General features: G+C 38.2%; 1 protein-coding gene across 1 annotated transcript; it reads left to right on the top strand.

Annotated features, from left to right (window-relative positions):
* Positions 1-14,474: 14,474 nt before the first annotated feature.
* Positions 14,475-92,578, top strand: LOC131026974 (nifU-like protein 2, chloroplastic). Its single transcript, XM_057956972.2, has 4 exons — positions 14,475-14,679; positions 14,755-14,881; positions 16,284-16,594; positions 92,208-92,578. Exons 1-4 carry the CDS (start codon positions 14,605-14,607, stop codon positions 92,394-92,396), a joined length of 702 nt encoding a protein of 233 aa, XP_057812955.1. The 5' UTR covers positions 14,475-14,604; the 3' UTR covers positions 92,397-92,578.
* Positions 92,579-144,179: the final 51,601 nt, after the last annotated feature.

The raw sequence follows: 144,179 nt of genomic DNA on the forward strand, positions 1-144,179 counted from the left end.
ATACTGAGAGGGGGGGTGAATCAATATAGACAAAAACTTCCTTAAATAGACTGCATTAACTGGTAAATAGGATCACCGATCTAAATCAGGGCACTATCGGTAAAACACAGTGAGACTGTGAAACACATAAACTGGTAACACTTAGATCTTCACATTTCCACTTCACCCATATGCATAAGCAAGTAATACATCATCAGAAATATAATGACCACTAGATCAACATGCTCTACCACTTGACAGAAAACACTAAGACATCACATGAAAAAGCATCACACATAACACACTGATTTTTTCACGTGGAAACCCAAGTGGGAAAAACCACGGTGGGGATGAATACCCACAAGTTGTTCTTTGAACTCTTTTGAAGTTTGCTCTATTAGGAGCCTAGTTCGGTTAAGGACTTTACAATAGGTTCTACTAGGAACCGATCCTGCTAGGGATCACCCGGTTAAAGGTTAGAACCCTATTAAAGGTTACCTCGCAAGAGGATTTGAAGAACTCAATGATTTTGAGTCACCCTATTTTTGATTAAGGAAAAAGCAGGTTTTGAAGGGGCCTCGAAACCCTTTACAAGCAGAACTTAAACAACAAAGCTACGAGAAACAGAAAAGAACAGAAACCACAAAAAACTAGCGGAAAACCGAAGAAAACCCAAAAAAGCCCCAAAAAGCCAGTAGGCCTTCCAGCATTCAGATTTTTTCCAGGGCTTTAGTCAGGGTGTTGCTGATATCATACAACTCTTTGATGTTGTCTTTGAAGTTAGGGGGATCCTTTGCTGAAGCAGCCACAGCTTTCTTGATACTGGCCCTGGTTCTCTTTGCAGTACCGCCCACCGGATTAGCATCACCGCTTCCAGTCTGGATGGTCTCTTCCTCCAGGTCAAGATCCATGACCGGTTTAGGAGTGCAGGTATGATCAATGACCTTGGCGATGTCCTCCAGGTTTTTAATGACAACAGAGATGATACTTGGGATAACTCCCATCAGATTTTTCATCGCTTCTTTTCCCTCTTCTAGCGATTTTACCTTATTCTCCATTTCCTGCTTCCAATTAATCTGCTCTTCATCCTCCCTCTTTGCATTCATTTTAATCCCTTTCTTATCCAGGTTTTTCAGGGTCTCATAGGTCCATCTATCGAAATCTATTTTGGCCTCAGAGAGCTTCTTGAGGTTATCCAGGATAAGCCCTTTACTAGCACTTTCTTTGTCCTCGCTATCCCTATCCTCAGTCAGGTCCTTCTCAGAGTCTTTGTTCATTTCCTTCTCAGAATTCACTCTGGTTTCCTTGTTATCCTTAGGATCCGCTTCTTCCATCAGATGGTTGTTGTCCTTACTAGGGTATTCGCTGAGGGTAGGGCTTTCTTGACCAGGCTCATTGTTGCCGCTTTCTTCCTCGTTACCCAACTCCTCGTCTTTCCAGCTATCTTCACCGTTGGAGTCGTCCGTCTCCATTCTGCTGCTTTCCTTAACAATGTCCTCTATTTCCAAGCCAGGGACGCTTTTCCTTTTTTTGCTGGAGGACGCCTTCTCCTTGCTAGTTTCTCCCTCTTCCATCTTTCTCTTGCCTGGAGAGGCGGAAATCCTCTTATTCTCTAGCAGGGCGAGGGTTTTGCAATGCTCATAGATGAGCAACAGAAGCCCGTAATGGAGAATCGGGCTAGAAGGGTTAGTCTTGTGTTTCTTGAGGGACCTGGAGAGGGACTGAAAGAGGTAGCAGGGCAGGGACACCTTTTTGTCGTGTCTGAAATGGTTTAAGAGCACGAAGTGGTAGGTGTGGACCCTGGAAAAATGGCCTTCAACTGAGATGTACTCCATAATTGTGTTTAGAACCCAGCCCCACAACTTCTTGATGTTTGCAGCTTCGTAGTAGCCCCCAGTAGCCTTGCTAATTTTATCTCTCTCTTTCTCTTTTCGTGGGAATAGGTTACCATGTTGTTGGAGACCTTAAGGTCTCAAAAGAAATTAAGCCCAGAATGGGGCATTTCAGTCATAGTGGAAATGAGCCCAGCGTCCAGCTTAAACTTAACTCCATAAAGTTTAAAAGAGCCATTAGACCAGTTTTTGGAAATCTTGGAAATGGCTAAGTTAACCCTACCTTTGTCATAGTCCTCAAGTTTCTCCACGAAGCTGGTAAGAGAGCCCTTCTCTAATTTCACCCAGACTTTTGGCATCGCTTTCCAGGTCGACGTATTGTCTAGTTCTTCTCGCCTTAGGTCTCCTCCCATATTCGGATACGAGCTGTCTACTCTGTTTCTTTGCAAGATATCACCTTCTTTTCTGATGTTGCTCAAGTTTTTGAACTGGGTGACCCACAAAGTGTGCGGCATTTTATTAGAGATAATAGAAGATCTGTCACGGCGCCAAGTAATGATGGCCTTTCCAGCGAGGCATAAATGATGCTTTTTACTTGTCATGATTAAATTGTCCTTCTCTCCTCGTATAAGGGTCCTTTCTAATGAACTCTTTGATATTTAAATTGAGATCCTCCTCGTGCCAAATCATTTGGGAGTCAGAGTTAACTCCAGTATTCGCTAAGCAATCTTCCACACTGTTTTGCTCTCTGAAGGCATGTTGAATAATGATTTCTTTGAAACTGGCAATGATCTCCCTAGCTTTCATGATGATATTTTCAATAGACCAGGAAGGCTCCAATTCCCCCTTTAGGCACTTTATGATATTGAGTGGATCTCCCTCAAGCCATATTTTATCATAATTTAGATTTTTGGCTATAATTAAAGTATTCAAGGCTGCAGAGGCTTCAGCAAAATGGCTAGTTTGATTCCCCAGAGGACTAGCCACTGCCTTAAACCCTAAACCCTAAACATTTAGGTTACAATATAGTCAGTCCAATCCTGACCATTCAATCACATTGCATAATGTAAAATGATCTTGAACAAATCTCAAGATGTTCTCCATCGTTCATTCTTTGTCGCTTCTAGAAGCTGATAACCCATCACGCGCTCTCCACTGTTTAATGAGACTTCGCACATTCTCGAGGTAGATAGGATCAATCTTCTTCATGCAAGATCCTCAAGGAAATCCTTCACACGCACAAGGCTGACGTGGCAACACGATCTGATCTTCATTTCAATGCTAACCCATCACAGGATGTCGTTGGTCAAATCACACAGACTTGGAATGCATCAACCAGAAACCTCAATACAAACTTTCCATATACCAGTTCACTTTCTGCATATACCAGTTCATTCCCTCATACCGGTTCACACTTCATCATACCGCTTCACTTGTACCATCATACCGGTTCACTTGCCAGTTTGTTTACTTCAATATATCGGTTCATACTCCAGCATATTGACATCAATGACAACATACAATACTATCATGTCATCATACTCTGCACATATGCCATATGCCAACAGAAACATCATGAGACATGCCAAGTTCGCTCTTCTCAAAATCATTTGAAAGATGCTTTACAAAATTTGTAGCTCAAATTTTTTTATTGAATGTAGATAAAAATAAGACCCATGATTTTTTGACATTGCTCATGTGCCCTATCCTTCATTTGAATGCCCTAGCTATGACTCATTAATGGTAAATTTGGCTTGCATATCCTTTGAAAACTTTCATGTGCAGCATTAGCCACTAGCCATTGTGCGACCTCGGAAAATGATGATTTTCTTCACCTGTTTGCTCTTTTGAAACCTTCATTTGGTTTTTTTTGCTTGTGATGTGACAACGACCTTCCGAAAGGGAAAAAACCTTTTCCATGATTGTTTGACATACAATTTTTAGCAGTTAAAAAAATTATGCCCTTGTCTACAAAAAAATCTAATTCTTCTACCTGCATACTAGATCATGCCCTAATGACTGATGCCTGATTGTGATACTTTGATTTATATGTGCCCTTGTGACTTTATTTTTTACAATGTTAGACATGCAATTTTTTTATGATTACTTAGAGAAAGGTAATGTTCGATCTTGTGGGAAAGCTAGCTTCAAGGGAGATTATCAAACCATTGACCACATATTGACACTCTAGGATATTGTTGAGAGGGCTCACCATTGGGAGATTATCAAACCATTGGGAGAGGGATGTAGGCCCGTACACCCACTTGGATTTATAGAAGATCAACATAGGTGATCAGGGAAGATGGTGCATTCTATCTTATAGTAGTATTAACGAGTGATGCAAAACCCTTTCTATCACCCAACAAGACAACATGAAACTATTGAGCTTTCGTCTCTAATCCTCTCCTATCATTCGAATAGGAAACCAGAACCATCAAAACCGGGAGACGAGAAGGGAAGAGCTGACAAAGATGATTGATTTCATCCCTCATTATGGGGCAATTAATCATCTTGCTAGACTTTCTAAAGTGGACTAATTTCTATAGTCTTTTGTTGTTTATGAACTTTTCGAAGGACTTTGACTCAATTTGATGACACTTGCTTTTCTAACAAAAACATGATGTCAGCATTTTGGATTCTCTCATTAGCATTTTTTGTAGGCTTTATGAAATTTATTGGGTAGCTTCATGCTTGCAATATCTTCAAATTGATGAGGAGGACAATTGGGGTCAAACAAGGGTGTCCTATCTCCAACCCTCTGTAACATCTACATTGACAAGTTGGTGGAGCGTATTATTTTAAAAAAATAAATAAATCACCATCGGAATTCTGACATCGTCCCAACTTTGCATCAATGACAAAACCGTTAGACAAACAACATCCTCATCAGTGCATAGTTCTAGGTAGGCGTCAGAATTTCGATGCCAGTTGACGAAACATCCGACAAGGATGTTGTATGTCCGACGACACTCTATTGTTGGACTCTCGTCGTAATCCTCGTTGGTGCAAGTTCTTGGCAGGCATCGGAATTCCGACGTCCATCTGACAATGAGGCTTTACACTCGATGACATTCTCTGGCTGGATGAGCGATCATACCCGCCGTCAGAAGAGTTCAGGATGTCAGAATTCCAACGTTAGATGGCACCGTCATAATGACCAACAACGAGTTTTCGACGAATTCGTTTGTCAGCAGTTCGATGAAAAATAGTCAAAATTCCGACGATAGGCCATCAAAAATCAGCCCCAAATGTACTAGTGCTATCTCATAACTCATCACACTTTTTATAGACATCAATTAAGTCAACTACAACCTTGGAACAATTTCCTAGGTTCAATGAATATAGGCAAAATAATATTAAATGCCGAACTTATGTCGGCCACTGACATAACAAGTCAAAACCTATGTCGTTTTATCGATTAAAGTGACTTTCTCACTACCGGTTGTGTTCATCAAAATACCTGCTTTGTACATTAAATCTCGCTTGTCTGATTAAATCAACCAATGCGGTCATGAACATAGCTCCAAATACCTGTCTCCATCACTCCCATAAAACCGCATCATTCAACTCTTCATCAATTACCTATATCGGTTGCATGAATGCAACTCTCTCTTTGTTTACTGGTTAAGAACCTATTTGTCAGTTCACTGGTAAACTGTCATTTGTACCGGTTATACCTTATCGGTTGACTTTCAAGACTTAGATGACCACAAAAATATTGTTGCTATCAATGATAACACAAGACTTAGTCACCAAACATGAATCTCAATCTCTTCATCACATTCACCAATCAATCATTTACCAGTTGCATATCACAACAGTCTTTACCTGTTCAGTCAAATGCCAACATTCTCCCCCTTTGGCATTGATGACAACACTTAAGAAAAAATTTGTCAACTAAGTGTGCAAAACAAAAATTGACTTCATGACATATGCTCCCCCTTAGCAATTGTGTGCTAATACACAAATTAAAAGACTTATACTACTACTCTCCCTTTACTTTTACATACAAAATTTTGACTGACTCTTCAACTATTACTCCCCCTTTGACAACAATGCCAATCAAAGAAGTAAATACATGAAAGATAAACACATTTGCATCAAAATTGCATAGCATATATAAATATAGGAGTTATAAATGTTTTTACAATTCAATCTTAGAAAAAGCATCACTAAAATGTGATTTCAACTGTGTCAGATCATTATGCCAGGTTTCCAAAATAGTGCCAGTTATCTCCACACGTGTCTGCATTTGTCCAACAAACTCCTCCATGGCATCTAGAGTGCTCATCTCTAGTGTAGCAAGAATAGCTTCAGATTCTTTATAGGCTCTATGCAAGATTTCCACCTTCGGTATCAACTGTGTCTATAAAACCTGCAGTGATTTGATCCTCTTAACCTGTTCATGATCATAAGCTTTCAGCTTATGCTGAAGTTCTACAACCGATTTCCCATATTTAATAGTAGAGTCATTAAGGGGCTTGAATGACTCACTAAGAACTTCAAGTTCTTCCTCAGCTTCCTCCTTCTTCTTCTTCAAATCAGTACAAAACAATAAAAATTTGGAAACAGTTGCAAGTATTTTACCTCCGGTTTCGAGTCCTTTCAAACAGTCCTTATTGACAGTAAGAGAAACTTTCCCTTTATCAATTTCAGTCATCAATTGCTCAGTTCTTTTCTTCTTGTAGTCCTTCTCAACACTAACATAAGTTGCATCGTCAAAAGATTTCATTTTTTCTTTGGCATCAGAAACAAGTTGTCCAAGCTTGTCAATGGGAGTAACAAAATTATCAGTATCAGTCTCCGGTAGGAGACTTGAAAAAATCTCAACAACATTCCTTATTGTATCTGCCTCCTTCTGTTGTTTTTTAATCCTCTTCTTCTTGGCCTGGGATTGCATGGTAGTTGCAATCTCCATCAACTCAATTGAGCTCAAATTATCCATGTCTAGTGGACCTTTGATGCTTATAGCATCATCATCATCTATAATTTTATTCTTAGAATCAAGTGACAAAGGTGTCACTTTAGGTTCAGTATCCTCTGTTTTCTTTTCTTCAGTCTTATTTTCCTCTTCCTTTTCCTTTTTTGTTTCCTGTACTGATGGGGGCTATGTATCAACAGTTTGAGTAACTATAGGTGGCTCCTCATCTTTCTTTTCTTCTTGTCCCTATTCCTGTTCATGTTGCTCAAATATTTCAACATCAATATCCTATACATTTACACTATCCGGAGCATCAACATCATCATTATTATTACCGATATCATCATCATCAGGGATAATCTTAGGTTCAGTTTGTGTGTTCACCGATTGATTATCTAGCACAATTTTATCAGGCTTAAAATCAGTTATTTTAACACCTTCCAGAAGATCTTCAACCTCAAACCTCTCTGGCTCATCTTCCTTAACTTCTTCCTCTTCATCTGAAATTAGACCCAGTACCTTTTTCGAAATTTGTTTAGTCTCCTCATGGACTGATTAGGTCTTGTCAATTAACATTCTTGTCAACCTTTTCTTCAACCTAAAAGATGACTTTCCCTTAGCAATAATTTCATCTAGCTCTTCCTCAATAGCTTCAGGTTGCAAGTTTTTAAAAAAATATTCAATGTACTCTCTATCTTGTTTCATGGTTTCTTGCCATCTAGCATCAATTATATTATACAATGAATTTGGAATTTTCCCTTGCAATTCAATTAGGGCCTTGTTGTATTTATTCATCATGTAAACAATTGCATCTTCTATTTCCCTTTGTTCATCTTTACTAAATTTATCAAAGAGTTTCTTCACACCAGTCAATATACCATACTCTTTAATGTTTATTATTAAATTTTCACGTGGTGTATGCTTGATTACTAGTTTCTTTGGAGATTTCACAGTCGGAGTACCAACACCCTTTGACCTTTTGCCACTGGGCCTTAGGGCTTTCTTCTCTCCTTCGGACTCAGTCTCTTTTTCATCTGCATCTACCAGTTTATGTGCTTGTTGCTTGTTGCTTTTTCCTTTTACCAGTCTTAACTGGTGCAGTAGGTGGTTTAACAATCTTTCCTTTTCTCCGGAACTGAATCTTTGAAGGTTTCTCCTTCTTAGTTTCTACTGGTTTCTCCTTCTTAACAATTGTTGGTTTTTCTTTCTCTGCAACCTTCTCCTTTCCAGCTCTTGTCTTTACACCAGTGGGAGTGCCGGTTGGTGCACTTGATGTTTCGGCTTGTTGAGCAGCATGCTTTTCTCTTGCTTCAACAATGGCTTCTTTTGTGAATCCTTCTTGCTCTATAAATGCTTCAACTTCTTTTCTTACTTTATTTGCAATTACCGGTCTTTGAAGTTCAGAGTGCACTTGAAGGGATTTCTCCTTGTAAGTGCCAAAACATTCTATTGTTGTATCTACCAGTTGGGCAAGCAAATGATCAACATATGCAATCAGAAGATCTTTGTCCTTCATATCCCATGGGAATCACCCATGTGGTCTGGGGCTCAACTGCCTCCATCATGCAAGTATCTGTATCAACCATAAAACAAATTTTGCTTTCATATCGGTTGACAACTTCTGTCGGTATCCTTTCCCTTGCATGCATTTTCTTCAGAAAGTCTTTAAAATATCCCCATGCAATTTTGCCAAAATCATTACCAAGCATTCTAATGTTGTACTTCATCTGCATCAATGTAAGAGTGCCATCTATCCATTGGATATCACCAATACCGGGGAAACATATATGAAAGTAAAAGAATAGACCAAGGATTAATTGACCAAATTTAAACCTTAACCTCTTATCCTTCTTATGGCTTGTAGGTTTAGCACAAGTTGATTCCTCAATGCCTCTGACAATTCATAGTCAACATCTTCTTTGATCATCCGGTGAGCAGTGTGGATAGCAGTAGCAGGGATGTTGTTCATCCTTCTAGAGTAATAGATCCGGTAACCGATCACCATAGAAGCATACTTTACTGTCAGATCATCGATATTATTCACCGTAATTGTTCTTCCATCCCATTAAGATCTTGTTAATTTTTCTACATCATTCTTAGGAATGGATCTCAAAACTGGAACTTCGCCGGTGGCACAAAATCCGATGATTGCATGAATAACTTCCTTAGAAATTTTATGTGGTCAGTCGATCCACATAAAATAGTCATGAATCCTGCTAAGCACATATCTCACAAGTTCATCATCAAAATCATTAATGAAATTCAGGGCATGGTGAAACCCTTTCTCGGGAACCCTTTTGAATTGGTCCTTCAAAATACCATTATTATCACACAATGCTTTATATTGATTAAAAATAGAAGCAACACCAAGGCCCTCTAGTTTTCAATGATAGAAAGATCTAATATCTTCAACATGTAAGACACCATAAGGAACTCCAGATAGGGCTCCGACGGGATCAGTTTCCTCAGACTTAAACGGGTGCCTCTTAAATTCAGGATGGGTCTATCAACAACATCAACTAAATGTGGGGTGTCCATCTTCAATGATTCAGAAAGATAAGAAGATAATAAGATATATGGATAAATACCTTTTACCGCTTTTATACTAGGATTCCAAACACCAACAAAGCTCTCTCACCGATTCCTGATCACAAGACACACCAAATCACTTCAAATCTCTGTCAAACAAGTTAGATGCTGCAAACACAAGATCAACTTTGCTCGCTCTCCATGTGCTCACAAGTATGCAATGTGACAAATAACATTCAAAAAGTTCCTTTTATTTGCCCATTATCTACCGCATTAAATGCCATTACCAGTAAAACCCTAAAATGTCTTGTAACACATTACCAGTTCACATAACACATCAAACCTATCGGTTTGATCACAAAATTACTTCTTAATATCATAATACATCAAAGCATGTAGATTCAACATACCTCATGGTCCTTCAGGGTTTTTTGAAATGGATCTAACATTAAGTTCCCCCTAAGCTTTTTAACAACTTAGTTTGTCGATGAAGGGTTCTCCACACTAGGTGAAGAAATAGGATCTTCAGAGGGTTTGACTTCAGTTTTCTCATCATCCTTCTTTTTCCAAATTTTGTTCATTTAAGCTCTGGTCTCCTCCACATTAACTTTCATCTTCCCTTTCCGGTCAACAAATTGATTCACCGGTTGGTTCACTTTAGCTCTGCAGAACTTTGTCATATGTCCGGGTTTATGACAATGATAACAAGCCATACCAAAAGCTCTCCAAGGTCCAACATTGCCTCTACCAGTCCTTCTGTAGTTCATAGCTACATGACGATAGTTATGACAGATTGTGCAAACCACATTCATCCTCTTTTCCATCTCATAGGGACTAGACCGGTTAGCATAGGGTCTTTGCCAGTTAGGACTTCTCTGGTCATTGAAGGTTCTTTGCCAACCACCACCAGACCTCTGACTCGTGAGGAGTAGGATTATTTTCTCCATACCTACACTCAACAAATCTATGACCATGCATGTTGCAAGTGAAAGAATAACCATTAAAGGTTTTAGGCTTATATCCTTGATAAGCATTGGCTATATAACCATTAGCAACATCAAATTTGCTTCTACAATCATTAGTAGTATGTCATGGTTTATGACAATTGAAACAAACAAGCTTAGAGAATCTCTTACTGGTGGGTTTATGAATCTTAGAAGCAGGTTTACCTTCATGCATGTTGTCCTTAGTACCAAAAGACTCACCTTTCTCAAATGTATTGTAACCCAATCCTGTTGTATTACCGTTCATCCTTTGAGATTGGATATGTTCATCAAGCATGGTAGAACTTTTGTTAAACTTTTCAAGCTTCTCATTAGCATCGGCAAGTTATTTTGTAAGGTCTTCAATCCTTTTCATGAGAGTCTCTCTAAGAGACATTGCCATATATAGTTCTGCCTTTATCTCTTCTTTTTATTCTTTTTCCTCATGCTAGTGTGCATTTAGAGTGCCATTTTCCTGATTTATCTTGAAGATATCATGTTCTTTCTCTTTGATTTTGTCTTCTACTGCCCTCCTTGCTTCAAGTTCTTGACTCATCCAGATAGTTAGGGCTTCTAGATCTCTCCTCAAGTTAGTCTTCTCATCGTTCAATTTCTCCACCTCATCAACCAGTGCACCTATGTTTGCTTCATTAGAAGAACTTCTTTCAGAAACCTCCAATAGTTGTTCGGTTAGCTCTCTTCTCTTAGCAAGTGAAGTTTAATACTTGCCTCTTAATGTTTCTAGGGCTTCCTCAGTTTCTGGAAGTTTATGAGACATCTCTCTATAACTCATATCCCCCATGTCTTCCTTAGGAGTCCTTCTCAAGCGTTTAAGCCTCAAAGAAGGTTGGCTCTGATACCAATTGATAAACTTATAAGGCACTGAGAGGGGGGGGGGTGAATCAGTGCAAGCAAAAACAATAAGATTCTGATCACCAACTTAAAACTTAATAAGCATAAGAGGAATATCACCACATAAGATAATGCCCAATAAAAAAAATTCCACATAACACAAGATATTTATACATGGAAACCCAAAAGGGAAAAACCACGGTGGGAGTTAATATCCACAACATTCACTATCTACAGAATAGAAATCTTGATCGGTTAAGGTCTTACAAACATGCCCTGTTAGGAGGTTAGGAGTCACTTGGTTAAGGGATTTAAATGATGATCCTTGTTAGGAGCTTTGACCTGTTAGGATCAACCTCGCAAGATGATTTAACACTCTGATCTAGAGTTACCCGGTTAAGGGATTTACAAAGTGAGGCCTGTTAGGACCTACCCAGTTAGGGAATTTTACTGCTGTAACTGTGAGGATAATAATAGTTCAAATGATCTTCATGTAACACCTCTGTGTCTGATAAGATCCACTTCAGATCCTCAAAACATCAATGACACATCAATACAGAACTTCACTAATCACCGCACAATCACAATCTCAATATTCATCTTCAATCTTATGTCTATCTCATAACTCATCACACTTTTTATAGACATCAATTAAGTCGGCTACAACCTTGGAACAATTTCCTAGGTTCAATGAATCTAGGAAAAATAATATTACACGCCAAACTTATGTCGACCACAAACATAACAAATCAAAACCTGTGTTGTTTTACGGATTAAAGTGACTTTCTCACTATCGGTTAAGTGCTCATCAAAACACCTGCTCTGTACATCAAATCTCGCTTGTCCAGTTGAATCAACCAATGCAGTCATGAACATAGCTCCAAACACCTGTCTCCATCACTCCTGTAAAACCACATCATTCAACTCTTCATCAATTGCTTGTATTGGTTGCATGAATGCAACTCTGTCTTTGTTTACCAGTTAAGAACCTATTTGCCGGTTCACTGTAAACTGTCATCTGTACCGGTTATACCTTATCGGTTGGCTTCCAAGACTTAGATGGCCACAAAAATATTGTTGCCATCAATGACAACACAAGACTTAGTCATCAAACATGAATCTCAATCTCTTCATCACATTCACCAATCAATCATTTACCGATTGCATATCACAACAGTCTTTACCAGTTTAGTCAAATGCCAACAGGAACTTCTTTTTCCTCCAATATGGGATTAAACAACAACATTCCAATTTCCTTAATTTGCATTTCATTTCATTGTTCCCAAAATCGCCCATCACATGGTGGCAAATACACTTTATAAAAAATACATCAATAAAGTATATTATGGCGTCCAAAGAATAAAGTGAATTATATCATAAATTTGTCTTATTTTCTTTCTAAGGTGTCCATCTTGCCTTAATAATTCACTTATAATTTTTTTTCCTCAACCAAGAATCGCCCACATATAATTAAGGAAATGATTTTAGATATCAATTAACTTAAGAAATCCCCCTTAAATAAATCGTCCAACTTTTGCCTTAAGTTATACTTTAATTTAAAATACCATTTTTCATCAAATACTTAACTTGCCAAAACAAGCTCCAAAAATGTTGGAAGACAAACTGCTCAAACTGACCTGCCAGAAATAGCCATCTGAACCCCTGCTAAAAATAATACTTACTAAAAATAACATAATGCTAAAAATAGTAAGTGTTTCCAAAGTGATTTTTACCACATTCCGACCAACCGTCGTGACTTACTAAAAATAGTAAGTTCAAAAATAATCTTTGAAGAATTTGCATGTCAAACCATGTTGGAGCTCTAAAAAAACCAGAAAAACACTATAAAGCAAACAATTGTCAGCCTATCACAATTTACTAAAAATATCAAATTCAGAAATCTTCTCTGATTGGAATGCATGTTATACCATCTTGAAGCTCATGAAAAACCCAGAAAGAATCTAGAGAGCAAACAATCATTGCAATTTACGAAAAATAGTAAATTAAGAAATTTTCTGTGACTGGAATGCATGTTATACCATCCCGAAGCTCATGAAAAACCTAGAAAGAATCCAGAGAGCAAACTGTAGAACTCCTACAAACACCTCTTCGAAAACCTTCCTGAAGACATAAATCCTAATTTAGTCTCTAGTTAGCCTACGGGTTTTCAAAATAGGCTAAGACTCCATTCATCAGTCTAGAACTGAGAAGGGGACATTACATTGGCCCCCTATGCCACTTTCACCACGCAAATAAAAATCTTAAACAAATTATATAGCTTTGAAAATAAATGTTTTAATTATCTATATTAAAACACAATCCACATATATTTTTAAAACAAAATAAAATGCTATAAAATAATTCATAAAGAAATAAATAGGATATTTTTCAAATAATTTTACACTAATATATACTCTAGATATACAAAGATTTTGTGAACTTAGGTGGATAGTATGAGTTGTGAATAATGATGCCAACAACTCTTGTCATGCATTTGTGAAGAAATAATGCATCCTTTCTATTGTTTGAAAGAGTATTATATGTAATCATTTTAATCATTTTGCATTAATATATAAAAAGAGGTTGTACCTTTATTTCATCGATTTAAAAATATATAAAATAATTTTTAAATAAATAAACTAAAACAACTCTTTAATAAATAAAATAAATAAAAAAAGTCTTAAAATAAAAATAACATAAATATTCTTAAATAATTTTATTTTATCAAAAGTACTAGAGAAACAACATTTATATGTTTGTGTACACAGGTAGAGAGGAAAGAATCCGGTAGCCACCCATGTTCCAATAAACGCTCACTCCTTGCCCACCTAACCGTCCAATGACTATTTAAAAACATATGTAATACATGATAATTAAAAACACACTAAAATATTCCACATGTACTAATAACCACCCACTTTTGTGCACCCAATAGTTAAATATTGAATTTTAATTAGAGTTATACAACTTTTTTGGTAACCATAGTGCATGGTTATTGGGACATTTTGTGCATACATATCAATCAAAGCATTTAAAAGAGGTATATGTATTAGATTAACACACCATCATTAAGGTGTCTATAAATAGACATTGAGCGTCAATTTTAAATGACTACTTTTTGATCTTTGTTCATATAATAAATATTAAAACATAATTTAAATTCTTAAATCACATACCCAAAAAACTCAAAAAAATTGATTAAAATTCAACTTACCATTTAAAAAGCTTAAGATACATGGAAATTAAAATGAATGGCGACAGATCCCTTCCCCCTAAGACCGTTCGTTTATTTGGGGGTTGGCAAGAGTCCCAATTAGGTGTATGTCTTTGTGGGAATTTGGGGAAGAGGACATAAATGAGAATATTATGCGGACAAAGGGAACATTTTTCCGCTTCTTCCTCGCATGCACTCGAACTTTCTCGCTCCTCTTTTTAACCAAAGGGAAAATACGTTGCGAATAGACGAACCATTGAACACGAATACGATCATTTGATTGCTTTGGCAACTATGCAGGCTTTAGGGAGTCACGGGATTTCCACCTGCGTTAATTATCGTCAGCACGCAATCAAATATACGTTTCAGGTACACCTCCTGCCCTCCTTTACTGTTTAACCTCTGTATTCGCTTTTTATTCCTAATTATTAATCTGGCCAGCAGAAATCAAATTCAAGCGCTTTGGCAGCCATTGGCATCCGCAGTCCATTGTTGCAGGGAGAAGTCAGTCCTCCTATGATTTCAAACACTCACCAGCGGAGAAGACCAAGGTCAAGACGAGAAAGCCATGGTAATTCCTAATTTTTCTGAAATTTCAATTTTGCCCCCTTTTAATGAACACAATTTGTGGTAGACGAAATGCGCTCCCTTGGTAAAGAAACTGTATATTTGTACACACTGTAAATAAGGTCGAAGACGAACAACTATGAGCAAGCTTCAAATAATTTAAGTTAAATTTGGTTGCTTGAGACAAGAATTGTTGGGAATGTGAAGCTTAAATTCATATTTTCATTTTTTTTGTTTCATATCTATATAAATGTATAAATAGATGTGTACAGTCATGTACTGGTTTTATCAATTAATAGAAGTGTTCTTGGTTTTACATGGATGTAATCAGTTATCAATTAATATAAGTGTTCTTAGTTTTTCATGGATGTAACCATTTAATGATGAACCACTATAAATCTCGTTATCTTATATCTTTTGTTTGTGTCTGCTGCTTTATATTATTTATATATTTTTTCTCCTCGTTTAAATTAACAAGAATTATATCTTGAACTGCCCTTATCTTATATCTTTTGTTTGTGTCTGCTGCTTTATATTATTTATATATTTTTTTCTCCTCGTTTAAATTAACAAGAATTATATCTTGAATTGAAGTTTGATAATCTCTGCTAACCAAAACTGAAGATGTGATGCTTCCTTTTCGAGGTTTCCGTGATAATTGAAGCAGAATTACTGGATTTGACCGACAAACATCCCGTCAAAGCAATTTTACAAAACCTTGGGAAATAAAAATTATAAATATTTGAAACAAATCCTACCAATTGGAGATGTTGAAATATACTTTGCACTTTGTTTTTCTTGAGTCCGTTTTCTTTCTTTAATTTGGAGTTTTCTATGGAACTAGTTTGTTATTGTTTCTAAGCTTTATGGCGGCTATACAGACCATCCACGTGTTAATCTGTCATGCAACATTTTTCTTCGTGGTTCTTTCTTTTTTCGAATAGCCATATATTTTTTGATACCTGAATCTTCTGTCATAGATGTTAGCTGTAATTGATGAATGCCAAGCAACTTTTGTAGTGTCATTTATACTCAGTTTTCAAAGCTTTATCCCTATATTTTAGAAAGAGATTGAATGGCAAATACCATATTCCGTAGAAACAAAGCTCTATTTCTTTCTTTATCAATTAGCACCCAGTTTTATTCTTTCAGACTTAAGTGTAGTAGAAATGGAAGCTCATGGTGCACATCTAGGTTGTTTCTGTATGCTTGCAGTTTTAATGTAATTTCAATTTACGGGAAAATTGTAACTTTGTCTTGGAAAACATTTAGAAGATACAAATAGCCGGAGTCTCAAAGACATTTAGTAGAATTTTGTGTTTATGAAAAGATACTCGAGGAAAAATATGGAAACCTATTATTAGACATTCGAACCACACTCATACTGTATATTTATTATTTTCCAGTTGTTGAAGCAATTGCCAGTCCGCCTTCCGTAGAAGGGTTAGCGCTAACAGAGGAAAATGTTGAGGTGGTATTGGATGAAGTGCGGCCATATCTCATGTCAGATGGAGGCAACGTAAAATTGCATAGCATAGATGGAAGTGTGGTTAAATTGCAACTCCAAGGGGCGTGTGGGTCATGTCCAAGCTCGGTGATGACCATGAAGATGGGAATTGAACGGCGTTTGATGGAGAAGATTCCTGAAATAGTTGCGGTGGAGGAAGTTGTGGATGAGGATTCAGGTCTTGAACTAAGTGAAGAAAATGTTGAAAAGGTATTTCAAAATATATTTCCATTGCATTCACACAAAAGACTTCTTGCATTATCGTCATTAATGGGTCAAATATTGTACTTTGCTATGTTTTTAAGTTTTCAACTCCATGCTTAAATAAAAAGAAATGTAAAGTTTAAATATATTGCTGGAAAAGAGAGATTACAGAGCTGAGTTCTCCCTCATGTGAAACGGAAAAACCATGAGGAGAGAAGAAAAACAAAAAAAAAAAGTCCCTAAATATCAGAGAAATATTAGCAAAAGAACAGTAAAGAGCTTATCAGCTGTCAAAACAGTAGTTACCGGAGCAGCTGAAAGTAAGAAGAGATATACACAGAAATGACTTTCTCACTCCTCACGACTCTTGAAGATAATATGAAGATAATCATGTTGTAACATTCTTTTAGTCAATGCAAATGACATAAACCCATGCTTATGGAGTTTGGTACTGATCACTTGGAGGTCTGGGTTTTGATTCGCTGCTGACCCTTGTGAGTGGTTCCTTATCAGATCTGTGGGTCCATTTGGTGAATGGGGCATAAGTATGAGGATGATTGATCTGATGGGGGCTGCCTTTGGCATGTTGGTCTTTGGGCTCATAGGATAAAGATCAGCACTTTTACTCTTTGGTGGGATGATTTTGTACCCTCTCTTGAATCACTTTGGCATATCTGTGTTTTGCAGGAACTTATACAGGACATACTCAAGGACGGAAATTCAGTGCTTCTGGTATTGGTTGCAAGCAACTGACAATTCATTGCTTGCTTCAAGGTGGAGAATACAGCTATAACAATGGGGCCTTCAGTCCACTTCCATGGATCTCTTATTCCATGGTCTGGATGGTTTCTTCCATGCACTTGATGGCCTTGAGGATGGTGGCTTGGGTATGGACAGGTTGAATTTTGGCTGATAAGGGGGGATGTTTGTGATGGAAATATAGGTTTGTTGTTAGTGGGAGGGAACTCTAAGAAGCCACAAGACAATTAAATCTCCTTTTCTAATTTGAGTGCCTCTTTTGTATGCTAAGATAAGATCTAATAATATCAACCTTTAAACAGGGAAAAGGTAGAAGCCTCTTTCAGTGACATACTATTAAGACAATATAATGAGATATTAGGATGCGAAACTCATAATAGAATGTGGTAATGGACAACAAATTAAAAGGACACTTAAACCAAGGGCCAAATGTAGGACAATATCACAATAAAGTAAATAATAACATGCAATAATAAAGTAACAAGCATATGATGATAAATTAGACCCGCATAAATGAAAATGCTAGGGTTAAGCACTTGTGGCCTACTTGTAGGTGCATTAACTCTTTCCTTGACTTAAGCACATGTGGGAAGCTATTCGTGGATGATGTCAAGGCACATAGATGAAGCCCTAATATATCATAGCTATGAACCCTAGAGACATATGTATAATGGGCGAATATCCTATCCTTGAATCTAAAGGTCATTTTGCATAACTTGTTTTCCTTGTTAAAGCATTCTTTCCCCTAGTCTTCTAAGAATCCCCTAAGGGTAGATGGAAGCACGAGTAAAGTAAATTGCTAATGTTTTTGATTAAGGATCAAACAGGTTTTGAGGGGACCCGAAACCCCTTACAACAAATTTTGAAGGGACCTGAAACCCTCGGATTTTGCATGGATCCGGAACCCATAGAAGAAAGCTGCTATAGAATACAACATAGACAACTAGCAGCCCATCATCAGCCTAACATCAAAGAGAAATCATTGAAGGACTAGCGGAAAAAAAGAAGGTCAAAGCCATTCTCCTGAAAGCTTAGTTAACTATGACCATAGGGGTTTTCTAGTCCCCCTTAACCTTCATAATGGGTTTTAACAAGGCTCCCATAACCTTAAGCTTGAGGATGAGCAGCACTGAGATCATCATACCCTCCAAACTATCCACCTCAATAGGAGATAAAGGAGAGAAACCAGTAAAAAGACCAGTCTCATACCCAGACAGCCAAGAGACAACACACCATCAACCCCCCAACAACATCTCCCAGCATCAACTGTAGCATAGGTCATCTCCAACACCATCCATCTTCACCTCTAAAGAAGATAGGGCCACCTCTATAAGAAGAACCAGAGAAAACCAAGGATGCTAAGGCATAAACAAAACGAGTAAGGGGGGAGCCAACAAAAGGGCCAAAAAAGATAGAGACATTCATTACAGCCCATAGTTTAGGTCATAGATGGAACACTCATAGAGTACTCGACGAGTTTTTGAGCTCTGTGAGTTTTTACCACTTTAACTCGCAGCAAAAACTCGGCTAGACTAAAAAAAGAGGCCCAAACATGTCAAAAAATGATCTATTTTTTGTTTTTTCAGGTCAGTTTCATTCTCTTCATTAGAATATATACATGAAATATAACATTTAAGTATAAGTATACTTTAAGTTATATTTCATGTATATATTGGCAGGATGTTTGAGAGTGGTTTCAGATCTCTAGGAGTTATAATGCAAATTCTAGGTTTTAGAAGATCTTTTAATTTTTCAGACTTAGTCAAATTTCAGTAATCATTATGCTCCTACCAACATTCTCTCACTCACTTTATCTGCCTCAAATTTTAGACATATCTATCTCCCTATCACTCTTCCTCTATCTCCCTCTCTACCACACTCCATCTCACTCTCTCCTCTCTCCCCCAAGATCTAGACCTATCTCTCTACCCCTCTTTTTCTCACCCTTAGACCCCGATGAGTGGTGCTACTCTCAACCTAATTTTAATTTGCAGATGCTTGGTGGCAAAGTTGGGGTGGAAATACCCCAAATCTCAAAAAATTTGCCTTCAGAATCTTATGTCAACCTTGTAGTTCATCCAGTTGTGAGCACAATTAGAGCTTGTTTGAAGCCATCGACACAAAGAAGAGGAGCAAGTTAGCTCAAAAACGCCTCAATGACCTTGTCTTTGTGCAATATAATCTTCGACTATGCGTAAGGAAGGTAGAGGAAGTAGCAGGTGGTCCACTTGACTTGGATGATATAGATCCTTACAGTGATTGGACATCACAGGAGCAACCTCCATTGTTTTTCGAGGATGACATCACTGAGTTGGAGAGGCCGGCTATGGAGGAGGAGGGGGGTGGATTTGGTTTCACGCTGGAAGACATTGAGGAGGAAGAGGATGAGGATGAGGAGTCATTGCCAGTGCCACAAGCAGGTGGAGACATAGCTTCATCCAGGATGGAGGATGAGCCAGCCATACCGAGCGAGGAGGCACAATCACGCCCACTGCAGACTTCTATGACTAGACCCTCTAGTTTTACCTCTCCCCTAGTTTTTGCTAGAGTTGGGAAGAGGAAGTTGTAATTGTAATTTCAAATTTGTAATGATGTAATTACTTTTGGTTTTACAAAAACTATTTACTATTTTGCTTCCAGGCTTCCAGCCATCAACATTCCTCAGGAGGATGCAATTTTGTAGACACTTTGCATTTAAATATATCTAGAATCAGCTTGTTTCTTTTGTGTTATCATTTATTGGCTCGTTGGATGCATCTTCTCATTAAATTTTGCAAAAAAGTGCATTTTTTATTAAATTTAAGTGTGTTTTTAAGTTGCTGAGTTTTTCGCCGAGTTTTTCCCGAGTTTTTTTCCCAGGGGCTTGGCAAGTCGAGCTGAGTTGCGAGTAGTCCAACTATGGTTTAGGTACTTCAAATAACATTAAGGGGACCAAGCCACTCAACTATCCCCACAGAGAGAACAATATGCAAGAAAGGGTGAAGACATGAAAGAGGCAAGAAAGGACAACACCGTCCAGGAACATAGCAAGATCTTTGGGAACACGATGCAAGAAAGTAAATTGCTAATGTTAACCTTGAGAAATGGCAACACAAACCTCATATATAGTGCTCTAAGCCTTAAAACTGATTTTCAAAGTAGTTGAACTTGACATCACTAGCAGTGCTGATGATGTTGGTTACACAAGGTCAGGTTGAAATGAGCTGATATAGGGTTATAGGCTAAGTCACCAGGTTCGAATTCGAATTCGAAGTTCGACAACTTTGAAATTCGAATGAAGTTTGATGAGGGAAAAATTCGAAATGTATAAAATTCGAATTAAATTCGCCATATGTAATTTTTAAATTGTTTTAATAAATATATGTAATATATCTATAAAATTCCCTAAATAGTTTAACATTGATAAATAGATTTGAAATCGTTACAAAAAGATGACATATTTATAAAATATAAACCATAGGAAACATATGCTAGGGCACGAACGACAGGCAAAAATTGCAGGCGAACTTCTCTTGCAGGCTGCGACTATCACGGGTCCGCGACTACTACTCTTGCAGGCCGCGACTCACGACAGACTAAAGATGTGTTTAAAAAATATTAACAGAAGAAGAAGGCCAAAAATTTATAAAGAAAAAAAAAAAAAAAAATAATTTTTTTTTTAAGTTCGGCAAATTTCAACGAATTTTTTTTTTTTTTTTTGAAGTTCGACGAATTTCGAACTTCAAGGATGAAATTCGGCCGAACTTGGTGACTTAGGTTATAGGAGCCTATGCATAAGATAGACATTTATATTCTTATAGTTTATCTTATAAAATAACAAGGCAAGATGTTTGCAAGCAGTTTTTGGTCTGTAGGAGCTATAATAAAGAAGATAATTTTGGAGGATTTGTTTAGATTCAAACTTGGCTAGATTTCAGGATCTTAACATTTCTGTGTTTCACAGTGATATGATGTTTATTCATCTAGAGGGCGAGAATAAGGATTTCAGGGGTTAAGTGTCAAAAAATGAAGGGGTACTAAGAGGAAGGTGATCAAAGCTATAATACTAACCTGTAAACCATATCTTGCCAAGTACTTAAGCTTGTCCACTCCAATCTTGATTTTTGGAGGTTAATGCACCCACAAGTCTTGATAAAATGAAATGTTAGTAAGGAATTTTTTTAGCGCATGTATATGCACCCTTGCAAGGCTCATCACTCTGCATGTAATGTAATGAGTGATGGTGCCTTATGAAAACATATGCAAAAAAAAACAAAAACAAAAAGACTGAAGTGAACAGGAATGAAGCATATGTACCTTTGATTAACCTGGCTGAATATAGCCTCGTGTTGTAGTTGGTGTCAAGTCAGGTTTGGAATGCTGGTTCATGGTCCGGTTGATGTATATAGGTGTAATGTCCATTCCTGATATTTTTTCAAAGGAAACACTGAAGTTGCTGCCCTGTAATTTCTTTCTAATCTAATAAACTATGTTATGGTTTTCTTTGTGTTATTTCAGACTAGATAGAAGATGCAGAAAGGGTTTCATGTTTGTTTTAATTCTTCATGTTTGAGATACAAGAGATGCATTGCATATTCAAAGAAGTAATTTCTCTTTCATAAGGAAAGGAAATCAGTGCTAATGCATAGGAAATTAAAGAACTGATTGCAGATTACAGAAAGAAGAGGGAGCTGGGCCTTCACCTCTCAAATCAGTACATTATCATACAATTATCTTCAAAGCATTGGAAGGTATTTACTTAACTCAACAAGCATGTGCTAGTTCAAGATCAATAACCAGGTATATGATAGCAAACTGAAAATTAGACTTTCTGATATGAAATCAGACCTGCAAATGACCTTCAAGGATGAATGTAATGCTAGGGAGAGTTAACCACGTTCAGTGTTCAAAACCAGTAAACTTCACCAGCAACCACTAATGTCTGAAAATGATGTTAAAGGCCTCCAAGCTCACCAATTTCAGACCCTTCAAGCTGCAGATTTTAGATGCCCAGCAAAGAGGATGGCTCAGAAATAAACTCCAGAACTGAGTTTCGACCTCCAACAATTCTATGAGCACTTTGAAACTCCCACCTTTTAAAAAGGTGATTTCCTGAAATTTGGAAATGTATATCAGACCCTGAAAATGGCGTATTAACACCCCTTAAGCACACCCCTTAAGCACACCAAAGGAAGCAAATCATCAAACACACCAAACCCCAAACACACCACACTGAAATCTTCAAACCCACTTGAAAAAACACTGAAAAACTTAATTCTAACTCCACCAAAATGATAGAAATCAGGAACTCTATGAATGCCAATGTGACCCCTGAAGTAGAATCACTCATTCCGGCTAGGGTGGGTCTCTCACCACCGAAACCAGCAAGCACTGGTGAGGGTTTTCGTCCTCAACTAGCAGAAAATTAAACATGGAAACAATCCAGAAACCTCCCAGCTTTTAAAAAAGGTGATTTCCTGAAATTTGGAAATGTATATTAGACCCTGAAATGGCGTATTAACACCCCTTAAGCACACCAAAGGAAGCGAATCATCAAACACACCAAACCCCAAACACACCACACTGAAATCTTCAAACCCACTTGAAAAAACACTGAAAATCTTAATTCTAACTCCACCAAAATGATAGAATCAAGGAACTCTGTGAATTCCAATGTGACACCTGAAGTAGAATCACTCATTCCGGCTAGGGTGTTTTAAATGTGAATAGCTAAGGTCGGACTCCTTTAGGACCGACACAATTGTCCAAGACAATTACACGTCGATCTAATAAAACAATTAAAGACATGAAGGGAACAATTACGATTTGTATAAATATAATTACTTCATTGTGCCGATATCATTTAAATAACTAAACCCGCCACCCTTGGAACGTGTTAATGAAGAGACATGATGTTTTATGATGGCCGACTCTTGGAAGAGTCGTGATGGTTAAAGGAACACATATGGGGTGTATATAAGGCTTCGTCTCCATCCTCCAAAGGCATCGAATCACATATATCAGGCAGTCAGACATATCTTATTCTACAGCAAGCAGCAGTTTGTGTTCTTCTACACAAAGTACGATCTCATTCTTCAGCAGCGTGTTCTCATCATCAAGGACACCAATTGATATAGAAGCAGATTGATCAAGAAGAGATCATTATACATCAGTCATTAATTGTACATTGCAGTCTAGAGTAAATTCAGTTGTCACATTGCTTCAAAGTGTGAAGCAACTCATTGTAAAACTCTTGTCATTTTATTGGAAGTAATTAAGACTCCTTGTAGCTGGGTTTTTCACCTTCAAGAGGAAGGTTTTCCTAGGATATGTTCTGTGCATTTGTGTTTGATTTACTGTCTATCTAATCTGATCATAAAACTTAACATAGTATCAGAGCCACATTGAAAGAAGATCATGATCAGATTCTATACATCTTCTAAGCTTTCTCTCCTCTCTCTCCTTCGTGTAGTATCTACTAAGTCTCGAAAATGGTGAACGGTCTTAAAGTCGAAGATAGGCTCGAAGGTGCATCTAACTTCACCTCATGGAAGTTTAGAGTGCTCATTGCACTTGAAGAAAATGATCTTCTTCAATTTGTGGAGGAAAAGGATTTATCCGAGCCTGAAGATCATGAGGAGAAACTTCAATTCAAGAAAAATGCCATCAAAGCAAAGAAGATATTAATCGATTCCGTGAGGGATCACTTGGTGCCTCTCATCTCCAAGATGACAACTGCGAGAGATATGTTCAAAGACCTTGGAAGATTTATATGAGATCAACAACGTAAGTAGGGCTCTTGCCTTGAGGCAGCAACTCCACCAAGTCAAGATGGGAAAGGGAGATTCAGTCATCTCCCACTTCATGAAAATTTCAGAATTGAGAGATCAACTAAGCGCAATTGGAGATCAAGTGATTGACAAAGACCTTGTCATGCTAGCCTTGAATGGTCTTCCTCATTCATGGGAGCCATTTATCCAAAGCATAAGTGGAAGATCCAAATTACCTAAGTTTGATCGACTTCATGCGGATTGTATTCAAGAAGAATCAAGATTGACAGCTAGGGGAATTATCAAAATCTCTCAAAATGAAGATACACATGTTCTTGCCACTCAATCCACCAAGAAACATAAGAATTGGAAGAAGGGCAACTGAAAAAGAAACAAAGATCTGAAATCAGACTCCGCTCCTGATTCTAGGAAGAAGAAGAAAGATCTCTCTCGCATCCAGTGTTTTAGGTGTGACAAGTTTGGTCACTTTGCAAAGGATTGTTTGACAAGACCAAATCATCAAGGAGAAAACATCAATGAAGTCTCATCTTAGAAGGAGGTTGAAGATAACTCCAATGGCTTTCTTTTCATATCAACATTATCAAGCAATGTTCCTACAGACAATTATACCTGGTTAATTGATAGTGGAGCCTCTAGACACATCACCGGCTATTGGGAGCATCTTTCTGATTTGGTGGAGGAGTCAAATCTCCAAGTTATTATTGGGGATGATGCACGCTATTCAGTAAGAGGACTTGGTGCTACATCTCTAAACCTTGAATTTGGAGTTTCTCTTCACCTTCTCAATGTGTTGTTCATGCCAGGGATCAAGAGAAACGTTGTGTCTATTTCAGCCTTAGAGGATAAGGGATATCAAATTGCATTTTTTGAAGGAAGAGTTCTTGCTTGGCCTAAGAACTCTAGCATCAAGACTGTGCGTGTGATCAGAAATCGACAAGAGAGTTTGTATAAACTCTCCACTCTTCCAGTTCAAGCTCTTATTCATGATTCTTCCAGTTCCAGCGAAGTTTGGCACAAAAGACTTGAACATCTCCACTTTAGGGCTCTTCCATCACTGGAAAAGATGGTAAAAGGTATTCCTAAACTTAATCATGTACATGATGGTACATGTAAAGGTCGTGCTATAGGTAAAAATATTAAGAGTTCTTTTCATAGTAGTGAAAGTAGGTCTAAAGAAATTCTAGATCTTGTACATTCAGATTTATGTGGTCCAATGTCAATTCCATCCCTAAGTGGATGTTTGTATTATGTAACTTTTATAGATGACTACTCTAGGAAGACTTGGATTTATTTCGTAAGGTCTAAAGAGTCTGATGAAGTCCTAGGTAGGTTTAAAGAGTTTAAAGCTCTTGTAGAAAATTTGTCTGGAAAGAAAATTAAAATTTTGAGGTCTGATAATGGAGGTGAGTACACCTCAGGTAGCTTTCGTGATTTCTATACTGAGGCAGGGATCAAGAGGGAGTTTTGTGTTCCTTACAACCCTCAACAAAATGGGGTTGCTGAAAGGAAGAACAAATTATTATTGAAGCTGCAAAAGCTATGATTCATGATCAAGACCTTCAGACTTTTCTATGGGCAGAAGCCTCTAGAACAACAGTGTATGTTCAGAACAGATGTCCTCATCGGATATTACAAGCCTGATGTCCTCAGGGATCAAGCCTGATATCAGTCACCTGAGAATATTTGGTTGTCCTGTGTATGTTCATATTCCCAAGGACAAGAGAACCAAGTTGGAACCTTCTGGCAAGAAAGGAATATTTGTGGGCTACAGTGAAACCTCCAAAGCCTACCGTATTTACATCCCAGGTCAGAAGCAAATAGAAGTTAGCAGGGATGTCACATTTGAGGAAGATGTTGCATTCAGGAAATTAAAGGGCTCATGCATAGAGATAGATGATGAGACTCCTCAAGACATGGATGTTGATCATGCTCCCAATATTCAGAGGGAGACGTCAGAACCTGATATGAGTGATGATCCAATTGAACCTTTGGATCCCATTGATGGGCCTAGAGATATTGTTGTGTCTCGAAAGAGACCTCTTTGGGCAAGAAACACTATGCGGGAAGTAGAACAATTTGCCGCTCCTAGAGGCACATTCAGAGAAAGTAAAAGACCACATATTTTCTAGTTATGTTGCATTGATGTGTAATCTTATTGAGTCTAAACCTTCTAGCGTAGAGGAAGCCTCAAAACAACAGGTTTGGAAAGATGCAATGGATGAGGAGTATCAATCCATTCTCAAGAATGATGTGTGGGATGTTGTGCCCAAACCGAAAGGGAAGTCTGTTATATCTGCCAAGTGGTTGTACAAGATTAAGCATGCAGCTGATGGTAGAATTGAAAATTACAAAGCTAGATTTGTGGCTCGTGGTTTCTCTCAACTAGAGGGAATAGACTATGAAGAAACATTTGCTCCAATTGCTCGATATACTTCCATTAGAACCATCATTGCCATTGCAACAGCTAAGGGATGGAAGTTACATCAGATGGATGTGAAGACAACTTTTCTCAATGGTGTGATTGAAGAAGAGGTCTACATCGAGCAACCTGAGGGGTTCGTGATTCATGGGAAAGAGTCTCATGTGTGTAAATTGAAGAAAACCCTATATGGTCTTAAATAGGCTCCTTGGGCTTGGTATGAAAGGATTGACAGATACCTAGTGGGTTTGGGATTTTGCAAGAATGATGCTGATCCAAACCTTTACTTCAAGATATTCAATGGTGATATGTTGATATTGGTACTTTATGTTGATGACCTATTTGTCACAGGAGAAGATCATCTCATTGATAGATTTAAGGAGTTGACTTTAGAATTCGAGATGAAGGACTTAGGACCCATGCACTTCTTTCTAGGGTTGGAAGTTTGGTAGAGGCCCAATGAGATCATCCTAAGTCAAGGAAAATACACCATCGATATCTTGAAGAGATTTGGAATGTCAAACTGTAAATCTATGTCTACACCAATGGAAACCAACTTGAAGAAATTGAGGGAAGCTACAGCTAGTTCAGATCTTGTGGACCCTACTATGTATAGGCAATTGATTGGGTCCTTGATGTATCTGGTTAACACTAGACCAGATATTTGCTATGCAGTGAGTGCACTTAGCCAGTTCATGAGTGAACCTAGACAAATACATCTAGTTGCAGCCAAGCATATCTTGAGATACTTGCGTGGCACAATTGGATATGGCTTGAAATACTCTTCCAGTGTGGACCTGATTCTTGAAGGATATTTTGATTCTGATTGGGCAGAGAGTGTTACTGATCGGAAGATCACCTCTGGTTGTTGCTTCAGCTTGGGATCTGCTATGATTTCCTGGTGTAGCAGGAAGTAGTCTTCAGTAGCTCTAAGCACTGTAGAGGCAGAATACATTGCAGCATGTGTGGCAACTCGTGAAGCAGTGTGGCTTCGTAAGCTCCTTGCAGGATTGTTTGGACAATCATTGGAGCCTACTACCATTCATTGTGATAACCAAAGTTGTGTGAAGCTTTCAGTCAATCCAGTGTTCCATGACAGAACAAAGCTTGTTGAGATTCAAGACCACTATATCAGAGATATGGTACAGAGGAACGCTATCCAGTTGAGATACATTTGTACTGAGGAACAAACGACGGACATTCTCACCAAGCCTCTTGCGAAAGTAAAGTTTGTGCATTTTCGAGACAAGCTTGGAGTTGTGGAGAATGAGGCCCTTGCTGAGAGGGAGTCTCAGCATCAGTAATTACTTGATATGTATTATAATGCATTCTTCTCTGAGAGAGAAGTTTGAGGTGCAAGCCCTTGTTATGCATTCTACTCTGTGAGAGAAGTTTGAGGTATTAGCCCTTGTTATGCATTCTTCTCCGTGAGAGAAGTTTGAGGTATCAACCCTTGTTGTGCATTCTTCTCTGTAAGAGAAGTTTGAGGTATCAACCCTTGTTGTGCATTCTTCTCTATGAGAGAAGTTTGAGGTTCCATCCCTTGTTCCACCTCCTGTGAGTAGGTATGGTGGATGTCATGTGAGAGACTCCATGACTTGGCATTTATGCTTATTCACCCTCTGGAAGTAGCCATGGGGAATGCCATATTGAGATGACCATATCACTCATTGAGGTGACCATATCATGTTGAGTGAGACCGTGATAAAGCACTTGTGTTCACTTACATTTCCATACATAGTAGTCATGGTGGATGTCACTATGTGACTCAATTATGAAGGACTCCTCCTCCCTAGCTAAGAGGGAGTGTTAATGTAAATAGCTAAGGTCGGACTCCTTTAGGACCGACACAATTGTTTAAGACAATTACACTCGATCTAATAAAACAATTAAAGACGTGAAGGGAACAATTACGATTTGTATAAATATAATTACTTCATTGTGCCGATATCATTTAAATAACTAAACCCGCCACCCTTGGAACGTGTTAATGAAGAGACACGATGTTTTATGATGGCCGACTCTTGGAAGAGTCGTGATGGTTAAAGGAACACATATCGGGTGTATATAAGGCTTTGTTTCCATCCTCCAAAGGCATCGAATCACATATATCAGGCAGTCAGACATATCTTATTCTACAGCAAGCAGCAGTTCGTGTTCTTCTACACAAAGTCCGATCTCATTCTTCAGCAGCGTGTTCTCATCATCAAGGACACCAATTGATATAGAAGCAGATTGATCAAGAAGAGATCATTATACAGCAGTCATTAATTGTACATTGTAGTCTAGAGTAAATTCAGTTGTCACATTGCTTCAAAGTGTGAAGCAACTCATTGTAAAACTCTTGTCATTTTATTGGAAGTAATTAAGACTCCTTGTAGCTGGGTTTTCCACCTTCAAGAGGAAGGTTTTCCCAGGATATATTATGTGCATTTGTGTTTGATTTATTGTCTATCTAATCTGATCATAAAACTTAACAGGGTGGGTCTCTCACCACCGAAACCAGCAAGCACTAATGAGGGTTTTCATCCTCAACTAGCAGAAAATTAAACTTGGAAACAATCCAGCAGTATCCTATTATGTTGTCAAAGAAAAGATGTCCAAATGAGAGACCAAGAGGTGATTATATAGGAGAGGGAAGGAAATTAGGGCAACCAAATTTGAAATTACTTTTCCATCCAAGAAACTGCATGCCCATTCATGAGACTTTTTAAATTTATTTTTAGTGTCATATGCTTCCCTTGCTAGGCATCCACTTTTGGAGGCTAAGATTTAGCCTTTCAAAAGGATAAATATCTTAATTTATGGTTTCCCATTAAGACATAAACACCCCCCCCCACTCCTTTTTAAAACAACATTGTGCAGCTAGGCCAAGGGGTACAAGTCGCTTAAGTCATAAAATGACAATATAAGAGACTTGGGTGATTATAATCAAAATATATTTCTTTGAAGATAATAAAACTTAACCCAACATCCAAATATGAAATATTACACTACTGGAGAAATAGAGGATGACCCAATTGTTAAAATTAGACACTTCTTAAAAATAGCAACTGCTAAAAATAGTGTGTCCAAACACCAAACTGGCCCAAATTGAGATACACTGAGACTCACTATAAATAGGTGCTAAAATGGCCATTGCTATAAATAGTAACCCTTGCCAAAAAGCACCGAAAACCAACACCAGACCCGGCACAGGCCTTGAGTCCCCTGACCAACTCCACTTAGCCTACGCAAACTCTGTAATAGGCTAATGGACTACCTAACTGATCAAATGCAAGAAGGGGATATTACAATAGGTATGGTAGTAGGGTGGTGGTTATCTTCAATAGAGACATGCAACACAAGGCCAAGATATGGCACTCTTGAATCATTATATAGACCATATAAGGGACCTAGCTCCATTCGCATGGATATATGTTTATGGCTTTAGTTTGTAAGGTGTGGCTTTAGAATCTTTTTAAAGAAAGACAGAGGGAGCGAGTATGTCATCTTTTGTACATGTTGTAGTGGATGTAGAGGTTTTGCAGCAAACAATTCTTGGATTCTAAGAGTGAGCTCATTGTAGAGCAATGGGATCTTATGCAAACCATGTTAGGTTCTAGAGAGAGAGGAAGTTGTTTGAGATCAAGTGTTGGAGATGGAGGGTGTAAGATTTTCTTATGCAAAATCTACCTAGGGACAAATGTGTTCTAGTTAATTATCATAGTGTAAACAACAGATGCAATGAATTTGCATATAGAAAATACAAAGAGAAGAGGATGGCAACTTACCATTCAAGAAGAACTCCCAAGAATGAGGCAACACTTACCTCTCCAAGAAAGATAGTGTAGCTCATTTGGATGTAATGTCCCCACTTTGAAATATAATTTAATAATAAATAATAATAATAAAATTAAAATGTTAAAAATTAAATTTAAATATAAAAGAATATAATTAAATATAATTAATCAAAATTTAATTAAGTTAATGAATGGTCAAAAGACATGGAAGGAAAAGTTGCGACTCCCTCAACGATGAGATATAAAAGTGAGAAGAGAACCTCATTTGAGAAGGGGATAATTTGGGAATCAGAAGTGCAGATCTGATTTAAATAAGATGTGCAGATCTGATTTTGAAAGGCTGTGTCCCTTTCAAAGGGCAGAAATAATGAAGAGTTGCACTCTTTCAAAGGGCAGAAATAATGAAGAGTTGCACTCTTTCAAAGGGTGCTAATGGTGAAAGAGCGTGTCTCTTGCCAAAAGGCATACATGATGAAGAGGTGTGACCTCTCCCTCACATTGAGAGATATACAGGAAAGGAATCAAAGCATCCAGTGACATCACCATGGATTGGAGCAGATCAGAACTGTTACTAAGTTACAGGCAGTAGTATCTTTGTTCTTGGTGGTATGCATGGGGATGTGCTGAATATGTATGCTTGATGTATGAAGCCTGATAATGCTCTTATGCAGAATTAATAGTAATATTAATATGGACTGCAATATGTATGACAGTCATACGTGATTTTATATATATATATATATATAATATATGAGAAGTTAGTATATTTATAGTCTGAATCATGTTATTACTATTAGTATTTGAGAAGATGGAAATGAGATGTTCCAAAGAGGGGCAGTCCAAATCCAAGCAATAGGTTAAGTCCCAAGGTAGGGTGGGGATCAGCGACCCATAAGCCTTGAGGGTATAGGCTCAAGATAGGTAAGGGCTTGGATATGTAAACTTTGAGGGAACCTATTGTATTTGGTCTCTAAGCACTTTGGTAACATACATAGACCCTTCTCCCTTAAAACTGAAGCAGTAGCAAGGTTTGATATCTATATTACAAACTATGAATAATGAAATTAATCATCTAATGCGGAAAATAAATAAGCACTTGTTGAATACTAATTGAAGAATATCAATCAATTTTAGTATATTGAAATAGATTAGGTAGGGGACATTACATTTGAACACCTCATACTCCAAAAAGGACAAGTATAACTCAAGTAAGCAATGACCTAAGGTTAACCTATGGTGTGATAAATGCATGATAAGTAATGCATAACTACACCAACACCTCCCCTTAATTGCAACTTAGGCAAGTAAAAATGGGTCTTTACAAGGCAATGACATTTTAGATACTCATGTATAGAAGAATTCCCCAAAAGAAGGGAGAGAAAACCCCCCTAGAAGAGAGAAAAGTGAGGAAGGACTAGGTACTTTTTCCAAGGAGTAACATCTTGAACTCTTAGCAAAGCTTGCAAATGAACATACTTTTTGTGAAGTGATTGGTGAAAATGTTTGCAATTTGATTCGAAGTAGGATAGAATTGAAGATCTATGACTTGATCGTAAATGAGCTCTCTAATGTAGTGAATATGGACCTTAATTTGTTTGGTCTTTTGATGATAGAATAGGTTCCTTGAGATCTAATTGACACTATGATTATCTTAATGGATGAATGAAATTTGTTAGAATAGAATACTAAACTTAGTAGGGATCTATTGAAGCTAGGTGGCCTTTGTGTTTGTCCTTGACATTGTGCAATATTTACTCGACAACTTTCTAGTGAAGATCATTTGGTTCTTGCACAAGGAGAGAGATAGGACCAATAGCATAAAAAATGTTAGGATGTGCGACTCAAGTAGATGATGATGAAATTTGTTAGAATAAAATGCCAAACTTAGTAAGGACCTATTGAATCTAGGTGGCCTTTGTGTGTGCCCTTGACATGGTGCAATATTTACTCAACTTTCTAGTGAAGATCATTTGGTTCTTGCATAAAGAGAGAGACATGACTAGTGGCATAAAAAATGTTAGGATGTGCGAGTCAAGTAGATGATGCTCCTATCAAGCTAGTGATACAAATTGTTATCAACTAATGGAGTGGAACACCTAGCCTCAAGATTGACTCTAGAAAGAAAGGGAGTCGATGCAATCTTCAACAGTCATGTGAGAAGATCAAGAGCATACTTGGTTTGTGCTAGACTTATCCCGAAACTGAATCAATGATCTCAATGCCAAGAAAGCAGTGCAAAAAACCCAAGTCAATCATGTCAAGTTTGTCTTGTAGAGTTGACTTCATTGAACCAATGATGGATGAAGAATTCTTAATGATGATGAGATTGTCAACATGCATAACTAAGGTTAGAAATGTATTATTTTGTTGCAAAATATAAACATTCAAATTAGAGCAACATTGAGAGAATTCTATTGGAAGAAGGAATCCAACTTGGAATACCAAGCCTAAGGAGCTTGTTTGAGGCCATAGAGAGATTTTCGAATTCTACAAAGCAAGAAAGAACCTTGAACAAATCCTTGTGGTTGCTCCATGTATATCTCCTCTTGAAGATCTCCATGTATAAGGGCACTCTTCACATCCATTTGATGGGCATCCTATTGATTAGCAACGACAATGGCAAGAGTCAATCAGATGGAGTTCATTTTGGAGCGACAGGGTCAAAGGTCATAGTGTAGTCAATTTTTGAATCCTAAGGGAAACCTTTTGGCACATGTTGTGCTCTAACTTATCAATGCTAACATCTGCAACATATAGGGTTCAATAGATCCACTTGCATTAAACCAATTTTCTTCCCTTAGGAAGTTAAACTGAATTCCAAGTTTGATTCCTTAGAAAGGAATCTTTTTCCCTTGTGAATCCCAATCACCAATACTAGAGTGGAATGTAGACATGAGTATTGTCCTAATATTTTGATTTTGTCCACAGAGTGTTTGAAGGATCCCCAAGTAGTGAACTTGTAGCTTGTAGAGTTTGGCAAAACCAAAGTGGCAAAGAAGTACTTGTAGAAGGAGAGTCCTCTATCTTATACCGATGGATCAAAGTAGGTGAGTCCTCTAAAGCACTACCAACAAACAAGGATCCAAGTGAAGGAAGAAGAACTGATAAAGGATAAACTAGAAGAGCTTTCCTCAAATTGTACACCTCTCTACGATCCACTCATGAAACCAAGATGCAACAATCAATACCCTTTGACACCATCTGGATAGACCACAAAAATACATGGGTTGTTTTGTAGCTCCAAAACCTTGTGCTTCTTTGTGGGAATGTGGGCCCATGCATGAGAGAATAAATTATGTAGTGCTCAACTATGGGTTTCCTTCTATTCCAACCTTCAAAAGGAGTTATATCTTTCAAGTCCTTGTGGGGAATGCGATGTTGGATACGGTTATAATAGTTTATGCGCTTGGCCTAATACTATGGAGCAAGTGATCGAGCATGGATCATGCAATTGGCCACTTCTTTCAAGGTTTTGTGCTTTTGCCTTGCAATCCCATTTTATTGTGGATTGTACAAAATTGTGTCAAATACCAATACCCCCTTTAGTGTATGTTTTATGACACACCGAATACAGAATAAAGATGCCCAAAAGACACTCTATCCTCTTGAATAAAATCACCGCATATGCTAAGATTGCAAAGAAGATCATATGGCGATTCCAATGTTGTTACTGCAATTTGGTGATGTATGCTGGTAATCCAAGGGGGACATGCAAATTTCATTCAAAATGAAAACTTTCAGCTACAAAAAACTCTTTATTTTTGGGATTTTCGATTTTGGGTTTAAAAAAAAAAGGTAAAAAGGAAAAGGATTTTGGAATTCTATACTATTCCTAGGAATTTAAGAGATGGTAGTGATTGGGTGAAACTAAACCACGCTTTGGTTTGCCAACTTAAACAACTAAACAAAGTGGGTGCAATCTTCAAGGGTTGTGCATAGAATTTTCATACCATGAATAGTACCATCAAAATGAACAATACTTATCCAAAGGTAGAAGTTAAACATCCACCAAATATGCTAAAGCTAACTTTGCACAATGAACAAAAATCATTTGTTCATCAAAAGTATGAGCAATGATTTCACCAACCAATACAATCAAATCATTCATTCATTTAATAAATTTTATAAAGCAAATTCTATTCTATGTTGAAGAAAATATGAAACAATGCAACTACAAGATAACATAGAGATTCAAAGCAATGAAAATGAACTTTATTATCTTAATTGTCTTAAGCAACAATTTCACCAATCTCTTTCACACAAATGAGAGAATAGGGGGTTATATAGAGTTTTAAAAATGAATGAAAGACCCAGATCAAACAAAGATCAACGACCGCGATCAAAACACATATACCCATATTAGGGTTTAAAATAGTTATCCAACAAGGGCAAATAAAAGAAAGACACGTGTCACATGGAGCTTTCTTCTAGAAGAATGTGTGCCTTATCCCCTTTCTATGGCAGCATATTCGATGAACCTGGACACAAGAGGATTAACCTCTTCCATTGTGACATGTGTCAGCATGTTTATCTTGAATTCAATCACATCCAAGTCATTAGCATAGGTGGCAAAATCATTCTCCCAATCCAATTCCTATTTCTGGAAGGCATCCTTGATGGAAAAGAAGGTGGATGCCTTAGTCAAATTTTGCTTAAGGATTGGTCCTGTGAAAGTGAAGAAATTCTATTGAGCTTTGACCTTCAAATTTTCCATTTTCATTTCATTTTCTCAAATTGCTTCCTTTCTAGGCACATCAGCGGCCACAAGGAAAATCTTATTTTGAATTTCTTTAATCAGCTCTTCAATTTTGACACCATCAACCTTCACCTTTTCTAAAACTTCATTTCTTGCTATCAATGCCCAATACCATGTGTTGAAGTCATAGATATCTCCAGCTGTAATTACTTGTCCATCTATTAATTCCTGTTTGGGAATTCCTTTCAACATCTTCAAGCATGGGATTACTTTATCTGGAATTTTTTGAAGATCCTCCCACTTTTCTGCCATGTCTTGAATTTTAGATAGTAATGAAGAAGTTTTCCCTTATGCCAATATCAATTCTTCCACAAACGTGACAACTTCTTTATTGAAGTTTGCCATCCATTCCTTAGCTTCTTTAGTTGTCACCATCATTTCTTCAAAGTCTCAAACTGTTTCTTGTGGAAAAGCCAAGAGCGGAGGGATTGCTATATCTCCTTGAGCAATAGGATTGATCAAGTGCTGGAGATAACTTCTTAGCTACTCAATCTCTACTTTAATTCCTCTTTCTTTTCTACTTCTTTCTTCAATCTATCCTTGATTGTCTTAATTGAATCATCCAGTTCTTGAACTTCTTGCTCTTTAGTGGTTGGGCCCAAGTTGATAGTTGTTACTTCATACTCTTGGGGAGTAATATCTTCTTTTGCCTTATCAACTCTTGGCACAACTACTTGAACTGAACGAAAACCTGCATCGTCATTTTGGATCAAGGAATACTTCTTGGCTATTTTTTTATTGTAACCCTTTCTAATCTAGCCAGGAAATCTATTGTATCATCTTCTTGCTGAATTTCCACAAGTACCTTTACTTTTATCCTCTCCTTTAGCCAACTGGGAATTGTGGGCTACTCAATATCTTCGTCCTCTTGATTGTTTTCATCACATGGATTATCCTCAGCTCCTCGAAGAGTGAAAATCATTCCCTCCTGGAATTCTCTATCTAGGATATCTAGGATATCCATCTCATCATTTTCCAATTCTTTTATTTCTGTGTTTGAAGCAGATGGTTTCTCTTGAACTTCCTGTTGAATGGATTCCACATTTCTTTCTTCACGGATTGGGGAAGGGATTTTCATCTCACCCAGTGGTTCATTTTTCAGGAATTGATATATTGTTCAAATTTATGGATGAGGCGTTGATAGAGGAATGAGCTTGACTTGACTATTGCTTCTTTTCAACAACTCTTTCATTTGCAATTTTCTTTCCTTTTGGCTTTGCAGAACTTTCAGCTGTTTCCTTTCTCTTCATTGAACTTACACTTTCTGGTGGCTCAACACTTTGAGATGCTTCATCATTATTGGAAGAATATGACTCCATAATGCCCATCAAATTGTAAGTAAGAGGTATATTTCTTTGTTTCAGCTCTTGGATTTCTTGATCAACCCACCATTCCGTATATTTAACAAATGGCCTCGTCAAGGTGGTCAAATCTGTGAGTTTAGGATCAAACCATCTTATTGTAGAAAGAGGTTTGCCCTCATCATATTGTGGTTGTGTGTATTCTCCATCATCTTCTAACTAGTCAAGTACACGGAAAAGTTCAGTTGTCTTGATCAAATTCACAGGTAATCTTGACCACATTCTTTTCCTGATATCAAATTCATCTGCTACATTAGCCCTAAAGTCTTCAAGATCCATTTTGTGCTTGTATTTTTCTCCATTCACTGATCCAATATGATTATGTGGATTGAAGTTAGCTTTGGATCGGTAGAAGATAAATGGATGCCATTGCATCTCTATCCTTGCACTTTCGGCTACTTGTGCTATTGAACAAGATTCTAGCATTTTTCCAGTAAAAAATGGAAAAGAAATTCCAGCCCCGTGTTTTCCTCTCTAGAAGCTTTCATATGTCTCTAGCTGTCTCAAAAATTCAAGCAGTATCATTTTGTTGGTGGGATAAATTGGAAGTTTGTACGGACACCCAGTAAATCCTTGAAGTCTCAAATATGTGAATCTTGGATACTGAATATACCAGGATCCAAATCTGCTTATCAAGTCTTTAGCTTCTTGAGTTAGTTTCTGATGACTTCCTCGTAATATTCTAGTGATATACATCAAGAATGCATCATTTACTCGCTTGAAATGAGATTTCTCATGAAATTGGAGTTGTGGGTAACAATCATGTACATTGATTTCATTCTCACCATCACCCACTATGCCTTTGCAAATTAATCCTCTATACTTGTAATTTCTGGCAAGTAGGTAAATAACATAAGAACTCATATAGAAAGATTTTGTTCTTTCCAAGTTTCTTAGTTGTTCATCTATAGTATCAGTGATTATCCTCACCCAATTGAACATCTTAACTCCTATAGTGATTTCATCAATGAAACAATACATCTAGGTTCCAAATAGTGCACCTTGAGGGCTGCCCATACTCTATTGAGTAGCAAGATAATATCTCCATAATCTTCACTAAAATCTGTGTGAAGAAGTTTCTTTGGCATCTTTTTGTAGTTAGGCCTTGGTTTCTCCAACTATAGTTTGTTGATAGGTGTTGCACAAGACTCAAGTTGTGCTTCATAAAGCCTTGTAGTTTCTTCTTTGGTTTTGAACATGGTTGCATGGTAGTTAGGAATCTCAAATGCTTTTTTGATAGCAACTTCTTTGAGGTATGCCAATAGTCTTCCATCAAAAACAATAATCTGCCTTTCTGGGCATTGTAGTGTATGGCACATTCTACAATTAATTCACTACACTCTATTGCTGGTGGAAGTTCAACTACCTGGACAATACCGTTTCTCATCATCCTCCGAGTGATTGTTGTAGGTAGATACCCGTCTTGTCCATACATTCTTTTCTTGAAGTCCTTGAAATCAACATGGCCAAGGTTGGTGTCTCCAACCTTCTTACATTTTGAAATGACTTTAGATTCCGGTTGTGCTCCCTTACTGGCAAACTTCATTTGAACTTTCCTTGAAAGTCCTCCATGAGTGGTCATCTATGTTAATTTCAGATCAGACAGATATCAATAACAGAAAATCAACACAAAGAACACAAAGAATGCCCTGGGAAAACCTCCCTTGTGGAGGTGAAAAACCCAACAATTAATCTCAGATCTTATTAGACAAAATCAGTACGTGTCTTTACAAATTTGCTTCAACTCTTGAAACATCACGTTCATTTTGACTAGGGCAATAAACCTGACATACTTAGCAGTGACACTTATCTGCAATATGCTTGAAGAAGATGATTCTCTTAGCCAAGAAATAGGTTCGCTGTGCTGGATGCAACACAAGGTATTGATTCACTGCTCCAGGAATGAATTTTCTGATTACAAGATAATTCACTGCCCTAGGAGACAGTTCGCTGATCAAGAATACAATTCGCTGATCAAGAACTGATTTGCTGATGAAGTTCGCTGAGTATTACTGCTCTGCTGGTAATAGATTGAATTCACTGATTGTGTATTGTATGTTACAAATGCATCTCTTTTATATAGGAGGAAGACACCTATTCACAATAGGTTGGCCAGGCACCTATTCACAATAGGTCGGCCAGCATTGATCATATTAATAATATAATGCTCTCAAATTGGCGCCCATTATAGGGTCGCCCCTAATTACAAGTTACATTTAATTTATTGCACAATATTGTGACTAAGGCCGATAGGCCAATTAGTCACACACAAGTGCTAGGTCGGCCCTAGAAGGGATCCAACCTAGCTACAAAACATCAACAATCTATTGCCTAAAAAAGAGAGAAATTAAATTAATATCACTTTCAACATGTGAATTCTAAGTCTAATGAGATTTTATTCCTGATTTTGAACTTCGTTGTCTTAACATTTCACCTTCAGCCTGTCATAAATTTGAAATTCTGTGAAAAAATCAGACTATGCATGTAAAGAATCTGCTCAACACTTGTAAATTTTGTGAAAATTAGCCTTTGAAACAGAAAAATGATGAAAAAAATCAGTCCACAACTCAAATTTCGAACTGAAAATTATACTTTTAACTCTAAAATTTGATGGAAAATCTGTCTTCACTTCTGAAAGAAGATGAAATCCTTCAAGAAATTGATCTCATAAAACTCAGAAATTCTCTTGTTGCTCTTCAAATATCTTCTTTCTTCTTGACTTAGAGAGAGAGAGAGAGCTCTTCGATTTCAAACTTTAGAAGGAGTGGAAGTGAAATGAAATGTTGAATTGAATATAAGGCTAAGAATTTCGGACTTCTTTAGCATCTTTTTGTTTTTTGTGGGTTCGATGAATTTGGTCTCTTTCCCACATCTACTTCCTTGTTTTTCTCTCCTAAAGATGGCGATTTTACCCTTCTATAGGATTCCAAAGAATATTCTTTCCTTCTTCCTTAGCTTAATTTCATACTTCGCCATTTTTTTTCTATCTTGTTGATGTGTTGGCAAATAATCTTCCCTACATTTTCTCTTCTTGGGCGAACTTCACCTTGGTTTTCACACTTAGCCAAACTTTTCACTTATCCACCTAGGGCGAACTTGGCCATTAGTTGGGATTATTTTTTCATGCCTTGGCGGATTTTATCACGTTTCAAGACATTTTACACAAGGCTTGGTTGGACTTTGCCTTGGGTCAAGACATTTTCTACAAGGCTTGGGTGGACTTTGCCTTGGTTCAAGACATTTTCTCACCTTGAGATGGCATAGTTTATATTGTTATAGGATTTTTCTCCTCATGCCTTGGCGAACTTGGGCTTGGTCTAGGATTTTTCAACCTTTGCTAGAGCAGACTTCATCATGTTTCAAGACATTTTATTTTTGCCATGGACACTTAGTAAATTTTCTTGCTCGTCACCATGTTTATTTGGAACTTTTTGGATCAACGCCTTGTCTGGAGAATTTTCTTGATTTTTCACCATGAAGATACAAACTTTTCATTTTGAAAATAAGAACCTCATTGTTATGGCCTGAATGACCTAATCCCAGGTCAATTTTCCAAAAAGCTGAAAAAAGCAAAATGCAAAAAGCAAAAAAGCAGGCAAATTGCTGCTTCTCCGATTGGTCCCAAAGTGCCAAAAATGAAAAAAAGCAAAAAGCAAAAAAAAAAGAACTCCACAAAAATAGGAAGTTGTCAGAATTGACCTCAAGTAGTTGCGTTTTTCGTCCTTTGTCTTGCCTTAGTACTTTTGTGATTTCAAAATGTCCATTTGATCATAATTGGTCCAATTGACCTAAGGACTTAAAAAAAACTCTTGGAAACCCCTAACTCTAGACTTGCAAAGATTAGCAACTTCAAAAAAAAAACCTAAAAAGCAAAAACAACTGTTGGTCCCCATTTACAATGGGGCAATGTGTGAAAAAGGTCACAACAATACACAACTCCTTAAAGTGGTGATTTACATTTACATATTCCTATTATTGTCTTTTTGAAAGATCATATTGACCCATATAAGTTGTTTCTTTGCAAGAGCCTTGAAGTCAAGAAAGTGCTTGCATAATAAACTCTTATAACAAAGAAAGTAGACCCAAGTGAATTTGGAGAAATCATTAATATGTGGCTTTGTTGGAAGAGAAAGATGCGAACGGGCTTGATAGATCATTGCAAATCAATTCCAAAACCTTTGAAGCTTGCCAATATTTTCCTTATTCAAACTTCTCTTTGGAATGTTTTCCCATGACACATTTTTAGGAAGCTTTGTGACCATATATATCTGACTTAGCTATTCAAGAGAGTGGTAGTTGAGACTGCTGAACCACCCATGCCAAAGTTTTCTTGCAATGTTAGTAGAGTAAGAAGTGTAATGGAAGGAGATTTTAACTCAAAGTTAGAAAAATCATACAATTTTGATTGATGATCAACTTTCCCAATTGCAACTAGAGTTTCATCTTCTTGTTCTTGAATTACAACTAAATCTAGAGCAAATTCAACTCTCTTTCTCGTATTTGTGTCTATGATATGTAGACTAAAAGGAGATTTGATGGTACACAAAGAACATGATTGAATGTTCCTTCACCCATATCATCAGATCCAATCCCACAAATATCTATTGAAGAATCATCACCCATGAGAATATATGGCATAAAACATGGTTCTAATGAAGAGAACATATCTCTAGAAGAGGCCATGTAATGTGAAGCACTGGAGTCAAGAATTTATGACTTAGAAGAGGAAGAGGCAATTGCAATTAGTGCCTTACCTTTTTGTTTATTAGATTTGGAAGAAAAGGAGGAAGAACCCTATGAAAGAGAATTAGGAGGATTGATGTTTTCTTTCTTGAGAATACAAGTTAAGCAATCCATTTGCTGCTCCGTACATTTGGGCTCATCATGCCTTGCCTTCTAACAAGAAGCACGTTTGACTTTCTTTTTTGAAATTATTCTTTTGAAAGCAATGAAAGTTTGTGATTTTGCCTTTGAAGTAGAAGAGGATTGTGGTTCTATCTTTATAGTAGAAGAGGCATGCGATTTTGTCTTTTGCTTCTTCTATGGATTACTAGAAGCCTTTTGACCCTTTCTAGATTGATTTGTAACCAATGCATGTGATTTAGAAGACTTAATTGTGCCCATCTGAATTATGTTGTCCTGTTTTCTAGTGAGACTTTTGACAAACTCATCAAAGAAAAGAATAGTAAATTCAATACCTAAAGCTTGTTATTAGGGAGGAATATGAGATCTCTCCCCATTACTTTTGTTCTTTATTGACTTCCTTTTGCGCCCCCCTTGAATTCTTTTTCCTCTCTTTGTGCAAGATGTGTTGTCTTCTTTCTTGCTCGGCAACAAAGATCGTAGGGTCACAATTGTAGGGAATTGGTTCATTGTGGTTGGCTTTCATTCAAATGGTGGTTCAAGCTGTGGGTCACTACGGTTCCTATTGTCATGTGAAATTGCACCCTACTGGAGCCAAGTCCAACATTCCAATGACACAATGGAAACAACCTCAAAGTGGGGGGCCTTTGCTAAAGTGAGGTTGAATCTTTCGAGAAGGTTGACTTCCTTATCTAATCTAGATGTAGAGATATTGGTCCAATCTAGCACTAAGAAACCCTACTCTAATCCTATTCTACCATCTTGCAAAAAGAAAGGGAGAGAGAGAATATGAAAAATGAAAGTGGTGGTGATGCACCAAGATTAGATGGTATCTTCTTGCTTAGAACAACACAATGCATCAATGAAACAACCAAAAGAACTTACACAGTTCTCTATTCCACTAGCTTCAAGAGTTTATATGAAGGTTAGGGTTTGACAAAGTGATCAAAGGAAAGAAAGATTCACAACCAGAAAATGCAAACATAGTTAACACAACATATAGACATAGGAAATAGCAAAAATACAGTTAAACATGAAGGTAAGAGAGATTTTCCCAACACATTTAGGGAAAGAAGAGGTGAAAGACAACTTTTCAATAATATAAAGGCATAAGCTTGTTTATAGTTGCAGAGTATATAAAATACAGAGTTTGCCAAAGAAACGAGGAAGAACTAGGGATGAACCGTTACAATAGGGATGAACTATGACAATGAGGCTCAATAGCCTATTAATCATCTACTGGGCATAGAAGAAAGTTAGGGCATGTTAGAAGCTGGAAACCCTAGCTTCATGTCCCTTTGGCAAATTTGGCATGAGCTTCCAACAAATCTGATCTTGGGTGACTAAGGAGGCCAAGATAACATGTATGTCACTCAAGAAGAGGTGAAAGACAACTTTTCAATAATATAAAGGCATAAGCTTGTTTATAGTTGCAGAGTATATAAAATACAGAGTTTGCCAAAGAAACGAGGAAGAACTAGGGATGAACCGTTACAATAGGGATGAACTATGACAATGAGTCTCAATAGCCTATTAATCATCTACTGGGCATAGAAGAAAGTTAGGGCATGTTAGAAGCTGGAAACCCTAGCTTCATGTCCCTTTGGCAAATTTGACATGAGCTTCCAACAAATCTGATCTTGGGTGACTAAGGAGGCCAAGATAACATGTATGTCACTCAATCATGTCCTGGCATTGAAGATTGCGAAATTTGAGTTTCAAAGGGAAGGAAATCGCCCACAAAATCGAATTTGGGGGCAACTTGAGAAATGGAGATGTCTGCAAAACACTAGATGGGCATGGGCCTCATCTCCTTCCTTGAATCCATGTTAGAGTGCATTCAAGACATTTTTGTAACTCCTAGGGCTTGAGAAAATGGTGGTTGGAGGAGTTGTTGAGCACTAATGGCATCTTTGCATTTTGAATTCATGCTATTGGGCTTATCCACGTGAACAAAGAGCTTGCATGCCAAATTTGAATGTTGATCATCAATTTGAATTTGGTGCAGCTAGATCAATGGTGATCATGTGCTATGATTCAATTTGAAAACCCTTATTTGGAGGATTTGACATGTCAAGAGCTAACGACCAATCAAGTGCTACAACATGGGAGTCAACTCTACAAGTCATCAACTTGGGTCCACATAGTAGGCAACTGCCTTTGAGCAGGAAGGACACGTGTCACCTTATTGCACCATCACAGTTGCAGCTAGGCCCGTGCCTTTATATCTTGCGATAAGCTTAGAGTGAGTCATATCTCACCATGAGGACCACACTATTGAAAGCCTTTGTTGGAACAAGATTGAATATACTAGCGAGCCTTGGACATGTGGCATGATCTCACATCATCGCAATTTTGAGTTAGGCCAACCTTTTGAAGCTTGCAACGTGATCTTGTAAGAAATTGCCATGTCCTGGATGGTAGAAGAGTATCTGATGAAGACACCTAGCACGATCTCGCACTTTTGCGACTTGAAACTAGTACCCACCATCCAATCCTGCGATACAAGGGGAGAGTGTGGGAGAAACGCGTGCCATTTGATCAGGGACACGTATTAACATCTTGTGGTTTGGCAAATTGAGATCTTCTTTCAGAGATGAAACTGCAATACAACATTCACCATGTGGATGCCAGTTGGAAGGTTGGTGGGGCCATTCCTCCTTGTTGAGGAACAAAGGAAAGTCAGAGGCCAACCTCTGACAAAAGACACATGTTGCCATTTTGCATTATTACGGCTGTAAGATTTTTGATAGCCGAGAGCCCACAATAAATAGAGAGAATGCGATGCAATAGCAGACCGATATGTGGACTATCACGACCAAGTACTACGTCATCACACACCAAAGAGAAAGGGCCCGACAAACATGGGACCTATTGACAGATATGAAACGTGACATAATTTCATAATATTGCGGGTATGAGGCTTTGTAGACTAAAGGAACATGTGCTAGATGGACTGCTAGCGGTGCACTGAGATGATGACACCTAACGCTTGCTTAAATAAAGGGTGGGGACCACAATATATGCTCTTCTTTGATAAGCTTATGCAATTTGAAAGGCATGAGCGCTGATTGGGAATATCAAGTCACTAGGAGGAAGGGGCCAGTAGACTCACAAAAGAAAGGGCTCAAATCATAACTTAAGTGACTGGTAAGGGGCGATAGAAATTCAACTTTAAATTAGAACAAGGGGACAACAAAGCCATGGGGGTTTAGAGTTTTAGTCAAGGTAGAGAAATAAACCTTCCTAATTGCATAAAAAAACCCTAGATTTGCAAGAGTTCAACCAAGTGGCATGAATTATCAACAGTTCCTAGCATGGGGTTTTTCACTTTTGGTACCAACTACTTGTTGACTCCCTTCTTCGAGTATGGCTCAATTTGCTTCTCCTTTGTTTGATATCAAAAGGAAAACATTTGTCACTACAAAGGATTTCCATATTTCTAGAATCACTAAGCTATTATTTTTGAATAATTCTTGTTCCAAGACCTCTAGGGTTTTTATGAATTCAATGGAAGGTGTGAAATTATCAAAATATGAACCCACCAAGGATTTAAGCATCTCCCTAAACAAACTTGCATTCCCCTATTCAGCTTCAAAGGTGCAACCTCCCTCCTTTGATGTCCTTTTGCAATGCCCTAAAGGCAATGGTGATTCTATTGAGAGATCCAACAAACGGCTTCAAGTTGGTTCATCAATCTCCTCTCCAAGTGTAATAGTGAGTTCATCTTCTCTTTCTATACGGCTGAACCTTAACACTCAAGTTGAGGTTGAGACTATGCAATTTGGGGAGATTGAAAATGAAATATGACTTGATCAAGTAACCCTAATATGTGAATTTTAGCAGATTTTGGTTGGGCTACATTGATGTCACTCAATTAGAAGCCCCCTTTTTCACAATGACATTGCAATTCACCCTTGTGTGAAAGGTTGGTTTTTAGTGACATGTGAATCCCAATTTGATAGGGATGCTCTTCTTCATGGGGGGCTATGGTTTTGGGATAAGACTTTCTCGAGTATGAAATCTTGCTATCTAAAATTTATTCCCACTCTCTTCCTTCTTTGTTTCTCCCCTATAGGTTAGACTCCCAAACCTTCCTCTTTAGGATCAGAACAAAGAGTGTCTTTTTTTACTAGGTTTGATTGGTAATCTTATCATAGTCCTAGATTTGAAGTAAATGGTGAGTCAATATACATATGCAAGAAGTTTGGGAGGGATGGATTTATAAAATGTTAATTGAGGAAATATGTTTAAAGGTAGAAAATAGAATTGAGGCAATAGGTAGATTTTGAAGGAGTTGCTTTCAAATGTATGGTTTGTTTTGCTACAAGACATTTGGCTGTGGATTGCCCCAATCTTCTTTGGTTGGGCCGAGGCCTTTTTTTTGCTAGACGTGGAAATTGGTGGATTAGGGCTTGAGCTCTGTGTTGGTTCCCAAATCAACAGATTGGAAAGTTCTAAAAGTATGCTTGGCTTTATATTCAAACTTCCCAACTGACTTGGCCAACTGACAGAGTGATCCCTTAGGATTACTCACTCCCTACACTTTAGGCTCTGCAAGACCTAGGCAGGTATACCTATTCACCAATTGACTTCCTCAAGTTGATGCCTTTTATAGGAGATTATATTTTACACTGTATTTTGATTTTGATACTTATCTCCAAGTGGCAATTGCTTTTGAGATAAAGTTATTTGTTCTTTAGCTTCTTCTAACTCCTATTTGTTCCTACTTCCTACACTAATATCCTACTTGCATCTTCAAACTGAAACTGAAAAATGTAGAGGTTTTGAGTAATAGTAAGTATGATTTGATAATTGATCAGTGCCTTCCTATCTCTTGGGCTACAGAGTCACCCCTTTCTAGAATCTCATGTATAACCCTTGTGAGACAATTTTTAAACCCACCCCTTGAATGGATCTATCAACTTGTCTAACCTCCAATACTACTCCACTATTGCTTGTCACAACAATCAGTCTAATTGAGTTTAACTTCTACTTGAAAAGACTAGTAAGACAAGAATCATAAGGATAAGAAGGTCTCAGATGAATCTTGTCTGTCAAACTGCTATACAATGAATAATTTTTTCATAAGGAAGTTTAAGACACGAATCACTTGCTTGAAATGAAAATCACAAGAGAACTGATATCTAAAACACAAGATCTTCTTTAGCACAATTGAATTGAAAAACACTAGATCATTTATTGAAAACGAAAATTGCAGAGAGAAAATAAACTATCTTCTATTGATTGTCCTTTTGAAAATGATTACATTACATATTTGTAATAAAGTGAGGGGTCAAGCCCCTTCAAAGAGTCTTTTGAAACTAAACTAATCACAGAAATTGCATGATGACTAAGTGCTCTAATATCTGATTAGGCACATATGTACTTTAGTCAAATGATCAGCATACTCTTGGCTCAGGTAAGTGTCACAGTCTTTAGTGATGCCTTTAATAATGCTCTCGGCAGCGAACATTTCTTCCACATGATTGTTGACCGTGTCTGGATCTCCCTTCTGGGCTGCTTTTATTGCATCACACAGATACTTTTGACATTCTTGAACCCACCTGATCTGTTCTTTCAATTTTCCATCCTCAGTCATCAGAGGAGGTATCCCTTTTCCTTCATCAAAGACAAAGTATCCTGATTCTTCCATTAGTTCTGCATATTTATTGTGAGCCTTCATCAAACTCTCAATTTCCTTGATCACAGTGGGATCCAAGTTACTCTTCTTTTGCATTTCATCAATTTTTTTTTCTAACCGGTTCTCCAATCTCTTATGTTCCGAAATGGCAAGATGATTCTTTGAACAGGTGGTCCAACACTTATTCATCCATGTCATAATGGTATTGAACCTTTTCTGAATGAATACTGACATGACATCAAACTTAGCAATGACCAATTGATTTTTCAATTGTTGGTTCTCTTCTTTAAGGTTACTGTTTTTGTCTCTTGGCTGCGAGCTCTCTCCTTGTGTAAGCATGGGTGTCCGCCCTGCTGTATTTATCATATCCTTCAAAGGTTTGATTTCTTTAACTAATCTTTCATTTCTGAGCTTGTAAGCATCTTTTTCTTTCATAACTAATTGGATTTGAGCTTTATTTATTTTGGCTATGTTAATACCCAAATCAGCAGTGACTACATGGTCTGTTTCTCCTACCTTAAATGTCATCACATGCCCAAAGGCTTTCTCGGTGTCTACAATCATGGGCTTCTTGTGTGGTGGATATAGTGCCCAAATATGGAGTGCGTGTTCATCTGGGTTATATCCTGAGGCAACAAAGATTTGAGTCACTCTTGCAGGACTCAACTTTTGTTTTGCACCACTATTGTGCAAGAAACTATCAAACACCAGGGCAGATTTCACGTCCCATCCCGAAAATCTGCATCTTCCAAGAGCTTTCTCCCCTTTTCAGGAGTCATTGTGCCCGTTTCTTGCTCTATGTCCATCCTCAAAGTCTCCAGAAGATGTCCTTCATTGCTATCAGTGATGTCATCAACTGTTTCTCATACTGCTTTTCCTTTTAACTTATATAAAAAAGATTTAAATTCCCGTGTCTTGGTGAATTGATCATCAGAAATAAAAAGGTTGCAAGCCAACTGTCTAGAATCCTCCTCAACAGAATTTCCAACTTCTGATCTCTGTTTATTGGCTGATATGATTCAATCCTAGTGATTGGAATCCTATTAGGCTTTGGAGGTGGACCATCATCATCAGATGACTCCTCACTGGCAGAGGAAAGGAATTGTACACTTTGCAGTTCCCTTATCCTGGCATCCATGTCCATATTATATTTTTCAATAGCTCTAATGGCATCACCCTTATTTAGATTTCTCATTACATCTTCTTTTGGGCAAGGTTTGTGGGTGTACCCACTTAGCTTATGTGCTGGCTTGGCACTGTCAGTGAATCCTTCTGGATCAAAATCCTTTCTTGGTGCAGCCCTATTCATGTTGTAATGCATTTGCTTGCCCAATATCTGATCATATCCCTCTTTGGCAAGCACAGTGAAATCACCGAAACACAAAGTTGTTGGCATAAAAGATTGTTTTTCATAGGATCTTAAATGTATGACATTAGAATAGTCCAATTGCCTTACTATCTCCAAGTAAGCTATTCTATCTGGTACAATTCTAGGCAATATAAATGATGTATCTTCAAAGCTATAGACCCTTATTATAGTAGCATCTGAGTAGTAGTACCAATCTCCCCAATTGTGTTTCACTGTCTCTAGGCCACCATAGTCCTTTGTCCTCAAGAACCTCTTGATCTCATCCGACAAAGAGTGGTCACATGGAATGGTTGAACATCCTAAAAATGGTCTCTACAAAATATTCTTCAAAATAAGCATAATTAAACCTGGCAAACCTGCTGTCCCAAATGGATGTCCATAACTGAATTGGTAATGGTTTGCCTTCTTGATCTAGTTGCTGTTTTTTCAACTCCTCTGGCCACATACCCTTTTCATATCCAAAATACATGACCATATGCATCAGAATAGAGTAATGCTTAAGTGATATCTGAGAGGGGTTCTTCTTGGCTGTTGTGAGGGCTAGGTCAATCAGTTGGTGAGCTAATGCTGCATAATCAAAGTTTCTAGGGTTGTGGCTCTGGATATTTGCAGCTATCACCATAGGCTCTATTGACATGAGCCCAGGGACTTCAACCCCTAACACTTGTCCAACAATATAGTATGTGTATCTGAAATAATTTTCAAATAGGTCCACACTGAATGGTGGCCCATCATCATCCACCAATGGCACTGTATTCCCATCCACTCTTGGTCTGTATAATGGTAGTCTCCAACCCTTGTAGGTGGTGTCCAACCTCCAATATTTATTTTTCAAATCCTCATAAACAATTTGATTGTCACATACGTCCTCAAAACCAAAAACTTCTTCAATTGCATTTTTGGACAAATGCACAAATGGTTTTCCTTGCAAGTCACAAATAGCCTTGAGGTTTGAATTGTAGTGTTTGGCTAAAAGCTTGACGAAGTCTACGTTTACAAATACATTTGGGACAACAATTTTCCCTAAATTCATCCTCCATGGGTTGCAAATAGGTTCATGTCTGGTTCTTCTACAGTAGTGGAAAAGGAACAATTCAAATCCCCGAATATCAGTCCATATATCCCCCACGTTATGGTATTTGTCTTCAAATGTGTTAACATTAGGGTTCAATTGTTTGCTCTCCTAGCCCTATCATCTGAACCAGGTGTCTGGTCAATCAAGTCTTCATTCAACTTCCTCTCTTCTACTTTTTCTTTCAACTCAATTGCCTCTGATTGTTTCGGAGGTTTCTCTTTTTGTGTTTTCTGCTTTTTTCCTTTAGTTTCACTAGTTTCCCCCTTTCTTCTCTTCCCTTTTGATGTTGTAGGACTATCCATTTTATGAATGACAAAGCACCTTTAGTTTCACTAGTTTCCCCCTTTCTTCTCTTCCCTTTTGATGTTGTAGGACTCCATTTTATGAATGACAAAGCACAATTTGAAAACAAATTTTACAAAGTTAAGAGAAGGCCTCAACTGCTTACTTGTTACTGACCGAATGCTCTGACCTAACCCCTTGCTTCTATTGCTCGCAATGCTTTGTCAGTTTGCTCTGTCAGAAGCGTTTGCAATTATCTTTCTCAGAGAACTTCGACTGTGTAGCATTGTCGCCTTCAACAATTGATGCTCAATAAATTTTGAATATTGAATGATCTGGTTGATGTGACAAGTTCCTTATATCGACGTGACTTTATATGTTAACATATCGTCAAAGACCTAAGTGATGTGTTGTCTATGGGAGATGTCAATCAGTCACCTCGTTTGATTCGGCTTGACAACTGTTAGTCTTACCGATCCATTTGGTAACCTTTCATTCTGTCATGTTTTGTTCATTGGGTAGATTTTCCCCGATCTCTCTTATCTCCTAAATCTCCTTTCCCTGTGGCCATCGCTGGGAGTCACCGCGATTAAACATCATCGGTGGGATCATTGATGTCGGGGTTACAACGAAAATTTCTTGCCGATGCATATTACCTCGGGCATAAAGCTATCGATTACTTTCCTTCTATCGGCATGACTCTCAAAGTCGGGTTGACCCTAAATGTTTCTTTCCGATCTAGGAAGGTCTGGCCAATAAAACAAATCTCTTATTTTGCCTTTTCGGGGGGAACAAGTGGATGTCATATTGATATCCTTCATGTTTTCTGTTGTCGAGGTGACTCACCTAGTCGGCTTGCCTTTTGTCATCTCCTCCGGAAAGCATCTAGTCTTGCCGATCATTAGATTTTCCCTTATGACTCATATCGGAGTGACTCTGGCCGATATATTTTTGTATAGTTTCATCGGCGTGTCTTTTATTATTGGGTTGACCTCTGGTATGTCACTCCAGCTTCCTAACTGATGCCGATGCTAAACTCGTCGGTCAGACTCTTTCTGATGTCTTTTCCTTATGTCTTCCATCATTGTTCATATTGGGTTGGGTCATCCTGACACGCTCACTCGGATTATCCATCGGTGCGACTTTTGTGATCGGTTTTGTAAATGTAAATAGACTGTGATGACTTTCAGAACAATCAGAATTCTGAGACAATGAATTTATACTGTTATTATTTGGTTTGAAGAAATATAAAACTGATTTTTATGTTTTATCAGTTTGCCTCTGTAGATACGAAGACCAAGCAATTATATATTTTACCATTCACTGCATGTATCATACTTATCGTCTTATTCAATAAAGGGTGGCGGATATATATTACTTGGCTTCATTGGATCGTGCCTCCACAGGGGGTCGCGATTCTATGTGGAACCAGTGGCGGATATATATTACTTGGCTTCATTGGATCGTGCCTCCACAGGGGGTCGCGATCCTATGTGGAACCACGTGGTTCCACATAGGGTCGTGACCCCTGTGTGGAGTCACGATCCTTCTACACCGGCGGGATTACTTAAACCAAACATCACATTTAGCAAACTAATATGTTAGTTTAATACTAACTTAAATAAATCTCAATAAATCGCAAGTAACATAAAATCGAATTTCTGGGTGCTAATAATCAGATTACGATTTTGTTTAGAGTTACGGATGAGACTAATTTTAACACTCCCTCTTAGTCTTAGGAGTATAGATCTAAAACTTAATTTAGCTCAACACTAATCTCATGATAATTACATCACCTAGGTGTGAAGAATCAGCCTGTGATTCTAAGGATATACTCACTTTGATATCCAATTTTAAGTATCAACCTGTGATACTAAGGATATACTCACTTTGATATCCAATTTTAAGTATCAGCCTGTGATACTAAGGATATACTCACTTTGATATCCTTGTTATAGTATGTGCACTGACATTAATCCGCTTACATAATGTCTACTATAACTTATCATATTATTGATATTCAAATTATTTGATTTTCAGTTTATATGATCTTCCAAACATTTATAAGATCGTCACCTTACAATGTTAAAATACAAGTGCTCATTAAATAAAGAATCGTCATCCTTTAGGAATGAACACAGGGAAAGGTTACATACTTCATATACTCAAATATATGACCAAGAAGTTTACATAATTTTTAGACATCAATTACATTTTAACCATACCAACAATTTTCACTCTTGCTAGGGGTTTGGTGAGAATGTCAGCTGTCTGATCTCCTGTATTGACATATTACAATCTTATTACCTTTCTCTCTGTCATGTCTCTTACATAGTGATATGGGATCTCAATGTGCTTGGATCTATCATGAAAAACTGGATTCACTGAAAGTTTAATGCAGCTCTGATTGTCACAATGAATGATAGTAGGCTTCAGACTTTCACCAAACAGTCCTACTATCAATTTCCTCAACCATACGGCTTTCTTAGCTGCCATGGATGCAGCTATATATTCAGTCTCTGTGGAGCTCTGAGCTACGGAAGATTGTTTTCTGCAGATCCAAGATACCATAGCTGACCCTAAGCTGAAACAGCATCCTGAAGTGCTCTTCTTGTCTATCACACTTCTAGCCCAGTCTGAATCAGAGTATCCATGTAGGTTCGATGCAGTGTGTTCATAATGCAGTCCATAGTCCAAGGTACCTTGTAGATATCTCAATATATGCTTTACTGCGACCAAATGTATTTCTTTGGGTTCAACCATATGTTGGCTGAGTGCATTTACTGCATAACATATATCAGGTCTGGTATTGACTAGGTACATTAATGATCCAATAATCTGTCTGTATAATGTTGGATCTACAAATTTGGAATTTGCTATAGCTTCTTTTAGTTTATGTAGGTTTGTTTCCATAGGTGATGACATTGGCTTACAATTCATCATTCCAAATCTCTTCAGAATGTCAATGGTGTATTTACCTTGATTTAGATAAATACCATCTGGTTTTTGTTATACTTCTAATCCAAGCAAATAATGGAGTAGACCTAAATCCTTCATCTCAAACTCTGAAGCTAGTTCCTGTTTCCATTTTGGAATGAGATGATCTTCGCCTGTAATTAATAGGTCATCTACATATAATATGAGTATCAACATTTCACCTTTGATTATTTTGAAATACAGATTTGGATCAGCAATGTTTTTAGAGAAACCTATCTCTAATAAGTAACTGTCAATTCTTTTGTACCATGCTCTGGGAGCTTGTTTTAATCCATACAGTGCTTTCCCTAACTTGCATACATGTGTTTTAGCATTATTTACCTCAAATCCCTCAGGTTGCTCTAGATATACTTCTTCTTCAATTGTTCCATTCAAAAATGCAGTTTTTACATCCATTTGATGAACTTTCCATCTCTTAGATGCTGCTATAGCCAGGATTGTTCTGACAGAAGTGTATCGTGCAACAGGTGCAAATGTTTCTTCATAGTCAATTCCTTCCTTCTGAGAGAAGCCTCGAGCAACAAATCTTGCCTTATGTTTTTCTATACTGCCATCAACAGCATGCTTAATTTTTAAAGAGCCATTTAGAAGATACAACTGATTTTCCTTTAGGTCTAGGCACAATTTTCCACACATCATTCTTTAAGATAGATTGATATTCCTCTATCATGGCATCCTTCCATACTTGCTGTTTAAGAGCCTCTCTGGCACTTGAAGGTTCAGCATTTATGAGGTCTATCATTAGAGTAACATAACTAGAAAACTTTGAAGGTCTTTTGCTTTCTCTAACTGTTCCTCTAGGTGCTGCAAAGGATTCGGCTTCCTGTATTGTTTTAGTGGCCCATAGTGGTCTCTTCCTGGGATTCTCTGTTGTAGTGTTCTTAAGTTCCAAGGTGTTATCCTCAGGATTCTCCCTCTGAGTCTCAGAAAGAGAATCTTCTTCCAAATTAATGGATTTAGTTGGGATTTCAGGTGTGATGTGTTGGCATTTATGTTGTTTATGGTGTGATTGTCATTGATGGACACACACTTGTATTGAGATCCCCTTTATATGTATGAGCTAGAGCTCAACCGGTATTTGTTCCAACCGGTATGTTGTATTCTAGTCTTTAGACTATTGGTGATTTTGCAGAATGTGTTTCCCGATCTGAAGCGACATATCAACCCCAAGCGGTTCGTAGATCTCAAGCGGTTCAAGGGAGCAAAGTGGCACAACACATTCTTACCAGTCTTCATTTTTGTCAAACTGGCAACTGGTATTTTGTATGAACCGGTAATACTCTATGATGAGTTACCAACCGGCATTTTGTGATGAGTTACCAATCCACCGATTGTTTGACGGTGCCGACACATTGACGGTGCTTTTTGTGTCGTGTTACTGAGTATGTCTAGATTCATTGAACCTAGGAAATTGTAATGAAATCCTATTGGACTGACATGAAATCAGATTCCTTTAAAAGGACATCATGTCTAGGGTTTTAAGTTGTTGCTGAAAGGGTTAATGTCGTGCTAGGGTTTAAGGTGGTTGTTGAGTTGTTGGAAGAATGATCTTATCTGAGAAGATCAAGTTGTAACTGAGAGAGAGATAGAGAAGACTGAAGTAATGCTGGAATGCATTAACTGTGAGCAATACTGGATCTAACCAAGCAGTTTGTGCTATTAGATAGATCAAACACTTGTTGATTACTCACATCTTTGACAAGTCTGTAGCCCTTAACCGGGTAGGCTTCAAAGCCTTTGTAAAATCCTCTAACAAGGTGGTTCACTCCTGTGAATCTAAAATCCTGTAACAAGGTAGTCTTTAATCGGACTTATCTCCTAACAGAGATTGAGATTCGTAACAGGATCTGTTCTGGTGAAGAACATTGTAAGACCTTAACCGGTCTGGTTTCTATTCTGCAGATAGTGACTTGTGAGTTCCATCTCACCGTGGTTTTTTCCCAGTTGGGTTTCCACGTCAAATATCTTGTGTTATGGTTGTATTTCTTTTTTGGGTGAATGCTTTATTCGCATTTTGGTTTGCATGTGTGGTAACCGGTATGTCTGCTAGACTGTTTTACCGGTTTATCTTTAGACTGTGTAAGTGTTTTAGTGCAGTGATTTTTGGCATACTAATTCACCCCCCCCTCTTAGTATTCATCAATTGGTATCAGAGCCAACCTTTCTATAAGTTTAACCACTTGGAAAGAGATATGGGGGAATACACCATGAGGGAACTTACTCAACGGCTCACTCAGTTTGAGCAAGCCTATGATGATCTTATGGTCAAATACAAGGCATCTCAAGCAAAAAGTAGAGAACATGCAGAAAAGCTGATGGAGCTATCTGAAAGTAGTTCTGAAGATGAAGCTAATATGGAAGCCATGATAGCAGTTGTAAATAAGTTGAATGAATCAAACTCCAACCTGAGAAAGGAGTTGGAAGGACTGATTATTTGGTTTAGTCAAGAGCTTGAGAACCGTAGGAAAGTTGAAGATCGGATAAAGGATAGAGATCATGAGATCTCCAAGTTGAAACAAGAGATTAGTGCACTGACTGCTCGCCTTCATGAGAGCAGAATGGAAAAGGAAGACATGCAAGGAGAACTGAACATAGCCATCTCTGAAAATGCAAGTCTAATGGAGACAAATACTACTATTTCCAAAGAACTCTCTGAGTCAAAGGAAATACTTTCTAAGTTTGGCAAAAGTACTGTCAAGCTAGAGCAAAAGCTTGAGTCATCTAGACCGGCAAAGAATACCAATGGTCTTGGTTTCTCTGGACATGAGGAAGGAGAATCCTCAGGTACAAATGCAGAAGCATCAAAGAAGCAACCGACACTCAAAGGAAAAGGTAAGTAAAAATTCAAACCTGTTTGCTTTAACTGTCTTAAAGGAGGACACACTGCCAATGTATGTAGGAGTAAAGCCTACAATAATTTTCCATATTTTATCAACAATGTACCTAGATCCAATAAGTTCAATGGTCATTGTTATGCATGCAACAAGTTTTGGCATAGAGCATTTGAATGCAGGTCTATGATGGATAACACTGGAAGATATCCTCAAAGGACCCAAGGAACTGGTCCTGAACCTTTTGTGAACCGGAACCACAATTGGTTTAATGTCTTCAATCATCAGTCGAGAAGCGGTGGCCATCAAGCGGCAACCGGATGGAGAGAAAATTGTATGATCTGTCATGGTCATGGTCACACTGCTGCAATATGCAGAAGGAAGAATGGAAACATGTACAATGGACCTTGGAGAGCACCTGGATTGGTTTGCTATCACTGCAACAAACCGGGTCACATTGCAAGATTCTGCAGAAGCAGAAAAAATATATCTGATGATATACCGGTCACTCAGGACGGAGAAATCGATGTTGAAACAGTTCAAACGGACATGAACAAAACCTGGAGGAAGAAACCAACAATGTTGGAAGAGGAACTGGTTTCTGCACCTAGTGTGGAAATATCGGAACCGGCAAACTAAGCCTCGAAAGGCTTAGGGGGAGCATATTGCGAAATGCTTTCGAACCCCCGGTTTACATCGGTAAAAGACCTTAACCGGTATGCGATACCTGTCGCTTGGCAGAAGACCGAAAACGATAAAAAGGCAAATTAGGGCTTACACCCTAATAGAGGAGCATTAATGACGGTAGGTGAGAGACATGTATAAAAACATTTTTCAAATCATTTCTCACTATCTGTTTTCGAGCGAAGAAAAGTTTTCAAGTGCAGAGCGAAGAAAAGGCGATTTGAGCTAAGATTTCAAGAAATTGATAAATCTTGAAGGTGATTCAAATTCAGTTTGCAAGCGGTCGTGGAGAACACAAAGCGGTGATTTGGCAATCGACGGAGAGTGGAGTGAAGCAGAATCAGGAAGCCCTAAATTCGCGTTTGAAAGGTATTTTTCATGTTTTTGAAATACTCTACAATGGCTTCCGCATCTCATACCAGTTCGAGTACATCCATTGAGTCGGAAAGTTTTATTTAGAGGAAGTCCAAATATAATGCCTTATCACAAGTTCCGGCTGGAGTCATAGTTGAAGAGGGAATTTCTGATTATATTGATTGCAAAATAGAAGACCTAGGGTCTTTAGCTATTCACATCCAGTTAGGTCTATTTTGCGGCAAGGACAAAAAGATCAAACCGGAGTTCAGTATCTTAGAGAAGAAGAAACTCCATAATGCAGTATATTTTCTAGAAGATTTTACGGAGGATCACATCAGGATCATTTTTAGCAGAGTCCACGGTGACAAGATGTACCTGGAGAGGACGCATGATATTACGCCTCAGGCAATTCATGCAGTCACCGGTTTTTGCAACACAGGGGAAGTGCCAACCCTAAGAACGGTAAGCAAAACCGAAATGGCCAAGCTCACCGGTTCAACAAGTGACTCACGGGGTATGACAGTTAATCCTATCAAGGATGATCTAGTGAAATACGCCTATATGGTGATAGGCTACAGAATGTTTTCAGCCAGCAGGATTAATTCTGTATCTGCTGCAGCGGTAAATGCCGCTTACCGAATGATTAAAGAGGATGCATCTTTTGACTTATGCACCGGTATGTAGAGGCAACTCCTGTTGAATCTAAAGGCAATCAAACAGGACAATTCACTGAGGTTTAAGTTTGGACAACTACTGGTAGGGTTGTTCTTCTATTTCCAAGGCTACTTTCCTGGAGTAGGAGATGTCCAGTGGTCTCTTGACCAACCGGTAACCAAGCAGATCAAGGAAAGCGTACAAGCCATTGGAACCGGTTACCTTGAAGTACTGAACAAATATTTTGATGAGTTCAGAAGAAAGATGAGTCAAAGGGTAAGGATCTCAGGTGATATCGTTAAGAAATATGAAGATGACATCTGTTTCACCATTCAGGAGGACAAATGCTTAATGGAGGCTATTGAGCCTAGAATGGAGGAAGTGGAGCCAATGGGCTATGAAGTTATGTATGATATGCTGGAAGGGTATGCCTCAACCCTTATTGCCTCGCCTCTTGATCCGAAGGCTAAAAGGACCGGAACCTACTTGGAGAGGATTGCACCGGCTGAAGAACCATCTGTTAAGAAAGGAAAAGAACCGGCAGCAAAGAAAGCCAAGGCAGTGCCTGTAGCATCGGCACCGGTTACCACTACAGTTCCAAGAGTGACCAAGCGGTCACCTGCAAAGAAGAAACCGGAGGTAACACCGGCAAAAGTCTTTGAAAGAAAAAGGAAGACTAAGACAAATGAACCGGACTCTGAAGAAACCAAGTTTGATGAAAAGCCAAAGAAGGCCAGACAGACAAAGAAGATGAAGAAGAATGATCTGGCAGCATCTGCACTGGTAAATATTGACATCTCCTCATACAAACCTTTGACACATTTTCAAAGGACAGTTAAGAATATTAGGAGAAAATTACTTCATGATTTAGTAGATTATTTTGATGATTTTAGTGATGAGGAGAAGGAAGAAATATTACAGGAAATCATTATTTATTTGTGCAAGAATGACCGGTCGCCATTAGAGATTAAATCTCAGACACCGGCTTCTTTATTTAAAGCATTAGATAATAAATGGCGCATTGCCATTGAAAAAGAACAGGAGATTAGGGAGAAAGTCTTTTCACAGTACTTTCCTGACCTCTCAAATTTAGAATTGTTTGATGTGTTGGACCAAAATAAAGGTCTCTTCTTCACAATGAGAAGAAGACACTGGCTGTTGGAGGGAAGAATTGATGATGTGGAAAAAGACACTCATCAGCATATGAATCATGTTGTTCTAGCTCACAAAGCACGAATGGCTAACCTCCAAGCGGAAAAAGAACCGGTTATTTCCAAACCGGATGAAGTTTTTGATGAGGAAGGAAACCTGGTTGAAGAACCAATCGACACTATCGATGTCGATGCCCTGGATGTAGAAGATGTCACTCAGGACATACCTTCTGAGGGAACAGAATAGGGGCAACAAGCCGAACAGGGTGGTGAGTAGGCTAAGGACACACAGGAAGCGGCTAAGGAACAGGAAGAGAAGAAGAAGAGGGATGAAGATGAGAAAAAGAAGAAAGAGGAAGAGAAGAGAAAAGAGGAAGAGGATAAACGAAAAGATGAAGAGAAGAAGAAGGAAGAAGATGATAGGAAGAAGAAAGAAGAAGAGGATAAGGAAGAAAAGAAGAAGAAGGAAGAGGAAGAAAAGAGAAAGAAGGAAGAGGAAGAGAAGAAGAAGAAGGAAGAGGAAGAACAGAAGAAGAAGGAAGAGGAAGCAAAGAAGAAGGAAGAAGCAGAGAGGAAGAAGAAAGAAGAGGAAGACAAGAAGAAGATGGAAGAGGAAGAAAAGAAAAAGAGGGAAGAGAAAGAGAAAGAAGAGAAGGAGAGGAAAAAGAAAGAAGAAGAAGACAGGGAACAAGAACAGAAGAAAGAAGCAGAGAAAAGGAAGAAGGAAGAAGTAGACAAGGCAGCTGAAGCAATGAAGAGCACACAGATGGAGACTCCTAAGGCAACCGGGAGTCAAGCCAAACCGGCTGATATCTCAAGTCCTATTGATCTCCAGTCTGCAAGTGAGTCGGAGCTTATGTAGAGCATCAAGGTTGCCCAAGAGCGCCTTGAAATCATTCGCAGGAAAAAGGAACAGGACATAATTCAGGCGACTGTAGACACCCTTACCGGTTTAATCCCCGGTACTAATCTTCCTGACACTGAATCATCACTAGCACAACTCAAACTACTATGTACTGTAGTGGATGATCAGGTGCAGAGCCTGGAAGAAGCAGCTGAGGCCAATGTCAAGAAAGAGCACCAAAAGGCTCTTAACGTTGCTCTGGTGAAAAAGATGAATGAGCTTAGGACTGAACTGCTGAAAGATCAAAAGGACATAAGGAATGCCTTGGATGAGGGAAACTTGCTGCTAAGCAAAATCTGTCAACCTCATCTGTTCTGCGATGATGTGCTAGCCAAGAAGCAAAAGCTTCAAACGGACTTACAGTCCTACTTGGGCACATTTAAGACACCTTATGATTCCTTTGCAACATATGGGCAAACCGTTCACCAGTTTCAGATCCAGTCAGCCAAGATGGAGCAAGAGATCAGTACATGGTCTAGGGATTTGTAGGAGCTTCAACTGGTTTTACTTCCACAATTGCAAATTCTTCAGAAGTGTTATCTGAACCTGGAAGCCCTGACAGTCACACAGGAACTGAGCACAATTGATGCCATGGAGGAACAGGTATCCTAGATGCAAATAGAGAAAGAAGTGGCAACCTCCCTACTTGAGTCCTGGTCCCTATCCACGAAACAATTTTTGCAGGACTATAAATTGGTTTTTGACAAATATTATTCATTGTTGTCATAAACCTTTTATATATATCAAATGGAAACAGGGTTATTAAGTGGTACTTTGTCATTGTTGGCAAAAGGGGAGAAGTATCTGGTTTTGGTTTTAAAATTTTGATTTTCTGATATAGGGGGAGAAGTACTCTATCTATTTTGGAGAAGAATAGGGAGAAGTATCTGGTTTTGAAATTTTGATATATGCTATATGCTCTAATATCTCAATGTTTATGCTCTGTATACAAAGGGATAGTGTATATGCTTAGGGGGAGCAATTTTGTTAATGGCATGTTTTTGATTGTAAAACACTTAGACGTCAAAATGTTATTTTCCTAAGTGTTGCCATCAATGCCAAAGGGGGAGATTGTTGGCATTTTTGTTGTTTATGTTGTGATTGTCATTGATGGACACACACTTGTATTGAGATCCCCTTTATATGTATGAGCTAGAGCTCAACCAGTATTTGTTCCAACCGGTATGTTGTATTCTAGTCTTTAGACTATTGGTGATTTTGCAAAATGTGTTTCCCGGTCTGAAGCGGCATATCGACCCCAAGCGGTTCGTAGATCTCAAGCGGTTCAAGGGAGCAAAGCGGCACAACACATTCTTACCAGTCTTCATTTTTGTCAAACCGGCAACCGATATTTTGTATGAACTGGTAATACTCTGTGATGAGTTACCAATCGGCATTTTGTGATGAGTTACCAATCCACCGATTGTTTGATGGTGCCGACACATTGACGGTGCTTTTTGTGTCATGTTACTGAGTATGTCTATATTCATTGAACCTAGGAAATTGTAATGAAATCCTATTGGACCGACATGAAATCAGATTCCTTTAAAAGGACATCATGTCTAGGGTTTTAAGTTGTTGCTGAAAGGGTTAATGTTGTGCTAGGGTTTAAGGTGGTTGTTGAGTTGTTGGCAGAACGATCTTATCTGAGAAGATCAAGTTGTAACTGAGAGAGAGATAGAGAAGACTGAAGTAATGCTGGAATGCATTAACTGTGAGCAATACTGGATCTAACCAAGCAGTTTGTGTTATTAGATAGATCAAACACTTGTTGATTACTCACATCTTTGACAAGTCTGTAGCCCTTAACCGGGTAGGCCTCAAAGCCTTTGTAAAATCCTCTAACAAGGTGGTTCACTCCTATGAATCTAAAATCCTGTAACAAGGTAGTCTTTAATCGGACTTATCTCCTAATAGAGATTGAGATTCGTAACAGGATCTGTTCTGGTGAAGAACATTGTAAGACCTTAACCGGTCTGGTTTCTATTCTGCAGATAGTGACTTGTGAGTTCCATCTCACCGTGGTTTTTTCCCAGTTGGGTTTCCACGTCAAATATCTTGTGTTATGGTTGTATTGCTTTTGTGGGTGAATGCTTTATTCGCATTTTGGTTTGCATGTGTGGTAACCGGTCTGTCTGTTAGACTGTTTTACCGGTTTATCTTTAGACTATGTAAGTGTTTTAGTGCAGTGATTTTTGGCATACTAATTCACCCCCCCCTCTTAGTATTCATCATGATGGAACTCCTTGTTTTGTTAATAGCTATATCTTCCTTAAATATGACATCTCTGCTTAATTCTATTTGTCTTTGACCAGGGATGAATATTCGGTAGGCTTTAGATGTTTCACTATATCCTACAAAAATCCCTTTCTGTCCAGTAGGTTTTAATTTAGTTCTTTTCTCCTTAGGTACATGAATATAAACATGACATCCAAATATTTTGAGATGGCTAATATCAGGTTTAATTCCAGTAAAGACTTCTTCGGGAGTTTTGTCACCAATATGAGAGTGAGGACATCTGTTTTGAATGTATACAGCGGTATTAGTGGCTTCTCCCCAAAGTGCAGTTTCTAGGTTTTGATCTAACAACATAGCCCTTGCCGCTTCTACTATTGTTCTATTTTTTCTTTCAGCAACCCCTTTTTGTTGAGGATTGTAGGGTACAGTGAACTCCCTCTCAATCCCAGCATCTTTGCAAAACTCTTTAAATACTTCTGATGTGTATTCCCTACCATTGTCAATCCTAAGGGTTTTGATTTTCCTACCAAAGTGATTTTCTATAATAGATTTGAACTCTTTAAATTTCCTAAGAATATCTTCAGATTCTTTACTTTTAAGGAAATAAATCCAAGTTTTCCTAGAAAAATTGTCTACAAAGATTACATAGTATAATGCGTTTCCTAGTGATGGTTCAGACATAGGCCCACATAAGTCAGAGTGAACTAGTTCTAGTACTCCTTTAGTTTTTCTAGAACTGCAGGGAAAAGAGCTTTTAGTGTTTTTCCCTAGTGCACATCATTTACAAACATCTGAATGAATTGGCTTTAGTTTAGGTAGTCCTGTGACTAATTTCTCCATAGAGGGTAGAGCACGAAAATGTAAGTGCCCTAGTCTTCTATGCCAAATTTCTGCTTGATCTATGACTTCATGAAGTAAGGTTTGATTTGGCTCATTACACAATTCATATAGGTGTCCTTGTCTGTAACCAATCACTTGTGCTCTTTTGAAGTTGGATGTTTTTGGCCATGCCATTACCTTTCCTTCTATGAATGAGACTCTATATTTGTCATCCTCAAGTGCAGAGATAGAGACTAAGTTCCTTTTGATGCCTGGTACAAATAGTACCCCGGTGAGCTGGATTGAGATTCCAAACTTCAGTTTGATTGTACATGTCCCGACACCTTTTACAGGATGTGCAGAGTCACCCCTATTGTTACCTCTTCATTTGATCCCTCTTCCATTGAGTCTAGTAATTCTCTGATCCGGTGACATGTCTTGACGATCCACTGTCTATCACCCAAGTGTTAGACTTGTTTGAAGCTTGACTTGATAGTGCTGAATATAATACAAACTTCTTAGATTCAAGTTCTGTATTCCTCTCTACTTTGGCGAATGATGCCTGCTGTTTTACTTTGTCAGGACAATTAAATGACATATGTCCGTACTGATCACATCTATGACATTGGATTTTTGACATGTCTTTCTTATGAAAGCTTTTCCCATGATGGGATTTTCTCTTCTTGAAGTTTCTCTTCTTGCCTTTCTTACGGGAGTCGGTATTCAGAATGTGGAGGTCCTCATCTTTAGTTTTGTGATTTCCCCCTTTCATTTGCCTTGATTCTTCAAGGAGACAGTCATCCCTTAGTCGATCAAATTCTGTGAATTTATCCCTTGCATTTATGCCTTGTTTGAATGATTCCCAGGATTCAAGTAATCCGTCTAGGGTAATCATTGATAGTTCTTGCTTCTCGACATGATAATCAAGTTTTTGCAATTGATCTCTGAGTGAACCTATCCTCATGAAGTATGAATTTATTGTTTCACCTTTATTTATACTTATGTGGTTCAACTGTCTTTTTAGAGCTAGGGTTTTGCTCGGATTGTTTATTTCATACGTCCTTTCAAGGGTTTTAAACATTTCATATGCGTTGTCATATTTTAATATAAGTGGTATTATGTGATCCCTTACTGCATCTATCATGATTTTTACAGCTTTATCATTTCCCTCATTCCATTCAGTTTTCTCAGGTTCGTCTTCAGGTTTAGGCTTGTCTTCTTTTATGAATTTGATTACTTTGTTCTCTTTTAACACTATCATAATTCTGACTTTCCAAGCCACAAAATTTGCTGCTCCTTCGAGTCTATCCTTGAATCTGATTGTGTTCGCCATTTTAGAACTCTTCAATTTTGTAAACTTCGCTTTCAGTCTATTTGGATCTTAAGTAGTTAGGCTCTGATACCATGTAAATGTAAATAGACTGTGATGACTTTCAGAACAATCAGAATTCTGAGACAATGAATTTATACTGTTATTATTTGGTTTGAAGAAATATAAAACTGATTTTTATGTTTTATCAGTTTGCCTCTGTAGATACGAAGACCAAGCAATTATATATTTTACCATTCACTGCATGTATCATACTTATCGTCTTATTCAATAAAGGGTGGTAGATATATATTACTTGGCTTCATTGGATCATGCCTCCATAGGGGGTCGCGATCCTATGTGGAACCACGTGGTTCCACATAGGGTCGTGACCCCTGTGTGGAGTCACGATCCTTCTACACTGGCGGGATTACTTAAACCAAAAATCACATTTAGCAAACTAATATGTTAGTTTAATACTAACTTAAATAAATCTCAATAAATCGCAAGTAACATAAAATCGAATTTTTGGGTGCTAATAATCAGATTACAATTTTGTTTAGAGTTACGATTAAGACTAATTTTAACAGGTTTGACTTTTGTGGGTTCGCTCCGATCTCATAACTCTTCCCGATGCTGCATTCATTGGGCAGACCTCCCTGATAATCTTCTTCCCGTGGATGTATATCGGTATGACATGAAAACTCGGCTTGACCACTTTAGGCTTGCTCCGAAGAAGGTTTTCACATCGATAGTCTGTTTGTCCTTTTATCGGCATGTCTCTCTCTGATAGCGATGCACATCCTTGTCTCAGAACAAGATTCCTTATCGGTGTAAAACAATAGTGTCTTTCCGGTAGGTGCTTATAACACCAATCTGAAGAATACTAATCTGATTGGTATGACTTGATGGGGTCTTGCCGATTTACTTGTCTTGAGGCTTTTTGCTACAATGAAATATTGGGCTTATACATTATTATACAAATTGCTCGTATTTTAACAACTCTAGGTATGTCCAAGCAGTGCCACTGAGGTCTATGGGGACCAAAGTGCATGATAATGGATATTCTAGGCCTATATGACAATCTTCACATAGGGAGATCACTTTATTTTTCTAGGTGCTAACAATCCCTCATGGCTATATGCTGGGCTCTACCCTTTTGGGAGCCCATTTTACCCCACATATAGCACATTTGTTATTCATGTCTTTCATTGATGAACTTGTACCAATAATAACTCCATCTGATAAGTAAATAAACCATTCTTCTCAAACCAGTGTCATGGATTCAAGGATAATTGTCAGCAATGTAGGGAATGTTTTCAAGGCTGCTGGAATACAAGGATTTGGTTGATGGTAAGGGTCGGGAAAATGACTACTTGAAGATCCTAAGGAGAACTTTAATTCCATCAGAATTAATGGCTCCAACACTCTGACTTTTGATTTTTCAATCTAATATTCCTTGAGATGATCCTTCTGAAACCTCCTTGGATTGTGCTTACTTGAAACTCAAGCTACTCATGCAGGTCTCTCTCTTTGTGAATGTGTTTTCTCACATATGGAAGGTAATGATGTTTCTCCTTTGGTCCATTCTGGTCAGGTTGCATCTCCTTTTCCCCCCAAGGTGGACACTTCTCCCCCCAAAGGGTATCTAGTGGAGGTCTTTGAGAACTCTATGGATATTCCCTCAATTGTGTATTATGATGGTTGGATCGTTGAAGGAAAGAAGAAGTCCACACCAACAAAATGGAAGATGATTTTTAGTTCTCACACAAAATAGAGTTGGACATGTCTGTTACATCTCTAAACAGATTCCCATTCATTTATTGGTTAGGGACTTGTCTGGGATTCTGCTGTAGCAACATTTCAGCAGCATTTTGACAGCACCTCAGCAATAAGTCTCCAGCTAGAAACAACTATCACAATTCAGTAGCTTTCCATGACTGTTCAACAGTATTTTTCATGTAAATATAACTTTCTCTTTGGTATGAGATTTATATGAGATTTGCACCAATTGACATTGATTGTATCATTTTTCTTTTCTATCTTTCTGAGAGGTTTTCTTTTCTGTGCCTCTTTCCCATCAGGCTGTGCTCTGTATTGCTTTCCTTTACTTTTGAAAGCCAATGTAATGGGCCCAATATGCTATTCCCTGCTTACTGATAAAAAAAAGTTTTTTAATACTCAAAGCATTCTTAGTAGCATGAAATGTATAAACAAAGACAAATTAATCAAGTTTTAATAGTACATTGAGCATTAGTTGTGGGTCCTTTTTGTCAATATGACATGCCTTAAGTTGTACCTGTAGTGATTTCAATTGTGAAATGAAGTCCTATATGTTATGGAAGTTCCTTGGACTAAGAGTAATAAGGTTATCTTCTAGTTGATGACCTCATATTTTGTCAAGTTTTCCAAATAAAGATTTTAACTTGTCCTAGATAGCATTATGTGATGCTAAATCTTCAGTATGAAAAACAAGATTGGGAGATACTAGACATAAGAACCCATATGTTTCATGACATTTATTAAACCACTTAACTTTGTATGCATTTGATTCTAGTTCTAGTTTCATTTCTTGAGCTATTCTATACAGCCCCTTAGTTGGGGCTCACAATAGTATAATTATTTTACTTTCCATGTGAAATAATTATAAGGTGTGAGTATGGGGATTTTTAGTTGATCCATCATACTAAACACAAGGACACAACACAAAGAAAGAGCAGCCCCCCAAAACCACACAAGCCATTTTAAACTGAATGCCTTGATTGCATGCTTAAATCTCCACAATGGTTTTAAACCATTTAAAAAAAGGGGCAGACAGTAACTTAAATTTGATACTATCTTTGGATTCTACACAAATTTCTCTAAAATATGAGTTATGGATCAAAAGTTATGCTCCTGTGAAGTTTTCTTTCCTAGTAGACAAAAGGTCATGGTTTTAGTGGCACTTGGGTAGAGGTGGCATGTGGGTGGTGCCCAAGCTATGCTGATTGTGCAGGAACATTCAACGGCTGAAGGGTGATTGCATGCCATGTTGATTGTTGCTAAATGAGCAACACATTACGATACTTTCTGAGTAGTGAGTATTAAATTTAATTATTAGATTAGATAGAAGATAATTCAATCTATAATGCACAACATGTACCCTGGAAAAACCTTCCAACTTGAAGGTGAAAAACCCAGCAACAAATGTCTTTTATTATATTAGACAAGATGTCAAGATGTCTTTTACAAAATCCGCTTCACCCCTTGAAGCTAGATGAAAGATGCAATTCTCATTAAAAGAAATGCAATTTGCTGTGTGTCTCTATCCTTCTAAGATGATTCACGAACTGCTGAATGTATGATGCGAATGTTGGCATTTTGCATATAGATTGTATTAATGATATGTTGTCATTGATGTCAATTGAATCGGTGAATGGTATTCGTGATTTTGCTGATGTTATTGTTGTTATTGCTTTTGTACTGAAACCGGTATGATAAACTTTGTGGAAGATGTTGTAAACCGGTATATGGTAGTTTGTAAGTTAAACCGGTGTATAAGGTTAAACCTTTCTATGTTTTGTAACTGGTAAACCCTACCCGTTGTTTTTGTTTAACCCTAACCAATCAAAGTTTGTTGGTTTAAGATTTGATGTTGAGCGGTAATGATAGTGACATGTGTGGTCATTGTATGAAGATAAGTTCAAGTTATTTTTGGCATGTTTGATTGTCTTGGAAAGGAGCAAAGTGGGTTGCATCAAATGCATAGCGCGTGATGAGTTACAAGTCCGATGAAGTGGTGATTATGGAGCGGTTGGAATTTTCTTGTTAAAAGTGAAGAGATTGTTATGATTTCTAACGGTCAAGATTGTACCGACTTGTTTGTAATCTTGATGATGAGAATTAGGTTTTTGTTATGTTATCGACCTATTTGATTTGTATTTAAGGTCGATGAAGTTGTTTGTAAGAGTGTTGGCAAAGTTGGCAAAAATTAGTTGAGTGTGAGGTTGCCTAACCGGAGGATGGATCTGTAGTTTGAGTGAAGGTAGATTTGAAGCTTAAGAAGGATTTGATCAAGCAGATGTAGTGCTATTCAGACAGATCAAGAAAAACCTGTTGTCTTCTAACAATCATAGCAGAAATTGAAATCCCCTAACAGGGTAAGCTCTAACAAGCTTGGTTACTTTCTAAATCCTCTAACAAGGTGGTCCATTAGTTTGGATTCTCAAATCCTCTACTGAGGTTACTCCTACAGGGTATTGTGCTTTTTATCAAGGCATTTTGTAAATCCCTTAACCGGGTGATTCCTAACAGAATCCGTTCTTAACAAGACTTATTGTAAAGCTTTAATAGGCTTGGCTCCTAACAGGGCGAACTTCAGAAGAGTTTAGATAGCTATCCTTGTGAGTCTCATCTCACCGTAGTTTTTACCTATTTGGGTTTTCCACGTATAAATATTTGTGTCAAGTGGTGAATGCTTTTGTGGTTATGTTCTTATTTATTGATTTGATTAAGGCATGATAATTGGAAGCATGAGAGTTGAAAATGTTGATATTTGATTAAGCATTGTTTATGTTTACAAGATTGAAGTTGTTTACTGTTAAGTTGGTATAACAGTCAAACCGGTTAATGTTGGCAATCTTTGAGATATTATTTTGACAAAACTATTTTGTTGATAAGTTTATTTTGAGTTTGCGAGTTTGTATCAGTTTTTGAGTATACTGATTCACCCCCCCCTCTTAGTATTCTACCGGATACTTATTCTTTCATCATATCATCAGTGAACTGCTGTAGGTATACAAATTGCTATGAATGGTATTTGATCTGTTGTAGATGGTTATCAAACTGCTGAAGGTGTATATTTGATTCAATGCCTTTGGAGAGAGAGAACTGATCTATATGTACCCATACGTGGGTGTCTTCAAGCAACACGTCCATTCCAAGTAACACGTCTTCTTGTCAAAAGCTGGCTCTACTCCAATCGATGTGACTTTCTCCAAGGGTGGCGTGTTATATAATTAGTTATGTTTTATTTACAAACCACTTCATTAAATTGCCAATATAAAATATGAAAGTCGGCAAGAAATATATTATTTAAATCGATGTATATAAATGTCTAAGGCCAATAGTCCACTTAGACATTTATGTCGGCTTGAAGGAATCCGACTAAAGCTATATAACATTAACACTCCCTCTTAGCTAGGGAGGAATCCTTCTCGATCTTTGTAGTGATATCCACCATGGCTACTCCCAGAGGGTAGGTCCATCATGGCTACTCCCATGAATGGAAATGCAAATGAACACGAGTGCTCATGATGGAATCACTCAACATGATGTCGTCATCTCATCATGACTGTTGAGACATGGACCGGCTAGGACTCGAACCTAGGACCTTCCATACGTTGCTGGAGTGCTCTACCACTGAGCTACTGGCCCCTCTCGGACCAATCCATCGTCGGTCCAGGTGTGGCTTATTTCCAACACCAACACCCCCCCTTAAGCCACACCTCTCGTGTGCTCGGGGCTCCTAGCTTGGACATGGCTTTGATACCATGTTGAGACATGGACCAGCTAAGACTTGAACCTAAGACCTTCCATACGTTGCTGGAGTGCTCTACCACTGAGCTACTGGCCCCTCTCGGACCAATCCATCGTTGGTCCGGGTGTGGCTTATTTCCAACACCAACAATGATGTTCACCATGGCTTCTCCCAGAGGGTGAATAAACACAAGTGCTAAGTCATGGAGTCTCTCACATGACATCAACCATGGTTACTCCTAGAGGGTGGATCCACCATGGCTACTCCCAGAGGGTGGAACAAGGGCTTTCACCTCAAACTTCTCTCTCACAAAGAAAAATGCATTAATGAGGGCTTGCACGTCAAACTTCTCTCACAGAGAAGAATGCATTATAGTACATCTCAAGAAATTACTGATGCTAAGACTCCGTCTCAGCAAGTGCTTCATTCTCCACAATTCCAAGCTTGTCTTGAAAATGCACAAACTTCACTTTGGTAAGGGGCTTGGTGAGAATGTCAGTCGTCTGTTCCTCAGTACAAATGTATCTCAACTGAAGAGCATTCCTTTGTACCACATCTCTGATGTAGTGGTATTGGATCTCAACATGTTTTGTTCTGTCATGAAATACTAGATTGACAGATAGCTTCACACAGCTTTGGTTATCACAATGAATAACTGTAGGCTCCAACGATTGTCCAAACAATCTTGCAAGGAGCTTCCGAAGCCACATTGCTTCGCGAGTTGCCACACATGTTGCAATGTATTCCGCCTCTGTAGTGCTCAGTGCCATTGAAGACTGCTTCCTGCTACACCAGGAAATCATAGCAAATCCCAAGCTGAAGCAACAACCAAAGGTTCTCTTCCGATTAGTAACACTCCCTGCCCAATCGGAATTAGAATAGCCTTGCAGATTCAGGTCCACACTGGAAGAATATTTCAAGCCATATCCAATTGTGCCACGCAAGTATCTCAAGATATGCTTGGCTGCAACTAGATGTATCCGTCTTGGTTCACACATGAATTGACTAAGTGCACTCACTGCATAGCAAATATCCGGTCTAGTGTTAACTAGATACATCAAGGATCCAATCAACTACCTGTACATAGTAGGATCCACAAGATCTGAACTGGCTACAAATTCCCTCAATTTCTTCAAGTTAGTTTCCATCGGTGTAGACATAGACTTGCAATCTAACTTTCCAAATCTCTTCAAGATGTCAATGGTGTATTTTCCTTGACTCAGAATAATCTCATTAGGCCTCTGCCATACTTCCAAACCTAGAAATAAATGCATAAGTCCTAGGTCCTTCATTTCAAATTCTGAAGTCAACTCCTTGTATCTTGAAGGAAAGATTCAGATCAACATTATTTTTGCAGAAACCCAAACTCACCAATTATTTGTCAATCCTTTCATACCATGCACGAGGAGCCTGCTTAAGACCATATAATGCTTTCTTCAATTTGCATTCATGAGACTCTTTCCCATGAATTACGAAACCTTCAGGTTGCTTAATGTAGACCTCTTCCTCAATTACTCCATTGAGAAAAGTTGTCTTCACATCCATTTGATGTAACTTCCATCCCTTAGCTGTTGCAATGGCAATGATGGTTCTGATGGAAGTATAGCGAGCAACAAGAGCAAATATTTCTTCATAGTCTATTCCTTCTTTCTGAGAGAAATCACGAGCCACAAATCTAGCCTTGTACTTCTCAATGCTTCCATCAGCTGCATGCTTAATTTTGTATAGCCACTCGGAAGATACAACTGACTTTCCTTCAGGTCTAGGCACAATATCCCAAACGTCATTCTTAATAATGGATTGATATTCTTCATCCATAGCATCTTTCCATACTTGTTGCTTTGAGGCTTCCTCAACATTGGAAGGTTCAGTCTCAATAAGGTTACACATCAATGCAACATAGCTAGAGAATCTCTATGGTCTTTTACTTTCTCTAAATGTGCCTCGAGGAGCCGCGAACGTTTTTGCCTCTTGCATAGTGTTCCTTGCCCAAAGAGGTCTCTTTCGATTCACAACAATATCTCTAGGCCCATCAGTAGGATCCAAAGGTTCAATTGGATCATCATCCACAATAGGTTCAGTATACTCCCTCTGAATCTCAGGAGTATGATCAATGTCCATGTCTTGAGGAGACTCTTGATTTTCATCATCTATCTCCATGCATGAACCTTTAGATTTTCTGAATGCAACATCTTCCTCAAATGTAACATCTCTGCTCACTTCTATTTGCTTCTGACCGGGAATGTAAATTCGTTTGGCTTTAGAGGTTTCACTATAGCCCACAAATATTCCTCTCTTGCCAAAAGGTTCCAACTTGGTTCTTTTGTCTTTGGATATATGAACATACACTGGCCAACCAAAGATCCTCAAGTGACTGACATCAAGCTTAATCCTTGAAAAGGCTTCCTCAGGAGTCATATTCTGCAATATACGATGAGGACATCTATTCTGAACATACACTGTTGTTCTAGAAGCTTCTGCCCAAAGAAAGGTTTGAAGGTCTTGATCATGTATCATGGCTTTTGCAGCTTCAACGATGGATCTGTTCTATCTTTCTGCAATCCCATTTTGTTGTGGGTTGTAAGGGACACAAAAATCCCCCTTGATCCTTGCCTCAATACAGAAATCACGAAAGCTACCAGAGGTATATTCACCTCCATTATCAGACCTTAAAAATTTTAATTCTCTTTCTAGATAAGTTTTCTACATGAGCCTTAAACTCTTTAAATCTACCTAGGACTTCATCAAACTCTTTAGACCTTAAGAAATAAATCCAAGTCTTCCTAGAGTAGTCATCTATGAAAGTTACATAATACAAAAATCCACTTAGGGATGCCATTGACATTGGACCACATAAATTAGAATGTACAAGATCAAAAATTTCTTTTGACCTACTTTCACTGCTATGAAATGGACACTTAGTATTTTTACCCATAGCACAACCATTACAAGTACCATCATGTACATGACTAAGTTTAGGAATACCTTTAACCATCTTCTCCAATGATGGAAGAGCCCTGAAATGTAGATGCCCAAGTCTTCTATGCCATAGTTCGCTGGAACTGGAAGAGTCATGTAGAAAAGCTTGAACTAGATGAGTGGAAAGCTTGTACAAACTCTCATGCCGATTCCCAATCACACGTGCAGTCTTGGTGTTGAAGTTCTTTGGCCATGCAAGAACTCTCCCTTCTAAAAATGCTATTTGATAACCTTTATCCTCCAAGGCTGAAATAGACACAAGATTTCTCTTGATTCCTGGCATGAATAAGACATCACTTAGATGAAGAGATTCTAGATTCTAGGTTGAGTGATGTGGCACCAAATCTTTTCATTGAATAGCGAGCATCATCTCCAATGATTACTTAGAGATTAGACTCCTTTTCCACCAAATTTGAAAGATGTTCTCGATAGCCTGTGATGTGTCGAGAAGCTCCACTATCAATTAGCCAAGTGTCACTATCCGTGGGAACATTACTTGATAAGGCTGATATGAAGAGGAATCCATTAGAGTTGTCTTCTGCTTCCTTTTGAGTTGAGACTTCATTAATGTTCACCATTTGTTGCATAGGCCTTGTCAAGCAATCCCTTGCATAGTGACCAAACTTGTCACATCTAATGTGAGAGAGATCTTTCTTCTTCTTCTTTGAATCAGGTGCAAAATCTAATCTTTGATCTCTCTTCTTCTTGAAGTTGCCTTTCTTCCAATTTCTTCCTTTCTTGGTAGATTGAGTGGCAAGAACATGAGTGTCTTCATTTTGAGAACCTTTGACAATTCCCCTTGCAGCCAATCTAGATTCTTCTTGGATGCAATCCGCACGAAGACGATCAAACTTAGGTAATTTGGATCCTTATACTTTGAATAAATGGCTCCCAAGAATGAGGAAGGCCATTCAATGCCAACATGACAAGATCTTTGTCTACCACTAGGTCTCCAATAGTGCTTAGTTGATCCCTCAGTTCTGAGATCTTCATGAAGAATGACATGACTGATTCTCCTTTCACCATCTTGACTTGATGAAGTTGTTGCCTCAATGCAAGAACCCTACTTGTATTGTTAATCTCATATAGGCCTTCCAAGGTCTTGAACATGTAGTTGTCATCTTGGAAATGAGAGGCACTAAGTGATCCCTCATGGAGGCAATCAATATATTTTTCGCTTTTATGGCATTCTTCTTGAATTGAAGTTTCTCCTCTTGATCTTCTAGCTCAAATAAGTCTTTTTCCTCCACAAATTGAAGAAGATCATTTTCTTCAAGTGCAATAAGCACTCTAAACCCACGAAGTGAAGTTTGATGCGCCTTCAAGCCTATCCTCGACTATTAAGTCCATTCACCATTTTCGCTTACAAGAAACTACTCCTTAGAATAAGAATAAATCACTACTTATAGAAAAATCTGATCACGATCTACTTCACCGTGGCTTTGATACCATGTTAAATTTAATGATCAGATTAGATAGAAGATAATTCAATCTATAATGCACAACATGTACCTTGGGAAACCTTCCAACTTGAAGGTGAAAAACCCAGCAACAAATGTCTTTTATTATATTAGACAAGATGTCAAGATGTCTTTTACAAAATCCGCTTCACCCCTTGAAGCTAGATGAAAGATGCAATTCTCATTAAATGAAATGCAATCTGCTATGTGTGTCTATCCTTCTAAGATGATTCACGAACTGCTGAATGTATGATGCCAACTGCTGTAGGTATACGAACTGCTATGAATGGTATTCGATCTGCTGTAGATGGTTATCAAAGTGCTGAAGGTGTATATTCAATTCAATGCCTTTGGAGAGAGGGAGAACCGATCTATATGTACCCATACGTGGGTGTCTTCAAGCAACACGTCATTTCCAAGCAACATTTCTTCTTATCAAAAGTCGGCTCTACTCCACTCGATGTGACTTTCTCCAAGGGTGGCGTGTTATATAATTAGTTATGTTTTATTAACAAACCGCTTCATTAAATTGCCAATATAAAATATGAAAGTCGGCAAGAAATATATTATTTAAATCGGTGTATATAAATGTCTAAGGCTGATAGGCCACTTAGACATTTATGTCGGCCTGAAGGAATCCGACTGAAGCTATATAACATTAACAGTGAGTTGTCTAATGATGTCAGCGAGCAACTGATGTGTTTGATGGTGGTGTGCTGAGAGTTTGTTGATTGGGACAAGGAAAAGGGTTTGATGAGTTGGTAGTACAAGGTGGAGTTGTCAAAAAGGGTGCTTGGCTCTAGGTAGTGCAAGCATTGTGCTCAACACAATGCTCAATGCTTTTCCTATGTGTGCACTGCAAGCACAACACAGAATATTTTATTTCTATTTGTTTCTCTACTCTTAGCCTTGAATTGCATGCCATATGGCTTGCTTGGAGAAAAATAGGAATTTTGGGACAGATGTTTGATTCAGACAATTCAATTGGTTATCTTAGGGTTTTGGCCACTTTGGTCACAATGGTGAGCTCAAATTTGTTCAACATGCTTTGAAATGAAGCTGTTTGAAAAAATATCACATACAAGATCCAACTTAAAACTCTCATCAACTTGGCCTTTGAGTGTTCAATTTGGATGGAATAAAATACAAAAAAAACATATTTAGAGCCTTTGGACATAATGGCAGTGTTCAATGGAAACGCATTTCCCCCTCCCAGGCCCAAGTCCCCCCGTCCCTGAAACCCGTCCCCAAAACTTTTTCCCTTTGTCCCCCCGTCCTTGAAGCCCGTTCCCTCGTCCCCCCGTCTCCCCGTCCCCAACGGCCGTGGAATACTGCATAATGGTGAACTCTAACATTAACCCTGAAAAAAGTCTTGCAAAAAATCACTAACAAACTGTAAGCAGGAATTTTAGAACAAGAAATGAAATTGAAAGAACACTGAATTCCTGTTATAAAATACATGCAAATCTTAGATTGAGCTTGATTCTTCTTTTGTTCAAGAAGATTTGCTTAGATGATAAATGAATTGTGGATGCTCAAACGATTGTGCAAGATATTGTAGCATATATTTGTGAGTGATTGATTATTTGAATTGATTTAAGTGATGAGATAAGATTATACAATGATGATGTTGAATGAAGAACATTTAATATATAGATTTTGGGATGAAAGAAAGAATGGTTGAGATTAACTCAATTGAGAAACTTGAGTTTGCTTTCACTTTTCCTTTCTGATTTAAAATTGATCTGATTTCATTCTAAAATGCTTCGATTAACTTTTGCTTTATTTGATTTAGGAATGTGCAATCATGAATAAATGAATTGACAATCATGCACAATTTGATGAGGGGAAAGAAATTATTTCTGACAATGAGTTAATTATGGAATACTGAGGATAATTAATCAACTTATTTAATTAATTATGTGTACACAGATTTAATTACGAATTAATTAACCAATTTTTGACAATTAATGAATTAATTAATTATGAAGGGAATGTGAATGTGATAAATTAATTAATGTGTAAAATTAGTTAACTGACATGGTGATGTTAGAGCAAATTAGCTCGGATAAATTAATGTACAAAGATAATGATAGAAAGTGGCAGAATTAATATGTCTACATAAACGCTAGAAAAAATCATACAAAATGAAAGAAACTAATTTAAGTGCAAACTTGCTTTGATACCATGTAAGATTTGCTCATGCAAAATCTACTTAACAACAAATGCTTTAGAGCTATCTATAGAAAGGCAAACCTAACCATGCAAAATCTGGCCATTCCATTTATAAAATTGTAAACAATACATGCAATGAAGTTGCATTCAAGAAAATATGTTGTATTGAAACAACAAATTTATAGTGTCACCCGACTAAAAGTTTTTCATTTGTCAGTTAGCATATGTATTTCAGATTTTGTTCCATTTGTCTTGTCTATATCGTTTTTGTCCTTATTGCAGTAGCAATGAACAGAATTTTCAAATATAAAGTCCTGGCAAAAATGGGTTTAAAATTTAAACAATGAAGAGGTATGCTGGGATTTGTCAAGACATAAGAATTGTGGTTCAAAAGCAGACAGCTCTCTAGGGGAGAAAGAAGGTGGAAGGTTTGAAAAGACAGGTTTGTATATTAGGGTGTATCAATATAAAGTAGAAGATGATGATTTCAATTTCAAAATCTGTAAAAGCATGCCTTAGGTCACACCAACAGATGATAAAATTAGACTATGAAGTGAAAATTTCATTCCTCATTTAAGGGCACACACCAATGTAAGGTACAAGCAGATTTCAAAGGCAAAGGATTTTTAAACAATGTATAGAAGCATGTCATTATTTATCAAAGAAAAACATGTTTCATAAGTCATTGGCATGCACCTGTATACATGGAAACAAAATCTGCAACTATGCTTGATAGGGGTGCACCAATAATGAGACGATTTGATTTTGTAAAGGTTTGCATGAAAGTACCTAGGTGCATGCCTATGAGTGTAAAACACAGAGTTTGAAAGTGAGACATACAATTCTATGTATAAGTGTACACCTATAAGTGTAAATACTGGGTTTAATGATCAGAGCTATGTAAATAGTACACAATTGGAGTGTTAAGGAAAACTTTGAATATCTTAACTCATGAATGCATGTCCTAGAGTGTGTCTATAAGTTAAAACACAAAATCAAAGGTCAAAGGTCTGAAATTCTATATATAGGCACTTCTTATAAATGGGATTTGCAAGTTTTATCATAAGTGTTTGAAATTCCTTCTCACAGGTGCATGCCCAAGAGTGGATATATGAGTTCCAAGTTGAATGATACATCCTGTATTCATCAGTACATTTTGTACAAAGGACAAGGCAATTTTTGAATAACCAAAGGCTGCACATTCATCTTGAGGAGTGTTCCTATAGGTGTAGGAAAAAACTTTGCCAAAAATACATAAATTCATGCATAGGGGCATGCCTGGTAGAATGAGCAGGATGCTGTATATGCATATAGGCATGCCAGTCAAGGCTTGCAAAAAGGGAATTCTAATAGGGGTGCACCTATTTGAAGGAATCATGCCTTTACAAAAAATAGAAAAGTTCTTATATTAGCAGCATCAGACTTCATTAACAGACCAGCACTTCATTTCAACTTAGCGGTTGTATCCTCATTGGCAATCAGCAGCAAAATCATTCTTAGTAGAGAAATGACTTCATCCTTCCAGCAGAGTTCTTGCAGCAGGCAGTTATATTTGGCAACTTATAAGTTATAACAGTTAAAATTCAGTCATAGCTGTCATATCAACAGCAGATAAGAATATCTTTTTTTGGGATACGGAACTCCTATTGTCCCTAGGACAGTCGAGGGATGCACAAGCATCCTCTAGCTTTCTTGGGGACAACAGGGAGTCCCCTCACTGTTCCCTATAGGGGGAACATTCTGAGATGCCCCTATTTTGTAGGGATGTCTTGGGGGTGTTCCCCTTACAGTTGATGGTGGCAGGGGGATGTGGGTGAGGGATGAGGATGCATGGAGCAATAGGAGAGGTCTTGTCCCCATCCCCATGTCTTAGGGACGTCTTTGTCCCAAACATGTTGAGATTTTGGAGGGAGAGGTTCCCATGGAACAGTGAAAATTTCCACGCAACAACTACCACGTCATGCTTTTATTACAAAGGTTAGTTGATTTCTAACATACTTCCATTACATATTTGCATAAGAGCAATGGTTTGAGGATTTTTCAGTGGATTGCAAAGGGCAGGTTTTCAAGGTTGTACCACCACCAAAACATCTACTAACTTTGTATCAGTAGCTTTGACGAGTTTCCTGTCATAAAGAGTTTCTACAATAGATTTTTTTTGATTGGCTGCCTAGGGTTTTTGACAGATTTCAGCAAATCTGTTATCATCCAAACATCAATAAACAATGGTTTGCCAATGCTTAGGGTTTATTGTCTAATATTCATCACAAATGTTTGTGTTTCATTCTCCTCATGACCTAGGGTTGCAAAAACTTGACTTGCATAGTTGTTAAAACGGCTAGGGTTTGAGGAATTTTCAGCAAAGAGAAGAAAAAAGATGCTTGATATTTGAGTGCATGCCAAAATGAGGCAAGGCTAAAAAAATTTTGAAACACAAAAGGGACAATTCATTATTGAGAACGTGTCATAACCCTAAATGATAAAAAAAAATGCAAAATCCAAAAAAGTTGATAAAAATCCCAAAGTGTGCATCATTATGTCATTAGGGAAAAAGTTCGGTAAGCGAAAAAAATAGGACATCTTGATCTGAAACATGCTCCATAAAACCTACGAACCAAAAAATGGTAATGGAAAAGCGTCTAATTTGAATCTAGTCGCATGCCATAAGGCAAACTAGGCCAAAAGTTTGGCAAACACCAAAAAAAAGTCCACTTCCTCCTTGTGTATCCACTCATTTGAAGGATGCTCTAAAAGTTCAATGCATAAAAATAGGCCAAAAAGCCCCAGGGCATGTGCTATAATAGTTTTTTGAAATTTGAAAAATCAAAGTGTCTAGAAAGCCCTTTGTTGGTGTTGGAAATAAGCCACACCCGGACCGACGATGGACTGGTCCAAGAGGGGCTAGTAGCTCAGTGGTAGAGCACTCCAGCAGCGTATGGAAGGTCCTAGGTTCGAGTCCTAGCTGGTCCATGTCTCAACATGGTATCAGAGCTAAGGTTGATTCAATTGTGCTCAGACTTTGTGATAGCAACGCTCCTACTTCACATTCTTCACGCCATTTCCAGCATTGAAGATGGTGACCTGTTTAAAGGTCGAAGATAGACTTGACGAAGCTTTGAACTTCACCTCGTGGAAGGTTAGAGTCCTTATTGCACTTGAAGAGAATGATCTACTTCAGTTTGTAGAAGGAAAAGATCAGCCTGAGCCTGAAAATCAAGAAGAGAAACTCCAATTCAAGAGGAATGCAGTCAAAGCCAAGAAGATCTTGATTGACTCCGTGAAGGATCATCTTGTTCCTATCATCTCCAAGATGTCTTCAGCCAAAGATATGTTCAAGACATTGGAAGGCTTGTATGAAATCAACAACATAAGTAGAGCACTTGTATTGAAAGAGCAACTTCACCATGTCAAGATGGCAAAGGGAGAATCAGTCATATCCTTCTTCATGAAGATTGCAGAATTGAGAGATCAGCTTAGCGCCATTGGAGATGAAGTTGTGGACAAGGATCTCGTCATGCTAGCGTTGAATGGCCTTCCTCACTCTTGGGAGCCATTTATCCAAGGCATAAGTGGGAGATCCAAATTTCCCAAATTTGATCGCCTTTGTGCTGATTGTATTCAAGAAGAGTCAAGGTTGATATCAAGAGGAATTGAGCATAATCATTATGATGTGGAAAATCAAGTCCTTGCTACACACACTTCTATGGAAAGAGGCAAAAGAAGAAAGAGAGATAGAGACAGAGGTCCAGATCCTGTTCCGAAAAAGGACTTATCTCACATTCAATGTTTTAGGTGTGCCAAGTATGGCCACATTGCTCGAGAGTGCAAATCTAAGTCTACTCTAGCTTCTTCTGCAGAAGTTGACATAGGGACACCTCTAGAGGAGCCAAGGTCAAATGTCAGCTCAAAAGGGTTCTTATTCTAAAAGGAGGAAATGTCATTTTTCAGCTTTAGAGGGAGCCTGACATTTTTCAGCTTCAAAGGGAGCCTGACATTTTCAACTTCAGAGGGAGCCACGTCATCATGAAGATTTGGTTAATGCATTTTTCACTGTGATGGAGAAAATTGAGGTGAAAGCCCTTGTTTATGAGTTCTTCTCTGTGAGGGAGAAGTTTGAGGTGCAATCCCTTGTTAATGAGTTCTTCTCTGTGAGGGAGAAATTCGAGGTGCAATCCCTTGCTAATGAGTTCTTCTCTGTGAGGAGAAGTAGTTCGAGGTGCAATCCCTTGTTAATGAGTTCTTCTCTGTGAGGGAGAAGTTTGAGGTGCAATCCCTTGTTAATGCATTCTTCTATGCGAGAGAAGTTTGAGGTGAAAGCCCTTGTTCGGCCCTCTGTGAGTAGACATGGTGGTAATGCACTCTTCTCTGGGAGAAGTTTGAGGTGAAAACTCTCTTCCACCCTCTGCGAGTAGGCATGGTGGAACCACCCTTTGTGAGTAGGTATGGTGGATGTCATGATTTAGCACTTGTACTTATTCACCCTCTGGGAGTAGCTATGGTGGACGTCATGTTTAGATGACGACATCACGATTGCATGATGGGCACTTGTGTTCATTTGTTTTCCATCCATGGGTGTAGCCATGATGGACCCACCCTTTGGGAGTAGCCATGGTGGTTGTGTTCATTTTCATTTTCATGGGAGTAGCCATGATGGTTGTCACTATGTGACTCAGTTATTGAGAAGGAATCCTCCCTAGCTAAGAGGGAGTGTTGATGTGTAGCTAGGTCGGATCCTTCTAGGGCCAACCTAGTACATATGATGGCTAAGTGGCATGTCGGCCTTAGCCATAATGATGGCATAATTTTATATGTAAATTCTGTTTGGGTCTAGCCCTAAGTGGGCGGCAAGATATAACTTGTAATTGTAACTTGCTATAAGTATTGGGCAAGACCTAAACCATGTAACTTGTATATCATATATTGGTCTGGCCCCAAAACATATAATTTAAAATTTATAATTCATATTGGGCATGTCCTATTTTGGGTGCCAAAATTGTTATTGTAAATACAAATTGCACAAGGCCGACCTAGTGCAATCTGAGTAGTGTAATTACATATATATACAAGTTACAATCAGCAATCATAATCATCATTCACCTCTGCGAATCTGATACAGCAGCGAATTTGTCTAAGTGTTCCCTTAAGACAGCAAACTCAAGGATAAGGTCAGTGAACTACAATCTTGGGCAGTGAATTCATCTTTACCTCCAGCTAAGTCAGGTGAACTATCATTCAAGGGTGGCGAACCTTGTCTAGAGGTAGCGGACTTTCAACTAGGGCTTGTGTATTCATTCTTAGGGACAGCAAGTCATATCCAGGTCAAGCATTCAGAACATTGAAGTATTTATAACAGAGTATATCTCAGATAAGTCTGCTTAATGTGTGCCCTAATTTGAAGTATGCTTCATGTGTGAAGCAAGATTGTAAATCTGCTGCTGAGTTTAATTAATATTATTTGAGATTTATTGCTAGGTTTTTCATCTCCAAGAGGGAGGTTTTCCTAGGGTACTGTTGTGTTATGTGTGTTTTACTTGTTATTTTCTTCTTACTGTTATCATTCTGATCCTAAATTTAACATTGTATTAGAGCCAGGTCCAGGCTAGGAGCCCCAAGCACACGAGAGGTGTGGCTTAAGGGGGGGTGTTGGTGTTGGAAAAAAGCCACACCCGGACTGACGATGGACTGGTCCAAGAGGGGCCAATAGCTCAGTGGTAGAGCACTCCGACAACATATGGAAGGTCCTAGGTTTGAGTCCTAGCTGGTGTCTCAACACCCTTGGACACATGTTAATAAACATTTTGACAAAAAGGAATTATAAAAACATGAAAAAGGGCCAAGGATGTGAGCACACACATCTAGCAAGGTTTGAAACATTAAAAAAAGCCAAGAAGCCTTAGGGTGCATCTATAGATGTCCAAAATTTCAAAAAATCAAAAAGTGTTTAGAAATCCTTTGGGCATGTGCCAACAAACGTTTTGACCAAAAAAATTATATAAAAACATGGAAAATGGCCAAGGATGTTGGAACATGTGCCTAGCAAGGTCTAGAAGAAGTTTCAAACACCAATTAGACAAATGGGTAATAAGGGATTAACAACATGGTCTTAAAAAAGGATTTCGAGGTATTGCTCATTGTTTGATTGGTATCATAAAGGATATTAATAAGGTCTTCAAAGTGTTTTTTTTAAATTAAATGGTGGGGGATCTATAGGCCTTCCCATCCACAAAGAAAAGTGACTAATATAAAAAAAATTACATGATTGTAAAAACTACCAAAATTAAAACACCAACTCAACGCCAAAAAATCATGATAAGCTACACCTAGGACAACAAAATAAACAATATGTATCACACCCACCTACATCTCTAAAAGGGTCTACACTCCAACCTGCTAAATCCTCCACAACTACCGTGTACTTCTAGCCAAATCTATGTGTGTAGAGCTAGAACATGAAGTGGCAAGATTGGGAAATTTGATCCCATGGAAGTTCTTTGCCTATTCTTTGGCTTGCACTAGCCCAACAAAATGAAGTCTAGGCGTAGTGAAAAAGCTAGATATCGATAAGTAGGAGGTTTTTTCCACAGCAAGTCAAACTATGATATTGCTATCAGGGTTCAACTGTGTAGTTTTTGAGTCAAACTCATTGACCCATGTTTCATGAGTAGTGGTTCACAAGAACCCATCTCTCATGAGAATGAATGGTCCACTTAGCACTCATTGCATCTAGGTGATCCTCACAGGGGTGAAGCATTGGGCCTTCTCGGGAGGTCACCCATCCCAGTACTACTCCAACTCAAGCGCGCTTAACAATAGAGTTCCCTCCAAGGTTAAACCCACTTAGCTTGCAACCCCATTCGCAAAACCTTCAGCAAGTGTTGTGCCTTATGAACCATTCATTGTAGAGCCCCTTTAGCTCTTCAATTGATAAGTAGGAGGTATTATCCACAACAAGTGAAACTATGATATTGCTATCAAGGTTCAACTGTGTAGTTTTTGAGTCAAACTCATTGACCCATGTTTCGTGAGTAGTGGTTCACAAGAACTCATCTCTCATGAGAATGAATGGTCCACTTAGCACTCATTGCATCTAGGTGATGCTCACAGGGGTGAAGCATTGGGCTCTACAATGAATGGTTCATAAGGCACAACACTTGCTGAAGGTTTTGCAAATGGGGTTGCAAGTTAAGTGGGTTTAACCTTGGAGGGAACTTTGTGGTTAAGCGTGCTTGAGTTGGAGTAGTACTGGGATGGATGACCTCCTGAGAAGGCCCAATGCTTCACCCCTGTGAACATCACCTAGATGCAATGAGTGCTAAGTGGATCATTCATTCTCATGAGAGATGTGTTCTTGTGAACCACTACTCATGAAACATGGGTCAATGAGTTTGACTCAAAAACTACATAATTGAACCCTGATAGCAATATCAAAGCTAGATACCTCCAAGTACACCCTTGACAATAGGTATCTATCAAATTTTCTACCACTCAGCTAATGTCCAAACAATAACCCTTGACAATAGATTCTTGTGGACTTTTAGTATTTGTCTCAAAAGAGTTGTTAAGGAACTTTTGTTGTAGGTACAAGTTTCACTCATTGCCAAAGCAACATATAGCATTTTGGTAAGATATTGAGATTTTTATCATTTCCTTCACTCTTCATCTAGGGTGCTTCGAGATTGATGATTCTGATTCTTGTCAAAGAAGATTGTGCAAAGGTGGCCATATTCTAGCTTTGAAACGTCAAGTTGAAAGTGTGTCTTAGGTGGTTAAAGTTTGAATTAGGTTGACATTCTATAATGTCCCCTTTTGGGAGGACCCTAGATTTTGCCCTAGAATCACAAATTTAATTGAAATAAGGAATGTTATATAGTTATCAACATAAACCTTGCTTTAGATTGTGCAACCATGTTAGATAATATTTGAAATATAATTCATAAGATCCTAATCAACAATTATGAGCACTTACATAACAATAATTATCTTATTCTATTTAGATAAATCATCCATGGTTCCATTCCCATAATTAATCATATTTAGGGTTTAGAGAGGAAATCCAAAAGGGTGCCTAGTTACTATTCAGCCCAATTAAGCCCAAGAGGGCACAACGCCTGACCAAGGCAACTCGCCCCTTGGTCCACTAGCGGCAGGAACATCTCATAATGATTCTATCCGTTGGGGTGGACTACTTATTTCGAGAGAACTCGGGTTATAGAGGAAGACTGTTCAGCCCAATTAAGCCCAAGAGCACGCAGCGCCTGACCAAGACAACTTGGCCCTTGGCTCACAAGCAGTAAGAACATCCTGTGATGATTTTATCCCTTGGGGTGGACTACTTAATTCAGGGGAACCTATATCTACCATCTCTCCCTAACACATTTCCTTCCATTCCCGTATGATTGCTTATGGGGATAGACTAAGAAGCATAACAAATTTATTAATATCTGGTAAGGGATGATAAAAGAGTATAGATGTATAAGATAATGTCCACATTGCATATATTAATCATGCATATCAAACATATTCTCATGCATACGACAAAGTGTTGATGTGTTTTTTATGCACATGCGAACACAGAATAAAATACCGAAGTATCTTATCCTCTCTTGAACAAAGTTCCCGACTGTTGAAGATCTCGCTGAAGGATCAGTCAGAGTAACTCCAAGGTTTTGTTATGTAGGATCTCTACGTGTGGATAAGCTCTCTGTGGTATGATGTGGTTTTGCTGGAATCACAAGGGGACTTACACTTGACGACCTAAACGTCTGATTTGCTGGAATCACAGGATTTCACTAGCCTAGACTTTTTGAAAAAAGGGAAAAAAGGATGAGGGGGAGGGAAGGATCTAATTCTGACACTAAGAATGTAGGAACAATGAATGACCTTTGATGAAATTCTAACTAAGTCTTGTTTTGACATCCCAGGACCATCTCCACAAGGTTAGTGCGATCTTCAGAGGAAAGCTTTATGATGTTCAAATCATCACTACAGGCATAGACACCATCAGGCTGATGCATGTCAATGAAGAAGCGACAATTGAAGTTAAGCTTAAGCTGAATGATTCCAATTGACTACACAAGGCAAGTTTGCAATCAACAAACTGCTAGTAGTATGGATATACAAATTTCACCATCAATCAAACACATTTCTTCCACTCATCTAATAACATGAAATCAAATCTAAGAAGTATAGAGACCATGCAAATTGTTGAATCGACCCATAAATTTCACCATTTCTTCAATGAAGTTTTACAAGTCTTTTACAACAACATCTTGGCAACAATCTTTGCCTTCTCTTTCTATTCTACTTTAATTGCTATACTATTAATTGACTATTCACTATTTCTAACTATTCACCTTCTAACTACTGATTAACTATTAGCCTTTACAAATGAGGAGCCAGGGCTTATATAGCGCCCTCAATACAATTCAATGGCTCAGATCAATTTGAGATCAATGGCCGAGATTTTACAATGAAAACCCTAATCAGGGTTTGTTACAACAACTTAATTCTGGCCAATGAAATAATTGCATTATTTAGACACATGTCTTCTCTGGAATATTCGACCAATGGATAACCGGGGTAGGTACATCGAAGTTTGTGCCATCTTTGATGAGTCAGGTACATTGAATCTGGACACGCTGAGGTGGACCAACCTGACTGGAGGAGTGATGACTGAGACGCCACCTTGTTTGACACTTGCAACTTGGTTGATGTTCAATTTGATGATGCTGAGAAGCTAACTTTAATTAACTCTTCTGGAACTGTTTGCTTCTTCAATGAACCCTTGCTTTAACCTCCTTTGTCTTTGATGTGTAGGATGGATGGTGTACCTTTCCTTCAAATGCTGGACTGGAAGAGGTCGTCCCTGATGATGCTGGACCGGAGAAGGCCGTCCTTGTTGATGCTGGGCTGGAGAAGGTCGTCCTTGTTTATGCCGGACTGGAGAAGGTCGTCCTTGTCTTGCCCTGGTCCCCTTTTAACTGCAAGACAAACAAAAAGATGATTAAGGACACATAATAAATTCATTTCAACATAGCATTTTATACCTTAAATCATCAACAAGAAGACATCAAAATTAAGTTTGTTCAAGAGTCTTTCCAGGGACAGGCCCTATAAGAATTTCGCCCTGGACCCTCTGGAAGGGTCAGGAGCGAATTTTGCACTTTTGGACAAATTCCATCATGTCTCTATTCCAAAATACCTTCCAAGGCAAGCATACACTAGTCTTTTCTCCACCAAGGCCTGGGAATCCATTTCTTGATCGTCATTGTGAGCAATTTAGGTGATACTGGGAATTTCGCTCTGGACCCTTTGGAAGGGTCAGGAGCGAATTTTTTGTTTGTAGCTCACTTCTCCATCATTTCAACTTCAAATCGCTTCACAAGGCAAGGAAACACTTCTCTTCTTTCATCCAACCTAAGTAAGTTTAACTTGATTTTGCAAGGCAAAATAGGTGATTGAAGGATTTTCGCCCTGGACCCTTTGGAAGGGTCAGGAGCGATTTTCCTCCTCTGACCTAAAATCATCATTTCTGGAGACAATCATCAACTCAAGGGCAATCACAAGGGCATCTTTTACCTTGGTCTAGGCATAGCTTAGCAAAAATTTGAAAGGAATAGGTAGATTTTGGGATTTTCGCTCTGGACCCTTTGGAAGGGTCAGGAGCGAAAATCTTGTTTTAGGGCTATTTCTCCATCCTTTCAACTTCAAATTACCTCCAAGACTTTAGAACACCTTGGCTCACTCCTCTCTAGGTCATAAAATCAAAATCTTGACTTGATTTGAAAGGAAAAAGGGATGATCTTAAGAATTTCGCTCTGGACCCTTTGGAAGGGTCAGGAGCGAAATTCTCATTTGGCTTCAAAATTTGCATTCTTGGCGACCAAAATCCATTCTAAGGCAATCCAAATGACTTCTCTCACCCTTGTCCAAGTTTAACTTTCCTCAAATTTTGGAAGAAAAGATGGTTTTTAGGATTTTCGCTCTGGATTCTTTGGAAGGGTCAGGAGTGAAAATCACTTTTAGGCTCAATTCCTTCATCTTTCATGGTTTCTAGCAACTTAAAGTCACTCTCAGGGGCAACTTCTCCTTGAATTTACCTTATCCCACACTTGATCTAGCAAAAATTGATAGCAAAGAGAGGTTTTGAGAAAATTTGCTCTGGACCCTTTGGAAGGGTTAGGAGCGAAATTCTCATTCTTGACCAAAAATCATCATTTTTTCAACTTGAAACATCTTTGCAAGGTAGAATTTCATCTTTCATTGCCCTAGGAACAAGGTTTCATGTCCAAGAAAGGTCAAAAAGTAGGCTTATAAGGAATTTCGCTCTGGACCCTTTGGAAGGGTTAGGAGCGAAATTTCCTTTCTTGGCTAAAATCCTTCATTTTCATAACTTCCAAGCATCCCCAAGGATTCCAACATTTCAATTCTTTCCTTCAACATGCCTTGGTCATCAAGATTTGGCCAAACAAGGAAAGAAATGCCTTTTAGAGAGATTTTCGCTCTGGACCCTTTGGAAGGTCAGGAGCAAAAATATTGACTTGGGCTAGATTCTTCATCTTTTCAATTCAAATCATCTTCAAGAGGCAAAGACAAGCTATCTCCCTTCCACTCAATTCATAAAAGACCAAGAACTTGACCTTCTTCAATGCAAAAATAAGAGTTTTTAGGAATTTCGCTCTGGACCCTTTGGAAGGGTCAGGAGCGAAATTTCCTTTTTGGTCCAAAATCCTTCATTTTCAATGCTTTCAAACATTTCAAAGGCAACAAGAATGTCCAACCTTCCTTCCAAGATACCCTGCAAATCAAAATTTAGTCAAACTTAGGAGGAAATGAGCTTCAAGAAGATTTTCGCTCTGGACCCTTTGGAAGGGTCAGGAGTGAAAATCTCATTCCAGACTAGATTGCTCACTTTTCAAACTTCAAACCACCTCATAAGGCAAAATTAGATCATTTTCCACATTAGGAACAAGGTTTCTAGTCCATTCAAGGCAACAAATAAGGTTAATGATGAATTTCGCTTTGGACCCTTTGGAAGGGTCAGGAGCGAAATTCTCTTTTAGGCCAAAACCTTATTCTTCAAAATCAATCAACTCCATCTCCAGGCAAAAACATATCAATTCATCCTCAAACATGCCTTAGAAACCAACACTTAGCCAAAATTGGGAAGGAAATGTGGGCTACAAAGATTTTCGCTCTGGACCCTTTGGAAGGGTCAGGAGCGAAAATCAAGATTTGAGCTTGGTTCTTGACCTTTTGAACTCCAATTTTCTTTGAGAGGCAAACAAAGATCATTCTTCACGCATCCCCATCAAGATCCTGCCTTTAGCCAAGTAAAAATGAGAGCTTTCAAGAATTTTGCTTTGGACCCTTTGGAAGGGTCAGGAGCGAAATTCACATTCTTGGCTAAAATCTTGACCTCATCCACCTTTACTCACCTCCTAAGGTTAGAACATGTCAAGACACCCCCAAACATGCCTAAGGAACTATGAAATTGGTCTTGACAAGTGATAAATTGAGGTGTATAAGGGTTTTCGCTCTGTACCCTTTGGAAGGGTCAGGAGCGAAAATCACAATCTTGGCCAAAATCCCACCTTGGTTCACTCCATTCTCCATCAAACTTGATCAAATCAACTTCCTTCTTTCACTATCAAGATATTCCATCACCCAACTTGGTCTAGGCAAGGTCCAACTGGGTTTTCAGGGCCAAGGAAGGCAAGATAGGGAGATTTCGCTCTGGACCCTTTGGAAGGGTCAGGAGTGAAATTCACCTTTTGAGCCAATTTCTCACATATTTTCTCCTCCTCACACCTTGGACAAACTTCATTAGGCCTCCTTTCCTCATGATCATGCAAATTTCTCCTTTAGGTTGACATATAGCTCCAGTTTTTGTGGAAAATAGGGTTTTACATGAATTTCGCTCTGGACCCTTTGGAAGGGTCAGGAGCGAAATTCACCTTTCTAAGCTCAATTCACCTTCAAACTGGCTTGACTTTGTCCTAGGCTATATCTTTGATTTATTCCTTCCATTCCTTAGCCAAATTTGCTCTACCACTCACTGACTTCCTCGAACTCAAACGGGACACCACCAGCAAAACCAAGCCTAAGGAAGACTTTGAAAAACACCCTTAACTTGGAGCATCAACTGACTCACCCTAGCTCAAGCAGAACCTGCTATCCAGTGATCCTCCTGACAGCACTCACCATGCAAAAGCTAATAGACTAAACCCTAAAAGACCCAGAAAACAAACCCTAGAAAGCAAAAAGCAGGGGTCCCCATTTGCAATGGGGCGATGTGTGAATACGTCACAACACAAAGGAACAAGATGATACTGCCTGCAATAAATAGTAATCTCTGACCTGATTTATGGCCTGATCACTGATATATTATGAATTGCTCCTCTTTATGAGTACCGATACTAATTCAATTGCTTTCCTTGATGCCTTGTCCCCATCATGGTCTTCCCCATTTTATATCTTAATGTCTTCATGAAGAGGGACAACCCTTTGAAAGTTGCTGCTCTTTCAGGAATTGTCATGCCTCTTCACATCCGAACTTTCAATGATGCTTCCACATAACCAATCGCTGCCATAGATTATCCTCCTAATTGCATCTCTTGATGATCCTCCAATTGCTGCTATATGATAAAACCAATTATCGCTACTGTAGTATTAATCACTGTCTAATATATTGTTGTTTCTAAATTTTCTATTAACCGCTGTCCTCCATGTGATTACTTCTGCTCATTGCCATCCTTGCAGTCTGATCGCTCGTTCTTAGTACAGATAATCATGAAGTCCTAGAGTTAAGATGATTTTCTGGGGCATCGATATCTTCCTTATGGTGGGGGCATGACACATTCCCTGACGGTGGCACCTAAGGAATGGTAATCAAGTTTTTGTCAGCTATGATGAGGATGGATTTTGAGGTTTTAGGGTTTCAAGTTTCTTCTAAGAATCTATCATGGTCAAAATGAGGAAGCTGCCTTAGAGTCACTGACAGAAGCCATTCATGCATTAGACTGCCTGTTTTTAGTTGTAGCTACGATTGGAGGATAGCTATTCTTAGATGACCTTCTAGAAGTCTTATCTTAATACGTTATATATTTAGTCAAGGCCCATTTCAAGAGTTCATGTTTTAAATGATGTATTTCAGAACAATTTTGTATTTTGAGCTTGCTTTGATTGCAAGCCAACTATTTTTATTGTAGGAAGTTTAGTATGTCGTTTATTTATTTATAACACAAAAAGCATTGTAAACACTCATAAAAAAGTTTTTTATGACTGAGATGGGGGGAATAGTTATTTTATACCTACTTGCTGCTGAAATTGTTATTCAAATTGATTTGTGTGCTTTTGTGAGTTGAATATAGTGTAATGATTATTGCAGGCTTCATGTTGCAATCTTTGTTGATTTGAGTATTTATAGTTTTGTATGTGGATCTCCAATATTTAACTCTTTGTATCTTTTGCTTGTGTTTAATCTAATTTAAATTCACGTTCTTACTCTTTATAGTCTTCTGATTAAGCTAGAAAATGTAAGCATTTATTAGCTGTTGTAAGTGTTAGCTTTCAAAACAAAAAACTATAAAAATCTCTCATATAATATATTGCATGGAAGTGCTGTTTAGACTTGTGCCCACAGCCAATAACAAAAGACAGGTGTTTGTTTGTATTGAATATTGAAAACCAGCAATTGTTTGGAATCCTAGGGTTTAGATTTTGTTATATGGGAGCTGCCCCTTCTAACTTGAAGAGAGGGATATCCTTACATACTGTTCTATTCTGTGCTGTCTTGAAAGGGACAAATTAAAAAACTACCATAATATATCTTGCAGTTCATGTTCTGGTTCCATTTATTGGGATGCATATTGGTCTTACCAAATAGGAACCCCTTTTTGCATTCTGTGCTTTCCTTCATCTTCACTTACTATATCATTTTTTTGCTGTTTTCTTTTTCCCATTAAATGTTTTAGGATCAAAATATAGATTTTAAAGACATCAAAATCTCAAGATTAGCAACTTGGTTTATCAACAACGTTCACACCTTATACTGATTATTACCCTCTGTCCCCACTGCTGGTTTGACTCTATTACCCCCTTCTTATGAACCCAACTACCCCCTTCTACTTTGCTTGGTGTCTTCAAATCCACTGTGATCTGCACACTCATGCAGTTGATATAACCAAAATATAAACATCAACATAATTCATCAATACGAAGCATATCCCTTAAGATATAGACAAACAGATTATCCCACTTAAGCGTAGTAAAATGAAGATCACATAGCCTTAATCCATAAACAACTATTAATGGGTTTTATGCTCATTTGAGCTCATCAAGGTCAGTCATATATATTCTAGGCATATTAATATTTGACAGTTCTAACTGAGACAAGATTTTAAAATGGTTAGACATGGCCCATCAAGACTCCAATTGACTAGAACAAGGGTATGGAACAGGCTGTATGATTAATCTTTTTCCTTTTATTGATAACAAAGATCAATGAACATTAATCATATAACTGGACGTGGGGAACCATTATAGTTTCGATCTCATCATTCTTGTAATTGGGCATTCATTCAATATATTGGTAAACATTCACAATTGACTAACATTGTACTGTGCAAATCTATTTCCAGCAAGTACATTTTCTTTGTGTACATCTCTACTTTTCTACATTCTATTCAGTTATCTTTGTCAATATTTGTGTATATTTGTGTTCTTCTATATTAGCTTTTATTCACATAGCCTTGCCCAACTTATGAAAGCAATTGTGAAGCCTCAGTTATCTTAGTGAAACGAATCTGTATTTTTCTCTTCATTGTTTCTTCGGGTTTATTTTCCTTCTCTTGTTCTTTCAGACTCCTAATTATTTTCTTCCCCTCAATTTTGGTACCTTGCTTTTCTTAAGTCCATTTATACACTCATTCGCTATATCAGTACAAACATGAATTCTTTTTGTATTACAGGGTTGTACAAGTTTTTTACGAATCACAAAACTGTTTGGGTATACTGCATTTAATGAGGGGAATTCATTTCAGTCGATGCTACTGTAGATTCTTTTGTCGTTGAATCATAATCAGCATGAATAGTGTTCATGCAGGTCTTACAATAGCAGCAATCCAACCTTAACTTTCTATATTTCTGGAATTGTGTTTCATTCCCATATATTTATGGTCATTTCGGTGTTGCTAAATGCAGATTTATCTGGCTATGCCAAATCTATTAAGAATTTGTAAGTTAGTGTGTTTCTGAGTTGCCACTACACACCCGTGACATTACCAACATGACCTATGTCTTGCTAGGTTAATCTCAATTAATGATATCAGATTTCCACAATCCATGATATTATCAAAGCTGAGCTTCTGGTTTAGGTTAATGTCAAATCAAATATGGAAAAAACAGCTCATAGAGAATTTTCCCTTTCCATCTTTATTGGCTAACTGAATTCCTGATTGCAGGTGCTTGAAGAAATAAGGCCATATCTTGTTGGTACTGGAGGTGGGGAGCTGGAATTGGTAAAGATTGATGAACCAATAGTGAAGGTCAGAATTGGTGGCCCAGCAGCTGGAGTTATGACTGTGCGTGTTGCAATCACCCAAAAGTTGCGTGAAAAGATCCCTGCAATTGCAGCAGTCCAATTGCTGTAAACTGGAGACAAGAGCTACTAAATTGTATTTATAAACGTTGTAAACATATATTAACAAATTTTCATTGACTTCCATTGCACTGCGGATATAAATTACAAGTAGAGTGCATATGTTGTTGTCAGCAGCAGTTCATTGGAGAGGTGTTTTTCTTAAATAAGGTTTTGCTTGATGACGTATAGAAAGCTTCTGTGTATTCATCCAAGCTGATTGTGGTGATTTTTTTCCAAGTGGTTTTGCATTTGCTTGAGCTGGTCCTTGTAATTGTTTTGAATCAATATTGCGAGATAAGTTTCGAGCATCTAACTGCCTTGTATTTAAGGGTAAAACTAAAGTATCATGTCAAAGATATCCAGCAGAGGGACTGACCTCCCACCTACCTCTCCCATGCCCATCTGCCCCTAAACTGGCCAATCTTCCAACCCAAGTCAGGAAGAGCTTGAACAGAAACCAAACTCTGATGGTCAGCCCACATTTTCACCTGCATCTGCTCCTAAACCAGCCAATCTTCCAACCCCAAGTCGGACAGATATTGAACAGAAACCAAACTATGCCGATCAGTCCACATCCTCACCTGCTCTATGGACATCATGGTCTCCTCAATGAACACAGATTTCAGCAAATAGTTTCAAATGATGCAAGTATGATCGTGCAAAAAAAGCTATAGCAATTTCTTTAGTATGATGCACAAACTGTAGTCACCAGGCCAATTTTTCCCACTAAAAAGGATAATAGCTGTTATCTCAAATGGAATTCCTACCAAAATCTCTTTCACCATAGAGGAAATAGACAACAGGTATTAGGAAGGAAAAAGCCTCATGCAGATATATGGGTGCTTTTCTTGGAACCAAAACTCTCTGAATATGGTACAAAATAACAGAAAACCCATTGAATTTGTAGATATCCTCATGATGGCTATTGTATTACAGTATTCTTTTCTAAAGCTTGAAACTCAAAAGAGTTCAATCCATTCGAAAAGTTTTGTTGTTTCTGGACAAAGCTGGTCACTAGCTTGCAACTAGATGTAAGAGTTGTCCACCATCATCCCAATATGGGTTCTGTTGGTACTCGTAAACGTTGCTCCACTTTCTAGAACCAAGTCTCACTGACAAAGTCAGTGTTGTTGTCATGCAAGTGAAATTAACTCGTTAAATAGACTGCGGAGTGTTGATGGCCTACTCTATTAGAGTGGGTTAGATCTCCTATGTTCGAGCTCAACCTAGATTTGTGAGGGTATTACTAGGGGTATACCTTAATAGGTATTAAACTCACATAAAATATACAAATAATAAACAATTACAACCAAATTCAACTTGATGTTTTAATCCCAAAGACTGTCATTGGACTAAGAAGCACTAGTAGTCATGAACCCTATACAGCTGATATGATTGTGCATACATAACCAACGCGAAATAGATTCGTTAATTGTTCTCTAAAGATAAATCCCTGGTTGTGATACAAGTTTATTAACACACAAAACTACTCCTAAACTACTGATTTGTGTTTTTGATTTTAAAAGATTTGAGATTTGCCAAGTGGGCAAAGAGATCTGTGCCTCATTGGACTGTAGTCACAGATAGCAAGAAAGAAAACCATGGAGGAAGCGTAAAAGAAATGATCCAGGAATACATGCCATCAAAGCACGAGCATTAAATAGAGAGCATAATTAGTAATTCACATTAAACTGCATACATCCATTTGAAACATGCAAAAGGCCATTACGAAGATGGCAATATTTGGAACATTGTTACGTTCACCAATTTTGTTACAATCATACCAGCGAATGTGGGAAGAGAGAACCTTTACAACCATCAAAGACTTCCTAGAGAAATACAAACAATGATGTAGACATTCTTTGCACAATGCCTATGCATCCATCTTATTACTTTACATGATTTAGGAATCCATAGTCATCTTGCAACTAGATAAAGTGTAAGTTGAAACCCTAAAGGAAACTCTCCACTTGCATAGCTTCCAACAACCACCAAAAGAACAACCTCCTCAAAATGATTTTTCACAACATAAGGCATGCTTGCCAAGGAAGGTGCTGCTGGTGATGTGTTGCTGCCCCGCACTCAAATATGGTGCAGCGGAGTTTCCCCTAATGAGGATTCAAACCTCATGGATCAATCATCCCCACCTATTCATCTGAAAATGAATTAATAGAACGGGGTAGGGGTAGCCCTTTGGCACAAAAACTTAAATGACAACAATATAGTACTACCTAGATCCACAACTAAGGTAGAAAACACATCCAAAAGGACACCCCAGATCAAAGGGAATCCAACAACAATCAAATTAGGCCATCCAACATATATTTTAGTAGTTGGGGGGATAGGCACCATTCATGTGAGTAGGCACAATGGGTTCGTGGTTAAAAACATCATTTGATTGCCAATATACCTCAAAAAAACCAAAAAGCAAAAATTGGCAAGAACTGGAAATTGGCATTAAAATCATTGGACCCTCAACAAAAGGAGTTGTCAGAGGTCAGGCCATCAATCAAACTCATAACCGTGTGCCAAAATAGGTCAAGAAAATAGGTAAAGACAATTGAAATTTTGCCAAAGCACTTCACCATTAGGTTGTCGGGCATTGACCCTAAGGTTCACCTTCACTCGCATGCCTAGGAGGTAGAGGAACAAAAGAGACTATGAAGTCTCCCCAAGAGCTTACCTACTGTGCTTCAACCTTTGGGCTTGCCTCATATCAACAAATATCGAGCTTGAAAGAACACATTTATCATCGATGCGCTAATAGCCAAAACCACGTTGAACATTAGGCATGGGTCATGCGCCTTGACACATGCCAAAGAAGAATTTAGGAAGATGGAAAGAAACCCGACACTAAAAACACTTGGATGATTTTATGAGAAATTCACATCGACGATAAAAAAGGAAGATGGGATCCGATTGGGGTTCCCATGGTTCCAAGAGCCATAGGAAGCCCCATCACAATACTCTATTCCAAATTTCACCATCTCAAAATTGGTGATCAAGCACATATTAGGAACCAGGTTCCAGGTCGAAGGTTCCAATGGTTTCTAGAACCAACGAAAGCTCCAACCATAAATTGCTCAAAACAACTCCAAATTTTGTCAAACTTGAAACACAAATACCCATTTAGCTCTTTTACAAGGTGTAGAGCAAAAGCAAATGCCATGCTTAGCCATTTTTTGGATTTTTGAGTTTTGATGAATTAACTAAGAGAAAGGGAAGGAAATACATAACCAGAGGTAGATTCCTATAGGATGACACATGTAGACTATCACATATCAATTATTAATGAATAATCACACTGCACATGGAAACAAGGGATGGGAACTAGAGCAAAAAGGGGGAACACAAATTTTAGCTCCAATAGTGGCTCTGGTTGGGGGCATGTGTCTCTTGTAGACACAATAAGAATTCAAATCTCTAGCAAAACTAAGAGGGAATAACAAAAGAACAAGATTGATTCACAGGAAACAACAAACATATGTACATAGTGAGATCATGACCAACTAAGCAGGACGACGCATAACCAAAAAAGGTATGGATGCGATACAATTTTAACATAAGTCGGGCTTGCAAAGGATGGATGAAATCATTTACCTTTGTCAAACGCCATCTTGTCGAAGGAATTGATTTCCCTCATCCTACAATTGTCTCCTTTAACCAGCTACAACAATTGCAACCTTCTCCAATCAAGCACAACCTTGTGACTACCATTGAATAAGTGAAAGCTTGCTCCACCATTGACCTTGCCAATGCATGACAACCACACTAGTATTGTGTTCATTTTTATAGCAGTTGGGAGCAACAAATGAAAACTTAGATCGACACCAACAAAAACTACAATATCCTCATATTTGTTGACCTTCATAGGTGAATTGAGGCAAAAGGAAAATACTTCAAATTCACAGTGCACAATTTTTTTTTTTTAAAAGCCACCTCATCATGTTGACCTATAGAAGAGAACTCGTCTTTTGAGAGCTCAAACTAAAATAATTATGTTTAGGGATAAAAGAAACTTGAGTAGCAGGTTGATTACTAGCCTAGAAAACAGGGTGTTGCCAAACAACTACATTAATTTGTTGTCATTATGAGCTAATATGATAAACAATTTGACACTAAAGCTAGTATTAATGACATTGTTTAAAATGCCTTCCCAAAATCCACTTACAAATCCCAACACCTAATAGGAAACAACTAGATGGATTAAACACTATCATTGAATTACATAAAAGTACTTTGAATAGTGAACATAAAGGAGAATGAGAACATGTTTGAAACAAGAAGAATGTTGCTCTTGTATGCCAGGAGTAATAAATGACACTTAAAGAAACTTTGCCCAACTTACTCCCTTCACACCCAAGAGGTAAGAACCTAGTATATTGTATCCAAACAACAATCTCAAGCTATATTAGATGAGAAACTAAGCCATTGGGAGTCTATAACTTGTTCTTCATGATAGCAAAGAATGGATGGATCTAAAATGATTATAATAACCAAACATTAGTAGGGAACCTTCTCCAAAACTAGTTGTAGCTTCACACATGTTCAACAACACTAACACCATCAAGTGGCATGGAAAAAAGGCAACTAACTAGTTTGAGAGGTAGAAGCTCAAGCAATTGGCTTTACAAGTCCAATCAATAATAAAGACCTTTGACAACAATCTCCAAACATGCATAACACATCTCCCAAATGATCACCAAACACTAAGCATAACCTAACATTGTTGTTCAACCTTAAAAATGATGGCAAATGATTACTTTCAGGTTTGCTACACATTTTCAAGAAAACCCAACAATGTCCATGGTGTTGAAAATAAGGTGACCAACTCACATAAAATCATTTCTCCTTCAAAACATGCTTGCACAACCTAAAATCTATTGCAAACGATACCAAGGAGCTAGGTGTCACTTTTTGAAGAAGAATGAATGTCTTTGGAAATCCTCATGCCATGCATAACCTTGCCTTGTACAGTTTGTTGTACCTGCATGATCTCCATAGGAAATTATATTTGTGGGTTATTACTTGGAATTTAGTCTCAAATAGGTTGCCCAACATAGAAAATACTTTCATAAAGATCCAAAGCCATAAACCTCAACCTCACAACAAGACGACCAGTAACTGAAAACTCCAAAAAAACCCTTCAAAACACAACCAAAAACTCTACAATAGTCACCAAATATAAATGGTAACATCTGTAATTAAAAAACTTTGAATATCTTTTTTTTTTTAAATCTCAAATTGCAAAAATTGTGAAAACAACAAGATTTCCATGTGAAACTAGTCGAACCAGCTAGGGACCATCTCTTAGATCCAAATTTAGTGCTTTGGTGAAGGTTTTCATCTTAAATCAATCCTTGGAAGAACTCTCTAGTTCAATCGATCAACATCCGATTCTATGCACTTTTCTTTAAAATCAAAATGAGAGCCCAATACCTCCTTTTATAGAGTTGGAGAGAAAAATACCAATTTCAAATTTCAAATAATCCATTTTCCCCCAAAGGCACATTTTAAATTATAAAAATGGTTTAATGTGCAAGTACCCCTTCCCTAGGTGTCCACTCGAGGGGACATAACTTTATAAAATAACCGCTAAAGTAATATAATATAACATTAACACTAGAACTTTAGCGTAAATATTTAAATACTCACATCCGTGTTGTAGAAAGCAGTGTCGAAGCTTTGGAAATCCAAATTGATCATGCCATGAAAATACTGAGGCAATGGTACGATGACCTGTGACAATCCAAAGGCCTACTAAATATAGATGTGCTCTCCAATAACTTCAGAGAACACACCAAGAGTACAAAACCACTCTTGAAAACGTCACTACAATCCAAAACACCAATTGGGCTAAAATCCAACATCAACAACCAAGAAAATCTGAACCAATACACTCCAATTAGTTTGGAGTTCTCCCTAACTAGCCTGAAAGCTTACAAGAAAACTAAAAAAACTAGCCAAAAGCTAACAGAACAATATTGCAAAAAACTGGGGACATTATACTCCTCCCTCCACATAATTGTTTGCCCTTAATCCATTGCCACTCACAATCATTCAATCAATATTGAATCATCAATGAGATTCTTGAATCCCAAACCAACCTAGGAATATGTAACTCCTCATAACTGAAACATTGTACTATCATTTACCTATAAATGAAACCTCCTACCAAAAAGCAACCCCTACAAGATTTCAATCAACTCCTTAAAAATTTGGCCTTCACTATCTTGATTCCTTAACACCATTAGGGAAGATTCAAGAAGATTGTTGTTAACCTCCTTATTTTTAACTTCTAACACTCCAATGTGATGGATGTAATTGAAAGGTAACCTACTCTACTAGCTATAAACATTGAAAATCATCTAGATGCCTATGAACAACATTTTTACTATTTTTTCTTTTAAATTAATTAAATAATCTTATTATTTGATTAAGCTAACAGTATTCATCTAAATCATTTTCAAAAACCAATTTTCCCTTTCATCACAAGTTATTTAATTAATTATTTCTTGCACACAAATAATTCTTATTCTTTAATTATTTTAATTTTTTTCTTCCACTTTCCCATATTTGAATAATTATTTTAATTATTTAATTAGCTAACTAAGTCTTCTATAATTAAATGAAATCTTTAATTTATTTAATTATTTATGTCGATCTCTTTGAGTAGTAAGTGGTTAACTATGAGATGAAAGCTAAGAATGGTGAGCAAAGGTATCTGGTGCATGTGCAAATTTGTGGGCTAGGGAAAACCCTAGCCACAATTTTCTTCATTCTTATATGCTAATTGTAGGCTTTTTTTTTTTTTGGGGGGGGGGGGGGGGGAGGGGGAGTCGAGGAGGGGGGATTGTTCGGTGTGGAGGGTATTGGGGGGTATGAAAAGCATTGGGGGTCTGCGATATTCCTTTTCTGGAGTCGATGGGAGGCGTTTTTTAATCTCTGTTTTTTGGGTGGCTTCTTCTGTGTAATCCCTATTTGGGTCTCTCTCTCTCTTTGCTTTGTGCAGTTCCTTTTTCTCTTTCGATTGTGGGTTGATTCGGCCTTGAGTTTTGTTGAGCAATGACTCCTAGCCTAGTTTTGGTTGCTGGGCTTTAGGCCTTGATTTTTCGATGGAGGGATATGGTATATCCTCGATTTTGGTGGCTTCTAGAGCTATGGACATCTCAGATCCATCTCCATCCCTACATGCAAATGCCATGGCATATTTAAACAAATCTATAGCTAATGAGAGTTTTTCGCCTGTGAAGGGCTTTCCTAGAATCAAGAAAGTGAATAGTTTCTTGGAGAGATGTCAAGATCATCTAGTCCTGGTGGTTCAACTAAAGACAGTCTCTAAGGATGTTACTTATTTGAGTAATCATGCTTTAATCTACAAATTTATGGGGCTTTGTCTCTCTTTTCCAACTTTAGAATCTTGAGCTCGACAGAGTTGGGATCCTCATGGTGAAATGGGGATAATGATGGCTGCTAATAATTATTTTCTGGTTTCTTTTTAAAGCGTGGCAAACATAAATAAGGCTTTCGAAGGTGGTCCATATTTCTATAATCAGGTGGGGCTTTTCAGCAAACCCTGGTACATGGGATTCAACTCTGTTGAGGAGCTCCCCTTGAGGATCTCGATCTAGGTTCATCTCCCTAGGCTTTCGCTAGAGTTCTGGAGGAGTCGCATCTTGCATTCAATTGCTCTTCTACTTGGCAAGCCAGTTGGTTATGCTCAACAAACTCAAGACAAAAAGGTAATCTCTTATGCTCAAATTTGTGTTGAAATAGATTTTAAAAACTCATTGCTAGTTTATGTAGAAATATGCCTTGGATCCTCTTCTTGGATTCAATAACTCAATTATGAAATGCTCCCGTTCAGATGTCATATCTATCATGAGTATGGGCACTTACAAAGGAATGTTGGAGTAATTTTAGGACAATCGTCTAATTATTTATTAATTAGGTCTTTTAATTGTTTTTTCACTTAAGCTAAACTTAGGTGCTTTTTATTATCTAGAGTTTGCTTGATCTCTTTTGTGTGATAAGTATTTTGCTTGTAGATGATTCTTGTTTCTTGTGGTTGATCATCAACTTCTACATGGTATTAGAGCTTTTCTATCAAGTTCCTATTTGCATGCTGGAGGGATTCAACTTAGGGTAATTTTTTTGTGCATCACGAAGCAAAATGAGCATCACCATCATGTCTGTAACATTGAAAAACCCTAATATTGACTATCGTTTATCAAAATCCAAGCAGTTGAAAAATCGGGTCAAACTGGCTGAGGACATGAAAATCGAGGCAAAATCTGGGAGTAGCTAAAATTTGGGCACTTTGGAATTGAAAAACCCTAAAATCGCCTGTCAACTTGTCAAAATTAGAGATCGTGGAATTATTTGCAAATTTTTTTAGGAAGTTTCCATTTTAAGAAAGTTTTCGTTTGTTGAAAGTTTTCATTTTCATAAAGTTTCTATTTCAAAAACTCTCAATTTTTGAAAACTTTCAATTTTTGGAAAGTTCCTATTTTTGAAAAATTTCTATTTTTAGAAAGTTTCTTTTTTTGTAAATTTTTCATTTTTGGAAACTTTTTATCAAAAAGTAGTTATTTTTAGAAATTTTTCATTTTTGGGAACCCTTCAACCCTTCCACATCCTAATTGACATGCAGTTGGTTTTTTGCCCATAACTTCATCATATGGAGTCAAAATTTGGCAAACAAGATATTGTCAGAAAGCTGATTCCAGCATCGATCTAATTCTATAAGTGGTTTGATCAGATTCTACACCAATTTTTTGTAGGAAGCCTTCAAATTCAGCCTTCATTTTTTCACTTTTGAGGCAATACCTTGAGCAAACAGACTCTATTTCTTGACTTTCGCACATCATCAAAAAGCTCTCAAAGTCCTTTATGTAGATCTGCAATCATTTTTTTAAGAACATTCCCCAATTACTTAGTGATTTCAATTTTTTTCATCTCACTTTTGTGATTTCTCAGCTTATACAAGTACAAAAGGGTTCATTTTTCTTGTTGTCAGGAAGGGGGGGAGCTAGAATCATCATCTTTTAGATTCGTCTATTTCTCTAACCCTAGCCTATTGACAGATCCTTCTATTGAGAAACTCATCCCTCATAATTATCATAGCTGGAAGACTACAATGGCTAGATTTCTTCGGTTTAAGGGTTTCTGGTCTTATTTATATCAAACCCAACCCAACTTGACTAGTGATTTTGAGATCATTCAACGTAGGTACAATATGGATCAGGATATGCATTTGATTGTCCTACATGTTTTAGACAATCTCCAATTCCATATTGATTCCTGCACCAATCCTAGGGCTACGTGGTTCAAATTTGAGCAAATTTTGGGGGGTATTAATGAGTTTCATGTACTTCAGCTTGAGATAGATTTAATATCATGGACACCTGATTCATTTCCTTCCATTAAGGACTTTTTGGAGAAGTTCAAATCCATCATATCACAATTATAGGGTTGTTGCAAGAAGAAGACTGATAAGAAGTGCATCTTCCTGATTCTATCCAAGATTCTAGGCAAATTTTAGTTTCATCATTCTATTCCACCATGGATGCTTTGGGTATCACATTCACTATGCCTTCATTTGAGATGTTTTGTGAGCACTTGAAATGGGAGAAGGCCAAGCTATCATAGCTTGATTCATTTTTTGTTCCAAATCTCAGGCCTTGGTTGTCCAAAATCCTACATCTACAAAAAATAGAAGAAGCAGAAGAACAAGGGTACACAATCTACTCCTCTAGCTTTAGAGTCACATGGACATGATTCATATTCCTCCACCTCTTCCAAGAGATCTTTATTGAGGAAGGACAAGCCTAAGTGTGCTTCTTGCATGAAGCTAGGACATGATGAGCATCGATGTTATGGAAAGCCAATTGATGAGCCAGACTTCTTTGAAAGAATAATGTTCAACCACTTTCATCTAGTGCATCCTCTTCCACCACTTCAAGACCTAAACATTCTAGGTCTCCATCTATGACACGTGGTGAAGACAAGATGAAAGGCCATGCTCTCTTTGAATTGACACCATGTGGCTTCTTGATTTAGGAGCTTCACATCGTATGGAATCATCAAAGGGTATGTTCTCTTCTTTTGAGCATCATTCATTTCCACATATATTGATGGGTAATAAAACTTACATGAGTGTTAATGGGAGTGGTTTTATTGAGGTTGATGGTGGGCAGCATATTTAAAAATGTTCTTTGTGTCCCTGCATTATCTTCCAACCTTATTTTCATCTTCCTGATTAATCATAGTGGTACAAACAAGACAATTGAGTTCACCCATGATTCAGTGCTCATCAGAGATCTTCATAGTAGAGAGCTTATTGCAGTTGGCAATGTTGAATTGTGCAACACGGTTGTATGAGTTCTCTCATTTTTCTCCCATTGAGCATGCATCTAGTCCTATCTCTCATACATAGAAAGTGAATAAGAAATCTCAGGATAGGTTTGGTGACTTGAACCTATGTGTGTTTCAATCATTCATAGTGGTTCCTGAGACTTGTTTTGATCCACCTCCACCTCCTGCTTTTTTAGATCAATTTAGTTCAACAGGTTGATATTTCCCTTCCAATTTCAACATAGTGGGATGAGTACTTATCAGATATTGCAACATTGTTTGGATACATCACACACTCTATACATTGAGGACATGATTGGGGATATTCCATTCCTCCTTGATGGTTGTTTGAGAATTCTTATCATGCCATCTTCAGTGTCTTTAGAGGTTGTTCAATAGGTATCTTCACAGGAGTTTGGATTTGCTTCAATTGATTTAGTATCTTTTGGTTCAAACAATTGAATAGTTGAGCAGTCTTCCATGGCACACATCATGAGACTTTTCCTTCCATCTCCTTTCATGGATTTGTTTCAGCCTTGGCCACTTGATTTGTTTTTTCTCAAGGGGAGTGACGTGATTTGCTACTCTTGGATCTTCATCAACATTCACCCTCAAGCCATCATTTTCGACATTGGAGCTTCTCTCTTATGGGGGGGATACATTGTGTCTTCTTTTCTCTCCTATGGGAGGATATTGATCATACTTATGTGATTTATTTAGTGCTTGGGGGCCACTTGGATTCCATCTTAGTCATATGCAGTATCTTTTTCATTTCACTCCATCTCTTGCTTTTGGAGAGGGTTTTTTTCCCATGTGGTTTTTTTCCTTTTCTATGTTTAGACATACCTCATTGGTGTGATTTGCATTGGTTTGTACATGAGCACTTGATTGGGCCTTGTTGTAGGGACTCGTTCATGTATGCATTTTTCATTCATATTAGCTCTTTAGCTTATTGCCAAGTTAATCTTAAGGTGGGGTGTTGGAGTAATTTTAGGATAATTATCTAATTATTTATTAATAAGGTCCTTTAATTGCTTTTTCACTTAAGATAAACTTAGGTGCTTTTTATTATCTAAATTTTGCTTGATATCTTTTGTATAATAGGTTTTTTTCTTGCAAATGATTCTTGGCTCCTGTGGTTCATCATCAACTTCTACAAGGAAATACCCTCAATTTATTTCGGCAGCAGCTGCGACTAATGCTCCTAGTTTTGCACATAAGTTTGATAAAGGGAAGGCTCTTGTGGTTCAAGGAGGTGAAGACAAGGTTTCATTCCAATTAAGCCTTGTAATAAGGGGAGAGGACATAAGAGAACATTGGAGGATAGGAAAATTAATGCAACCTTCAATCAGTTTGAAGCTTTATATGTTTTGGCTCAAGAAGGAGGAATTCTAGTTCTGGTGCCTTCATATGCTAGATCTTCAGGAGCATCTTTGCCAAGAAATGGCGGGAATGATAATCAACATTTGACTCTGATGGATTTACGAGATGGGTAGATGAACACAATTTTACCCTCTAAGATTCCAGATGTTCTTGCATCTAGTGGAACTATTATCTAGAGGGATGTGAGTACAATGTTCAACTTCTTCCCTTGTGAAAGAGAGTTTGGATCTTGGTAAAAGTAGTGGAGCTCCTCTATCTTTGGGCTTGCATAAAAAAACCCTTAAGAAGGCCCCCTAGAGAAATCTTTGAAGATGGGACAAAGGATATACCAAGTAAAGGTGAAATTGATTGGCAAGACATCGGTAAAATTTGGGTCAATTAAGAGCATTGACTTCCACTTCTCCTAGTCTCATAAATGATCGTCATATCATGGAATGTGAGGGGTATGAATAGCATCAACAGACAAAAGGCTATTCATGAGTTAATTGATTCACATTCTCCTAATATTGTTATTATTTAAGAGACTAAGTTGATAATGGCAGGATTGTTAAACAAAGCTCCTAAAGTCTGGTCTAGAGGTTCTTGTTAGTGTGTTGGACACATGGTAGCTCGGGACATGTTTTTTATTTTTAGAACCCAAAGAATTATCCCTTTGTGGTGGATATCAAGTCATTCTATTGTTTCTATTGTTGCTTCTAGCTTAGATTCTACTGAAACTAGTATTTTCACTAATTCTTATGCCCCTACTCACTCTTGAGTAAATCACAACTTTGGTCTCACAGAAAATTTGTTCGTCCTCTAGTGCCCCTTCTTCCTCAGATTATAGTTGGTGATTTTAATGCAGTTATCGGTTTGGAGGAAAAAAAAGGAGGCTTAGCCAAGATGAACCCTTTTGATAATCTCCTCTGAGATAATATTGACCATAGACACCCAAATCTGTCCACTTAATTAAATGAATACTTAGTATTTATTGGATTATTTAACCATCGGTCAAAAATTAATTAAATTAATATTTACTTAATTCATCTTAACCCTCTTCTCCTATTAATTAAATAAATAATTCAATTTATTTTATTTTATTCACTTAAGCCATATTCTGACTTTTAATTAAATAAACAAATCATATTTGTTTAATTAAATACCCTCTCTCACATTTAAATAAATCAATATTTATTTAAATCCCTAAAAACCTCACCCACTTGCACTTTCTAGAAAATGCAAGTTGCACCACTATTTTAAATAAATAAATTATTTATTTAAAATCATATTTATCCTCACCCACTTGAAACCTTTAATGGCTTCCCTTAAAGTCTTCAAACCTTTAAAGGTTTCCTTCTAGAGTCTTCTCAAGCCTTTAATGGCTTCCCTTACAAACCTTTAAAGATTTACTTCTAGAGTCTTCTCAAACCTTTAATGGTTTTTCTTAAAGTCTTTAAAACCTTTAATGGCTTCCTTCTAGAGTTTTCTTAAGCCTTTAATGGTTTCCCTCAAAGTCTTCAAACATTTAATGCTTTATCCCCCTTTTTATCATTTAAATAAATTAAGATTTATTTAAATAAATACCAAAATTCACATTCACATTTAAATAAATTAATATTTATTTAAATATCTATCCAAATGAAAATTACACCATTTAATTCAAATAAATGATTTTATTTTAATAGAAAATCCCAAAATTCCTCCCACTTGCATTCTCCTACAAAATCCACTTGCATGCCTAAACCCCTTCTAGATTCTTCTAATCACTTCCAATTTAGCCTAATCCTATCCCAATCATTGTCACATTCCTAAATAAAAGGAAGTCACTTCTCAAAAACCTCCAAAGTCTTCAATAACCATTAAAGGCTTTAAGCCTTCAAATGGTTAACCTCTAAAATCTTCCAAACCATTAAAGCCTCTTACATAACCATTTATGGTTAACTCACCTTTGACCTTTGGTTAGAGACTTTCCTCTAACTTAACCATCCTTTTGACTCATGGGTCTCTTCAAAGCATTTATTTCTTTGACTAAGGTAACTATTTAACCCTTGCACATTCATTTATCCCTTGTATAAAAAGAATATCCATTAACTTAACCCTAACCCAACCCCCTAGGGTAACCATCATGTCCCCTCAAGCATTTAATGCTCCTTATCTCTCCTCTCAAGCCTCCTCATGGTGACACTTGTCAACATGGGATTGGGTTGGAAGTCTCAAATGGATTGAATATCTTTCAATCCTAACCCTTGTTAATATTGCTCAATCATAACCCTTCATTTCCCCATTTCTTCTATAAATAGAACCCTTCTCCTCAAGCAAAGGAGGAAGCATTAGAGTATTGTTACTATACTGGTATTAGCATAGAGCTTTCTCATAACATCACTATCTACACTTGCATAACATTTGTTTATCATATCCAACCATCTTGAATCTCCATATGGCATCCATGGCAAGTGCTAAAAGTAGAGAGCTACACTCATTTGGGACTTGGAGAGGGGAGAAAAACGGGAGAAGCATCAAAAGGCATCATGGAGGCATCTTAGGGAGGCTCTTCTCCTTTATTTTTTTGTTAAACTTCTTTCATTATTTTTGAAATCTCTTTTGATATGTTTGGAATGGTTTTTAGTTCTTTGTTTTGGTTTTATGGTTGAAACTAACTTATTAACATTGAACTTTGTTGTTGCCTTGTCCCCATTTCCACAACATCATTTGGTGAACGCGATGTGAATCAAACACTTTTGTAACCTCAAGGACATTTTTTTAGGCTTGTGAGCCCACCATGTGCACTAACTTTTTGAATGTTTTAGTTACAGATTTTCTAATTTTTTTGTGTAGGTTTTGGAAGGAGTTAGTTTAAAACATTTCAATTTCTTTGGTTTAAAACAAATCTTTCTTGTTTTTCACAAAGAGATAAAAATAACTTCACATTTTCTTTTTGGTGCAACTAAAACAAACTCAACTTTTCATTTGGTGCATAAACAAGAACTTCATCTTTCTTGTTTTTCACAAAGGATAAAAAGACCTTCACATTTTCTATTTGGTGCAACTAAAACAAACTCAACTTTTCATTTGGTGCATAAAAAGAACCTCACATTTACCTTTTTTCTACAAAGGCTACATGACTATATTATGTTGACCAGGTTTGCTTTCCAAAGTTTGTCAAGTGTCAAACATTTTGATATCTTGGTTAAAAAGAACACCATATATATTGGAGCAACATCTCCAAGTAGAAAATAGATCACATTGTGATGATGGGTTAAAAAGAACAAGTGACTTTTGTATTTTGGCACGCTTGTGCAAATTTCTAGAGTGGTCCCAATTCTAACACACACTATCCTCTCCCTGGGCTCTCGTGGTCCTAGGTGAAAGAGAAAAGTGTTAGTAACACTTTAAATTTTCTATTTTTAAGAGAGGTCTGCCAAGAGACACATCACTCTTGGGATGACCTTGAGCAGTAAATCCTTCGAGCCGCTATAGAAATCAGGTGAGAGCAAAAGTTGTAGCCATATATGTATTTGTTCCTACAGTGTAACTTGTCGAAAGGACATATGGGCCCCACCGTGAGTTACAAGGCTCTTGAGTGAGTCACTACAGATTGAACTTACATCTAAAGACATCAAAAATTACTAGACACCTCTTATTTTAGAAGCCCACCCATTCTATTGATTGAGGATATTTGTGAAATAGTGCTTTGCTCCCAAGATACTCATCATACATATTTCTTTGAGTAGAAATAGGGCTTTTTGAAAGGTTACTTGTAGCTTGATGAAAGTGGTGACTCCCCCATCATAGGGATGATCTATCTGTTATGCTCGCGCAAGACTTAGTATATCACATCCTTACCTACCATGGTGAGATACATAAGGTATGTAGTACCAAAGTTGAATAAATATCAAGCTATGGGTTAAAAATATCTCAACTGGCCATTACCTTAGGGATAAAAAGTGTTTGAGTTGTCTTCGTCTTGTTTCATACCAATGGAAATTTGGGCCGAATTTAGGCCTATGAACATACACGCATTATCAGGGTCAAAAAGTTCATGAATGGGTTGATTTAGACCCACACCTTTTGTGCCATTTTTGAAAAGGCAAGAATATGTGCTTGTGTGCTTGATGTGTTTTCTTGTCAAGGGATTCAAACAATTGAAACAAGTTACACCCCAACAATGATCTCAACAAACAAAACAACATTCTTGAAAGAGCCATCAATGTTTCATGTTTGGAAATCTCTCAAATACGCCAAGAAGTCAATTTATCGAAAAACCAAAAAGAAGCAAAGTTAAAAGAAAACCCAAAAGAGAATAGTTTCTTGTACAAAAACCATAAGTTGTTGTTGAAACATCACACTTTCATCCATCGATATCATGATTTTAGTCATGGTTTTACCGACGACTTTGAATTAGAACCACTTGCATCACAAGATTTCTTTCAAAGAAGGGCTCTATCATATCGTCACAATCATGGTCAATGCAATCCTCCATCATACATTCTACAACCCACAATCACTTATTAGATATTCCTAGGTTCACATAATCCTCCTACATTTTCTTCCATCTTTCTCACTTCAAAATCATTTCCAAAATCAATCATCAAATTCATAGTCCCTTAGTAGAAATTCCAAGGTTCACACTCATTGAAAACGCATCACAAATCCATTCCAATCTCAACACACCAAGGTTTTTTGTCCTTAGTTCTTTTAGGATATTTCTAATCACAACAAAACATACTTTCTAGTGTGTCTCTACATCTAGGATAAATCATCCTAAGAGGCATTACTAAAAATATAGATAGGTTAAAACTATCTTTTGAGTGCATCCTCACATAGCTAGGTGGCTTGTGCTTTGTAAAATACAAAACCTCATTACACCTTATCTCACAATTATTTGAAACCAAGCGAGCAATCTCAAAAATAAAATTTGTTGATATACAACCTTCGGTAACATGAGATCCCTCATCCATACATGTTTCAACACATCTTCATCACATCATACCCAAACAAATTTTGGACCTATCAAAGGATCAACCACACACTTTTTCACCCACAAATACGTGCTTCAAACATGGCTAGTACTAGGTCTCAGAGTCATAGACAAACTCAAAATGAAATATGGGAAGAAGAAGAAGAAGAGAACGTTAACCCCTTTTCTAGAAGAGGAGACCTAGATACCCCTACACAAGCACAAATAGAAGATGCACTTAGAAACCCCATATTTAACAAACTTTCTGAAGAAGTTCTCAAGGGAAGTGCTGATGCCCATTTTCTAAAACTTGCTCAAGAAGGAGCCAAACTTCCTTCTGACTTTGACGTATCACAACTTAAGAATATACTAGAACAAGCCCAACATAGCCATAGACAAGAACACAATTATGGTGACAGGGGGGCAAGGAATACACATACCCCCCTCATCTTACAGAAATGGATGTGTTAAGACAACATATGCAATACCTTGCCCAACAAGTGCACTCAGGAAGGACACAAAAGCAATATGCTCTTGAAGATATTTGTCCATATCCATTTTATAGAAACATATACACGACTCCTTTCCCACGCACCTTCGAAACCCCAAAGTTTGATAAATACAAAGGAAAGGGAGACCCTAGAGATCATGTGCGAGAATTTTTCTCCGCCTGCTTGGAGGTTGCATATGAGGACACATATTTAATGCACCTCTTTCCCCAAAGTTTTGGAGGCTCAGCCATGCAATGGTTCTCACGTCTTCCTGGTGGGATCGGGACCTTTGAGGACCTTGTACAAAAATTTATCCCTCATCATGCGCATAACATAGAACGGGATGTCTCCATGGCTAATCTATGCAATACAAAACAAAAGAATGGCGAGTTATTCTCAACATTCTTACAAAGATTGAAACACCTTTCTAGTAGACGTTCCTTTCCCATTCCCGAAGACCAATTAGTTGAAATTTTTATTTCAAACTTAAATGAGGAAATGGAATTTTACTTAGACATAAAATGTTCTGAGAATTTCAAAGATGTCATAGCTCAAGGACTTAAAATAGATAAAGCCCTTATAAAAAAGGGACTTGTCAAAATATACAATGACAACAAGGAGGGTCTAAGACCAACCTACAATAGTGACAAACCAAATTTTTGGGCTATGAACAAAAACATTGTCAATGATGGTGTTGTGGACACACGAACTGTCAAAATCGCCCAACCCATAGTCAAAATTGCAGGGGTTGCAGATAATCGCAACAACCCCACTACCAATCAAGGTAATCCTCAAACCAATCCAAGAAATCAACCTTCAAACACATAGCAAGAGGAACCTAAAAATAGGTACCCGACCTACAAACCCAATCACACCTACACACCCTTGGGAGAATCTCTTGAAAATATTTTACGCCAACTCATCTCTTTTGATCTTCTCACATTACCTAAAACATAAAATTATGAACCGCAAGTCAAACCTTCCTGGTGGAGAGATAATGAGTATTGTGAAGCTGATAAAGGAAGAGGGCACAAAACAAACAACTTTCATCGATTAAAGGATATCATTCAAGACCTCATTGATCAAGATGACATAGAAGTGGATGGTCACAATGTAAAAACTTCCAATACTGATCATACCATGTTCAAAAATTTACTCACATCATATGAGAAAGGAGGTCCCTCCCATCAAGGTAAGAATCAAGATAACATGACAAATTATACACATGCAACATATACCTATACTGTCAATAATCTTTATGATGCCAATGAACAAGTTTCTACCATTACCATCAAAGGCAAATATCCCGCATGCAATGTTGTTACCCGCTGTAGCAAGGTTGTCTTACTAGGTGCACCATCAAGAGCGACATTTGTGCCGAAACATTATAGCCTTGTGGACCAATTAGATAAGACACCAACACTTATCTCCATACTAGAGCTTTTGCACATATCACCCTCATATAAAACCATCTTAGATCAAGCTCTCCAAGAAGCGTCAATTCCACCCAACCTCAATAGAAATCAATTTCAAGCCATGGTTGGTAGTATAAAATTATCACCATGTCTCACTTTTGCAGAGAATGACAACGCATCCTTTCAACAACCGCATAATGCCCCTCTCCACATTGAGGGATTCATACATAAACACAGAATCAAGTGAGTCTTGATTGACAATGGAGCTGGGCTTAACATTTGCACATTACAGTTAATCACAACATTGGGATATGGAAAAGATGCAGTAGATGCCAGAAAGCGGATCACCATGAAGGCCTATGATGATGCAGAACGCTCCTCTAAAGGGTGTGTCACTCTACCAGTTAGGGTAGGACCCATGGTGAAGAATATGGTTTGTCAAGTCCTAGACCTCCCTCTTCTATACAATCTCCTATTAGGTAGACCATGGATTCATGCCAAGCAAGCAGTGCCATCTACTTACCATTAATGCATCAAGTTTCCCTATAACGGAGTAGAGATTACTATCCTTGGTGATACCAACCCATTCAATTTTTGTAACAATATAAGACATCAACTTGATATCACAGTCCCTAGCAATAGAGAAGCCACCACCTCATCATCTTACATTCACCCAACAAACCTGACCAACCCACTGATCCCTACACCCAAACAAGAAAAGATGAAAATGAAAGTACAAGATGAAGCCCAGGAGAGTATAATATTAGTAAACTTTTTTTATGTTGGCCAACCATCCCTCTCACCTAGGAAATATGGAAAACTAGAATAGTCACTCAAACCACTTGTTGCAGCCCATACTACTACACTTGATGGCTTCATCCCATACAGATCACAGGAACAAGAAACTACTGATGAAGATTTGGTAGGATGGATCTAAAAAGACCCTTCCGACAGAGCTAGACAACAGGTTAGGATCCCGACAAAGAGGTATGGTATAGGTTTTACCCTAATGCAAAAGATGGGCTATGATGGACATAGTGCATTGGGATTCCACAAGCAAGGTGTACAAGAGCCATTGCAACCAATGTTACAACCACAAGATACAAATGAAATCGGATTCAATCCTGGTTCAGGCGGCTCTTCTAAGCTCAAGATTTCAAGCAAACATAAGAGGACCACTTCTAAGATCACCCCTTCTAGAAGCAAGACAATGTCTATTGCAAATCAACCTACCAAGTCTAAATTTTCAAGTTACGAAAACACTTGTCAATTTACAACAAGTAAGCAAAAGAGTTATGTTGCCTGCCAAACTATCACTCCTAGGATAAAACTCTTGTCTACTTCATATACCCAAGCAACATCAACAACCTCGTTAGATAAAACCCCTGCAATAACTATCGACAAACCTTTCACATTATCAAACATCCCTATAACATATAGTGACAGAGTTATATCGAGTGATTCCGAGATAGATTCACATGAATATGAGTGGGATTCTTCATTTTCACAATCATTTGACGAGGACACTTTTGAGGTTAAGAAAGTTGAAGGAGATGCATTTATTAAAACCTTTTGGGACCCAATTGATGAGGATACTTCAACAATAGACAGGTCACCTCCCGAGCCTGATTACGAAGAGGATAGTACTGATGATGACCTTGGTTCCTCCATACTTACCATAACCGGCGCATCCTATGAACTTAACCTGATCGATGAAGCAATGCCAATTATTCACCCCAAACTCATTAAGTGGAACCAGCAAGATCCTCCATACCTTGACACCTTCCAAAATGATGGCGCGATCATAAACTTTCTTGAATTACAGGATGACATACTAAGTGGGGATCACAAAGCTGGGTATGCTATTGAACTTAACATCACAACTTACTTTGGAGAGAATGCCAAACCTTTCAGTCGCAAAAATATTACAATCAAAACAAGATCCTCAAGTGAAAACCACACTGTGGCTCTTGTGGAAATAAAAAGAGTAAAAATAAAGGATGCATCCAATGGTGAAAACCTCTCTGAGGCGCTTAAGGATGGAAGGTTTGACATTCTCCCCTTTAGCACTAATCATGAGAGATCATCTATTCTCATACAAGAAACAAAGGAAGTCAATTTGGGGGCACCAAAAAATCCACACATACTACATCTAGCAGAATTACCGACTCCACCATAAGATCTTGAGTTTATAGAGTTCTTTCTCAAGAGACAAATCAATTTTGCGTGGTCCTATGCAGACATGCCAAGCCTTGATCCAGAACTAGTAATGCATCACTTAATAGTAGCAGAAGGAGCCAAATCAGTAAAACAAAAGCTTAGAAAGATGCATGCTCATATCACACTATTAGTAAAAGTTGAACTCAAAAAGCTATTAGATGTGGGTTTCATAAGACCCATTGACTATGAAGAATGGATCTCCAACCTAGTACCAGTGGCAAAACCAACTGGGGGCATCCGTATCTGTATAGATTTTAAAGATATAAACACAACATGTCCTAAGGAAGACTTCCCTCTTCCAAACATTGATATGATCGTGGACCTCACAGCAGGATATGCAATGCTATCACTCATGGATGGATTTTTCAAGATACAACCAGATAAAGATTGCTCTAGAGGGTCAACACAATTTTTTTTTTACATGCCCATGGGGTACATACTATTGGAATGTAATGCCATTCGGTCTCAAGAATGTTGGCGCCACATATCAAAGGTCAATGGCTACTATCTTCCATGATATGATGCATACACTTATGGAAGACTATGTGGATGATTTACTAGATAAATCATTAACTAGAGAGGGTCACCTTGTTGTACTGGACAAAATCTTCAACATACTAGAGCAATATAATGTACACCTAAATCCAAAGAAGTGTGTCTTTGGGGTAACCTCTGGGAAGCTCCTAGGATACATTATCTCAAACAAAGGAATTGAGGTTGATCCCACAAAGGTCAAAGCAATTATGGAAATGCCACCTCCTAGGAACATCAATCAATTAAGAACATTACAAGGCTACAACCAATCTAACGGTTCATTGCACAATTGGCCAACAAATGTCATCCCTTCACACATTTGCTTCACAAGAATGTCCGTTTCAAATGGGAAGAGAATTTCCAGCAAGCATTCCAATAGCTAAAGGACTACCTAATGACACCACCATTACCGATGCCACCATCTCTAGATAGGCCCTTATTGTTATGCATATCAGCTAGAACTATGGGCTTAGGCATCTTACTCGCACAACATAATGCAGAAGACAAAGAATGTGTGGTATACTACATTTCCAGAACATTGGTAGGGTATGGACTCAATTACACCCCTATTGAACGAGCTTGTCTAGTAGTAATTTTGGCATCCACCAAATTGAGACACTACATGTTGACACAAAAGATACGACTCATTGCCAAGATAGATCCACTCAAGTATCTACGTAGTAAAGCAACACTAACAGGCCATTTGGCAAAGTGGGTTATGCTCCTTAGTGAATTTGACATAGAGTATCTAGACCAGAAACCAATCAAAGGGAAAGTCATTGTAGATCAGTTGGCCGAAGCACCACTCATAGGAGACCATCTACTTATCTCAAATTTTCCAGATGACGAAATCTTCACAGTCCTGCCAGCACGACAATGGAAGTTATATTTTGATGGCTCATACACGAGACATGGTTCAAGAGCTGGCATTCTCTTCATGACACCTCAAGGTGATAGAATTGCAAAATCATATCGGCTTACATTCCTGTGCATGAACAACATAGTAGAATATGAAGCCTTGATCATAGGACTATGCATGGCCATGTAGTGGAACTTAAAAGAGCTACAGGTCTATGGCAATTCACAACTGGTAATTCGACATGTCAATGATGAATACCCAACTAAGGATGATAAGATCATGCCTTACAAGAAAATGGTTGATAGCTTCAAAGAACTATTCATAGCTATCACTTTTGAGCAGATTCCTCGAGATAGAAACTGAGATGCAGGCATATAGACAAGATTTATTTCAACATGAAATACCTCTGCATCTTGATGCTAAGACTTTTAGACAAAAGAAAAGACCTATCAACCCCCTCTTGGAACCCAAAATGCAGCAAGAACTGACCAAGATGAGAGAAGGGGAATTATAAAGCCCATAAGGCATTCATCATGGGTATCTAATTTGGTTCCTGTTAGGAAGAAGAATGGGGACATAAGGCTCTCTGTAGATTTCAGGAATTTGAATGTCACTTCTCTTAAATACAACTACTCATCGCCAAATATGGAAGCCATGCTACAGAGGGTAATTGGGTGTGACCTACTATCAATGATGGATGGTTTCTCTGGGTATAATCAGGTATTGGTAAAAGAGTTTGAGTAGTTCAAGACTGCTTTTACTACCCCTTCGGGAACCTATGTTTATGTGAGGATGCCATTTGGTTTAAAGAATGATGGGCAACTTTTCAGAGGGCTATGGATGTAGCCTTAAAAGAATTTATTAATATTATAATGGTTGTGTACCAAGATGACCTTACATGCTTTTGAAAGAAGGCAGATGACCACTGTGGTCATCTAGAAAAAAATATTCTGCAAGGCCTTGGAATTCGGTGTGTCTCTAAATCCCCAAAAATGCCAATTTGCTATAGTTGAAGGAAAGCTATTAGGACACTTTGTTTCCAAGGAAGGAGTCAGGATTGACCCTAAGAGAATTGAGGCTATTAGCAAGGTGCCTCAACCTAATAATGTTAAAGGAATTCAATCCTTCCTGGGTAAAGTGAATTTTGTCAGAAGGTTTATAGCCAACTTTGCCGAGATTGTTAAGCCCATTGTTAAGCTGCTGAAGAAAGATGCTAAATTTTCTTGGGGTGAGGAAGCAACACAGGCCTTTGACAAGATTAAAAAGGCTATTCAGGAAGCCCCAGTGTTAAAATCTCCTAATTACAGTAAGCCTTTTTCATTGTTTTCCTTTGCTTCTTACCATACAATAGCAACAATCTCGCTTCAGAAAGATGATGAAGGTTATGAGCATCCAATTGCTTTTTATAGTAAATCCTTGCAGGCTGCTGAGTTAAAATATGAGATTATGGAAAAACAGGCATATGCTTTGGTCAATGCTATTAAAGTATTCAGGCCTTATCTTGTGAATGCAAGAGTTGTTGCCTATGTCCCACATGCAGTTGTCAAAGACATTTTATCCTAGTCTGAAGTTACTGTAGACACTTAAAAATAATTATTTTAATTATTTTTTAATTCGTGACATAATTAATTTATTAATTATGCCATTTTTCAAATTCCTCGTCAATATTAATTAATTATAATTAATATTGTCACTATAGTCTGTTGATTGATTTATTTAATAAATCAATCCCCTTTTATTCTTCTAAAAATCCTCAATATTAAATCTCCTCAAACTCCTCCTCTTAACTAATTAATTTCAATTATTTAGTTAACCTAAGTGATCCCTACAAATCACCTTTTCCTAATCCATCATTAACCTAATAAATTCTTCTAGAAACTCCCTAAGCTCACTTAGCATTATTCTTCTAATTTTCAATTCCCTCCACTCATTCTCTCTCCTAGTCAAATCCTCCTACAAATCTTATCTACCTTAATCCCACCTAATCTTTCCTCTAATCCCTCTCCTAATGAGTTTCTAGTGGCTAATCATCATGATTAGCCACAAAGTCAACTCCTTGTCCCTTCTATCCAACCACTCTCCTTATATGCTCTTTTCCTAAGTGAATGTGAGATTTTCAAAATCTCACATTCCTCTAGGCATCTCATCTTCCAAGGAATTTTTAATTCCCCCTTATTCCTCCAATCTCCATGAGCATCCCTTTTGAAGAATTTTTAATTCTTCCTTTCCATCCCTCAAGAAATATCCTATCCCTTGCTCTTCTCAAGGCACATTGGGAACTCTTCGCAATGAACCTTGAGGAGTGTGGAGACAAGAAATGCCTTTAAGACATATCTCTTGGTCTCCACACCTCCTCTTGGGCCTTGTGTGGGATCACAAGGAATCCTGACCCTCCATCTTGGGTCAATCCTAGCCCTTCATTTCTCCTCCTCTCTCCCTATAAATTGAGGACCCCATCCCCTCACATTTTATCTCCAATTTTAGCAAGTTCATGCTGCTAGTTTGTGCCTAGGAAACCATCTTTGCACCCTTATCATGCTAAAGTTACTTTCCATCCATACTTAGCCATATTATCCATCTCATCTTCAAAGCCATCACATCCATTTGTGCACAATGTTGGAGAGCCAACCACATCAAGCAATCTAGGAGCAAATGAACATCATGTTGGAGGCATTTGGGCGCACTTCGACTTCATCCAAGCTCCATCCGAGGGAGAAGGTAAAGGTTGCAAGGTATAAGCATTGTCTTCATGTTTTTATGTGGTTTTATGCATGTTTCATGTTTTAATATCTTTAGTGTTTTGTTTGCATACTAACCATTTGAATTCACCCTGCTTCTTTTTCCCATCTTCATTCTGGCACACCCGGTGGGACCCACGTTCCTAAAACTATTTTTTTTGAGTTTTGGTGAGTTTGCAAGTCGCAGGTATCGAAACAACACGAGAAGCTGCAAATCAGCGTGAGCAATTCAGGTTGAGCGCGACAGACAAACCTCTTTGGCGCATGTGCAGGTGCAGTAGCGCGACCACACTTTAAAATTCAATTTTTTTTTCCTGTTTTCTTTTTTTAAAAAATTTACTCTGTTTATCTTTTTGACCCATGTGCATGCACGTCAGCGCGAGTGGACACATTTCAGCATGAGAGAAACTGAACCAGCGCGACCATTTTCAAAAATTCTTGCCCTCTGCAAAATGTTGTTTTTGAAATTTGAATTTTAAAATTTAACCACTAACCTTTTTCCCTATTTTCAGTCCTTCAACACGAGCGCAAATGTTTTGACATGAGTGAGAGCACTTCAGCGCATATGCAGGTGTTTCAGCACGACTGATCTAGAACAACATGACAAACAAGTATAAAATCATAGTTTCTGTTTGTTTTAATTTCTTTTTTATTTTGGTTTCTACCAACTGCAGCGCGTGCGCAGGCGCTTCAACGTGACTGACTGCATTTCAGCGCGTGCGCTATTTCTGCAGGCCAGTGACTACTGATTTTTTTTTTTTTTTAGTGTTGCAGCTTCTTCAATTGTCCAAGACCTAAGAAACACAAAAAACTACTAATCCGAATTGTTTTGCAAGTTGCCTAGGAGTTCCAATCAAATATTGTGTCTTTTCTTAACTAGGCACCTAGATCTAATTAAAGGATAAATGAACCATTGTCTTTTGTGTTTTATGAAAAGCATAAAGGTAGGAGAGTATGCTCTCGTCTAGCTAGACGATCAGAAATCTAGACCCTCCAAGTTTTTCATGTTTGTTGCATGCTTACCTTTAGTGGGCCTGCCCTCCCAACTTGCTCTCTGAGAAGGTAAGAGGGGAACGACCCAAGTGAGTACACCCGAACCCGAGGTTCCCAACTTACTATAATAAATATGCCATTGATGATGAAAGGTCAATGATTGGGGCTATATGAGAGTTCACTCTCACATTGGGTGCTTAGTAGGATCCTAGAGATCTCAATCACACTTGCGTGACTACTAAGTTCTTGGTGCTTCATTGGGCTATAGGTCTCAATTGCACTTGCGCAAGTGTGAAGGGTAGCTCCTAACAGGAAGACATATTAAACACCTTGTGCATAGTGGCCAAAAACCTTCTAGTCATTGGTGCAAGAGGTCGGACCTCCGAAGCCACCCATATTTTGATGGCCCTTAGTAGAGACACAAATTTCACCATGAGGAGTTTTCATGGGAATTGATTTTTGGCTGCCCCGGAGAAGTGAATGCCATGGAGGGGATCCAGTGGGGTCAAGCATTTAAGTGTCTGCTCTAGGTAAGCGTAGCTGGGAAACCGATTGGGATCCAATGACTATTGTCCTTGCCAACCTTAAGAATGTTGTACATGAGCATGAGTGTCTTTGAGCTAAAATTCATTTGATCATTGTGTTTGCTTTGCTTGATACTTGCTTGCCAAGAGTAGACTAAAAACACATCATTATCCTCAAACACTTTGCAAAAACATTTGTCTAAAAGCGAACAATCATCCAAGTCACATCCTAGTCACTATCCACACAAAGTCCTAATTGCGTCAAAACTCCATCAGTTTCATGTTCCATAAACCTAAATTGTATAAGCATCCTAAGGAGTCAATCCACCGACCTATCAAGAAGAAGAAGATCACACAAGCACAACTCATTAGATGTCATAAATTTTGGTATACAAACCACAAACTCTTGCTTAAACATATGACATTCTTGCACCATTACCACAATTACGTCCATGGCCATAGAAATGAGTTTGATGCTAGTGATGAATTAAGAGTCCATGCCCTCCATCAAGGTTCAGGTTTGTCTTTCAATACTAACTATCATCAAAATCAGGGTGGTCGTGTCCCTTCATACAACTTGCCATCCGAACCAATCATCTATTGAGTCATGTTCATGCCAAGGATAGCCTAGTCACCAAATTTCTTCTAATCATCACTATCATCCCTCTTCAATCAATCATCCCCAATATTTTCCTAAGGACTTAGCATGTCAATCAATCACAAAATCAATCACCTTCAATTATCAAATCAATTCTTAAAATCCTAATCAAATCATCCTTTAATCCAATTTAACCTCACATTAAGGTTGCATGCTTTGTGAAGTTTCATTTAGACCTCATCCTTAATCACTTAGCTTTTTTGCTTGAAGAAGAATCCTCTCCAAGTACCTTTTCCTTATGCTTTGAGTCAATCAAGACTCTTAACTTATGCCTTTTCTTTGCTTAGGGTCATTAGTCAACCCTTAGTGGAAGAACGGCTTTTTAATCATCATTCCAAGGTCTAAATTCTACCCAACTTGGTCATTACCTCACTTGTGGTTTCATCTACCACCTAAGATCCTCATCCAAGGACCAAGGTGTCAATCCTAATCAAATCTGAGTTCTAATCCAAGGACCCTACCAATCAACAAAATCCCTTTTCATCAAAGAGAAATCCAAAAATTCAAAAGTCTCGCTAAGTCCTCTCATCAAAAATTTCCTCCTCTAATCTTTTCTAAGGTTATTCTTGCATGGTCACAACTCGATCTCAAAAGAAAAAAGATGGCCAAACAAAAATATGGTATGCCGAACATTAGTGTCCTATATGAAGATCCTACACAAGATCCTACACAAAGTATGCAACCTAGCACTCAAAATCAAATGCAAAATCCTAATATGGTTGACCAAGATGAACTCTCTCTGAAAGTGCAAACTTTCCTAGCAGACTCTTATAATCAAGAAATGATTGATAAATTTATCCAACACAATCCTACTGCACTTCTAAAGACCCTCCTTGAAAATGGAGCTCAACTCCCACCTAATTTTGATAAATCCACCCTTGGTCAACAACCACAAGGAGACCTCACTCCCACACAGAATGTTGTACTTGTTATTCAAACTCAATCAATTACGACCCCGACAATCATTCAAACTCAATCAATAACACCCACGACACCTCCCCCCATGATCTCCATTCCACCTTCCTCCTTACCATCTATACCACTATCAAATCTGATCTCATCTATTCTCCAACATGCCTCTATACCATCTTCTTATACTCAACCATATATTTCTATTCTACAAACCTCTATTCCCGTCAATAATGTCGCTAGGCTCATTCAGGCCACACTTAATCCTGTCACAACAGTTTGCGAGTCACAACCAACTCTCACTCAAGTCCCTATGATGTCGGTCATCACACCTCACATCCCCGCTTCCTCATCATATCAATACATTAGTGGTGGTGCACCTTCCATGACTCATCCGATTCTAGGGGCAAACGCGATCCATCATCCCCAAAATCCACAACAAGACCTCATTAAAGAAATTCAGGACATGAAAAACATCATCAAGGACATGAGAGAAAGGACTAACAAAAGGAAACCTTACTCATTTGAAGAATTTTGTCCTTGTCCTTATGACCCACCTATATCAGTTTCACCCTACCCCCCAGGGTTTGAGAACCCTAAATTCACCAAGTATGAGGGCAAAGGGGACCCCGCGACCATGTCCGAGAATTTCACATCCTATGCCAAGAGGTTTCCTATAGTGACCTATACTTTCAAAGACTCTTCCCTAAGAGTCTCACGGGAGATGCCCTTGCATGGTTCTCGTCCTTACCATGAGGTTCCATTATCTCCTTCCTAGACTTGGCAGAGAAGTTTGTGGCTCACTATGCCTACAACATGGCTAATGATGTTTCCATGATGGACCTATGTAACACTAAGCAAAGGCCCAGAGAGACTTTCGCTAACTTCTTGCAAAGATGGAGACACCTCATCAAGAAATTCGAATGGGACATGCCAGAACAACACCAAATTAAATTATTTCAAAAGAACCTGGTACCCAAATTTTCAAGACCTCTGACATCTCAATGTATTAAATCTTTCCAAAAATTGATTGATAAGGGCCTAGCCCTCGAACGTGTCTTGTTAGAGGAAGGAAGCTTGAAACACTACCAAAGATCAACTCAAAATTCTTCCTCTTATCATAATGATAAACCAAAATTCTGGTCCAAGAACAAGAACGTAGTCAATGACGGTGTAACTGATGCAAAACGAGTCCAGATTGTGGCCACTCCTCCAAGACCCACCACCACAAATCATCAATTCATCAATTCAACAATCAAAATAATCAAAATCAATCCCAATAGCCTCACAACAATGTCTCAATCCAGGGGTGACCACTTCGATCCAATAACAGGACTCCAAGAGATTTCACTCCTTTTGTTGAGCCTATTGAAGTGGTGTTCCAAAAGCTTGTTCAAGCAGGCGTAGTGGTTTTCCCGGTCACTCGCCTGTTTGATCCCAACCAACCTAAACCTAGGTGGTATAATGAGAATGAATATTGTGAGTATCATCATATCAAGGGACATGATACACGAAAATGCATGAAGCTTAAAATCTACATACAAGATCTCATTGATAGGGGTGAAATTGAAGTAGCAAATGCAAAACCTAGTAATAACAATGACAAACTCAAAATGTACCAGGAACCCTTCCTGAAATATGATAAGGGAAAAGGCTCATCATCTAACGCAGTGAACTATGACTAAACTAATCACATAACCGACTTTGACTCTTTAGTAGGTCGGATTGAGCCCGCAGACAATCATGTTAATGTCATAACTATCCAAGGAGTTAATCCTCCCCCTTCCCAAAGCAGACCTCATCCTGCTAGGATAGTCATTCAAGGCACTACACCTTCCACCCCCTACGCTCAGAATAAATGCAATGTAACCACGCGCTGAGGTAAAGTCACCGTCCAAGGAGCTCCTCCCCCACCAAACCCTCCACCCATGTCTTCCACCCACCGATATGACCTCCTTGAACAACTTGGGAAGAGCCCCACACCGATATCCATTATAGAACTTCTCAAGACGTCTCCTATCCATAAAGAAATTTTGGAACAAGCCCTCCTTAAGTCTTGCGTTCCCGATAATATCAATGCTACCCAATTCCAAGATCTCATTAGAAACCTTGCTGCCCAACAACACCTTTTGTTCACTTCCAATGATGCTCCTACAAATGAAGACCATAATAAACCTTTTCACGTCAAATCCCTTATCCAAAAGAAAAAGGTCAAATGTATCCTGATAGACGGTGGATCTAGACTCAATCTGTGTACATACAAGTTAATAAAACAATTGGGACTTTCTGAGGACTTGGTAGACACATCAAGAAGGATCACAATAAAAGTATATGATGATGTGGAAAGAGTTTCAAAGGGAATGATAAACTTACCTCTTCAAGTGGGCCCTATCTAAATTGAAACCCCTTGCCAAGTATTAGATCTTGATCTCCCCTACAACATCCTTCTCGGTCAACCATGGATCCACTCCTTGCAAGCCGTACCCTCCACTTATCACCAATACATCAAATTCCCTTTTAATGGAAGAGAGATCACTATCAAAGGTGATCCACAACCTTTCCAATATTGCAAACTCTTAGAGGGAAACATCCATATCATTGCCCACTAAATAGACCCTCTCCAACTCCTCCATCCAAAACATCAAATGTTGCCTCAACCTCATCCCAGCCAGACACACAAATCAAGATCTTGGATAAGGGCTATGGAGAATACAAATTGGAGGATGTCTTATTAATAGAAAACCTCCCCCTATCTCCTAAGTTATTTGGGAAACCAAAAGAGCTCAAAAAAGATAAGAAACCAGTCATACAATGCAAAGATACCACCTTCCAGCAATGGGGCCCACTTGATGAGGAGAGCCTCAACACAGATGTCTCTTCATGGCTATACTGGGAAGAAGATGAAGACCCAACAAAAATATCTAAAAAAATGTATCCAAAAGCATCAGCTATAGTTGAAAAAATGGGTTACAAAGGACCAATCTTGGGACCAGAGGAGAAGGGAAGAAAAGCACCCATAAATCCTATCTCCTACAAGTACAACAGAGGCTTGGGGTACACCCCAGTGCCTAAGATTACTATTGCTAGTGCCCCTTCAAGTCCTTCCTTGGATATAGAAAGCTCTGACGAAGAGGAGTTCCATGAAATGCCTCATGAATACGAAAACAATATCTTCTTTGACACTCACGTCAATGTCATCACCCCCATAACCTCTCCCATTTCACATGAGCTACATCTTGTCCATCCTGAACTCATAGAATGGGGCCAATGACACAAACCCACTTTAGATATCTGGACTGATGATAATGCTCTCATTACTCTCCTGACTATGCAAAATTTAGAAGACTGCAATAGAGTACATGGTATTCAACTACATGAAAAGGGATACTTTGGTAGTCAGGACAATGCCCTTAGCCACAAAAAAGATAATCAAAGGAAAAAAACATGATTCCCTAGGCGAAAACCTCTCTGAGGCACCTTTGGATGAGTAAAAAGCAAAAATAAAGGGCGTATCCAAAAGTGAAAACCTGGAAAAGGCACTTGACGATGAGGGACTTGACCTCCCTACCATTGGTTATCTTCCAAAAGACATGTAAAATTTGCTGATAGAAGAAATAGACAGTATCAACATGGGCATCGAAGACATTCCAAAAAACGTGCTCATTGCCAAGTCCCTCACAGAACAAGAGAAACAAGACTTCATCAATTTCCTTACAGAGGTAAAAATCAATTTCGTATGGTCCTATACCGATATGATAGGTTTAGATCCTGACTTGGTGGTTCATAATCTCGCTGTCCGTCCAGACGCAAAAGCTGTAAAATAGAAGTTGCGCAAAATGCATCTGCATATTGCACTCCTGATCAAGGCAAAACTCCAAAAAATGTTAGATGCAGAATTCATCAAACCAATAGACTACGCTGAATGGGTATCCAACATTGTACCTGTTGGCAAACCTGCTGGGGGCATCCACATCTGCACTGATTTCTGAGATCTAAACAAGGCTTGTCCTAAAGATGATTTCCCGCTCCCCAACATAGATATGATTGTGGACCTTACAACAGGACATGAGATGCTATCACTTATGGATGGATTTTCTGGATATAATCAAATCAGGATTGTAGATGAAGATCAACATAAAATCATGTTCACAACACCATGGGGGACTTTCTATTACCGGGTCATGCCTTTTGGCCTCAAAAATGTTGGAGCCACATATCAGCGTGCCATGATAACAATTTTTCATGACCTCTTGCATAAAGTAATGGAGGACTATGTGGACAATCTGCTAGGCAAATCAAAGACAAGACAGGAACACATCCCTATCTTAAAGTAGATCTTTGAAAGATTGGAAAAATACAAATTGTGCTTGAATCCTAAGAAGTGTGTTTTTGGTGTCACATCAGGAAAACTAATAGGTTTCATTATTTCTCGCAGAGGCATCGAGGTCAATCCTGCAAAGGTAAAAGCCATCATGGAAATGCCTCCACCGAAAACTCTCAGATAGCTGCGCAACCTCCAGGGGAAACTCCAATCTGTTAGACGTTTTATTTCACAACTAGCAGACACGTGCCATCCATTTGCGCATTTGTTGCGCAAAGACACAAAATTCAAATGGGACTGCTTGTGTCAAAAGGCCTTTGAAAAACTAAAAGTATATCTAACGTCACCTCGAGTGCTTATGCCTCCTACTCCTGGAAAACCTCTTATTCTATACATATGTGCTACCACAGTCGCATTGGGGGCATTATTGGCACAAATAGATGATCAAGGGAAGGAACATGCCATATACTACATCAGTCGGAAACTAGTGGGGTATGAACTCAATTATACCCCCATTGAAAGAGCATGCCTGACATTGGTATTTAGTACACATAAAATCTGACACTATATGTTGAACAACAAAACAAAACTGATTGCTAAGATTGACCTGCTTAAATATCTCTTGTCAAAAGCTACCCTCACTAGCAGAACCGCTAAATGGGTCATGCTGTTAAGCGAGTTTGACATTGAATATGTAGACATAAAACCAATCAAGGGACAAGTCATCGCAGACCAGTTGGTTGACGCTCCACTTCGAGGTGACCATCTTATTCTTACAGAACTACCAGATGAATTCATTATGACTGTCACCACATCCTCCACATGGTAATTATACTTTGATGGCTCTTGCACCCAAAATGGATCGGGGGCAGGAATACTACTGATCACACCTCAAGGAGATTGCATCCCAAATTCATACATGATAGCTTTTGCATGTACCAACAACATTGCAAAATATGAGGCACTCATTACAGGATTACGCTTGGCTATCTAGTGGAAGATAAGGGAATTACAAGTCTATGGTGATTCCCAACTTGTCATAAAACAAGTCAATGATGAATACCAAACAAAAGATGACAAAATCCCCCCCTATCATAGCATGGTTGAAGATCTTAAGCAACACTTCACAAAAATCAAGTTTGATCAAGCCCCGTGAACAAACAATAGGGCTGCAGATGCAATGGCCACCATTGGCTCCCTCCTTCAGATGCCAGCACATAGTCAGAAGTGTGAGTTCTTGGTCGAGCAACTATTTATACCAGCATACGATCTACCAGAGTTTGAAATGGTGTGTGTACTTGTTGGTCCCGAGTCCCCCTGGTACCAAGAAACCTTCGCTTTCCTAAAAGACAACACCATTCCCCCACACCTTACCAAAACCCAACAACAAACCTTCATTTGTCGATGTGATCGTTACACCATCCTTGGAGACACCCTATTCAGAAGAAATTTTGATGGTTCCCTCCTAAGGTGTTTAGATAAACAAGAGGCGGAATGGGCATTACATGAAGTACACAAGGGCATCTATGGGGCACAGTCGAGTGGGCTCACCTTGGCTAAAAAGCTTTTAAGAACAGGATATTATTGGCCTAAAATGGAAGTAGATGCATATAAGTATGTGAAGAACTGCATCCCTTGCCAGCAACATGGCAACAAGATTCATGCACCATCACAAGAATTGTAGCCGTTCATTACACCCTGGCCCTTCTCATAGTGGGGGCTCGATCTCATTGGGAAAATTGACCCTTCATCCTTCAACGTGCATAAATTCATTATCACTACCACCGAGTATTTCACCAAGTGGGTAGAGGCTATCCTTGTTACTTTTACCACTGGTAAGCAGATATCCAAATTCATCCTGAACTACTTGATCTGTTGATATGGCATTCCAAAAGTTATCATTACAGATAATGGTAGACAATTTAAAAACCAGGATGTCAAAGAACTCTGCCAAAAATTCGACATCCAACATCGCTTCTCCACCCCATATTACCCCCAAGGTAATGGTCAAGCTGAGGCATCTAACAAAACCCTAATCAAAATCCTCAAAAAGACAGTCAATGAAGTTGGCCGTGATTGGCACCTCCAACTCCATCCTGCTTTGTGGGCCTACCGCACCTCCATCCACACACCCACAGGTGCCACCCCTTATTCCCTTATCTTTGGCTCTGAAGTCGTCCCCCCCCTTGAGATCGAGATCCCCTCTCTAAGGGTATCGTTGCAAAATATCCTACTAGATGAAGAATACAAAATTGCCCGCCTACAAGAGCTAGAATTGTTAGATGAAAGGCACCTCAAGGCCTTGAACCATCTTCAGGTATATCAGAATCGTCTATGCATGAGTTATCAGAAGAAAGTCAAAACCCAAGAATTCCAAATTGGTGATCTTGTCCTCATGGAGAATGAAAAAACCTTCAAGAAAGAGAAAAGAAAGGAAAGTTTGAGCCTAATTGGCTTGGACCATATGTAATCACAAAAAAATATGGATCAGGGGCCTATCAATTGGCTAGTCCTGAAGGAGATCCTTTGGATGATCCAATAAATATCATGCACCTCAAAAGATTCTATGCCTAGTCCTCAGAAAGTCTTAAATTGTCAAAAATAAAAAAATAAAAAAATCATGAAAAATACATAAAAATAAGGAAAAGATCCTGAAAAAATCATCACTTTGGTGAAAACTTGGCAAACAGGCACCCTGTGACACCAAAAAAATAAAAATAAAAAAATCAATTCGTCCATCAGTGAAAACCACTTTGTGGCGCTATGGACAAGTACCTTGGTGAAAACCTCCATGCAGGCACCAAGGTAAATAAACTGGATCCATTGTCTATCAGGTCGGTGCTCCAATCACCCTCCCATCCAATCCACCCATTGCAACATTCCTCCCCTTCCACCTCCAAATAAATCACGCATATGATGAGAGTCTTCACCAAAATCATGAATAAGGAATGTCCCATCAACTGAGCTTGTGTGCCTTTGTGTGAGATTCATGAAGTCTGCAGAACAGTCCTAAGTCCACAAGTTAATCTTCAAGGCCATATGATCACTTACCTAATCCAGAAAATCCACTCGCTTGATCCTTTTCCCTAGGGATGAATCCTTCCCTCGCCTGGCAACTTAATCCTCCACCCTAATCCTACTCTTGGCAAGAGGTGTCAGTTGGTCATGAGTGAATGACTTGTTTGATTTCTTGGATTTTTTCATTTAGACTTGCATCTTTTGCCCTACGATTGCATCTATTTACGACTGTCCGGATTTTCCATATCTAGGTATGTTTACAATAGGGGCATACAGGGGCATATTTTCATAGCATGGAATATTTTGGATCTCTCTTGTATAAACCGGTGACCTAGTACTAGTGTTTATCAACACTTACCCTCTCGTGTACAAGAGGTATCAGTGTGCTTGAGTGTTTCCTTGCACGTACCCATAACTTTGTATTAGTGTTTCTCAACACTTACATAGTTGTGTGTAAGGAATTCCCGTTTGACTGTGAGTTAGTCCATGCCTTGGGTTTCTCATGGCATCTTGATTCCTATAATCAGTGGTGCAAGTCACCCAGGGCAATATCAAACTAGGTTGGCTCTCTACATTTTTGTGCACAACTTTCACCATAATTCCATAAAGTCCTAATCTAATAATCCCATGGAGTCCTCAATTTACCCCATTCCCCATCTATTCCATATTCTTCTATTTTCTATCTAAGATCATTGCATTATTATCGGCATATTCCCTCTTTCCATTATTCATTCATTTTATCTGTGTAGGTGGCATTATTCATATAGATTGCATTACTTATTCATTTAATTACACTACTCATTTAGATTGTCATTTTTCACAAACATTTATCACATAGGTTGCACTTAGATTTCATCACATACATCATTTATAAATAAATGACATTAATTCATCCACGTAGATTACATTACATTACTCTTTCATTTAGATCACATCATTTACATATCATTGGCGACTCACATTGCAATATCTGTATAAATGACATTACATTCATTCCTCATATAGATTGCACCTACGCTAATTACTCATTCATCATAAATCATTTACATCTACATATCTATCATACATTTGCATATGCAGCAATATATAACAAAAAGCATGATCACTCATCCTGCATCCATAAACATGTCACCAACATATCATAGGCATCCACACTGCATCACAAATAAATTAGCACAACATATCCATAACTATATCCATACATCACATCACATGAAAATAAATAGAATCCATCATAATAAAGTACACACATCATCCATCATCACAAAATCATATATATATAAGCTCAAAAGAGATGAATATGTTTGTCATAATACAATGATCACCCCGAAGGGTCAAAAGATGATACATAAGCCAAAATGGAGCTAGCACTCCCCTCCTATCTATGCACCCCCCTCCTCTGTACCTCCTCCACCTGATACTCCTGCTCCCCCTCCTCTCGGTGGCCTAAAACCCACCGATTTGCTTGTCTACTAGCTCTGTGTGGGCCACTGACTCTGTGTCCTATGAGATCACACACTCTTGGTATACGAGGTTGCTCGCTATGCCATAGGTACTGCTCCATGATATAACCCCTTGTAGTACCCTGCCTCCTAAAATGCCCCCATCCGCTCATCCCAGACCAAATGAGATACTGTTTGAAAACTGGTCCCGCCCTCCAATGGACTCGTCGTCGGGCCCCAATATCTCACCTCTCGTGTAATTCGAGGATATACTGGGATGTCCGCCACTATATTTTGAACCTATCCAAGATATCTCACCACCCTGAACTGTGCATAATACTCCATTATATACACTAATCTTCCAAACATCCACATCTCCACCCCAGCCCAGTGTAGGTGCCAGTCACCCCTCCATCTCTCACACCCCAAAAATGGCTGCCATGTAAACTGCATAAGCTCATCAAGAATTTGATGCCAAAACCATACATACCTTATCTAAGTATAGTGCAACCCACTATACCTATTCACATATGGCTGACGAGCCCGCCTATCCTGTACACCCAGTGGTCGAGTAACTGCAATTTGCTCCCAAGCCCAGATGTGGAGAAGTGTCACTCCTGTGGACAAACTAGCATACTCCCTATACAGCAGCAGATGCATATCATGATATAACTGAGCTAACATCATAACTCCCCACACATACTACAAGCCATCATGAACCATGAAATAAAGGCACTAGCTCCATCCAACAAGAAATCCATGCCCGCCTAGATTAGGTATAATCCGCCTGCTCAAGAATCCACAAATCACCAGTACCAAGCGAGGAATATGCCGAATACCCATCACCCTACCCAAGTGCATCCTACTCTTGTCCAACATCAGTGGGGTCTCATACTCACAAACCTCCCAAAGATAAAAATCTGCTACATCTAAGTGGTACTTTGGGATGACACCACGAATGAGGATCTTCAAGATCCTCCATACATCCAAAAGGGTCACTATCGCCTCGCCAGTAGGAAGATGGAAGATGTTATACTTGCTGTCCCACCTCTCAACTAATACTGTCATCATCATAGTATGAGCACATATCCTTAGCCACCTGCCCACATAATGCAACCCTAGAGAAGATAGCACCTCCAACTCATCACGCCCCAACTCCCGATATAAAGTCATTGTAGCAGGCCAATGCTCCCTCGAAGCTAATGGCCCCATCTTTGCCTGCATCGAACAAACCAATTCATTATTTCCATGTCCTCAAGTCCTATTCTACCCTCCAGAACCAACCCTACCTTCACCCCATCCCAAAAATTCTAAACCTACCTCTAACCTCCCCCCTCTCGAGTGCAAGTGCTGATTTTCCAAGCGCTCGCACCAAAACCGTGGAGGTCGCGCCAATTTTCAGGCGCTCGCACTAACAAAGAAACCTAACCCTCCCCAACCTGCCTACATCCTCCATCAACGCGAGCACCCACACACCAATGCAAGCACCCGCGTAAAACCTTGAGCGCCCGCGCGGATGCGTGATCACTAGCGCTAAACGATTTCCCTCCATTCAAAAACCTATTCTAACCACCCTCTCCCAGTGAGCGCCTGTGCTGTTTGCTAGCGCTCGCGCTAACCCATTGGCGTGCGCGCTGAAACAATGATCAGCGCGTGTGCCTTGCCAATTATAGGTCCTATTCTAAGCCCTTATTCTTGTTAGAGTAAAGGTTTTAATTTAATCATGTTGATTAATTTACCTTTATTCTTCTCTTAAAATTTCACTTTAGTTTGCATTTGTGACATTTAATAATTATATTAATTATTAAATGTCTACCTATTAGGGTTTCTTTTAGGGTTGCACAATATCCTTTTATAAGGATTCATCATTGTAATTTATCTCTCTTGGATGAATACATTTTTCAGCTTTCAGAGCACCCTTGCTTGTTTGTCTCCATCTCTTCTTTCTGTGACAGGTTATTTGCATGCAGGTGATCTTCGGGGTCTGTGAAGTTGGCTTTCTCAACTTCTACATGGTATTAGAGCTCCAGACCTGCTGCTTCCTATTCGTCTTCTGAAGAATTTGGAGCTATGAGGGTTAGATCTGATTTTCAGGTTTTGGTTGCATCAGATCTGTGTTTGTCTTCTATTTTTTTATTTTGGAATAGGGGGGTATTTTTTTTTTCGGTGCACTTTGAGCCCAAACGGACCTCACCGTTGAGCTCGTAGCACCCAAAAGCCCCTATTTTCATATAAAATTCATCCGATTTGGACACAGTTGCTCCAGAAGGCAAATTTTTTTATGCCCCAAGGCCGTACGGCCCCAGGGCACGAATTTCGAGGCAGAAATTTCAAAAAAAAATCAAAAAAAAAAAAAAAGCGCTATTTTTTTAACAGCGCGGGCGTAGTCGTTTACCACGCAGCGCCGCCGGTGAACTACTCGGTGGCCACTGCCAGGCCACCGCCGCCAGCGGTAACCACCGGCCTTGGCCCGACAGCCACCGCCGCGCCGCCGGTGCAGCCCTTCACCCGAGCGCCGCCCGGCCGCCGCCCGCCCTCAGCCCGCGCCTCGCCCGCACGCAGCCCAAGCGCCGCCGCCGCCCCAGCGCCGCCACAGCGCCGCCAGTCACCTGCGCTAGCCCCTGGTCGCCCAGCGGACCAGGGGCTTATTTTTTTTAGCCCTTGAGGGCTATAAGGGCCTATTTGGGTCTTTTGGAGCTCTTTCACGAAATCGGGCATAACTCGGGCATTTTAGCTCGGATTTTAGAATGGAAATAGGTGTTGGAAAGCTGGTTCCGAGCCCGATCTGATGGAGGTCATTTTCTCTGATTTTGCCATTTTGCCATGTTTTTTGCCAGTCAAAGTCAGAACAAGTTTTTTGCACTCTAGGAGCCATATCTTTTGCATACGGACTCCATTTTTCGCAAACGAATAGGCGTTGGAAAGGGGTTTCTGTGCTCTTTCCAGTTTTATCATTTATTTTTCGAGAATCTACACCAGGTACATTTTATTCAGTACTTTGTGTTTTCACACATCTGTCAATTACTTGGACGTTTCAGACTTGGAAATGATTTGTTTGCGTGGGATGGCATTATTTGATCTGTTTTATCAGTATTAAAGTCATTTAGTCTCAGATTTGTTCATTTGAAGAGTTATCATGGGTTTTTCTACTCACCCTTCAGTTGTATTTCTAGAACGGGGTAATTATGAGTCATGGGCAAAGGGCATACTTACACACTGTAGGTGGCTTAATATTTTGCCTTATTTGTATGATCTCATACCTGAACCAGCAACTTTAGAGGGAAAACTAGCTTGGGATATCATTAGAAATCACATAGTAGGAGTTATTTTGTCTAGTGTTGATTCTGACACTGTGTGGGCTATATCGGGCATTGATTGTCCTCACTCACTTTGGACACGTCTTTGGGAGATCTATGGAGACCCCAGTCTTTCTCCATTCCCAAAGGATCCTGCTTTAGATTGTCTTGTACCCATTGGTTGGAGAGATAACACACCTTTTGATCATGATACTTTAAAGGAACTTCAATATTTAGACACCCTTACATATTCCGATGAATCAGAGGATTGTCTCACAGTTCCTACTCTTTAGACTGAGATTATACATGTATCAACATCATCTCCTTTTGTTCCTGATCAGTTTGATATTGCCTCTTCTTTGGCTCCTATTGATTCAGCTAAGCAGGACATCATACATCTTTCAGACATGGCTACTTGGGATTCTTATCTTGCAGGCATTTCGTCTTTGTTTGTAGAGTCCTATATTGCAGACTTGGAGGATTACTTTGAGGATTTTCAGCTCCTCTTTGTTGACAGCCATATTCCAGCTGTTAGCCCACCATCATCTGTGCATTCAGAGGTTGCAGTTTTTGAGTCTTCAGTTCAGTTTGGATTTGACATCTTTTGTTTCAGTTCAGACAGAGGGATTCTTCAGCATCCTATTATGGCGCACATCTTGAGACAGATTGATTCTTCTCTCTTCACAGGGTTTCTTCATCTTCATCCTTTGGATCCATTTCTTTCCAAGGGGAGGAATATTATATGCCGCTTCAGGATCTCTTTCTGGATTCTACCTCAGGCATCCATATGTGCGACAGGAGTTTCTTCATTGTGGGGGGGGCTTCTAGTCTCTTTCTTTTTCTCCTATGGAGACCATTGTATATGTACTTATATGATAGAAGTTGTCTATGGGGGGTATCATGTTATCCACCTCCTATCCTTCTGTTATTAGTGCATTTATTTCTTTCATCTCTTTTTGGAGTAGAGTTTTTCCCATGAGGTTTTCTCTATTTCTCCACTTTACAGAGATTTGGTTGTAATTGGGTACCTGATCAGGCCTTGTTGCCGGGACCCAAGTTTACTTTCTTGCATTGTAGTTACCTTTGCTTTCTTGCACATGTTTGTAACTGCACTTTTGCTCATCTTAAGGGGGGGTGTTAGAGTAAAGGTTTTAATTTAATCATGTTGATTAATTTACCTTTATTCCTCTCTTAAGATTTCACTTTAGTTTGCATTTGTGACATTTAATAATTATATTAATTATTAAATGTCTACCTATTAGGGTTTCTTTTAGGGTTGCACAATATCCTTTTAGAAGGATTCATCATTGTAATTTATCTCTCTTGGATGAATACATTTTTCAGCTTTCAGAGCACCCTTGCTTGTTTGTCTCCATCTCTTCTTTCTGTGACAGGTTATTTGCATGCAGGTGATCTTCGGGGTCTGTGAAGTTGGCTTTCTCAACTTCTACAATTCTACCCCTACCCTAAAAAATTCAAAAGGGGGATGGTCATACATACCGGTGGTCCATAGCTGGTGGGTCTATCGTACCGTCAGATCTGCTTGGCGCGATGATCACATGTATGAATGCGATCCAGCTCTCCTTCTCTCCTTCTATGCTCTGATTGGCTCCAAGGCTTGTGTGTAACAATGACTCCTCATTGGGCCCTTTGTGGATTATATGGGCCCCCTCAAGGGCCCATTCCCTCCGCGGTCTCGCATCTTCTACTTTCTCTTCTAGATTTTCTACATCTACTTCCTCTTTCTCTTTCACTTATCCCCTCCACTCAAATTATTTCTTCTTTATTTCGAGAATTTTTCATCAATTTTCTTTCAACAAAATTATCGAGGGGGCATACACCTCCCACATTTTACGTTGGGGAATCTATTTCTTCTTCTTCTATCTTTTACCCATTGCCAAATTTGCTGCTATGTAAAAGAGGGGCCAAATGTAGACACTTAAAAATAATTATTTTATTTATTTTTAAATTCCTGGCATAATTAATTTATTAATTATGCCATTTTTCAAATTCTTCCTCAATATTAATTAATTATAATTAATATTGTCACTATAGTCTATTGATTGATTTATTTAATAAATCAATCCCCTTTTATTCTTCTAAAAATCCTCAATATTAAATCTCCTCAAATTCCTCCTCTTAATTAATTAATTTCAATTAATTAGTTAACCTAAGCGATTCCTACAAATCACCTTTTCCTAATCCATCATTAACCTAATAAATTCTTCTAGAAACTCCCTAAGCTCACTTAGCATTATTCTTCTAATTTTTAATTCCCTCCACTCATTCTCTCTCCTAGTCAAATCCTCCTACAAATCTTATCTACCCTAATCCCACCTAATCTTTCCTCTAATCCCTCTCCTAATGAGTTGCTAGTGGCCAGTCATCATGATTAGCCACAAAGTCAACTCCTTGTCCCTTCTATCCAACCACTCTCCTTAAATGCTCTTTTCCTAGGTGAATGTGAGATATTCAAAATCTCACATTCCTCTAGGCATCTCATCTTCCAAGGAATTTTTAATTCCTCCTTATTCCTCCAATCCCCATGAGCATCCCTTTTGAAGAATTTTTAATTCTTCCTTTCCATCCCTCAAGAAATATCCTATCCCTTGCTCTTCTCAAGGCACATTGGGAAGTATTCTCAATGAAACTTGAGAAGTGTGGAGACAAGAAATGCCTTTAAGGAATATCTCTTGGTCTCCACACCTCCTCTTGGGCCTTGTGTGGGCTCACAAGGAATCCTGACCCTCCATCTTGGGTCAATCCTAGCCCTTCATTTCTCCTCCTCTCTCCCTATAAATTGAGGACTCCATCCCCTCACATTTCATCTCCAATTTTAGCAAGTCCATGCTACTAGTTTGTGCCTAGAAAACCATCTTTGCACCCTTATCATGCTAAAGTTACTTCCCATCCATACTTAGCCATATTATCCATCTCATCCTTTAAATCCATCACATCCATTTGTGCACAATGTTGGAGAGCCAACCACATCAAGCAATCTAGGAGCAAATCAACATCACGTTGGAGGAATTTGGGCACACTTCAACTTCATCCAAGCTCCATCTGAGGGAGAAGGTAAAGGTTGCAAGGTATAAGCATTGTCTTCATGTTTTTATGTGGTTTTATGCATGTTTCATGTTTTAATATCTTTTAGTGTTTTGTTTGCATACTAACCATCTAAATTCACCCTGCTTCTTTTTCCCATCTTTAGTTACTGGTAAAAGGTGTAGGTGGATAAATAGGATACATGAGTTTGGTCTTGAGATCAAGATCACAAAGTTGGTAAGAGGAGTGGGCCTGGCCAAACTGATGACATAGTCAAATCTTGTGAACATTGACATCAACAATGTTGAAACTGAAGAGGTTATTGTCACTAGCATTGAAAGGCAACCATGGTATTCAGAGGTTGTGTATTTCTTGAAAAATGCAACATGTCTAGAGGGAATGACCCACAAACAGAAGAGAACACTAAATCTGAAATCACAAAAATATCTTCTCGTTCAGGGAGACCTGTACTGGAGAAACAGAGATGGGGTGTTATTGATTTGTCTAGATGATTCTCGAGCTCAAAAGGTTCTGACAAAGATGCATAATGGATTATGTGGAGGCCACTACTCAACAAAGACAATTGCCAGCAAAATAATCAGGGCAGGATATTATTGGCCTACCTTGTTCAAGGATACTCACAAATATGTCTAGAAATGTAACCCTTGTTAGAAATTTTCTTCCAAATTAAAGTATGTTGGTGCTCTGCCACTCAATCTTGTTATAGCTGAGGCCCCTTTTGTTCAATGGGGCATTGACTTCATTGGAGAGATAACAGAAAAATCAAGCCGAGGTCATAGGTGGATCTTGGTGGCCATAGATTACTTTACAAAATGGATTGAGGCCATACCCACCAAGCAGGCAACTAGTAAAGTTGTTGATTTTTTAATGGATAACATATGGGCAAGGTTTGGTGTGCCTATGAAGTTGATTATGGATAATGTCGTGTGCTTCAGACTGAGGAATTTATAGAATTATGTGCAAGTTATGGAATTATCATGTCATATTCCTCACCATACCACCCACAGGGTAATGGCTAGGCAGAGTCAAGCAACAAAAGCCTCCTGAACACCATTAAGAAGATTCTTGAGTGGAATAAAAGATCTTGGGATCAAAAGCTCAAGATAGCTTTATGGTCAGACAGGGTTACTATGAAGAAGGCCATTGGTACATCCCCATTTGAATTGGTGTATGGAGGACAAGCCAGGTTACCTGTAAATAATCTCCTTCCTGTATACAAATTCTTGCAAGTTGAAGAATTAGAAGTGTCTGAACCTATGGAGGACAGAATGATTCAATTGGTAGAGATGGAAGAGATGAGAATTATGGCTCATAAGAAGAATCTAAAAAACTCAGTTTCAGTCAAAATATCTTTTTGACAAAAGAGCCACAACCAGAAAGTTTCAGATTGGTGACATGGTTCTTTAGTGGAATGCTAGAGAACAAGATAAGGGAAAACACAAGAAATTTGAATCATTGTGGAGAGGCCCTTTGATTATCTTTGATGTCAATAGAAAAGACTCATATTTCCGGCAAAAAATGAATGGTGAGCTACAAGAATTCCCAGTGCATGGACAATTCCTAAAGCACTACTTCTCATAACTCATTTTATCCATGCACAGTAGTTATAAAAATTGTATATATTAGGTTTTCTTTGGTTATGGTTTTGTTTTGGTTCGTGTCCCAGAGTTTTCCTTGGTTCTTGTTTTGATCTCACATCCAACTGTTAGAAATTAGGATCTAAGGATACTAATCATTATAAACAAGATTATAAAGTAAATGAAATATGAAACATACATGCAAAATGTACACATTATACAATATATACATGGAGAAAACCCTTTCGGGTAAAAAACCCCATAAAGCATCATTTAATTAAAACACGTACAAATATAGTCTATAATAAAATAGACATGAACCTGGGGACACTCCTCCAATACTTCCACATGGCCAATAATACCTCATATGCATAGTGATACAAATCACCATAAAGCTCCAAATTCACGCACCTCTCAAATGAGAGAGAACCTCCTTAAATATAGGAGGAAGGGTGACTTCACTAGTCACACCTTTTCAATAACCCCCACTCATAAATAATTAATAATCTAATAGTTATTAGATTATAATTATTTCAAATGGGATATGCTTATAAAGCATATAAATATATAAGGTTTTATAACCTTATATTATAACATTATATATAAATGTTATAAGGATGTGATCCCTAATAACATTATGTTCTAACACTCCCATGTTAATAGAGGATCACATGTCAATTTCCATAGAAGAAAAAATGAAGCACCCCAATAACGTAGGTCTTCTTTGACAGTGATAAGTAAGGACACAAATATATGCCAACATGAAGATCATGCATTCCGGACTACATGAAAGTCATCTTGTCATAATTTATAATCCCAGTGTTTTAAAAATGATGTTGTGAGGTCTTAAAAAAATTATATTGGAGCCGCGGTCCCCTCAAATTAGCCTCTCCCCAGGTTCATTACATAGTGCCCGTAGGTCTTAATACAATGCTTTTACAAGTGGAAGTTTTACAAGGAGAAGAATTTACAATATGCTCATAGGACTTAAAAAAAATCTGCCCGTAGGTCTTACGATACTGTGCCCGTAGGTCTTACGATACTGTGCCCATAGGACTTAAAAAATAAAGGATTTAGCCACTAGGTGGTGTCATTGACATGCACACTCCCCCTCAATGGCATCACCTAAGGCCAAGCATTATTTGAATTTGGAGCATATAATGCCTAAAGGTCTTATGCCTATTAGGTCTTAAATATAGGATTTAGCCACTAGGTGGTGTCATGTACACTCCCCCTTAATGGCATCACCTCAAAGCCAATCACTGCATAGAGGATTTCAAAGTGATGGCTAAAATTATAATATAGTATGTTCTCATGATCTTCAAAGTGTCTTTATTATATAATTATTTCACTCGAGTGAGGTGCCCATGATCTTCAAGGTGCCTTTATTATATAATGCTTTCACTTGAGTGAGGTGCCCATGATCTTCAATGTTTATTTTGATCTTTAGAAATGATATTCTCTAGAATGAGTAAAGTAACTTCAAGTAATATGGTACTTTCATATGTATCCAAATGGAACTCTTCCATAAATCTTCAAGGCCATATTGATTCTTTAAGAGCTACATTCATATTTTGTCCATTTGATTCAAAGACACATAGAAGATAGTCTTCTTATTAAAGTATTGCCACATCCATGTAATAGCACTTGCACCATATGTTTTGAAGGCATAACCTCGCCATAGAAGAAACAATATAGTTAGTAACATAGTAATCAACTTCATTTTTGATGCAAAGAAAGAACATAATATTATTTTTGTCATTTGCCAAAGATTATATAATATTCCTTATAAAAATATAGTCCAATGATTGGTAGAAAGGAGAACAACATATATTTTCATGAGAATAGGAATGAATAATTTGTTGTCTTGTTTAAAATACAAAAATAGACATGCTACTACATATAGTAATGATCCATAAAAAATTAGGCAATGGGTGAGCTAACCTTTCTAGGTTTGCTCCCCAGATAGTTTATAAGGGCAATAGTCACCCATTATAAATAATGCTTTTTAAACCTAATAAATTTAGATCATAATTGAAGCTCATAAAAAAAGTGCTAACTAAATTAACATTCAATGGAAATCTCATAGCAAAAATATATTTTGAAACTTTATGTAATTTTACTTGGTGTATGGATGTATAAGTGTTTGGTTTACCTTATCACCCTTTAGTAAGAGGAAATGAATTTATCCATTTCAATGTAATTAGAGTGAGAGTTTGAAAGATAAATAATAACCTCCTTAGATGGTTGTGTAGACAACCTATGTATTTTAAGGTTCAATTTTTTATGGTAAGATATCACTTTTGGTATATATGAATTGTTGATACCTAGTTATAAGAAGCCAAATAAAATTAGTCTTTTAACATTAATTCTCAAACAAATTCAAACCTTATCACCATGAGGCACTCAATATTTTACCACTTTATTTACTTGATATCTTTAGGTGTGAGAAATTTGGAATATGTACAAATAGATCATTTATAGATGTCACGCTCAATTGTTAAGGGTGCTATATATATACAATAAAAATAAAAAAATATTTATCTCACCTAGATGATAAAAAATAATTAGTTAATAAACTCATTTCTAAGTTTTTCAAACTTTCTTTTAAGCTTGAGTATGCAAGGTCCTGAAGAGTGAGTTAAGGTAAGTCCTCCATCCCTATCTTTATGATTGTTATGAATATTTTCTATCTCAAGAGCCTTCCTTCCTCATAGGAAACAATGCAAATATTAATATCATATTTTCTTTCTTGAAAAAAAAATTAAAAAAATGAAGTAGGTAGAGATATCGTAATAGAACTCCAAAATTAACTTCTGCAAGTAACTCAATCTATTTTTTTTTATACTAGTTCCTATAAATAGAACATATTATATTTTTTATGTTACTAAAGAAGTCGACCAACCTCTTCAAATTACGGTTTCAGTAAAATAAAAAGTCTACAAGTATATATAGTACAAGTTCGTTTGATCAAAACAAATTTATCATTGGGATGCCATATTTGATTTTGTTGTTCTGATTCTTCTTTCAAAATTTAGAGGTTTACTTTTGTTAATGCACCAATTTAACTTTTTTTAAAAAAAGGAATAGAAGAGTAAAGGATTTCCAATCCAATTACTTTAGTCATTCACAAAGCCCACATTTTATATACAATTTCTCAAATGCCAGCATAGCTATAAAAAATAAAGACAAGACGATACCTACTCAGTATTCTCGTTGTGAACAATAGTTTCTTCTACTCACAAAGCTAATATGCAATGAGTTTTAGAGCCTTTTATGCGGATGTGTGCAAGTATCAAAGGACACAATTCATCACACAAGAAGCAAATAGATGGGAAACGCCACCTTTCATTAGTTCATTTCCCACGATTGCCCACGTGGCTGCCAGTTTAATCTCTCATTCAAGGTCGCCTACCATACCCGGATCAGTTGGAAGGTGCTAGGGTGAATGGAGAAAGAAAGGAAGGCGAAGTAGAGGAAGCCATTGCAGCCGTTGGTTCCATCGAGAGGCACAAGCAGACGATGTGGGTGTATGAGAATGGAGGCATGGTGCACAAGGAGATTGAATATGTGTCGGGGTTGTACAAGATCTTCGATGGGATTCTGGTCAATGCAGTCGATAACAAGGAGAGGGACCCAAAAATGAATTCTGTCAAGGTGGAGATCAGTGAGGAGGACAGAAGAATCAACATCTACAATAATGGCAATGGTTTATGTGCCCAAGCTTATCTTTGGTCATCTGCTTAGCTCAAGCAATTACGATGACAATGTCAAGAAGACAACTGGTGGAAGGAACGGTTACGGTTAAGAGTAGATGAAATATTTTCTCCACCGAATTCATCATCGAGACTGCGGATGGAAGGAGACAGAAGAAGTATAAGCAGGTTTTCTCTAACAACATGAGTATAAATCCCCAACCATTCCATCTCATTTGCCCATGGATTACGTATTCAAGGATCAGATATCTATGAATGACCATTTTATATGGCATTTGAAACAGTTGTAGTTTGTATGGACAGCCGCCAAGCATAACGAATTCTTGACAAATATTATAGTTGGAAATGCACTAAAGGATGCACTTACATGTTTCATGAATAGTTATAGATGGATAATTTGAATAGTTATAGTTATATAGGAGGCAACTCTTTTCAACGACGTGCCTCTTTTTAAAAGAAAAGATAATGACGCTCTCTATGAATGACCATCCCCAGTCAGAGCCGCTATTATCAGTAATTTGGGTGGTGATGTAATTTTCCTGATATCTCTGAAAGTTTTTGCAAATTTTCAATGTTCCAAGTCTGTAGGTTTAAGCTTCTAAGGGTTTAGGGTTTAATGAATTTAAATCATAAAAAAACTTTTATATGTCTCTTGTCCTAAGGGAAGGTCTTTTTAATCGTTACCCTTTTCACTACTTAACCGGAAGGGTCATCATGTAATTGAAAGGGGCCATTTGAATCTTAAGCTTAAGTGGGTTTCATTTTTATTAAAGTTGGAATTCTTTATTTTTCCCTAAGTCCCAAATAAGATCTTTAATGCATGTATCGGGTTCTTAAAAGTCAGGCAGATCAAAAAGATCCAATGGTGGTCGTGAGACCGCGATGAGAAGTTGCACATTGAATAGTCTTCGCGACTCAGCGACAAGCTGCTAGTGGCGGGGCCAGGCGAAGATCTAGCGGTGGAGTAGTGGCGGTCAAGCAACGAAGGTGTCTTAAAGTTTGAGCGATAAAGATTTAATCCTACGGTAGTCGTGAGATTGCAGTGGGAAGAAGCAAGTCTTTTACGCATCGCGACTCAACAACTAAAGACAGACAAATATAGTTTGGTGGGCCCCCTTCATAAGGCATAAGAGATTAAAGGGCATGTTAGATTTGAGTGATCTAATGGTTGTCGCTGAGCCGTGAATGAGAGTTGCAAGTTCTTTACTCTTCGCGGATCAACGATTGAAGGAAAAAGTGCACTAAAGTCCCTTCTATCCGTTGGAGCGGAAATTTTGAATTTTAAAAGAATTAAATGTAGAGCATGTGGCTTGGTTAATGAGAATAAATGTTGATTTGCCGCCGAGGTTGCTTCATAAAATCTTTTTTTTTGAGATTTGGATTGTAAAAGGCTTTCACGAAGGGTTTGCGGAAACAAAGTGTGCAACTCCTGTGAGTTTTCTTGTGACAAGTAAGTTGTTCTGTGACTGCCATATTTGCAATTTTTGCTCATGTGTTGGCATTGTCTGGTTTTGGAAAATTTAAAGGGTTGTTTGAATGAAAAAGTTAAAATAAGATAAACCCTAAATTATCAAAATGGCACCACAACAAGAATTCAAAGGGAAAATAGATTATCAAGAAAGGTCCATCTGTGATGATTTTTTAGAATAGTTGGTTCAGTCTACGAATAGTTCTGCCTAACAGAAAGAACTTGTACCCAAATCTTCTCACTTGCAAATTGGTGATGGTTTGTTTGACAAAGGACGTTGGTTAAGAGATCCCCAAATAAGCATGTCTAGTTTAGGCCTGTTCAGGGTGGGGTTTAGTCAGCAAAATGCATTTGCTCCTTCAAAGAACATATGGCAATTAGATGTTAGGAAATTGGTGGTCCCTGGAGTTTTTATGGATGTTGACTTGTTGACCCAAATTGCAAAGAATTATGACTCTGTTACCATAATTGTAAGGAGTGTAAGTGTAAGCCCTTTGATTGAAGTTACAACTGGTGAGATTAGAAGGGTTTTCCGGCTAAATGAATCTTCAAATTATCTAAAGACGATTTGTTTTGAAATGTTAAATAAGGTCTATGATACTCAAAAAGATCATCTTAGGGGTGGACCAATGAGGGAATTCTTTGCAAAAATAGAAGGGCTAACATTGGTAGGGCCAAGTATAGTTGAACCTTTCCCTATGTTTTTTTTCACTTTGAGGGCTAAAGGAGTATATTGGTATCTGTGTCATATTTTTGGAGAGGATGCAAAAATTGCTATGCCAACTCATTATATGCTCATGATGGCACAAATTCTCAATCCATCTATAGAAGTAGCTTATGACTTTGCACCTTATCTAGGAAATGTGATCCATGAGGGTTTGATTGGGATTAATATTGCCAAGGTGGATAGACCTTTTGGTTGGTATTCTTTGTTAATGCACATGTTCTTGTTCAAGGGTGTAGACTATTTTGCAAAGGGTATGGACTTATGGAGAGTAAAAGATGGTGAAGACATGCCAGTGCAATTATGGAGTGTAGATCTATCCTGGGATAGAGAAGATGCCAGTTATTTAAAGTTTGACACATGTTTTGCATCGAGGTTACAAATTCTCTTGTGTCAAGAGAACCACAGATCCCAAAAGTTCTTCTTGAATTTATCAAACCCAAGGAATTTGCAGAAGATATCAAAATTGTGCATAATTGGGGTGATATAATTTTGTATCCTGGTTCTACTATTTTTAGAGTGTATGGCTTTAGGGGAACTCCATATTTTCTCCCTTATCAGGTCCCCTTGAAAATAGGTATTGCTGAGATCATAAGGCAAATTGGGGGTCTGCAGGAAGCAGAATCGACAAATAAGGGTAGATGAACAATTTTTCCAACCATTACCATTGCACACCAATTTGTGATTACTAAAGGGGGTTGGCTGCATTTTGACAAGTTCTTCAAGCCTTACATATTGGTAACAGCAGTTGCAAGATTTGCTGACCCAAAGATTTTTTCAATGGCATGTTCAGAAAGAAGGTCAGGTGTGGTGCTAAAATTCATCAATTCCACTTCCCTGAGGATTTAAGAAGAAATGAGTTTAATCTAGCAGAGCAAGAGGTGAGGAAAGAAAAATGGTTGGTATATAAAAAAACTCTTGAATTTGTCCAGTATTTTGATAAAAGTTATGATCCACTGAAGAGCTTTCATTCATTTGGGGAAAAGGTAAAGTTTTTAATAGAATATTTTAAGGATACCATGTAAAACCTTAATGAGAAAAAAGATGCAGTAATTAAGGCAAATCCTAAAAAGGCCAAACTCATGTTGACTAAACCTATCTTTGCTAAGATCATTCCTCTTGATGAATATGTAATGTATAAGAAATCAA

This window comes from Cryptomeria japonica, chromosome 2 (genome assembly GCF_030272615.1).
Source record: "Cryptomeria japonica chromosome 2, Sugi_1.0, whole genome shotgun sequence".
Lineage (NCBI taxonomy): Eukaryota > Viridiplantae > Streptophyta > Pinopsida > Cupressales > Cupressaceae > Cryptomeria > Cryptomeria japonica.

Excerpts from the sequence above, each read along its gene's own strand:
- LOC131026974 (XM_057956972.2), top strand. The coding sequence starts at position 14,605 with ATGCAGGCTTTAGGGAGTCACGGGATTTCCACCTGCGTTAATTATCGT. Across the intron at positions 14,680-14,754 it reads CAATCAAATATACGTTTCAG|AAATCAAATTCAAGCGCTTT; the intron begins GTACACCTCCTG and ends TCTGGCCAGCAG. Across the intron at positions 16,595-92,207 it reads GTGAAGAAAATGTTGAAAAG|GTGCTTGAAGAAATAAGGCC; the intron begins GTATTTCAAAAT and ends TCCTGATTGCAG.